This window comes from Lissotriton vulgaris, chromosome 10 (assembly GCF_964263255.1).
Source record: "Lissotriton vulgaris chromosome 10, aLisVul1.2, whole genome shotgun sequence".
In the NCBI taxonomy this organism is placed as follows: Eukaryota; Metazoa; Chordata; class Amphibia; order Caudata; family Salamandridae; genus Lissotriton; species Lissotriton vulgaris.
Genome location: NC_141698.1, coordinates 323,117,776 through 323,261,954, shown reverse-complemented (window position 1 = coordinate 323,261,954; position 144,179 = coordinate 323,117,776).

Below are 144,179 nucleotides of genomic sequence, written 5' to 3'. Positions count from 1 at the left end.
TTATTTTTGGTGAAGGCCGGCTTGTTGGATGTAGTTGCTCCTGATAACAACATGATTGGATACCCTGGTGTTGAAAAGGGGTGCACTCTAATCCCCCAATTCCGCAGTGTAGCCTTGTGTTCGAGAAAGGCTCCGGCCCAACCTGCCTGCGTGAAAGTTACAACAGTGACTTCAGAGGGTTGGTTTCCTCGTGGGGGAAGAAATTCTATTGATTCGATGTTGTTCGTGTCCAGACCCACAAGCCCCGGGATGCCTTCGACCAATTTCAGCAAGTTTGATCTGTTAAGAATATCGTGCCGCCCCTTAGATTTGTACTCAGGGGCTAATAGAATCCGATGACACGATTGGTTGTCGCTTCGCGGCTCTGGTGCAATTGTGGGTTTGGGGATCAATTTTTCCATTGTTGCATCAGATCTGTTTTTGTGTAGTGTCTGTGGTGGTTGAAGGGGATCCTGTTTTGGTTGTGGAGTATGACTGATCCGAGCGGCTGTGTCATTGCAAATGGTTTTGGTGAAATTCAATTTTGACGTTCTTTTTTCATTCCCAGAAAGGGGGAGATCCATTAAAGGCCGAGATTTTCCTGCCGCTGTCTCTTGTCCGGTGTTGCTTGATCTTACTGGGCTCACCCTTATACTTGTTGCAGGATCGCTACCCTCTGTTTTCGTTACCGAGGCAATTGTTGATGTTCTTAGAGTCTGAGGGCTCCTCGCCAATTCTTGAGTGGGTAAGTCCACTGTTGGTCCCTTCAAGGTTGATGTTGGGTTTGTTGTAGATGCCACTGCACTGGGTTCTATGGAGGATTTTTTGTTTTCTGCTATCGAAAAAATGGGGAAGAGATTCTGGTGAGCCGAGTTGGAATTACCCCTGAGTTTGTTCCTCGCTTTGCGTTGACGTTTACGCTCTCTTTTACTGCACGGGGGGATAGGCCTGGGAGAGGCCAGGGCTGATGGAGCGGGCGCAGAAACTAGACTATTGATTGGTCCGTCCTCTGATTTGACGCGCTGGTTTGTGGACACGGATGATGAAGGGAGCGTGCAGATTTCATCCGTCAATTTTATTGGAGCACTGTAGGGGTGACCGTTCACTGATGGAGGACGGTTAGTTGATCCTGTGGTATCCGTTTCATCTTCCTTTATTTTTGTATTTTTGTTTTTATTTCCACAGTCCTCATGTGGTTTGTCCTGTTCTTGATGTTTTGTGGGTTGCAGTACGGCTGACACATGTCCCCCCCTCAACTGCTTTACTTCCCTGATAACTGTAGAGAGGCAGTCTGGGAGCAGGGAGAGGGAGTCAATGATTGGAGAGCAGCAGCACGTTGGTTGAACAAGGTTTGCAGATGCTTGCGCTCTTAGAATTAACGAGTTCAATTGATCTAGTTTACCATCAATCCCTGACGTAAAGAGTGCCAAGGTATTTAGTAGATCAACTTGCACCTCTAGTTTTATTGAATGAAAGTTAAGTGCGGTCACGATTTGTTGGAGGGTCTGCAATAGATGAGGCCAAGCACTGGTCGTAGTGTCCTCTTCAGAGTTAGGTTTGTCATCCGGAGTGAGACTCGGGCTTGGGGGATTTGAGGTGGTTTTAAAGAAAAGAGGCAGATTCGACGTGGATTGGTCCTTTGGTGCCATCTGCGCTGATTGACTTTGACATAAAGTCCTTGTTTGACCAAGAGATGGGGATAGCTTGTGTAAGGGACTTAGATCTGTTGGTACTATTAATGTTTTTGTTGTTGGTGAGGTTAGCAAATTTAGAGGTGGGCAACTACCATTGAATTGCGGTGGCCCGGCTTGGTCGTGGATTTGGGCAGTCGTTGTTAGCTGTGGGGAGCCCGTAAGTGGCTGAATCGGGAAGTGTGTACATTGTAGCGGCGGAGGAGAAGCCTCTATTGAACACATGATATTTTCCAGCTGTGATTGCGATTGAGGGGCAGCCCCGTTGTTGTCTGCCAGAGGGGTAGAGAGCTTCTCTGGGTTGAGTGGAACTGTTTGGGTGTTTTCCCTGTTTTGATTGATGCAGGTAGACCCAAAGATAAAAACCTCTGACGATTATTTTACTGGTAAAGTGTTGTATACCCAATTTTGCGGTGGTACTTTAAGATCAAACCCTGAGTGGTCAGGGGTTGTGAAGGTGATTGCCTCCGAGGCTTGCGGGTGTTTCTCTAATTGTATTGGTTCCGCTGTTTTTGATGGGGTCTTTCTGAAATAATCCCGTAGGGTTAGACTCTTGAGTTTCAGAGATTTTGGGGTATGCTTGGCTTGGCTCTGAACCCCAGCTGCATCTAGTTGCTTGGGCTTCCTTCGCTTGGGTGCAGTGTATTTTCTTTCTTTTCCGGATCTCATTACTCCAGAGGGGTCTTGGCTTGAGCTCTTTTTTTTACCGCTGGTCTGTTGGTTAGTGTGGTCTTCGTGTCCCAGGTTCCCTTTGCTGGCAGCTGTTCCAGCTGGTCGATTAAGGCCAATCCTCTGCCCCCAGTCTGTTCCAGTGTGTCCCACTGTGTCGCTATGTCACGTCGGCGTTTCAGTCTGGGACCTCTGGGCTCTTCGTTTCGCTCGACTGCTCAGCGGCTCGCGGGTCCTGCCACAATGGAGTGCACTAACAAGTGAATCGTAACTCCCGCCACACTGTGGGTCTGCTCACGGCTTTCAGCCGTGCGTGAGTCAGTGCTGCAACAGTTAAACAATAAAGCAGCAAGCAGCGGAGAAAGAACCCTACCTAGAGACAGATGTCCTGTGCCTCCTTATGTGTTATTAAGCTTATGGGTCACATTCACTCTCACAACCTCTGGTGTGCTTTAATAGTACAGTATCAAACACTGCTGCTCCAGTGACAGGACAATTCCCAGTTGTATTGATAGAGCCTTAAACACACGTGCCCTATGTACAAGCTGTGTACAAGAAAGGATTACTGCGGTATAATGTCACGAGTAGAGCGCCTTCCTGCGCTGGGTTGTAGTAAATGCAAAGTTGCAGTTAAGCATACGAGGAAAGCCCCTTATGTGCTGTCTCCAACTCCATGCTTTCAATGATTATAGAATGGCCCAGGAAGCGGCTTGCAGGCAGGGAGGTAGATGTTGACTGCAATGTTAAAACGCGAGGAGAGCGCCTTTGTGCGCTGTCTCCGACTCACGTGCTTCAAATAAAGAAATGAATGGCCTAAGATTCAGTTTGTAGGGAAACGTTTGGCCGTAATGTACAAACGCGAGGAGAGCGCCTCGTGCGCAGTCTCCGACTCGCGTGCAGTAACCAACAATAAAGTGCACAAAAGCGGCTTGTAGGAAATAATGGCCACTTGTAACCCTCCGAGGTACGGGAGTGTGAGGAAGTGCGGTCTTTGCGGGAACATAAGAATGAACTGTACCTTCTGTCTTTAATCCGGACACGGATTCGACATGCTTCAGGAGAACGGGAGAAACAGGTCCTATTCCACAGGAACGGCTTTCCGGGAGTTTGTCAAGTGCCGACTTCTTTCGGCGCCAGTCCTCTCTCCACCGGAGCTGCTACTCCTCCTCGCAGCACCTTACAGGTAGCAGCTGGCTTGTTTCCACTGACCACTTGCGGGTCGCGGGTCACTACCACCGCCGCTGCTTGCCGCTGCTGAGCTGCGCCTCACGAGGGGAATGGGTGTCAAATGGGCTCTGGGCTCTGCGGTCCCCTGCCCCTGCCCCTGCCGCCGATTCACGGTTCCTCGGTAGCTGCTCCTCTTCACCGCTCCTCTCACTACACTCCTCACTTTCTGACTCGAACAGTCTCGTCTCGTCTCGACAGCGCCACCAGGAGGCACAATCATGCAATGGCTCAACACAATAATTCAAGATACAGAGGCCCCAGACGTGGTCATAGAGGAAATAGATGGCAAAGACCATCTTTTTATCCAAGTAATTCTATGCCTTACTTTCAGCCATTCATGCCTCAATTTGGTGGCTGGATGAATCCCTATAATCCTGGGAATGAACAACAGCCGCATATGAGCAACCAGATGTTACCAAACCCCAACCACCCACACCAACCACAACAACCTTTTTTAGGAAGAGGCCAAAACCAGCCAAGAGGCAAAAAGAAAAACCTGACATGGAAAGACCGTCAACCCAATGTACAGACACGCATCATGTCATCGGCACAGACAGACATGAACAAGAAGAGTCATTAGTGGTGAATCTGACCGACACTGTCCTAACTAAAGAACAGACAAATATCCTGAACAAGGGTCTTGGGTTTGACCCTACTCCACCCCTTGACCCTTTCAAACTTAAATGCGAACTGTCAGAATTCTGCAGAACGTTAAAATTGAAGGCCTTTTTCGATGGATCACCCATGAAAGGAAATGACGGTGACACAACACTAAGAAGAAAATCTAAATTCTCGCCACCAACCAATACAGTACCCATTGAAATATTGACATTCAAACAGGCGATTCTTAAAGGAATTGACAACTTGAATAGCAAGAAGAAAACGTTTCAAAACCTCAACAACAAAGAAAGACGAGCCCTGGAAGAACTCAGAGATAACAACAATATATTTATAAAGCCTGCAGACAAGGGCGGGGGGGTCGTGGTCCTCACAAAAGAAGGGTATGACCAACAATGCCTTGCGCTACTATCCGACGAGAATTTCTATAAGAAGCTAGATTCTGACCCAACTGAAAGACTCACTAACATCATTGCAATAATGACCCACGAGGCAGAAGTGAATGGATGGATTTCCAAAAGGGGAGCAGACTTTTTGACACCTAGAGTACCTAAAGTTCCTCTTTTCCACTCATTATCCAAAACCCACAAGAACAAATCTCCCCCACCGGGACGACCGATAGTTTCGGGTATTGGTTCTCTTTTGGAACCCATTTCGAAGTTTGCCGATGAGTACCTTAAACCTTTGGTACAGAAAACCCCTACTTACCTTAAGGACACTCGTGACCTGTTAATCCAAATTGCTGATAAAGAATTCGACCCTAAAACTATGATCCTAGTAGGATTAGATGTCGAATCGCTGTACACAAGCTTGCCTCAAGATGACACCATGCAAATGCTCGAAGATCTACTGTTCCTTGAAGAATGGCCTCACCAAACTCCTCGCCATTTTATTCTAGAGTGCTGCCGGCTAGCACTAAAAGAGAACTACTTTGAATATAATGGTCAACTCTTTTTGCAGTGCCATGGTACCTCCATGGGGAGTGCTTTCGCGCCTTCTGTAGCAGGACTGTATGTTAGTCAATTTGAACAGAAATTCTTCCTAAACAACGAGAATCCCTACGTCTCCAGTATATTATACTGGAAACGTTATATCGATGATATTCTGTTAATCTGGGATACCACCAAAAATTTGACAACATTCATAGACTGGCTCAATGGAAGAGACCGGTGGCTCAAGTTCACTTTCACTGCCAATAAGGAGAGAATTGACTTTTTGGATCTAACTATTTTTTCTGAAAATGGGAAGTTAGAGACCAAGACATATACCAAGCCGACAGCCAAGAACAGTCTCATATCATACTCTAGTTTTCACCCCCAACCACTCAGAGACAATCTTCCCTAAAGCCAGTTCCTCCGACATAAACGCAATTGTAGCAAGGAAAGTGACTATAGACAACAAGCCACAATCTTGAGTAAAAGACTACAAGCTAGGAACTATACTCCTCAGACAATCTCCAAGTACAAAAGAAGAGCAAAGAACCAGCTAAGGGAGTGTCTACTACAGAGTCATCAAAAGGAACCGATAAAAGATCTGGTCACATGTGTCACTACGTTTTGCCCTGCTACTTATCAAGTACAGAAATTAGTGAGGAAAAACTGGCAAATAATCACCTCAGGGACATATGACTGGCCCAAGCCAAGATTTGCGAACAGGAGGACCAAGAACCTAAAAGATGTGCTAGTGCATACTCGTCCAAAGAAAAGACCCGTTATAAGCACCTTAAGAAACATCAATATGGCCCCAGTAACTGGTCACTTCCCCTGTGGCACCTGTGGAGTCTGCAAATTTACTAACACAACAAAGACTCTTCAACTTACGGAAGATTTGGTCTGGACACAGAGGCAGCACACGAACTGCAATTCCACCCATGTGGTGTACCTCATAACATGTCCTTGCAAGCAAAAATACGTAGGCATGACCTGCCGCAAGATCAAAATTCGTATAGGAGAACACATGAGCAATGTAAGACTGAAGAAAAACACAACCAAACTTTGCACACATTTTATTGAGGCTGGCCACTCCTGTGATGACCTAAGATGGACAATTTTAGAGATGCTCCACGAGAAGAACAACAATGCAGAACAGATCCTCTCCGAAAAGGAGCAAAGATGGGTAAATCGACTCAAAACCCACATATCGGGGATGAATGATAACATTCCATGGCATCATTTTTACTGACACTATCTCACACATTATACAGTGATAAGCATCTTCAGAATGACAACTCATTCCACAAATTATCATATGTACTGAGTTACAATGTTTTACCTTCTTGTCCTAGCCTACAGAGTCTTATATTGGCGGGACACATCAACAGCACACTGAGTCATTTTACCATGCCGACAGTCTAACCTCTCCTGGAAAATACTGACATCTTCATCATGTCTGATGTAGTGATTTATCCCACAAGTTTAAAGAATGTCCCCTCTTGCAATGTTAATGAATGGCCATTACTGACACCTACGAGCATCTTACTTCCCCTTTAATACTTCCCTCCTGGGAACGACACTGGGTGAGAACTCGAACCCTTTGTCGCTGTTCACGATATTAAAAGCGGAAGAGGAAGGAACTTCCTCCTTCCCAGGGGCAGAGACAGCACTAGCAGCAACTGTTCGGAAACACGAGGGTAAGAATGGCGTCCCTCGCGTCCCTTCCATTTATTCAAGCGGCGATGGTTTCTTTAATCATAAACTTCACCAACCACTGGGTTTTATGTGTTTATTTTAGCAAACGCCACGTGCAATGCGACTCTCTTGCCCGTCTGATGGAGAGAGATTAACCGGCAATTACGGTATTGTGACTATCGCTGTATATTTCCTTATGCCGTAATTTGTTAAGACTAAATGCTTCTGCTAAATATACGCACCATACCGCTATCGGAGCCAACTTGAATAACAGCAGGCATGGCCCCTACGTGGTTCAAGTAACCCAGTGTAACTCTACATAGACGCGTAGACTTGCAAGAACCACGGATTAAAAGTCGTGCGCACGCCAATGTACCTGTAACACACTGCGCTGCTGACACCCTTTTGTACAAATGTGCCCCTATCGATATTAGCAGACTTGTCCTATAGTCTTTATAACTTGTTTGTACGCCAATGTGCCTATAACAGACTGCGCTTCTGACACTCTATTATACAAATGCGCCCCAATTGACACGAGGAGACTTGTCCTAGAGTCTTTAGACCTTCACTCGCAATACAAGCGACTGCATCCTCGCGGACTTACTAATCCGCTGTAACCAACTAAACACCCATAGATTGCAGAACACTTCACTTCATTCTGTTATTCCTACAATTATCGGATAACCACTGCACTTACCTTGAATAATGAACAACCGCTAGGTGTTCAGGCTCACTCTCACTACCAGTTTAACCAGCCACCCTTTGTTCTCTTATTGTTTTCTTCATTCCTTTCTAAGCTCACATTTCGTCTCAGTGCCCATAGTGTGGTGCACAAAAAATAGATACAAATAAATTATAACTTATTCATTTATCTTTGGATCTAACTACAGAGACACTCTGTATATATGCTATATGCTGTTATTTGATGTAACATTTATCAAATGTTAATCGTATTTTGTTCCCAATATACAGGAATCTCAGTATGAGAATTTCATACTCCCCTTTGAAAACTACACTAATTGTGTGAGTATCAAGTTTTTGTTTTTTGTCCTGACGAAAGCTCTACAGACCCTTGCGGGCCCTAAAGAGCTGAAACATGTTGACCCACGATAGAGTTATATGGTAATCCTGTAACTCGATTACCGAATATACCACTATTTTCCCGTGTTTTAATCACAGTGTGCATTTTCTTATAATAAAATTTGGTTTCAAGTGCAACACTGTCTTTATACTCACTTATTGGCACTGCACATCAATCCCTCTGGACTAGTCCTAACTTTCTCTGGACACTTCTACACTTACCAGAGGTTGCCTCGGGTGAGGCTGATATATAGCACGTTACTTGACAACCCGATGACTATGCCATGACGCTCGAGAAGGGGCGGATAAAAGATACACCGCAACAACAAAATCACAGCGTCTATGAGGGTTGTCAAGAAATAACCATTGGTTATTGTAGATACAAGTGTCCATTCTCTTTTGTGATTATTAAGGTTCCAAACAATTAACCTTGAGCCAGTGGAGTCTACTGCATCTAACAAAAGTCCAAATAGGCATGGCAGGACAAACTGACTGCAGTCCTGCCAACTCACAAGACACCACTGTGTGTCATAAGATATAGGCTCTTTTCACACGGTCGCATGTTGAAGAGCTAAGATCACACAGTGAGTATAGGGGGAGCTGGGGATCACTGCACAGAGTCAGTTGGTTTGCATCTCATGCATGGAAGCTCATCAGAGTGAAAAACCCTAATGGAGGTTCTTCAGAAGCTCTATGCATGTGTTTTTAGACACCATATAGAGAAGGTACTCAAGCATAAACCTCTGCCCGCTTCAAGTACTGCCCCTTGAGTGTCCTCCCTGCATAGCGCTCAGGCAGTGATGTCCTAAAAGCAGTGCTTAATTTGAGCCAGTAGTTTCCGGTGCTCAGCACTGGTACTTAATTATCAACACTGGCACTTTTCATGAGCACCGGTTACGGACACATGCATTTAGGTGCGGGGAGAGTATGGGATTTGCCCAGAATCACAGGATGTTGAGCCGACCCCGAGATTCAAACCTGGTTCTATAGCTCTGAAGTCAACAGCTCTGGCCATTATGCCACACCCTCTCCCCACTTTCGTGGTTAGTAATTGGTTCTGTTTTAGGCGGCGCTAACAGAAGAAATGGTCTGGTGCAAGCTGTCTCCTGATGAGAGCCCAAGCACATTTTTATTTCAAGTTTTCCAAATTAACCACTCCCTGAAAGGCCCGTCCCTCTACAGGTACTGCCACCACTCACATAGTAAACAATTATTCAAAGTTGGTATGTCTGATCTCACCACGTTAGACAAATGGGTTATTATCTTACTAGCTATAACTTTTCAGAGATGCTTACAAATACATTGTAGACATGGAGCACAGGAGTATAAGATTGGAGGTATATTCTGCCTGAAAACATGCATATGCAAATGCAGTTAATTGTTCATGTTTTGATCATTTTACAGACCTTTGACTAAGCACTTAAAAAAATAAGTGCAGGGTAGGCAATTACACAAAGCACCAAAATGTGCAAGGCGAAAAGGAACCGTAAAATACAAGGACATTGATTGACTCTGAATGTGGAAAAGGACTGTGGGTGTTCCATAATTATGTGAGTATTGTGAAGAAAATGGTTTCTGACAATTGATTCAAATTGTACCTGTAAAGGTCCTTGCCATTTAAATATGTTTTTGCTTTTGAACTGAACAGTTTTGCATTTGGCATGTGGCAGAGTTTGATGCAATCAATGTTGGCACTTTGTAATCTTAGGGAAATACGTTCAGATCTATTGGCAGCTACAAAATGCCTTTTATTTTCCAACACAGTGTTAAAAATGCTGCTCATCCAGGCCCTCATGAAGAGAAGGTTGCGGTGGGAAAAATCATAGGTGCATATTCACAAGGGCAGTGCGCCACTGCGGCATCTCTTTTTCGGATGCTACAGTGGTGCTATTCCTTGCTCCATACTTACAAGCGGCTTTAAGCCACTTTATGTGGCTTAACACTGCTTTCTATATTATGGGCATATGTACAAAGAAATGTAGGAGTGCGGAGCTACAGCAAATTTGGCAGCACGATGATCCGACATTTCCAAAATGCAGGGATGTGCTGTAATTACAACAATATGGTGCACCCCTGTGTTTTCCTTAGCACTGGTGCTAAAATTATTTGCCTGGAGCCAACGCAGGCACAATCGCACCATAGTGCAAGGGTGCCTGCGTTGCAGAGAATGATTGTTTATGTTCAGGAAGGTGTCCCTTCCTGCACATAAACAATCCATAATTGCAATTTGTTACTTCTATGTGTGCTGCTGAATGCAGAACATACAGAATTAGCAAATCGTCATAATTTAATGATTGTTTATATGGAAGAAGACACACCTTCCTGCACATAAATAATCATTAATGGCATTTTCCTCTTTCTATGTGTGCTGCAGAATGCAGCCCTCATAGAAATAGCAACAATGAGGAGAAATAAAACTCTTTCTCCTCACTGCACCATTCTAACACCTGCTATTGCATGGGGTTAGTTTGTGGTGCTGCCTCAGATTTTCACCTCCTTGTAAATCTGGGGCAACATCAAAAAGAAATGGGTGTTGCCATGGAGTGCCCACAGCAACATACATTGTACGTCTCTTTCCCGCTAAGTGATGCGTGTAAAGAGGCCGTACTTACAAGGCGGCGTTAAGCCACAAAAAGTGGCTTAACGCCTGTTTGTAAATATGGAAAAGGTCTTCGCACCCCCAGAAAATCTGGTTCTGGTTGCTTATCCCTGGTAAATATACTCCATACACATGAAAGGGGTGTGCAATTGGTGTTGCAGTCAGGGATGGATTGGGATTGAAAATAGGTCCAGACACCCTAAAAAAAGTAGGCCAGATTTGAGGATTGTGTCTTTTTGAAAAACACTGCTTCACTGTTTTAAGTATTATAAAAATGGGTGGGGGTGTTCTCTAAAAAGGCATGTTTTCTTAACTTCACAGATATAAAGAATGCAAATGTTGCCAGGACTTTTTGTGCACCGATTAGTTCACAATGGTGAATCACATCTGAATATAAGTGAGGGCACTTCTTATCGGGCCCCCTTGCTCAATCTATATATACTAAGCGGCCGGCCCAGCGACAAACCTGTTGATAAAAGGGAGGTAAGTAATAGAGGCCATTCTGCCTCTGAAAAAGCCACTTAGGCCTCACTGGGATGCTTGCAGCATTTGAACAGCACAGACATAGCACCCTGGCCAAAAAAGTCGCCGACAGCTGCAACTCACACAACGGCCCATCGCCTGAGTGCCCACCTTACCAATGCAACCATGGTTGCTGTTGGTATTTCACAGCAACACCCATTGCTTGTTTATGCTGCCCCAGATTTAGATGGATCTGTAAATCTGAGGCAGCACCAGAAACGAACACTACTGAAAAGCAGGCGTTAGATTGGCACAACGAGGAGAAATACTATTATTTCTTCTTGTGTTTGCTCTTATAGCGGGCTGCACTGCAGCACACATAGAAGAAGCAAATTGCCTTTAATGATTATTTATATACAGGAAGGTGTCCCTTTCTACACATATACAATCATCCCTACAACGCAGGCTCCCTTGCACCATGGTGCAAGTGTACCTATGCTGGCAGTAGGCAGCTTTTTTCTTAGTGCCTGCGCAAGGGAAAACACAGGGGTGCACCGTATTCTTGTGAATAGGACACATCCCTGCAGTCTGAAATGACGCAGTGTGTCACTACTAAATTGCTTGCAGCGCTGTACTGCAACATTTCTTTGTGAATATGTCCCTCAGTGTGGGGAAGGAAAGTGATTTCCATTCATTTAACAGGATTATTATATTTATGGTACTAATGCTTTTAAAATGGTGCTAATTCCACTTATCTGCATGGTACATAGTTGCCCATTTTTACAAGACATATCATGGGGTTAATTTTACACTAAAAAATGCAGCAGTATGTGGAGAAACATCTGGTGTGCAGATTTATTGTATTATCGCCTGTCTATATCTTTTGGTACCGGAATCTTTGTATGAACGTACATCAGTAGACCTTCTCAAAATGAAAGCCTCAATGTTTTCCAAGACATGCCAATTTTTTTATTTTATACTGATGCTGAGAATCTAAAATGCTACACAGGCAAATATGTGCTTGCTGAAACAAGAACGGTGACACAGGCCCTCGTCAGCAGCAGACTGGACTAAGGCAACACACTCCACGCAGGAATCCCAGCCAAACACCTACGACAACTACAACGCATCCAAAACCCCTCCGCCCGACTGATCGTCAACGTCCCCCACCCTAGCCACATCACCCCACCTGAGAGACCTACACTGGCTCCCCGTCGACAAGAGGATCACCTTCAAGCTCCTCACCCACACACACAAAGCACTCCACAACTCCGGACAAGCCGACCTTAACAGCGGACACAGCTTCTACACCCTCACCCGCCAGCTCCACTCCGCCAGCTCGCCCTCGCCGCCGTCCCCCAAATCCAACGAACCACCTCCTGCGGCAGATCCTTCTCCTACCTTGCCGCCAAGACATGGAACACTCTCCCTACACACACACGACAGACCCAAGACCTACTCGCCTTCAGAAGACTCCTCAAGACCTGGCTCTTCGAGCAGTAGCAGCACCCCCTCCCCTCAGCGCCTTGAGACCCTCACAGGTAAGCAGCGCGCTCTACAAGTACTTTGATTGATTGATTCATTGATTAATTGATTGATGTGCTTTATAAGGGAAAGTGTTGAAGGCTGTCTGCACTTTACACCAAGTTGTGATTATGTGTTGGTATAGGCCCTCATTTTGAGGTCAGTTGCAAATCTGGAAGGCAACACCTTAAATAACATATATTGGTAATACAGATACCATTTGTGATAACCTCTCCAGATGTAATATTTTGCAGAACTACATGGGGAATAGACCACCTTTTGCTTGTAGAAAGTATTTATTTATTTATTTATGGTCTTGTAGCACGCCTGAATCAGCCCCGAAGGGGTATCTCTGCGCGTAGCTTCTGCAAGAGTGGGCCAAATTGTAGTGATGGTGAGATAGAGAGAATGGCCGGATTATTATTGTGCGAACAAGTGAGTCTTTAGTTTTTTCCTGAAGGAAAAGAGGTTAGTGATCAGCCTCAATTGAGGTGGAAGAGAGTTCCACAGCATGGGGCCTTTGAGGGAGGGTGCACGCCCCCCCTGCCTGGCTTTAGTGACTTTGGGTACTTGCAGCAGCATAGTGTTGCTGGAACGCAGAGCACGTCCAGGGGAATAGGGAAGAAAGATCTCTTTTAGGTATTTGGGACCCGACCCATATATGCACTTGTGCATGATACAGCAGATTTTGAAGTCTATTCGTTGTTGCACCGGGAGCCAATGAAGGTGGGAGAGAAGGGGACGAGAAGGGGTGCGGGGAGGGGCATTCAGGATGAGTCTTGCTGCAGTGTTCTGCACTACCTGCAGTTTGTGTAGTTGTTCCTGGTTGGCGGAAGTGAGTAGACTATTACAGTAGTCCACTCGTCCAAGAACTAATGCCTGTACCAGTGTCTTCCTATGGGTGTTGGGTAGGAAAGGGAAGATACGCCGTAGAAGACCTATTGTACGGAAGCATGTTCCCGTAACCTGACTGACATGATCTTTCATGATCAGGGCTTGGTCCAGGCGCACTCCCAGATTTTTAATGGTTAGTTTGGGCACTGGGACAGGTCCTAGCTCGAGTGGCCACCAATCTGGCGACCAGAGCCTGGTGGCCCCTCCAAACAACATGACTTCCGTCTTGGACACATTGCATTGGAGGAAGTTCCGGGCCATCCAACCCGCCACCGCTCTCATTCCATCTTGGAAGGATTTCAAGACTGTAGGTGTTATGGTCTGAAAGGGGAACAACAGCTGAGTGTCATCAGCGTAGGAGATTGGAAAGAACCCATATGATCTAATAGTCTCTGCCAAAGGGGCCACATATACGTTGAATAACGTGGGGCTCAGACATGAGCCCTGTGGTACACCCTTGGTAAGCTTCCTGCAGACAGATTTATGGGAGCCCAGTTTGACCCCTTGCTGTCTGTCTGCAAGAAAGCTTTCAAGCCACGCAAGGGCGGTCCCTTTTACTCCCACTGCCTTCAGACGGTCGAGGAGGATTTTGTGCGACACCGTGTCGAAGGCAGCGGACAAATCCAATAGCACCAGAATCACTGAGCTCCCCCTGTCAAGTGACATTCTGATGTTATCTGTCACTGAGAGGAGGGCTAATTCGGTGCTATGGTTGGGCCTGAAACCAGATTGCGAGTGGTCCAGGCCGCCCGCTGCCTCGATGTAGCTAGACAGGTGTGTGTTGACATGCTTCTCGGCCATCTTGCTGTAATAAGGCAGAAGGGAGATGGGACGGAGGTTGGAGAGCTCCGTCCACGGGAGCGCCGCATTCTTGCGGATGGGGTTCACTACTGCGTTTTTCCACTCAGCTGGTACTTTTCCCTCTTTTAGAGACTGATTGATTACATCCTGAATGTGGGGGGCTAGCAGGGTACGGAGGGAAGTTAGAGTCTTAACAGGAATAAGGTCATTCGGTGATCCTGATTTTACTTGGGTCATTATTGTGTAAAGCTCTTCAGTATTGACAGGAGGGAATGTAATTAGTGTGGAATTGGTGTTTTTATTTGGGGAGGAGACATGCAGGATATCACTATTTGGTTGGGATACAAGAATTTTTTCGTAGATGGCTTCTATTTTGTTCTCGAAATATGATGAAACTTCTTCACATAGACTTTGTGAGAAGTCATCTGGGCTTATACAAGCCATGGGTTTTGTAAAAGTTTCAAGGATCCTATACAATTCTTTAGGAGAATTACCGGCTTCTATGAGTTGTTGAGCGATACTGTTTTTACGGGCAGCTTTGATATGTTTGTAATAGTTGTTTTGCGCTGCACTATGTGCCTTTTTGTTCTCCTCAGAGTGTGATTTCCTCCATCTTTTCTCTATCCTCCTGCATTCTTGCTTCTCTTTCCTAAGAGCCTCGGTGTACCATTTTTCCTGTTTGGCTACGGGGTGCTGTTTAAAAGTTTTCAGAGGGGCAATTTTATCCATGGCTACGGTGAGAGATTGCTGGAGCCTAGTAAGCTTGTGTTCTACTTCTTCAGCATCACTGATCTCAGGTTTTTCCCACACCTTTTGTAGCATCTCCAGTGTAAGTTTGTGCCACTGTCTGCGTGTGGTGGGGGGTAGAAGTTTCTTATGGGGACCTACGTTAGCTTTAAAAATAGTAAATTTTAATAAAAAATGATCTGACCAGTTGACTTGGGCGGGTTTATGACACAGTATGTTATCAAAGTTGGTGTAAATCAGGTCAATACAATGTCCACCTTCATGAGTGGGATCCTGATTTTTTTGTGTCAAACCGATGGTATCCATGTCAATAGACAGGCTTTTTGCTCCTATGGAGTCAGGTTGGTCAGTATGAATATTAAAATCTCCAAGAAGGAGAAAGTCCTCATTGGCCCGTAAATGAGGGCCTAATATCTCTAACAGAGATGTGGAAAAGGTGGGACCTGGAAGGGGTGGTCTGTATACGAGTGCGCCTTTACTGGTCTTTCTGTTTGAGGAAATAATTCGAAAAACCATTATTTCCATTTCCTTGCAGCATTGTTTGTCCAGAATGTCTAGTTTAAGGGACTCTTTATAAATTATGGCGATACCGCCACCAGTTTTATCAGGGCGGTCAGAGTGGTAAAATTTATATCCCAAAGGTATTCCCAGTGTAATGGCAGATACCGTGTGGGGCTTCAACCAAGTTTCAGTAATGAAACAGAGATCTGGGCTCAGAGAGTGTATTAAATCCCAGATTTCGATTTGGTGCTTGGGCATGGAGCGAACGTTAATAAGGATACAGTGCAAATCATGTGCTGACTTGCTGGGGTCATGAGAGTCAGTAAAAGGTATGGAGGAGTAGTGGCATTTTTTGCAAGAGAACGGTCCTTCGAAGCAAGGTCTATTATCCTCAGAGTGACATGGGGCAGTGTGTTGCTTTAAGGATTTCAAATATGAAGCCTCATACCTGAATTTTTTATCAGCACGAAGGAGCGGCATGATGAAAGTGTCGCGCCCCGTTGCCTCGTCCTGCCGCGGACGGGCGCAGACGGGCAGCTCTTTGGCTGGTCTTCGGCTGCTATGAGGCTGCGCGCAATCGCTGCGCGCTTCCTGGGAGGCGATGGCTAAGTAGCCCCCAGTGGAGAACTAGAGCGCTGACCGCTCCCGGAAGTGCCTGGCCCTCACCTGTCCGCCCTCCGCACAACGGTAATTAATTACCGAGACGGACCGAGGCGGGCAGGAAAAGGAATCGGGTCAGCACTCCGGTATCAATGCTTTCTGTGAATATTGCAGCACTGAAATGCATGATAGAGGAACAATGGGCTATAAAACCAATGATGCGTTGATTTGTATCTACCATTACAAATTTAAATGAGGCATTGAATTTGTTGTGCTAAGAAGTCCCTATGTTTTGTTTGGAGGAATTTCCATTAGAGTTATCGTCTCTACTGTGTGTGTAATTTACAGTGTTTTTTAGCAGGTGCATTTTTATTATAGGCTGCTCGGCTGGCCCCATTAGTGAGCGTAGGATAACGTTTAAATAGTGGGGTGCTCCTGTATAGGGAGCTGTTTAATAAAAGTAGGTCAGACTGTTATAGAAGAATACAGATGCTGTCCACCGACTGGCAGAGACAGCAAGAAGCTTGCCGGTCAGCTGCAAGTAGGGTTACTTGAAGGGGCCTTAGCCGGCCTCCCTGATACTAAGCCAGGATTTAAATCTTTGCCTTCTGAAGGACCTGTCAAACACGATGGCCTATCCAAGAGGGCAGATCATACCCTGATAAACGCAGGGATTTGACGGCCTGGCACTTGGACAGTTTCAAACCACAGATTGGCGAATTCTCAGGGCCATCGGTGTCTCTTCAGCCCTTTCTGATCATGGACTAAGCGCAGAAAGTAGAGAGGAGTCAGAGGAAACTGAAACCGATGACTTCCGGCTCGCAATAATGGAGTGAAGCAATGTGGTCATACTAGCGTAGTCACTTCTATGTAGCATTAGATGTAGGGGAGATGTTCTGTCTATAACATGCTGGATGTTGACTTGTCCTGTGGGAAAAAAACAAAGACAGCATTACAGTGATAGATACATGCATCCCATAGCAGTCATTTATTCTATATCAAGACATTAAATAAACATTAGATACAACTGCCTTTTCCCAGGGGGAAAGGAATGAGGAGGGGAGACATTGAGTGCCCTCTGTTAGTCTTGTACCTGAATGAAACAGTCTCATGAAAGCTAACTTCAATTTCAGCTACAGGCAGTGACAGAGTGAGTGATGGACTCCAGTGCCCCTCCTCCTGAGGGGTTAGAGTGCTAGGTGTTTGGATAGACATTATTGGGGATCCCTAAGAAATGTGAGGGATGAAGAGCATGTGGAAAGATGTGGGACATTGCTGGATTGCAACAAGCCAGGCATAAGAGACAGAAGCAATGAAAACAACAGAACTGGAAACATTCTGGGGTCAACACCACACCATGTCACCTAAGACTGCATATAATATAAGCAGACCAGTGTGTAACATATATCCAGATGCAACAGATCACAGTAGCAGAGAATATGCTAATGTAAAATCTAAGAGCTATATTGTTGCTGGAGTAAATTTCTTATATTAAGCAGTTATTCCACTTTAAATATGGCAAACACCCATATAATCATACATATAAACTGAATTCTATATATATTATAGAAATTTAATTGGAGTTTAAGGAGAAAGGCTTTCAGATTAGATTGTTATTAACAATGTTCTTTCATTTTCAGAACCAAAAATAAGCTGATTTGGTGCTAGGTCCCCAATTGCAGGTATGAGTTACCACCCAAACCAATGTTATTCCCTTTATCGAACCAAGAGAAATGCGCAGTTCAGTAGTACTTACAAATCCTCAATTTTGAGTGGGAAACTCTACATATGCAATACAATTCAGCTGATGAATGTCCTTCCCAATGCTATCCTAATGAAAAAGGAAATTCCCAAACTATAATCATACACCACCAATTGCCAAATATGGCAGGGCATTGCAAGGAGTGGCATGTGCCGTGAACCCCCACCCTCAGCAATGTTGAACACTTTAGGTAGTGATATCAAAATCACTGTGGGAAGCAAGTCATTGGAATCCCCTGAGCAGCAATATGTGTAGGATTGGTCACAATTTATGAAATGACAAGCATGGGACCCGGGTGTGCTGACCACAGACTTCCTCCATCTCTTGATAGTTTACAGGAGTCTGTGTAGCTGTTGCAGGTTCCTTGTGGAACAGTTCTTCTGGCAGATTGGGGTCATGTGTGCTTACTAGTACTTCTGCTGAGACCTTTTCAGGCCCAATGTGGGGGTTCAAGGAGGTACATTTATGTGCAGGATCATGCTTTCATTGTAATGTCACAGATGTTTCAATTGCAAAGACATGCTCTTTTAGGGTACCCCATACATGCAAATGGCTTCTTGTCTTCTTCCACTTGAGTTTTATGCAAAAAAATAAACTCTTGAAAGTATTTCAGTGCTTTGTTGTTTTCATGTTTTGTGATTCACCTTGGGGATATTTTTTTTCTTATGAAATGGACTCACTACATGTGATAATTGGGATTATTTATGATTCGCCGTTATATGGAAATGCAGTACAGGTATTATTCGTTTGCAGTGTTAACCTCGTTGGTATGATTTGCAAATGTAATGGCAACACTTAACTTCTCATTTTAATTCGACACCGCTAGTCATATTTGCTTGATGTGCATGTTGGGGTTTTTGTACAGACTAGCATATTTTCTGGTCTATGTCTGACCTGGTGGCCCTTTAATTACTTTTGCTGCAATTAAGACTTTGCTTGTTTCAACACATTAATTATAGCACAGGATTCCTTTGTTCATCGTGTGAAAGGTTGAAGACTCTAAAATATTGCTGCTGTCAGATTTCATCTGCTGAAGGCAATAATAATAACGTGTCTCCAATGTTTTAAAGCAGGGCTTATTTTGCAAAAAAAAACAAATGACTGGGCCAAACATTTTATTTTCGAGGAATACATCCACTTCCAGGACTGCCCCTCCTGCCTCTCTGGGTTCCTTCTGCTATCTATGATGGGGTATAAAGTATGTTTTGAACATGCAACCGTGGACAACTTTCACTTGTATTAGCAGTAGCTTTGAAGCTACGAATACAGAATCAAACATTAGTGGTGTGTGCCCTGTTGCCTCAAATGCATTTTAACCACAACATTGTAAGACTTTAATCCCTGATTTTATTTTCGAATATAGCTGTTATTTGAATACTAATTTATTCATGGTATCATTTTTATAATTTCATACAATATGTTGTAGAGTTCAACTTCCCTATTATATTTTTTATAGAGTTGTCTATTTAGACTCACATAATTTGTCATTAATTTATTTTTTGAAATTCATAAAATTAGATAAAAATGTGTAAAAATGAATTTAATTTACACATAGGTCTTTGATTAATAAAGATTTGTTGAGAAATCAATGATTACTAGCATTAGAGTCTCATTACAACTTGAGCGGTCCTCAAGTGGTGCCGACACCACAATGTTCGCTGCAGGAACGCCAAAACCATGGTACGCCCGCCTGCCGGATTACAAGTGTAATCCTGGTCTGGTGGACTGTGCTGAGGCGGTCTCACAGCAGTGGTCAGTTAGGCTCATAGGAGTGACTAACATGCAGACTGCTGCCATGAGAGCATCTGCTGCACATTCCTGCATGGTGTGGCATTGCATGCCACATGGTGCAGGAACAGGGGTGCAATTTCAGGGAGGCACAACTTGTGCACCCCTGCATGCAACCCCAGGCCCAGGAGTGACAGGGCACTCTGTTACGGTCCCCTTCGCTGCATCTCCTCCACCCTTTTAATGACGGGCTCGCTGCCATGAAAAGGGCGGTGGATACGCACCCCTGCATGCACCCCCAGGCCCAGGAGTGACAGGGAACTCTGTTACGGTCCCCTTGGCTGCATCTCCTCCACCCTTTTAATGGCGGGCTCGCTGCCATGAAAAGGGCAGTGGATAGGGAACTCAAAATATGCTCCGCTGTGCTTCAGCGGCACCAACAGCATATTTCTGATCCTGACTACTCAAAGACCCCTGTGGGAACCTGGATCCCTGGTGGACGCAGCGGTCCTGGGGCAGTCTGACTGCCACACTTGTAATATTGCAGGCAGGCCCACAGCATGGGAGTAGTCAGACCTCCACCGAGAGTACGGTGGTCTTATGGACTGCAGTACTCATAATAAGCACCTTAATCTTTACGCATCACAAAATAGCAACTGCTATTTTAACAACTCAACATAGAGAAATATATGACACCAGAGGGGTGAGGCTAGAACATGGAACTCAGTAATGCCTACCAATATCAATAGGGGAGTCAGAGCAGAGCAACAATTACTTCTGGTTTGATGCGATACATACACAATGGGTTATCATGCCTTTCCTGTGAGTTCTAGAGCCATCATATAGCTTAAAAACCTTTTGGCACTCAACCTTAATATGGATTTGCTCCTTACTAGTATTTCATTATATTTTTTCTCAAATAAAATGTTGGAGATTGACTTGAAATTTGTCCTAAAAAGAAAAATTGGTAATACTGTAGATTTAATTTCTGCTCATGATTTAAATAATTAGGAAGCTAAAGTTGTTATTTTAAATAAAACATTTTTCTCACTAGGTTACTTTTATAAATTTAGTTATAATATTTTAATTTGCTTTAAAAAATTTTTTTTAATATTATGAATAGAAGTATGCCTTTTAGTTTTCACTTTTTCAACAAGTTGAAGTTGTCCTTCTTGTCATTTTATGTCATTTCTCCTTATTTAAAAGTAATTGAATATTTATAAAACAGATATATGTTGTGAATTATATTTTTAAATTGTGAATCTTCTTAATACACACTATAGTTATTTTTTTACAATAATTAGCTCTTTTAAAATGTGAAAATTTATGTTGATAGCCATATATATGTAAGTATATATATATATATATATATATATATATATATATATATATATATATATATATCTATACTACTATTATAAAGAGAGAACACACACTTTTGAGCCAGGTAAACTCGGGAACCACAGCGCCAATCAAAACACCCAATACATCATAGGAAACGTCAGGGTATGCAGATGGACATAAGCTATATAACAAACAAAAAATATACGTTCTTTAAAAAATTTACCATAAAAAAAAGTAGTCCCTTGGAAGTAGCGCCGGCCGCGATGTGCGTGCTGACATCGGGAGCGCAGGGAGGAGCCAAGCCGTGAAGCAAAGAATCCAGTCCGGATGGGCTGTTTTAAAAGGAGGAAGGGCTGCAAGCAGGCTCAACGGACACAAAGCTTTAAGCTAAAGCTTTCCTTCCACGCAGGAAAAATGTAAGCATTGCCAATGTTTGGCTTACGAAATCGTGACGCGGTAGCTGTATTAGAGCATGCATGCCACAACTCCTCAAAGAGAAAGGTAAAGGTACAGATTTGTTATTGGCTCCCGGAGGCGGCCGGCGCGAAGAGCAGGAAAATAAAACAGAAATCCCATGGAATACCAAATATTGTACAGCATCGGCCTGCACGCTCCCCAGGCTGTTCTTAGGCCCTGAAGTGTTGAAATAATAAGAAAGAAAGAAAGATCGAGACGCTGGTTCTTGCCGAGTTCTGTGGTGCGCATCATGTTGTCGCACTGAGAAGGATGACCTGCTGATAGACCCCTCTGGAGTTTGAGACTCAGAACTCGAGCTGCGTTCACATCTCTGCCGCAGGTGCTTAAACCTTAGCGCCGCAGTAGGAGCTTGCAAAGACGCACTGGAAGCCTGCGGCATTCCTATAGAAAGCTTAACCCCGAGCAGCCGGCGCGAGGGACTGCTCCCCTAAAGAGAATAATGCCTTGGCTCATTAGTATTGTGGTGCTTAACTGGGGGGGCTTGGCAAGAGGGCTGGTGAAGAGGACCCCAGAACTTATCCTTTTACTGGAGGAGTGCTTACGGGCGTCATTGTGCATGCTAATTAAATATCAAATCATTTCCGACAAATCAGAAGTCCGAAGCTGTTGTACACACAAAACCAGGGCGGATTTGAGCCCTTAAAACTGTCTTCTCGGATGTTTTTGCTACAAAAGTGCTTAATGCTGCAAGGAAATGACCAGACAAGGTGTTTCACGCAGCGTTTCCCAAACATTGCAAGACGATTTTTGGGGGATCAGAAAGTTCCAGCAATAAAGAAATAAAGAGATGCCTTTCAATTCTGTGTTTATATTGGCAGATTTACAGTTGCTTTGAAGACAGAGGTCAAAGGTCAGGCTATGTCTTCTGACAATTGCTGCTTATTCTTTTAACATGGGATTGGTGTTTATTTTTCTTTCACTGACTGCAAAGTGAGAGGATACTATAAAGTGATTTACCATTTGAGTGCTATCTATACTCTATACTACTATTATAAAAAGAGAACACACACCTTTGAGCCAGGTAAACTCGGGAACCACAGCGCCAATCAAAACACCCAATACATCATAGGAAACGTCAGTAAGCAGATGGACATAGGCTATGTAACAAAAAAAAAGATACGTTTGTTAAAAAAATTACCATAAAAAAAAGTAGTCTGCCCGCGATGTGCGTGCTGACAGGAGCGCGGGGAGGAGCGGCGTACAGGAGCACGAAGAGGAGCGGCGGACAGGCAGCGTCCGCAGTCAGGACAGGAGCATGGGCAGAAGCAGCAAGGAGCAACGAAACAAGCGTGGCCAGAAGCGGTCAGGAGCAAGAAAACGGGGGCAAGGAAACAACACCCTGGGCACGGGATGCTAATGAGTACGCTCTGCTGCTCCCGCTGCTGGCTGCTCTGCTGCACGTCTCATGCAGCGGTGCTGCCCCAGCCCCCTTCTGCCCCGGACAACGTCGGGGCGGGCTGCTAGTATATTATATAATTATATAATATATATTCACAGAAAAAACCATAGGTTATAGTGGATATATAGTTAGGAATTTGCATTTACAAAACCTTGAAAATTCAATGAAAAAACCATTGGTTTTAGGCCATATATAGTTAGGGATTTGCATTTACAAAACCTTATTTTACTCGCATAAAACCATTGAAATTCCATATATAGTTAAGTGCGCTAACTATATATCGCGCACCCGCAATCCACTGCTGATGATGTCACGTATTACATCATTCATGACATGGTCAGTGACATCACTGATGACATCACTGATCACAACATCCAGTGACTGTATGTTTCTGTAAAGTTAAAATATGTCTTACATATTGAAGAATGAGTGGATGTATAAATGTCTGGATGAAGGATTTAGTAGGTGCATGACTGATTGTATGAGGGAGTGATTAAATGTGTCTCACTGAGTGCATGGGTTAGTGATTAAACTGTATTAATTTGTGCATCATTATATCTGTTGTTCTGTAAACTGCTGCATGTGTTGATCAGTAGCTATATGAATAACTAGATGGGTTATTGATTGGTTGCTCAAGTATTTGTATGGGAGACTGAGTATGTGTGTGGGTGGCTGGGAGGTGTGTGACTCTGTGCATAGATGTGTGAGCAGTTGATTCACTAGATGTATGATTTCAAAAGTGCATGTGGAAACAGCTGTATGGGTGGTTGACTGTGTGCATGAGTGTATTGGTGAGTGAATGGATATCTCAGTGCTACATGTCAAAGTAAGTACATATGTAAAACACACTCCATGTGAGAGTTGACATATATAAATAACTGTGCATTAGAGCCAGTGAATGTGTGAGTGGCTGTATGGATCATTGTGAACTTTTATTAGGGATTATATAAGAGAGTAAATATGTGTTAGAATATGTTTCAATAAGTAAGGTGTGTATAACTGTATAGTTGAGGAATTGGAGGTGTGATTGATTCTTTGCATGACTGTCTAGGTGTATGAGTAACTCCATGGATGAGTGACAATCTGTGAGTGTCTGTTTTCACTGAGTGTATCTAAGGATATATCAGAGTCTGTAGAGGTTCATCGTATTAACACATGAATGATGTCATCTGTGATGTTGTCAGTGATGTCATTTGAGTTGTCATCAGTGATGTCATCAGTGATGTCATTTGAGATGTCATCAGTGATGTCATTTGAGTTGTCATCAGTGATGTCATCAGTGATGTCACTGACCAAGGCATGAATGATGTAATATGTGACATCATCAGCAGTGGATTGCGGGTGCGCGATATATAGTTAGCGCATCTAACTAAAGATGGAATTTCAATGGTTTTATGCGAGTAAAATAAGGTTTTGTAAATGCAAATCCCTAACTATATATGGCCTAAAACCAATGGTTTTTTCATTGAATTTTCAAGGTTTTGTAAATGCAAATTCCTAACTATATATCCACTATAACCTATGGTTTTTTCTGTGAATTTCATTGGTTTTTTAATAGCAAATATGAAAAGCTTTAAAATGTCAAGTACGTGATAGATAAAAACATTTTCGTATTTATGCACGCTGATGTGCTTTGAACGCTGCACCCCCCCCTCCCCTCTTTTGTCTTAGTAGTACTCTCTCTTTGCAGATAGTGAACGGTAGTTAACGCAGGCCTTTGCACCCGTTGTAATCCGTCGTGCCTGCTTGTCTCTCCATTTGATTCATTGTTATCCAAGCATTTACTGTTTTAGAATTGGTTCTCTTTGGATCATTCTCTATTTACAAACAAGCACAAAGTCGCAATACTCTGTTTAGTCTTTGCAGATAGTGAAAAATCGTGTAAAAAAATAAAAGTAATCGAGCAAAATCAGTAGGCCACTAATTGGATCTCTTTTTGACCTCGCTAAAATAGAAATATTAGGAACAACCCTTCATGAGAAATACGAAAATAGTGAGATGAACTGAGCTCCACACCATGAGGGCTGCAAGACAGCTCGACTCCGTCACCCACCCCGCCCAAAATAACGACAAACCCTATGCAAATATTAAAAATATAGACAACACACCAGCAAAGAAACAGGGTAAAACATTTTATTAAATAACTATTTACATAACTATTTTATACTTTTTATTGCCCGATCCGGCTAGCTCAATCGATCGAGCATGAAACTCATGCACTCTGATAGCAAGCGTTGCTACTGATGCTATGCAGACCAAAACTGGTTTTCAGTTTGTACATTTTTCTAGATTTTTCAATCCAAGGTTGGTTGAGTTTGTAGAACGATGGCTTCAGATTTTCAACATACGGTGTGGTGGCGCGGACTGGGAGGGGGCGCTTCGCTCCTGCCCCCTCCCCAAGTAAGATTTTCATACGTGAAAGTACGTTAATGGTTTTGGTCCCTGAGTTGCTTCAATGTCACTGCCATTCTCAAATGGCATAAGTTCTGGATGTTGGGTGCCATAGTTAAGAGTTCTGAGCAGTGCTTGTAACACTGTCTGAAGCTTATTTCCACCTACTGCAGCTTCACTATTCTCAAAGTAAGTGAGTGTCGTTTGTGGACCTGACTGCATTAGAAAACAATGTGATATGTTACCTTTCTAAACAGCTTGACGGAGGCCCCTGAGGGGCGGTGTGATGGCCATGGACTCGGAGAAGACGCTTGGCTCCGACACCCTCCCCAAGTCTTATAGCACTGGTGTAGCCTGAGATCGCCCCCGACATAGGCGGCCGGCTCCCGGGGTCCGGCGGAACTTTTTGCCTTTTGATGACTCTTCTATTCTGGACTTTGTCCCACAATCCGTTTCACCTGAAGACACGCTGTACTGGGGCGCCCCTTTACCGTTTTAGTTGCCATTCTGACCGCTTTTGCTACACTGTGCCACTTCCGCCATTCAGCTGTTTACCGCCCGCTCTTGCTACTACAGCGTCTCGCTCACCATGTAGTTAAGTTGCTCCCGCTCTTGCGGTGCAGCGATAGGCGGCTGCCACAGGACTCTCAAAATGGCGGCCGGCTCTTCGGTTTTGGGCCTGGTCCACTAAAATGGCCCTGGGACACCTTGGAACTCGGACGCTTCCCTGATAGGGCTTGGGTCCCATTCTCAAAAGCGTCCCCTCAGCCGTGAAGATTCTACAAAAGTCTTGGGGGCCCCCGACTCCCACAGGCTTCTGGTGGGGAGCGGCTGCCATGATTGCTCGTGGAATGGCCACGACGGAGCTACGAGATGGTAGTGCTCTCATGCTGACGCCAGCTTTAGTCTGAAACATCCAGAAACACTGTAGACTACCAATTCGATCAGTTCCGGTAGCGCCCCAACATGACCCGGAAGAGAAGAACTTGCCCTCCCCTCTTTGACTGATGGTTCTTGTTGCCTGTCCCCTCTGTTGTCATTTAACAGAACTTTTTGGACTGCTGAAAGGGGTTGTGTTCCGAACGCTGGTTGGTGGAGACATTTTGACTATATTCTTGACCTACGTTGTCGCGTAATGCGTTATATGACACGCTGCGTTAGCGCACCCGGAAGTGATCCGAGGCGCGGCGCGCAGCTCGTAACGTAAGCATAACAGGTCATGTGACTTGTTAATAAAACTTTTCATTGGTTCATTTTACTTTTGTTAATTTAATGATGAAAAGCTTGGTCATATCACCTAAAAATTACGCTTTTTATTGTTTTCGAACATTATTTTTTTTTAAACATATGTTATAATATTCCAGGCTAATGTACTTTCCCGGAAAATTTACAACTGTCCTGCAGGTAAAATATATTCCTTTTTCGAGAAAAAGGGCGTTTCTTCCTTCCATGACGGAGCCGTTGAGTAAAAGAGATTCGGCCTGCTGTCTTAGTCGCCGATACGCCTGATTATCAGATTCTTATCGATCACTTTATGTTGCAGAAATGAAAAACACAACTGCCCTTGACCATTTATCTTTACTGCGTTCCTACATATTATACCTTTTATCTGTCATGTAATTGGACTGCTTTATTTCACTTGCCTTTTACTGATTCGAAAACAGTGACTAAAAGTAAAAACTTTACCAATGTAAATACTACTACCGTGTTTTGTTTTAAAAACCTTTATTGTGAAAATGTCAGTATACAAATACGGGCCTATAACCACGTGGGCCGGCCACGGAGCAAACTGAAATCGTATATGATGAGGAGACATTTACACTGTAGAGGAACGTAACGAGCGGGCCATTAGGTTACAAGAACAAAGGTGTCTAACAGTTGCGGAATCGGTGGACGTACATTTTGTAATTAAAACAAGACAGGGCCACTTACAATAACATTTTCTAGATATACATTTGCGGGCAAGGAGTTACGAGTCCCATTTATACCGGCGCCATTTTGGGCGAGGCCGGGCAGGTCCAAGATATAGTCAAAATGTCTCCACCAACCATCGGCCAGACCAGAACCCCTTTCGGCCCTTTATGCTACAAGATGGTGTCTTCCATTCAGAAAATATTGTTGGCAGCATTTTGAAAGGAAACAGAAACAGCCGTTCTCCTAGTGAGTTTCACATTGTTACATTTAGGAAGAATGTTGAAGAGTAGTATGTGGAAAATCTGAAGCCATTTTTCTACAAACTCTCAATCAGACTTGGATGGAAAAAAAAATCCTGAAGAATGTACAAACTGAAAACCAATTTTTGTCTGTATAGCATCAACAGCAACGCTTGAGTCAGCTTTGTGTCAAGCCGCCATTTTCATTCAATCAATAGCGTCCCCCTGCACACATTCAGGGACCTGGTCGTGTCTTCAGATGAAACGGATTGTAGGAAAAGAAGCAGAAAGGAAAAGGAAAAAAGTTCCGCCGGACCTCGGGAGCCGGCCGCCTATGTCATGTGCGACCTTTGGCCACACCACGGCAATAGTGAAGCTGCAGCAGGTGCAAATAAGCTTCAGACAGTCTTACAAGCACTGCTCAGAACTCTCAACTGAGGCACTCAACATCCAGGACTTGCCATTCGGATCTTGGCGCCTTGTGCTGGTTCCGACCTATTCACACATCGGTCCACTACTGACATCACCTCATAAGCCAACGGGGCACCCCACGCCGACTTTCGGCGCAGCATTGTAGGATGGCCACACCAGTGCGGCAACTTGCTGGACACAACCTCGGTGCCATCCGGATCTCGGCGCGTTCGACTCACTGTACCGCAAGAGTGACCGCAACTCAGCTGGACATGCCGTCTTTTGGCGCAGCATTGTAGGATGGCCACACCAGTGCGGCAATTTGCTGGACACCACCTCGGTGCCATCCGGATCTCGGCGCGTTCGAGTCACTGTACCGCAACAGTGACCGCAACTCAGCTGGACACGCCGTCTTTCGGCGCAGCATTGTAGGATGGCCACACCAGTGCGGCAATTTGCTGGACACCACCTCGGTGCCATCCGGATCTCGGCGCGTTCGAGTCACTGTACCGCAAGAGTGACCGCAACTCAGCTGGACACGCCGTCTTTCGGCACAGCATTGTAGGATGGCCACACCAGTGCGGCAATTTGCTGGACACCACCTCGGTGCCATCCGGATCTCGACGCGTTGTGCTGCCTTCGGCCTATTCGCACATCGGTCCGCTACTGACGCCGCCTCACGTGCCAACGGATTTTCTACGCTTTTTGTAGCCCTATGCCGCATAACAGGTCATGTGACTTGTTTATAAAACTTTTCATTGGTTCATTTTACTTTTGGTTTCCTAAAGATGGAAGGCTTGGTCATATGACCTAAAAATAACACTTTTCATTGGTTTAGAACATTTTTTTTTCCCAAACGATGAAAGCCCCACCTTGTTTCTGGATCATTCAGACTGAAGCTGGCGTCAGCATGAGAGCACCACCATCTCGTGGCTCCGTCGTGGTCATTCCGCGAGCAATCATGGCAGCCGCTCCCCACCGGAAGCCTGCGGGAGTCAGGGGCCCCCAAGACTTTTGTAGAATCTACACGGCAGAGGGGACGCTTTTCGAGAATGGAGCCCAAGCCCTAGCAGGCAAGCGTCCGAGTTCCAAGGTGTCCCAGGGCCATTTCAGTGGACCAGGCCCAAAACCGAAGAGCCGGCCGCCATTTTGAGAGTCCTGTGGCAGCCGCCTATCGCTGCACTGCAAGAGTGGGAGCAACTCAACAACATGGTGAGTGAGACGCTGTAGCCGCAAGAGCGGGCGCAACTCAGCTGGATGGCCGCCACCTGGGGAGGACCGTTCACGCCGCCTCCCCCATGCCCCCCCCCCCCCCCCCGGGCCGCCGCACGCCAATTTTCGGAGCAGCATTGTAGGATACCAAAACCAGTGCGGCAGTTTACTGGACATCACCTGGGTGCCATCAACATCTCAGCGCGTTCTGCTGCCTTGGGACTATTCGCACAACAGACCGCTACTGACGAGGCCTCCCCCCGCACCACCCGGGACCCCCCACGCCAATTTTCGGAGCAGCATTGTAGGATCCAAAAACCAGTGCGGCACCCAGGCGACATCACCTGGGTGCCGTCCAGAACTCTGCACGTTGTGCTGCCTTGGGACTATTCGCACAAAAGATAGCTTCTGACCATTGTTGCTTTTTTGGGTGAAAAATGTTTAAATGTTTTTACAGTTTTTGTTCCGTTCATTATTGTTAAAAGTTAATAAAGTTTTATAATCTTACTTTGTTGGAGTGTTATCTATTTTTTTAAAAACGGGTGAATGGGGCCTTGAATCGGGTTATTGTCATGTGTGGGCTTTGGAAGTGTGCTGCTGCAGGATCGGACATTTCAAACTCAAATGCACGTTCTTTTTCTTACCTTTCCGAAGCATGGAGCGCAATAGCAGGCAGAGAAAGGGTGATGCACGTGTTGAACACTACCTGACCTGGCAAGATGCTGGCAGTGCCCCCCCGCCCGCTCCTGAAAGAGGGCACACACACACCGCCGCCCCGAGTACTTCACAAATCTTTAAAAGACCATGCGCTTGTTCATGAGGCTTAAATGGTTTATCACCTCTTCTAGAACCCCTGCATCGACCCTCTGACGTTTCCTGGAAAAATTACCACGTAACACAATACCAAGCCCTGTCAGCTGAAACCCCCAAGGAATCGTGGGGCATATTATCAAGGGGGTTTATCTCCGCTTTTTTGACTTTAAAAGCCATGAAAGCGGAGATAAAAGTATCTCCCTATTACCAAGCTGTCGCTAACACCAGTTAGTGACAGCTAAAAGGAGATAACGACCATCTTGGGCCCCGCTTTGCATGTCAGTGATACTTATCACTAATGACATGCAAAGTGGGCGTGCCAAGATGTTAGCGACTGGAAACAGTCCCTAACATCGCTATCTCCTATTACCAACTTTTGGAGATATTCGCGCTAAGCGCGAATATCTCCAAAAGCTAACACCTGCCCTGAGCAGTTCTTAGCCATGTTATCCAATGGGAGGTGGATAACATGGCTAAGAGCATTTGCTCGATAATACATGAATATCGCTGACTTTTCTGCGATAATAGCAAGGTTTATCTGCGATAAAAATCGCCGATGTGCGGCGATAATTTTTGTCTCTAAACAAGTTAGAGACAAAAATTATCGCTAGTTGTTCGTAATATGCCCCCGGGTTTTTGCTTGCAGAAATCGGGAGGCGGGAGACTAGCACTGAAATCAGTAGTCTCACGCCTGAATCGGGAGGGTTGGCATGTCTGAATTCTCTACAGCTGGGGCCATAAACTACATCCGCAGGGGTAGGTGATAGCCTGGGACCAGCCTGGCATCTAAAATGGCTGCCGTGCACGACAAAATTGTGGCATTGGAAAAAAGGCAAGATGGCGCAGCCGCTGGAAGAGATGTATCAACATATATGAGCCTCCTCAGCCACCCTCAGGAAACATAGGGGATTAGGATACGTCTCCCGCACCCCCTTATACCTAGTAATTTAATTAACGAAGCACAAAATGGCGAATTCCCGTTTCGCTACCAGTTTGCGGCCCAGTTCGCGGCCCGTGAAGCGCTTCTACCGTGAAAAATCATTTTTTTTTTTTTTCCCCACGGGACCCTTTAATAACCCCAACAACATTCCTAGGGGGTCAAGAGGGGGATACCTTGCCCCCTTTCATTAAATTCCCTCTTCGTTTTTCACCTCTTCTTCTCTCTCGATCCTACCGAGAGATAAGATGGCGGCCGCTCCGGACTGTCACGCAGCAAAAAAAAAAAAAGCTCACGCACAGCCGCTGGAAGAGATGTATCAACATATATGAGCCTCCTCAGCCACCCTCAGGAAACATAGGGGATTAGGATACGTCTCCCGCACCCCCTTATACCTAGTAATTTAATTAACGAAGCACAAAATGGCGAATTCCCGTTTCGCTACCAGTTTGCGGCCCAGTTCGCGGCCCGTGAAGCGCTTCTACCGTGAAAAATCATTTTTTTTTTATTTTCCCCACGGGACCCTTTAATAACCCCAACAACATTCCTAGGGGGTCAAGAGGGGGATACCTTGCCCCCTTTCATTAAATTCCCCCTTCGTTTTTCACCTCTTCTTCTCTCTCGATCCTACCGAGAGACAAGATGGCGGCCGCTCCGGACTGTTTAGAATGTTGACAGACACCGGAGAGCCAATCAGCTTTCTGCACGCAAAGTTCCGTTTCGCGAAAAGTAAGCGAACCGGAGCGCAGCCTGGAGCGCTGTTACAGATATATATCTTGCTTTGAACGTTAATTTCTCAAAAACTACTGGAGCACATATATTGAGACCTAGCAAAGGCACATCGGGCTAACAGTCCCTACAATTTTGCCAAGTTTCGTGCAAATCCATTCAGCCGTTCGAGCTAAAAGTGAGTCCAACCGCCCTATGGAAAACTCAATGTTAAAAACGCGTTTTGGGACCCCCCTTTTTTCTCCGCCCCCCTTGACGAAACCCCCCCAAATTTTCAGGGGCTGCTCAGAAACACAATGTGCCATTTTCCTGAAAATTTCAGCCGATTCCGTCCACAAACGCCAAAGTTATTAGACATAGAATTTTCAAAAGTTCCATGGACAAAAAATCCTAACTATATATACCTACTGGCGACACGCCAGTAGGTAATATATATATATTACCTACTGGCAGTCGCCAGTAGGTAGTTATAGTTAGGATTTTTTTCAATGTTAAATCTCATAATTCTATTTGGAATAACTTTAGCGCCGGTTGACGAATCTGCCTGAAAATTTCCTCAAAATGGCCTCGCGGAGCTCCGGTCCTTCCCTAAAAGTTTGGGGGGGGATGCGTCAAGCGGGGGCCGAGATAAAAGGGGGGTCCCAAAACGTGTTTTCCCCATGTTAATTTCCATAGGGCGGTCGATTTCACTTTTGGCCCGAACGGCTGAATGTATTTCCACCTAATTTGGCAAAATTGTAGGGACTGGTAGCCCGATGTGCCTTTGCTATGTCTCAGGATATGTGCTCCAGTGGATTTTGAGTAATTTAGGTTCAAAAAAATATATATATCTAGAGCCGCGCACCGGGGAGCGCTTAAAAGCGCGCCACGCGACTTGTGTACGGAAAGCTGATTGGCTCTCGGGTGTCTGTAAACATTCGAAACAGTCCGGAGCGGCCGCCATCTTGTACCTCGGTAGGATTGAGGTGGTAAAAATCAAAGGGGGAAATGAGCATTGAAAAATAGCATTTTTTTATAAATTGGAGGTAGTTCTGAAAAGAACTTTTTTTTGTTTTTGTTGTTTTATATTTTTTTATACTTTTTGAAACGATTTTATATTTTTTTGGGATTTTTTACAGGGGAAACACAAAAACAGGGATTCAAAAAATGCTCAACAGGAGCAAAAAAATGAGAACATTTAGGGACGGGGAGAGCATTGGTGTTCCTGTTTCTTTATTGCAATGAGTTCAACGCTATGCCTCCCATAACAGAGTAGTTTGTCACAGTCCTTGCATAAAACTTTAATGCCTGCAAAAACCGGCTGGATGTTAGGGACCATTCTTGCACGTGTTGAACCTGAAGGTGTTGCTCCACCAGTGGAGGTGCTGCTGCCATCTCTTCGTGCCTTCTCTGCCAGCTCCCTGACACTCTCCCTGGAATAATTTTTTGGGTGTCTTCTTTTGACATGCCTAATTAAATTGGCATTTCCAAAGCTGTATTTTTTTAGAGGATTGCCTCTGGATAAAATACTTCCACATATTTTACAAGTTACTTTACTTGCATTAACTTTTTTTGTCCTTCAGGGATGTCATAAAATTTCCAGATGAAGTGGTTCTTTGTTTTCTGGTGAGGAGCGTCCTCTTGCACAAATCCATCTGAATCACTGCTGGAGGACTCCCTTGCAGCCATTGCTGTAGATCAGGAAAGTAATGAGTTGAAAATTCACAAAACACCTCTTGCTCTCTCCAAGTGAAAATCAATAGTGAGAGAAATGGGTGGGTTTCTCTAAATTTAGAAAAAAATAATTATTGAACCAATGAAAAGTGTTATTTACAGGTCACATGACCATGGGCTTCATCATTATGAAACCAAAACTGTTATGAACCAATGAAAAGTGTTATTTTCTGGTCACATGACCCGACGCGCTTACGCGACGCGCCGCGGCGCGCGGCCTGGGGCGCGCCGCGTAAGCGTGTCAGACGCCTACGTTGCGCGATCGTATTCGCTTGAGTGCTTCCGGGTGCGCTTACGCCGTGCGTATCACGCGGACACGGCTACGCGATACGTCACGATCATGTTTTCGTTCGCAATATTGGCGCTCTCGGGACGCTCCCCGAAGCGCGCCCCGGGACGCTTTATAGAAGTACGCTTTTTGGGGCGCTCCTCGAGGCGCGCACCGGGAGCGCTCCCAAAAAAAAAAAAAATGGGAAAATTGTAGGGACAGGTAGCCCTATTCTGAAGTGCTTTTTACGAAAATTAACTTTGGAAAAATATGTATTGTGCTACATTGGGCTTTATATATGTTAGAGCAAAAATGTAGCCCAACTGTAGCCCAATGTAGCCCAATGTAGCCCAAAGATGGCCACCAGAGACAAAAAAAAAAATATAGCTCAAAAATAGCCCAACTGTAGCCCAATGACAGAATGTATCAGAGTGTTCTAAACAACTAGAGCGCTAACAGTCTTACTTATAAAGTGAGACTTATAGTTAGTTATTAGCATTAAAAAAACCTATGAAATTCACTGAAAAAACCATAGGTTTCAGACCAGTTATAGTTAGGAATTAGCATTTAAAAAACCTATTAAATTCACTAAAAAAACCATAGGTTTCACATCAGTTATAGTTAGCTTGAAATTTTACTGACATAAAACCATTGAAATTCAACGTTATAGTTAGTTGGACTTACTATAACTTGCGCGTGTAATGCACTGCTGATGACGTCACATATTACATCACTCATGACATGGTCAGTGACATCACTCATGACATCACTGATTAGCATTTAAAAAACCTATTAAATTCACTAAAAAAACCATAGGTTTCACATCAGTTATAGTTAGCTGGAAATTTTACTGACATAAAACCATTGAAATTCAACGTTATAGTTAGTTGGACTCACTATAACTTGCGCGTGTAATGCACTGCTGATGACGTCACATATTACATCACTCATGACATGGTCAGTGACATCACTCATGACATCACTGATGACATCATCCTTGTGACAGAGTGACAGACCTCCTTTCACTGTAATGTAACCCATGAAACACATATTTAAAAATATAAATTAATTTTTTTTTAAAAATGGAGATACCCATACCAGTTACAACAACCAATTCAATAATTCCACCATCTATATACACATTCACTCATTCACCAACAGTTCTATATAGTCACTCATACATATATACACTCATAATATGTATTGATACACCTATACATCCTGTTACACACCGATAGTCATCCAAACGTTACTCACACACATACTCACACATGCAAATAAACTATTGAACATCCATTTATTTGCATATACAGCTAAACACACACTACCACCTTACTTCTAAGGAAACTTACATATACTTACTCTCTTAAACAATCACTTATAGAAAGACATAATTATTTAAACATGAACTCTTTCAATCTCTCACTCTCACATACACTCACTCATATACATCAATACTCACATACACTAGATTAAAACATATGTACTTACTGATAAAGACACTAATGAGACAGTCATTCACTCACTAACACACGCATATACACACTCATCCACCCATACAGTCCTGCACATATGCCGTCTTCAAAAAACATACAAACAGTGAGTCAGTCATTGATGCATCTATGTGCTAAGTAACACTCCCACCAAACCATACAGACACTCATACTGATACTAAAAAAACATCTAATAATCTATATACACACATATGTAGCTACTCACCAACCCATGCAGCCATTTATACACAAAGTGAAACACTGATACATATATTTAAATATTTAAACATTAATCGTTAATATATGTATTCACTAAGATACACTTAATAAGCCAGTTAATCAATAATTTTTTTTTAAAAAAACATCCATTTACACACTTATTTAAACATTTATTGTTCCATCGACCTTTACATATACATATATAAAATATATTTATTTTTCAGAAAGCCACACATTCACTGGATGGTTTCATCAGTGATGTCATGAGTGATGTCACTGACCATGTCATGAGTGATGTAATATGCGATGCCGCCACGGAAAGGCATGTTTCCGCCCCCGTAGTAATATGGCTGGCGGTGTCTAACAGCCATATTAAACTCTTTACCGCCCGTCGACTTGTTGCCCGGACGGAAAAGTGGCAGACGGTCTTTCCATCCACCTCAGTCCCCCTGCCATAGTAATATGGCGGGGGGAAATGGGTGATGGGTGGGGACGGATCTCGGGCAGATCGCCGCCGCCATGCGGGCGGTGGCGATCCGCCCGAGATCCAAATGACCCCCATAGTCTTCTCCCGGCCAGTGCCTTACATGACGCGTTTCGACCGCTCAAGCGCGGTCTTGATCACATGACTCGCTGCTGTCATCGTTTTCTTTAACCCCTTCCACACTCATGACGAGCTGGGCTCGTCATGGTGTAGCCTCCTCAAACACTGATGACGAGCCCAGCTCGTCATGAAATAAAGTAAAACAGCAATTCCCAGCACAGGAGGGGAAAACGCATAGCAGCCATGGAGTTAAATAGTGACCACCAAACACCTGTGCAAGGATAACTGATGCAATTCTCATGGATATGAACAACAGACTACCAATTAACTGCCATAGCTTAATACCTTATAAAATTTGCGTTGATACAAAGATAATATTCAATGATTAAAATATGTCTGATACATCTAATAAAATTTGAATTTATGTCTCTGTACGGAACTCTCTAGAATAACATGTTGGCACCTGAATATTGTTAATCAGAACATGTAAACAAATCCACAGGTCAATCCGAATAGTTAATGTAAAAAAGTGCAAAAGTGCTATAAATTCACAGTGTTGAAAAGTTGGCATCTGTGAAACCTTTCAGACATTATCCTAAAACCTCATGTATAATTTTAAAGTGACAGTGTGCAGAGATCAGCATATATCCTAATAGATATATTGATTATCACCTTAGATGCGGCGCAAATATCCCTCCCCAGTGCTGCACTGTCCATTGGAACTAGTGCTGAATGGACGTCCAATGGTCGTGCGCAGCACTGGGGAGGTTGTGCTGCCGTCGGCCAACGCCCCGACGCAGCACTTAAGAGGTTAAAGCATGATGCTTGAGTTGCCAATGTTGTAAACAATGCTACAATTTGTTATCTATTGCATGAACCCGATTAGATATTGTGCAAGATGTAAAATGACTCATTCATAAAAATTGGTCAAATAGAGATCTCTCTTAATATGTCTCGAGATTGATTTAAAAAAGATATACCAATTGCAAATACTCAATAAAAATATGAGGATGATTTGAAATTTGAAATGGCGGGCCACTGGGTAATTGGGATCCGAATTTACCACCGCCCAAAAGTGTTGCAGAATCCTGTTGAATACCTGGAGTTTAGTACTCCCCACATATTTAGGCCCACACAGACATTCCAATACTGCGTGGCCTGTTCTGCATGTACAGGTCTCAAACTGAACGCCGTCATGAATACAGTGGTATTGACTCTGAATTTACAGGCTCGGCATGAGCTCCACTTGAAAAACCTGGTCTTTGTTGGCAACCAGGTAAGAGCTGGAATATATTCTGTACTGCTCTTGACTAATACATCTCCCATCGAGGGTGCCCACCTGAATGTTAAAGACGGTTGTTGAGGTAGAATTTCATTCAATGTGATGTCTGCAAGTATAATTGGCCAATGAGTATTGATGATTTGTCTTATTTGTTTTTCCTGCCTACTGTCTGTGGTAATCATTCTGATCTCATGTGGTGTTTCCTTGCCCTGCCTGGTAAGAGGTGTGATGTGCTTGATCCTGTCTTTTTTAGCTGTCAAAGATATATAGATATATAGATAGAAATATGTAAAATTACTACGCATCAAAGTCTGCCTGAAAATCCTATTGCTCAATTGACAATTTGACGAATTGATACTTTCATTATTTATAATGAAAAATTAATATATGTGATCAATCAATGTGTGATTTTGTTTACTGTTTGAGCATTTTAAAATGCACCTTTTTAAATTTTGTATCCATTATTTTCAAAAGATTAATGTGAATGGGTACAATCTAACTGAGATATTGAAAATATTTCCTTTTATTATAGAATTGTGTTTCATTACATGGTTGTATTAACTTTTTCTTTCTTTATCTTTAATCTTTTTTATTCTAATTACTTCGGCTCGATGATAATTATCTCTTTTATATTGCCCATTTTGGGTTTTGGTTAATATAATTTTTGAATATTGTTTTTCGTTTTGTCATAAACATTTTGGAATACAGATAAATTAAATAGTTTAGCCCTCATGATGCAACAAAACTACTGTCATCATTGTGAAAGGTCCATTGGCTTGGTATGTCCCATTGGTAGAGTTAAATTATTTGATGTAACAAAAAAAACTTTATCTAGTAAGATACTATCAAAACAATAAAATAATAAATAGCTTAGAAAATTTGAAATACTGAATTCATTTGATTTTGAACCTCATTATATTCTTCTTTGGACAATGATATTATGTTGCTGCATAGCTTCAATATCTGGTGCAGTTATTTGGCCAGTAAGAATAGTACTGTGCACTTAGCAAAATTACTAAGTTAGCTTTATTACTGTCCAAGGGTCAGCTCTCCTTTGCATGGAAATGTTGCATGAGTCTTACAAACAATGTAAGGACAAGGATCCTAAAGAATCGAGCAACAATAGCTAGAAATAAGAAGAAAACCCAAATATCCATGAGTGTATGGAAATGGTGCATTAGAATGTACCATAGCAATTTTGAACTTGGCTTTTCTATCAGACTGGGTGCTACTGTAAGCACTGAGGCCGAAGAACATTTCATCCCAGAGACTCCACCTGCTTTTAGTGGCAGTGAGCACTAGAGCCACAGTTACTGAAGTCTTGTAATTCAGCTAAGGCTGGTAACTACAGGGGTCTCATTATGATGACTGATGCACTATAGAGTAGGTCTGGCTGTAAGCGGTGTCTCTACATAATATAGAACTTATCATATATACCCATATAAATTTGGAGTATCTGTGAGCTTATGAGAGACTTTAATAGAGTGGCTATATGGCTATGCAGTATACACATGCAGTCTCCTGCTTTGCAGAATCTAGTTTTTACTGTGACATATTTTTTGAGGCAGAAGACAATGCTGGTTGAGTGGTAACCTGCAGGCAGGGCTGGCCCAGAGGTAACCAAAGTGTTCCTAGGAAGTGTATGTTCACCATGAACACATAGGCACCTCCTATGTTGAGTATTTAATCTACCACACTTTTGGGGACTCACCCATGCCACATCTATTTTAACTATCTTTAAAATGGACTCTCACTTTGCATCCATGTGCTGCGGTAGCGTCCGATTCCTCTACGAATCTGTAACCCATCATATTGTAAATATGAGATGACTGCGACAGAAAAACTAGAGGGCCACACCTGAAGCACCAGTTTTTAAATGGATTCTAGAAACGTCCTAGTACAGAAACAAAAAAAAAACACTTTTTAATAAGCAAAATAAGGTTGGACCACAGCAAAAAGAGCAAGTTTCTTGGAATAATTGATTCCAAGGAACAGAGGTAGTAGCCAAAATATTTCCTAAAAATAAATTACAGTAAATTAATGTGGTTAACTCTGGAATAAAACCATGGAAATTGGCAAAAAGAGTAGGAAGCTCAAATTGTATTAAATACAACAAACGGTACGAGATCTGTGGGTGTTAAACAATATTTTATCATTCAAAGAGGTGGTCGCCCAAAATTTCCTTTTTTCATCATACACCATTTTGTTCAGCTATGAATAATCCACTCTTTACATTTTTAATGCATAATGTTGAGACAATGTGCACAACATCTTCTCTAAATTATTTACTCTGTGTAAAGTAAAGAAAGTATTTTTAAAGAGTGTGGCTCAAAAGAATTCTAACAAGAAATTGACGTTGTTTCTCTAATGTTGTTGATCATGGAGATTCACAAACACTTTTCAAGGGGGCAAAAAGTATAGTCTTTGGTGTGTTAAAGGGCCGCAATGATGCCAGCAGGGTGAGAGTGGGGCTTTGAAGGGAGGATAAGGTGAACATAGAAGAAATGATGCATGGACATTGTTTGCACAGTGAGTCATTGAGATACTGTCAGGGTTTGATTTCCAATTATCTTCTAAATTAAGCCTCTTGGGCCTCTTATACAATATTTTGACGCATTGGCAGTGCAACAAGCCTTCCAGCTGCTCTGCCGTGCATCTAAAAAGAAGGGCAGGAATGTGCTGTATTTACAAGATATGGTGCATTCCTGTCATTTTTCCCCTGCAAAGGCATACATTGGGCTGCCATGCGCCATTGCAGGCAACCCTGGTGCAAGGGTGTCTGCATTGTAGGGGTGGTTGTTTATGTGCAGGTAGGGACACCTTACTGGATAAAAACAATTGCAGGAGGTGTTTCCTCTTTCTATGTGCACTGCATGCAGTGCATGGAGGATAAGGAAAACCATTAGGAGAAATAAAAGAATTTCTCCTCATTGCACTTCCCTTATGCCTCCCTTGGGGAGGTGTTAGAATCTGATGCATTCCCAAGTTTACTAAATCTTGTAGATCAGGGAATGCAGTAGATTCCATGGATGTTGCGTTGGAACACCCACAGCAACTCCCATGGAAAGTCTGTGTCACGCAGAGTAATGCGTGAAAGGGGGTCATATTTATAAGGATATGAAAAGCCACAAGAGTGAATTTACATGGCCTTGTAAATGTGGGCAGGCACACTGCGCTTCTGGTGCATCCAAAAGCATTATGCACTGGCGGCGGTTTGGGCTTCTAAATAAGCCCCCATGTCTCTAGAAGAGTCATAGATTTGACAATAGTGTGTTATGCTGTATCTGAATACCTATCCGTCTACCACATATTGGGGTAAGCCTCGTCTGCTTGCTGTCACTATCTTAAGGGAATCAAATGTCAATAGGAAGCAGTTTGATTATTGAATTTGAATAAAATAGAATTGCACAATCAATAAATCAAGAAATGTGTAGAGCGCGCTACTCACTCTTGAGGGTCTCAAGGCGCTGGGGGGGAGGGGTGCTGCTACTGCTCGAAATAAAAGAACAATGTCTCAACTGGTCATTCATTTAGAGGGACAATTGAGTACAAGTTTTAGTCATAAAGCACAGAAAAGGACAAGGGAGACCCAGGCGGGGTAGAAGGATTGTTATTCGCAAATAGAAGCACAAAATACAAGTATATTTGAGTAACCATAACAACCAGATGTGCACTGGGAGTGATGTGATAGGTGAAAAATTACATACATATATATATATACAAATACACACATATATATGTGATTAAGCAACAACGTGGAGTGGCGAAGTTGCAGTGGGGGTCAAACAGAAGTATTTACAATCACAAACATATTTCCATTATTTGTGAATGACCCTTTGGATGCCGCAATTGGCATTGTAGAGTCGACGGCGTTTCAACCTCTATAGCTTGACGTCATCATCAGGACAATGGTTACTCGGTACAAAGGTGCTCTGGTGCGATTGATTGGGGAGGGATGAAGCTGTCCAGAGCGTGAGTTAGCTGGTAAGTAGGCACGGGGCGGCGGCGCTGGAGCATGCAGACAGGTTGAGGGAGGCAGCCGCTAACAGTTGTTCTTGCGACAGGGGACAGTGGCGTGTAACCGAATTTGGTATCGCTCTGCAGTGTAGGTCAGAAGGCTCGTGGGAGTAGGGTCCGGCTGTAATTTGCTAGATACAATCCAGGACAGGATTCCGGGATAAGTCTGGCGGTGAGGGGCAGTACAGTTGGGAGCTTACAACAGAGGTACACATCTTTTACCATGCAGAGAAAGTAATGATGTCTAAATAATTTTTGTTCTCAATATTGTTTATAAAAATACAGTTGTAATTAATATTGTTTTTTAATTATCTTTATGTATTTTAGTATATCCTTTAATTGTATATGTTAAAAATTGTTTGTCTAATTGTTGTTAATGACGGAACCACGCCGTTGTGAGCCACGGGCGGCGTGTGCTCTTGGCTGCGTAGTTCCATCATGCTGTGGCCGCTCCGCCCACGCGGCACTGATTCCCCCTGTGTGCGGGCGAATTAGTGAGCGGGCGGGGCCATGACAGAACCACGCTGTCATGAGCACACGCCGCCCGTGGCTCATGAGGGCATGCTTCCGTCACGAGCATGGCGGCGCTGCACTCACCCCCACCCCCCAGCGCCGCGGACAAGGGGTTAAATATAGTTAGCAATTTTTAGTAGCTCTTAAATTAATTTTAATAGTTAATTATAATTTATGGTGTTGTAGCGGGTTGTGGGGATGGAAGGGGTACAGGGTGGGAAGTAAAGTCATTTTAATTATTTTTTTAATTAATATTATTATTTAATTGATAATTAATTATGTAATTAATATATTTTTTCAGTTATATTTTAGGTGTGCGTTGTGTTGTTTGTGAGGGTATAGGGTGGGGAGTAAATTAAATAAAATTAATAAATAATTGATTTTGTAATAATAATTATTTAATTAATAATTATGCAAACTGTCCAATGAATATATTTTGTTTGGTATATGTTCGGTGTGGTTGTGGAGTTTGTAGTCGTAAAGGAGAGGAAGTTAATTATAATTATTTATTAAATAATTCTTAATTATCAATATTTATTTAATTGAACATTAATTATGTATATTTTGTAATTAATACTTTTCTTAAGTTATATTTCAGGTGCGCGTTGTTGGTGTTTTAGGTGTATAGGGTGGGAAGTTAGTTGAGAAATAATTTATTGATACTCATTAAATTATTATCAATTATTTAATTGTTTTTATGTCAATTGTGAAAATATGTTTGGTAAATTACGTTTTAGGTGTGTGTTGTTTAGAGTGTAGAGGAATAGGATGGGGAGTTAATTAAGTTATAATTAATTGCTAATTAATTATTCATTTTAATTGAAATATGTAATTTATTGTTACATTTGTAAAATATTAAATATATTTTTTATGTTATATATTAGGTGTGTTTTTTGTATTTGCATGAGAAATAGGTTTGAAAGTAATTTAAGTTATATTACATTACAATGTATTTATTAATATATTAGAGATTGTTTCATTAATTATTTAATATGTTAATTGTGTTATAATTTTTAATGTTATATTACATTTTAGTAGTAGGCTGTTACATTTGTGGGAATATAGTGTGGCATTTTAATTAAATGAATAATATAGGTTTTCGTTGATAATTATTTAAAATTGCATTAATTATGTAGTTTGCTTAATTTTTGTTAACATTTAGACATATGGTTTTTATATTTAGAAGTTGATATTTTTGGGTATTTAATAGAGGTGTTAAAATCTGTTATCTATTTGAAGTGAAATAACCTGTCTCTCTACTGTTGCACAGGTTGTAGTGGGAATAGACAATTTTACCCCTTTGGTGTCCAATGCTTTACCTTCAGTTGCACAGACTGGAGTGGGAATAGTAAATGTTATGTAAACACAAAGAGGGGTGGGAAGGAGAAACACAACAAAAAAGACAGTTTTTTGACAAAATAATATTTATTGAAAAAACTGCCCTCACTCGCACGCAGGGGCGGCGGAACAGAAAGCGGGCACGAGAGGTGTCGTAACTCCCTACAGAACATTTGTGTTCTTTTGGAATCCCCCCGCCTGACGCCAGTACGAGCCTTGTGACAAAATAGACTCGTAATATCTTTCCATGCTGGTGAAAGTCCCTCCACGTGGGTTTTTGATTTTGGGTCTCTTGGACTCTGCTGTTATTGAGACTTGTCAACTGACTATCACCCGATGTAAATTCTACCAATTTGGAATTGAAGAATTACTGTCATTGTCTGCCTTTTTAAATAGGTTTCTGTGCTGCACAGCAGTGGTAAGAGGCTCATAGCTGGTTAGACATGAACATGTGTCAAAATCCATGTGCTCATGTGTACAGGCTTAGCAAGTAGGACTGCTGTCTAACTTGGACTTGTGTATGCGCACAGGTAGGCTGCCACTGATGAGATCTTTCTTAAATACATGTAAGGCTGATGAAAGCCTTCTAAGCATATCTGTTTACCCATATGCGCATTTATGGTTGTTTTTAATCTGTGCCTGTATGTGTTGTCTTTACGTGTAGGTGTGCCTCTATGTATTTTGTTCATGTGTATCCATCCCCATATGTAAACTATTCAGGGAGGCTGTTTCTGTGTGTATGCATGTGTGTCTACTGTCTAGGTTTGCATGTTTTTCACCTACTTACAGTGGCAGCTCCTCCACTAAGTGCCAGATTACGATCTCGCTAGGAAAGCCCTACGTACTACTCAGATCCGGAGGACTTTCCAAGCAAATCGCACAATGCGAGTCCGACCGAAGGAGCACGATGCAGCCGTATGCTGACGGACTCGGTTTGCTTAGACTCCCATTGAACTCCCTGGGAGCCCATGTACCGATGCGTACACAGGCTACCATAGCAACAAGCATTTGCAATGCAGTAGGTCTCGCATTAGGAAAGTTTGAGCTATTGGTATTGTAAATTACACATTTTTTATTTATGTTTTGTTTTCGAAAATAGCAAAATTAATAGCTTTGTCATCTACAATGCCAACAGTTATAACTTTCGCAAATGTGACACCTATAGCATTTGTAATGCAATATGTGTTGTATTTACGTAACTTACATGTATTGATATTACAAATAACAATGGCTTTTAATTTTTGTTTAATAATTAATACTTAAATAAAAGTTATTGTCATTTATAATAGCAATAGCTTAAACTTTTGATAATAACTTTTGTGAAGATTATGTTCAGTGTATTTTATTGTGACGAAAATCCAACAGAAGTGAAATATTAACATCTTTTTGTTACATTTGTAATAAAGCTTGAAACATTGTGAGAACATATTTGAACCAGTTGTTGTTGAACCGCTGCACAGATTGATGCTGTGGTGGCGCTGAGTGATGTTGTCATGGCGAACGAGTGATGCTGTGGTGTTCAGTGATGCTGTGGTAGCGCATAGTGATGTTGTGGTGCCCCTGAGTGATGCTGTGTTGGTGCTGAGTGATGCTGTATGCTATGCTATGTTTTGTTTTGCTATCCTATGTTTTGTTTTGTTATGCTATGCTAAGTTTTGCTATCCTCGCTTTGATTGTTATGCTATGCTATGCTGTGTTTTGTTATGCTATGCTATGTTTTGTTATGCTATGCTATGTTTTGTTATGCTATGCTATGTTTTGTTGTGTTTTATTATGCTATGCTTTGTTTCGCTATGCTATATTTTGTTATGCTATGCTATGCTATATTTTATTGTGTTTTGTATGTTATGCTATATTTTACTATGCTATTATATGTTTTGTTTTGCTATGCTATGTTTTGTTAAGCTATGCTATGTTTTGTTGTGTTTTGCTATGTTTTCATATGGTATGTGTTGTGTTTTGTTATGCTATGTTTTGTTATGTTTTGTTATGCTATGCTATGTTTTGTTTTCCTATCCTATGCTTTGTTTTGTTATGCTTAATTTTGGTATCCTATGCTTTGTTTTGTTATGCTATGCTATGTTTTCTTGTGTTGTGTTATGCTATGCTGTTTTGTTGTGTTTTGCTATGCTATGCTTTGTTATGCTATGCTATGTTTTGTTATGCTGTGCTATGTTTTGTTGTGTTTTATTATGCTATGCTTTGTTTTGCTATGCTATGTTTTGTTATGCTATGTTTTGTTATGTTACGCTATGCTTTTTCATGCTATGTTTTGTTATGCTATGCTATACTAAGCTTTGTTTTGCTATGCTATGCTATGCTACGTTGTGTTTTGTTATGCTATGCTATGTTTTGTTGTCTTTTATTATGCTATGTGTTTCTATGCTATGTTTTGTTATGTATGCTATGTTAGGTTGTGTTTTGTTATGCTATGCTATGTTTTGTTGTGTTTTGCTATGTTTCATTATGCTTTGTTTTGTTATGCTATGCTATGTTTTGTTCTTCTATGTTTTATTATACTATGCTATGTTTCGTTATACTATGCTATGTTTTGTTTCGCTATGCTTTGTTATGTTATGCTATGCTTTGCTTTGTTATGCTATGTTTTGTTATGCTATGCTATGTTTTGTTGTGTTTGTTATGCTATGCTATGCTTTGTCGTGTTTTGCTATGCTATGTTTTGTTTTGTTATGCTATGTTTTGTTTTGCTATCCTATGCTTTGTTTTGTTATGCTATGCTGTTTTTCTATCTTATGCTTTGTTTTGTTATGCTAGCTATGCTGTGTTTTGTTATGCTATGCTATGTTTTGTTATGCTATGCTGGTGAGGGTGTGTGAGGGTGTGTGAGGGTGTGTGAAGGTGAGTGAGGTTGTGTGAGGGTAAGGGTGTGTGAGGGTGAGGGTGTGTGAGGGTGAGAGGGTTGTGAGGGTGAGGGGGTGTGAGGGTGTGAGGGTGAGTGAGGGTGTGTGAGGGTATGTGAGGGTGAGGGCAATGAGGGTGTATGAGGGTGTGAGGGTGAGGGTATGAGGGTGAGGGAGGGTGGGTGAGGGTGAGGGTGAGGGTGTGAGGGTGAGTGAGGTTGGGCCACGGTGTCTCTGAAAGCAGTTGTTTTCATTTACTTGGCATGGGTTCAGGTCCGATAGAATGAAATGATACGGGCTAGGCACATACCTCCGTCGTGAAGCCATCCCAAGAGCTGTTTTAAAGTTAACAGGAGAATTTCCCCCATGTTGTTTTCATCTGTCATTCCGCGAGACGTATGTTCTCCGAGCTCTCACTCCATACATTCCTACACATTCGGGTTCGCAAAATGTTATGTTTCCGTTCACACGGTAAGAGCACGCTGTCAATTAGGCACCTCGTGCTTGCACAACTCCCCCCCCCAAAAAATGTTTCTTGTGTGCCGTGATGTGACACATTGAACTTCCACCTAGCAAAAGCATTGTTGTTGTCAGAGTGACTTTTAACATTTCACAATTCGTGCTCAAATTAAGTTATATTTATTTGTAGCAAGTAGGATTTACAATTTTTTTAAATGAGTGCTGCAAAATGACGTCACCGAAACTTTTCTTGGTTCTTGAGACCAATTTTCTCACTGAGAGTTTTCGCCGCTAATTTCATCCGAAAAAGCTGTACTACTGTTTAGGCACATGCATTGTTCCACTTTAAATCAAAACGGTGTGAAATTTACCTTAAAATACTTTTAGACATGTTACAGTCAATGAACGCATTTTGCGTTTCCAGAACCGAAATATAAAGTGAAAGTGTCAGTGAAGCTCTCGGCATTGCGCAGTGGGGGGGCGGGGTTTGTGTGTGTGCATGTGTGTGTGTGTGTGTGTCTGGGTGTGTGTCTGTGTGTGGGTGTCTGTGGGCTGGGTTAAAGATGAGAGCTGAGTAAAATTAACGAAAAGAGGGTTATAGTGGAGAAGCCTGTGTAGGGAGCAGGAAAAGTGCACGAGACCTATTTTCTCACAGAGAGTTTTCGCCGCCAATTTTTTGCGAAAAAGCTGTACTACTCTTTAGGCACATGCATTGTTCCACTTTAAATCAAAACAGTGTGAAATTTACCTTAAAATACTTTTAGATATTTTACAGTCAATGAACGCATTTTGCGTTTCCAGAACCGAATTAAAGTGAAAGTGTCAGTGAAGCTCTCGGCATTGCGTGGCGGGGGAGTGGGGGGCGGGGTGTGTGTGTGTCTGTGTGCTGGGTTAAATATGAGAGCTGAGTAAAATTAACGAAAAGAGGGTTATAGTGGGGAAGCCTGTGTTAGGGAGCAGGGAAAGTGCACAAGACCAATTTTCTCACGGAGAGTTTTCGCAGCCAATTTCATTCGAAAAAGCTGTACTACTATTTAGGCACATGCATTGTTCCACTTTAAATCAAAACGGTGTGAAATTTACCTTAAAATACTTTTAAACATGTTACAGTCAATGAACGCATTTTGCGTTTCTAGGACCGAATTAAAGTGAAATTGTCAGTGAAGCTCTCAGCATTGCGCGGTGGGGGCGGGGTGTGAGTGTGTGTGTGTGTGTCTGTGGGCTGGGTTAAAGATGAGAGCTGAGTAAAATTAACGAAAAGAGGGTTATAGCGGAGAAGCCTGTGTTGGGGAGCAGGGAAAGTGCACTCAGAGATATGTGGTCGGGACTAGGTCATAACAAGCTCTCAGCATTGCGTGTGGGGGATTCCTTTGAGGTCTGATGCAGGGGCGGGGGAGTGGCTTCCTTTGAAGTCTGATGCTGAGGCTCAGACAGATGGTGTGCGATGTGGCTGGGATGTGCACACGCCTGGCTCACATGAACTGTACCCGATCCGCAGGCAGTTTGGGTAGACTTTTGAAAGCCCTTACTATATTCTCAACAAACAAGCATTGCTAAAGCAATGCTTTAGGTCGAGACCTAAAAAGTGGTTGGTGGTAAAAAGTGTACACTCTGTGGCAGGCACCCCATGTTGCCCACCACACTGTGCATGGTTGGAGGTGGGGAACCGATGCACACTCCTTCGCGACCAATTTGAAGGGCTCCGGGTGAAGGGGGGCCTGCTACGGCCCCCCGAAGTCCGATTTCGACAGCTATTTCTTCTCGGTTGGAATCTGGCTCCATTGCGCGGCATGATTTGTCTGCGAACGAGTCGGTTGGACAAGATTGGGTTCCGGAAATGATTCGGTTGACGCGGAGTGATCTTTGCTTCGTACTTGGTCATTTGGAGCGGGTGACAACTTGGTCGGAAACATAGGCTCTGAATCGGATTCTCATGTTCCGGTACGCGTCCAGAGGCCTTCCTGACAAGATCCTAATCAGGCCCTAAGGCGTAGGAGCGTCGCTCCACTGCTTTTAAGCAGGGTAACAAAAACAAAAAAAATTATAATAACTCAATGATATTATCATTTTATTTGTTCCTGCTGCTTTGCGGCGGGGGTGGGCGGAGGCTGCTCTGCTTTCTAAGCAGGACTGGGGAAGAGTGGTTTGCCCACTCCAAGTACACATGAATGATTAGCCGGCCCTCTCTGGTTCGGCCAAACAGTCGTGCACACTTTCCATGTTTTCCATCCAGGCTGCATTACAGTCTGGGTGGAGAACATGCCCAGGCCCCCAGACCCTCTCTGGGCACCAACCACAACACTTAGACCAATAACAACACTGCATTGCAGCATTGTGATTGGTCAGGGGAGCTTTGGTGTTTCCTGGTTGGTTCTCGCTTCCTGTAAACCAAATTTGACGTGGAGCAGAGATGGAGAGACATGATGATAAGGTATTTAATTTTCAAAATTGCATCCCCCTCCCGAATTACCCCCTCCACACCAGCACCCTCCGCCCCGCCACCCCGATCCGTGTCAGCCACCACTGCCTACTCACTTTCACTCTTACTCCTACTCTTAATCTTATTTCTACTCTTATTTACCTCTACGTGTTGCTCCTACTCTCATTCAAAATTGTGCTCGTATTCTTCCACTGACTCCTGATTACACCCATCCAGCCACCTCCATGTGTCCATAATCTATCTTATCCTGAACACATATCCATACACCAACACCCAAGAAGTCATCCATCAACCTTCATCCAAACATGCATCTTTGCACCCTCACCTGCATTCATTGACCTATGCAACAACACTCATCCACCTACTCACCCACCACTGTATGCACCCACAGCATTCCAACTCTTCTCCCATCCTTGCATTTAACGACCAGAGAACTGTGACAGCACGTGCCCATGTGTGTGCAGGCTGCTTGCACTTGTATTCTTATGTGTGTTACGTGTGCATGTATGTTTGTGTTTATGGGTATTGTCTCCATGTATGTGGGTACTTTTTTGTGTCTCTTAGTGATTCAAAACGTATGACAAAAAATGGTCAGTACAATAAAAAGACATATGCGCGTAAAGAACTATTGATTGTGCCAATGATTGCTATTAAATGCAACAAACAAACATTAGGAAAAAAAGTTTTGTGCAAATCCTTAACGTCAATTCACTATCCATATTTGCTTAGGTCAAAACATTTAAAGCTCCTGTAGTTTAATATGTTACTTCAGAACGTTATAACATTGTATAGGGTCAATGAAACTTGGCCATTTCTTTGCAAAGTGATTTATAAAATATTTGTGATACTACACCAGGTTTGTGGTTAGCAAAAGCAAGCGCCAGCAATTTGAACTTCGTCAAGTAAAAATCGCCAAGTGAAACATCAGGTGAAAAATGCAAATATGTAAAACAAAAAGAAATATTTGATCCCCGTAAATTTAATACCATAACTATTGGTTGCAGGAGAGCACACTAGAAGTCAGTTTTAGCAACGCAATAAAACGTGCCTCGTGCCACCTCGTGTAGCATACGTCACTTGAAGCTGGCAGCCATAACGGCTGCTGTCGGCATACAATCTACCGGGGTGCAACTGGGCAGATGGCCTCACGTGTAGCTTCTGTGTGATATTGTCGCGTGGGATCAGCTCGTTCCGTGTCATCATAAATAAGCAGAAAGGCAAACTGCCCCTGCGCTCCCGCTCGCTCGCGCCTTGATTGCTTTTTTGTGGTAATGCACTTCCACGCAGCTGTGGGCCGGTGATTTCCGAACAGAACTAGATGACGCACGCGGAGCGTGTCAAGGTGAGCCATGTCCCAGTCACTGAAAGGTCACCCTCTGCTCCTTCCATAAGGATGGCACAATCAGGGGCAAGTCGTGCTGTCTCGCGGGGCAGCGGGTGACTGAGAGCACCGACAGAATCAATCTATGAGACTTATTGCTGAGAAAGATCTATGCACGACTTCCTCCCTCTCAGGAGCCCTATCCAGAAGGGCCTGGAGGGGCATGTGTAACGCCTCACCGTATAGAAGGAACACTAATAACAGCTGCGTGAAAGAGCAAAAATGCATTATTCAGCACAATAGCTGTAGCAAACGTAAATCAAATGGCAGAGGCTGCCAAGTACTGCGCAACCAAAGTGTGCAAATTCAGCTTTGTAGAAGGAGCACTGCAACTTCTAACATCCAGTGTTCAATTCCCGGCGGGTCCTCTCAGTCTTTCATCCGTCTGAGGCCGATAAAATGAATACCATTGAGTTGGGTAACAATAAACATCTGTTATTCAGCGCCAAGATAGCTTGAGTGAATGTGCGCTTTACAAATACACTTGTTATGTTAATGTTCCTCAGAGATTTAGTAATTTCACATTTTACAAATGAGTTTACTTGAATTCTTGTCCTTTTCGGCCTTCCTCGCTCTCTTTCTTTTAAAATTAGTTTCTAAAGATTCGTTTATGTTTTGCATTTTCCATCCCATTTTTCTTTGCTTCTCTCTTTCTTTTATGCTACTTTTCTGTTACATTGCTTATTTCTGACTTTTTTCTCCCTCCCATTCTTTCCTTGACATATACCTCGCAATCTTCCACCTTTCAACCTTTTTTTCTTTTTACCACCTTTTTCTTTTAATGATTCATTTATTCTTTCTTTCCTCTTCCCTTGTCTGCATACCCTTCTTTCTTTTTGTTTTATTTTGCCATCATAATTACATTTACAATATATTCAACATCTTTCACGTGTCCTTCTCATGCTCTCCAGTATCTATCTTCCTCCCTCCCTCGCCTCCCGTCCCCTCACCTCCCTCCCTCCCTCCCTCCTTTGTGCATTCTTTCTTACAGTGCTCTTTTTTTATTTGTTTATTTAATTTCTATCTTACACTCCTGTCTCAGTTATCTGGATCTGTTTCCTTTTCATTTCTACACACCATTACTTTTCACTTTCACTTATTTTCTATCTTCGTTGATCCTGTCAACTACTCCATGTTTCTCGTGCTTTCTGTTGACTTTTTGTTTGGCCCCTGAAACTACTTTAATAGAGCTTGTGTACAGGGATTTAGCCCCTACCCTAGTAATGTGAGGTACATAATCTGTTCTGAGACATGATAGGGCACGCAAAGCATCTCCTCATAGTAGGTGTAGAATTACTGTCCAGGGCGAGTCTCATAAAGCAGTGGTGGCAGTGTACAAAGATTTGCTCTGTGATATATAAGTGTGACCATCCCTTTTTCTCTGGGTCAATGAGAGTGTGGTCTACTGATCTTCTCGTGTGAAGTTCTGCTGTTGTGTGAGCCCCAGAGGCCTGCTCTGACATTCACTGTGCAAGTCCAGTGCGTGTATATGCTTTGAGTTTTTAGCACCTGCATGGTAGTAGGGCTCTAATGGCGGTAGGAGTCTGGGTAATGGGACCAGTGGAATGCATTGTCTATGGCCCCTACTTTAGCTTGTCACAAAATGGAGGGTGGCTATAGTTTCTCCAGACAAGTTAAGGGTAAGGACTGCATTCCTGTAGCTGGAGAGTATAAGTCCAGACACTGAAAAGATGGAGGATGGAGACAAGGTTCCTTTTAACATTTCCATGAACTCAATGTTAGCAAGGGGACTGCTGATTAGATTTGTGTGCACTGCCATTTGGTGCATGGCAGGAGTGATGGATGATTATACAGTTTCAGTTCTTCAGGGTAAGGAATATTCTCAGTTAGACCCGACCTTTCATTTGTCCCTGACTACTGCTTTAGAAAGACTGATGACAACCATGTGCGGAAAACTCACATTTCATTGCAGCCATGATATGAGTGCAGCTTGGTGATAGCCTCACTGATACCTGTAGTGAGACACATCAACTTACAGCCAGTCTCCCTGACATTAAGGGGCACTGTTATTGTTATTGTTAATTGAAATTTGTTGAGGGCATTATCACTAGCAGGTCTCTAAGCGCTGTCAGAGAGGTCCTAGCCTAGCCAGAGGGGTAAGATTATATCCAGGTTTCTGCAAAAAGAACTGTTTTTAATTTTTTCCTGAAAGGAAGGAGGGCGTGTTCCTTACGAAACTCTCCGGCAGGTTGTTCGAGATGGGGGGATAGATGATGAAAAGGCTCTGCCTCCTTTCCTGGACATGTTGAATCTGGGACAAGTCAGGAGGCATCCATGGACCGTAGTGCTCTGCTGGGGATATATTTCGCAAGACGGTCCTTGATGCAGTCATCATCTGAGTCTGGACTATCTGAATTCAGGGTCAGCCTGGTGTCCAGAAGCCTGCCTGCTAAGAGAGGGAATGAGCAGCCGAGATCCATGCAGGTAACAGCAGTTGGGGGGTGATTTCGAGGGACGATGTAGAGGAAAAGTTAAATATTTATTTAATTTTCCCTCAGCATTGTCCGTTGACATCCCCCACCAACGCAGCCCCACTGCTGTTACTTGCATGGACCGCGGCTGGGAATGAATATCCTGGCACTTGCAGAAGGAGTGACTGTCTAGGAGGAGTAGTCCAGTGTGTTCCTGGTGTGTGCAGCACCCAGAAGAAAAAGACAATATCAAAGACCGAAGGTAGTGTGACCTGTATTTCAACAGGATCCACGGTTCTCTCTGCTTGGCTGCGACCTGAGAGCTGCCTTAAGAATGCACCCAAATCAAGGATGGTCATGTTTGCAGTCAGTCACTGCAGCTGGGAAATCCTTCTGCTACTGCCAGAAAACCAAGAAGACCTGTTGCCGCAGTGTAAGCCTGATCAGCCCACGGAGCCGCCCTGACCTGGCAGTTGCGAGCCTGATCTGCAAAGAAAGCCACAAGTGCATGTTGTCAGTGAGAGTCTGACCGGCCTGGGAAGATGCCACCACTACCCATCACCTGTGTGAGCCTGATTGCCGTACCTGAGCATCACCATTGTGAGCCTAATCATCTGTAAAGGTCTCAGGCAGCATAGTGGTCATACACAGGCAGCCAAATTTGCTGCAGTGTACCCACCCTGCAATGTGGCACCAGAAAGCAGTCATCACAAAGGAAAAAAGTGTGGCCTGCACCTTCTTCTCCATCAGACCCATGAGATGGCATGTAGGCAGTGAAAGGTTTCACCCGTGACAGGACCACATAGAAAGAGAAGTTTCAATTAAGTCAAGCCTGAGGACTTGTGACTTTCTACCCAAAACACAACAGGGCTAAGATTGAGCACCTGAGTTTTCTCAGTTCCTTGAACGTGATCTGACCATGACTCAACCCACATATGAACCATTCAATCATGAATGAGTGACAACTGGTTAAGGTTAAATTCTTTCAGAACTAGATAACTGTTAGGTTCTTTCTGAGACTAGATAAAATTTCCTCCATCTATCACCACAGAATGATTGGTTATTATATCATCAATGCTTATATGCAATAAACTTGTGTCTCTGAACTTTAAATGGAGGAATATGATGTAATACATGTACAGGTAAATATATCCTGTAATTAATGTATGTGTCTGTGTAGTGCAGAATATTAATTTTAGAAAGTTGTTTTGGATACAGTTTGTGTTCTTGCCACTTTTTCCCACTTTCCTGTGGACTTCTATTTATGCTTCCATTCAACCTTAAGCGGGGATATATTCTGCTCTCCCTTACACTTAGGCCCTCCTGTCACTGCCCTGCACATTTGCTCCCTCTGCCACTCCAACATTATGCTTCTTTAGGATAGTAACACCACACACACACCCTTACTCGCTTCTTTTTAAGCTCATTGGCCCTCCTGTCTTTTAATTCCACCCCCACCCCAGGCACTGTTTACTACCAGCTCCCATTCCACCTCTGATTTGTCGCTATCACGAGACATGGGCACACACTTCACCCTTTACCCTTACAAAGCACCTCCACTGTCCCAGGCTACCTCTTCCCACATCCCACTGCCTCTTTTCAAAGTCATATATTCCATTTCACATTTTGTCTCCTCCTCCCTTCCTCTCCCTATATCAGTTTTCTGCAGGATATTTTTTTCAAGGAGACTCTTTCAGCCACTAAAAATGTATTGGCTATCTTAAAAAAAAAATCTTTATTTTTAAATTCCCTTTTTCTCGTTGCTGCTAAGCTACTTTGTTAAAATGCCACAAGGTTTTTCGACTTTTGTTATCGCCATCACTTTTTGTCACGCTGTGGTTTTAGTTTTAGTTTTTTCTTCACAACATTTTTGTAGATGAGATTCATAATTGAAACCCTGGGACATATTACCAACAACTAGCGATAATTATCGCTATGTTGGCTTAGCGGCAATATTTTTATCGCCGAGCTGCAGCGATTTTTATCGCTTAGGAACCTTGTTATTATCAAGGTTTATCTCCTAAGCGATAAAAATAGGCCGAAATGCATGAATATCGCTGAAAAGTCAGCAATATTCATGCATTAGCGAGCTAATGCTCTTAGCCATGTTATCCACCTACCATTGGATACAATGGCTAAGAACTGCTGAGGGGCAGGTGTTAGCTTTTGGAGATATTCGCGCTTAGCGCGAATATCTCCAAAAGTTGGTAATAGGAAATAGCGATGTTAGCGACTGTTTCCAGTCGCTAACATCTTGGCACGCCCACTTTGCATGTCATTAGTGATAAATTTCACTGACATGCAAAGCCGGGCCCAAGATGGTCGCTATCTCCTACTAGCTGTCGCTAACTGGTGTTAGCGACAGCTAGGTAATAGGGAGATAATTTTATCTCCGCTTTCTTGGCTTTTAAAGCCAAAAAAGCGGAGATAAACCCCCTTGATAATATGCCCCCCTGTCTTTTCACAAACCAGGACCATGGGACCTATTTTTGATTTACCCATGAATATAGAAAGTCATACCTATTCAGTGAGTTCGACCACTCTTGTTTCAAGCCATTTCATAGAACTAGCTCTTTGCTGGTGGGAAGACACAAGGCCACGATTGCAAGAGTAATCGTGGGTTCAAAGCTTGATTTCTGCAACCACCATTTGATTGGGTCAAGCAAGAAACGTCTTCATTGGTTCAACTTCGTGGGAAACATCAGAGCTAGAGCAGTAGCTGTTATTGCCAACAGGGATCCACCCTCTCCTACCATCAATCAAATGCGCCAGCACTCTTTCTCAGAAGGATACAGTTTAGGTTATTTTACCGGGGCAGGAAGAGATTTATGAAAGTCCTTCAAAATATCTTGAACCTTCAACTTCTATGCCAATAAACGCAGATTGAAGGTGACATCTCCCCAATGGTGGGGGTCAGCAGGATGGGGACATGTTTCAAGAAACCAGCGGGCTACTCCAAAATATTGTGACCAGTGTTGAAGCAGTAGGGGTTAGTTTGATTTTTTCCTTGTTTCTTTATTAGTAGGGTTTTGTGTACTTGTACATCTACTGCTGATAAAAGCATGATGCAGGTGATGTCTTTACAACTTTAAGGGTCATCGCACCAGAAAAGCTAGCCTGTGCATTGCGACGAGCTTTGAAGTAGTAGGAGACATTTTGATTTTTCCTTGTTAGTAGGGCTCGATGTACTTCCAATGTTGTTAAAAGTCTGTTGCAGGTGACATATTTTAATAGAAAACATCAGCAGGATTAGACCAATGGTCCCTGAGCCAGTATGGCAAGCCTCAGACATTGCCACCGGCTTTGAAGTATTGTTTAGTATTTGGAGATGTATGAAGCAATCTGCCACCAGTGCTTAATTTGAGCTGGTGATTGCAGGTGTGGCACACCTGCACACACCTTTAGAGATTGGAGTTTATTTTCCTTCCTCTGCCTTTTCCAGGAACTAGAGAGTGAAACAGATAAAGAGAAAAGAAGAAGTAAAAGAAGGATAGAAACAACGTTACAAAGGGTGGTGGGGATGGATTGAAAACTACTAAGGTGGATCAAGATTACTGAGCCTTGGTATTCAGCACCCTGACATATGATTGTGTCAGTCACAGGCTTGCGAGCAAAACTTATTCTTCCAACACTTCTTCACTTATTCTTTTACAAATCAAGCATTGTCTCAAAGGCACATTAGCAGTAGAAACAGATAACATTTAGAAAGGGAGGCCATATTATTACTGTGGTACTATCCAAGTTATTAAGGTCCTCCTAAAGCTCAATATATTTGTTTTTTTCCTAATAACCACTGGTAAGTGATTCCGCTGTACCACTGTTGCCTCTAAGAAAGTTCTGTATTTGATTTTACATCTTTTAATCCTGACGGGTTACTGTACAGGTCTTATTGAAAAGGCACATAGATAAAATATCACTGGTTCACCATTCTAGTCATGATCTAGTGTCCCTCATGATCCCAGACTGCCATTGTCTGTCACACTTGTATCCCTCAAGTGTCACACCAGTGTCACTCGAGTGACATTCTAGTGTCACTTCTGTGTCACTCTAGTATCAATTTATTGTCACTCGAGGGTCACTCAAACGTCACTCGAGTGTCACATGATTGTCACTATAGCGTTCTCAGATTTATGATCGTTATGGAAGGTCCCAATGGCATCCTGGCTGCAGACTTCTGAATTAGCTGGAATGTGGAAACAGAATTAGCTGAGAGCTCATTGTAAAGTGCGTTGTAGTAGTCAATGTGTGCCAAATGTATGGAATTCATGATCATTCTGTTGTACGAGAAAGAGAAGAGATACATAATCCTTCTCAATACATGAGGATGGAAAACACTAGGCACTCACAACAGCTCTAATTTGGGCTGTAAAATTTAGACTAGAGAAGTGTGGCTCAATGGTTAGAGCGGCAGATCCTGATCCAGAGGTCTAGCCCGGGACCAGGGTTCAATTCCCGCCTCGGGAGGTCTTGGGCACAATTTCCGCGGACCTGATAATTCTCGCCTCGGTACCTATTCTAATCATGGGTCCCACTCTGCAACTCTGGGCAATAGCTTGCTTAATCTCCACAATGGCCCCAACAACACTAGGATGCCTGGCTTCACTTTGGGGGTGCACAGGAGTGGGCACTTCACAGGGAAAAGCCAGGAAGGGTTCCACAGTGGTATGCGTACAAGCGCCTGAGATACCCCTTCGGGGGTCGATTTGGTGCGCTATACAAATACTTCTACAACTACATTTACATTGGACTCCCAGCAAATCTATTCCATGCTGCACTCCTAGTTGAAACAATATAAGCGAAATCAGCCTCATTCCACCACATTGTCTCTTATTTAACCTGAAATGTCATTTACTGCTAATAGTGAAAGTGGAAACTGCCTGGGAGGCAATTCTGAAAGAACCAGAGTACACCCCCCTCATGTAAATTAGAAAGAGCAAGTGTATCTGGGTTCTAAGAACAGTGTTGGGCTAGCATATCGGGGTGAGGACAGAAAAGGAACACAGGGAGGGATAATTTATTCTTGTGCTGTCAAGCAGCAACCTTCTAAGCTTTGTCCCTCAAACTGGCATGTGCAGCATGCCAGGATGGCCATGGTTTGAGCCATGACCTATACTGAGCTTGCACGATTGGTGCTTATCTGTCTTTCGGCGCATGTGTGCATGAACCTCGCCTCAAACAAACAAGCATTTGCAATGTAATAAGTCTTGCATTTGCGAGAGTTTGAGCTATTGGCATTGTAAATGACAATACCTTTTATTTATGTTTTGTTAATTAACACATAAATAAAAGGCATTATCATTTACAATGCCAATAGGTCAAACTCTTGTAAAAAGCGAAGTGAAAGCAGGCATGACTCAGGAAAGCATGTCATGCCTGCTGTAGGAGAACCTCTTTAAAGAAAAAAGTGCTTACAGACTAAATAAGACATACCGTGTAACAACAGAAATAAAAGGGCCAGTCCTCATGGGAGGTTACAGATGAAGACAAGGCGGTACTAAGGGGGGACTAAGAAGCCTATTAATGAATCCAAAGCCAGCATTTACAAAGGACAATGACGTAAGCTGATGATAAATATAGGCGGAGGGTGGGCGGAGCTTCAAGTTCATACTTGAATACAGCATACCTCGCAGAGCAGTGCATGCATTGCCCAGAATCAACCTAAAAAGTTTATACTTTGGACCCAGAGGAGTAAGGGAATGCCAACCTTAATTGCTCTTCCAATTCTTTTTGAGCTTTTGAGGTGCATTTGAACAACAGTACGCAGTATCTATGACTTATAAAGCTGCTTGTCTACTGCGTATGTCACCAACTTCATTTTACTAATTGGCCTTCTCTGATTAGCCCCTTCTTTTGGCCTACATGCACACAGCACCTGGCAGCCACTCTGGCTAGGCTGGTGCTGGGTACCTGCCCATGTCTTTTAATCCCCCTTTCTCCCCCCCGAATGGACCACTTATAATACAGACAATCTATGTGAACGCCTGACCCTTTTCTCCTGCCTCTAGTTATTAGAAACCACAAATCATAAAACATAGATTGCTGACAAGTAATTACAAACATATTGTGTACACCTATGTCTCATACCTCCTCCTTCACCACACTGCTAGTTGTTGCACCACAATACAAGACAAAACCACCTCACTGGTGACTCATAACATCAAAATGCTTCCTGCATGGATAACAATAAAAACAACACTCTGCTAATTATGCACTTCCTTGTGGTCCTAAACTTTGCTTTGGCAAATTCGGCAACTCATAATGGGATATGAAGAGCTATGTAAATGTTGTAATACAATTAAGTCCACTGTAATGCAACACAAACAATTTGATGCTTTTATCCACAATCAGCATGACAAAAGACCAGCATATCTGAACCTCTGCCTCTCATTCCATGTACCTGCTAGACAACTTCGCTCTGCCCAACTTTCCCTGGCCACGATCCCACAGATTCACAAGACCAGAACTGGAGGAAGATCCTTCTCCTACCTCGCCTCCAAGACCTGGAGCATCATGCCCCTCCACCACAGGCAATCCCCATTGCTGACCCAATTCAGGAAGGATCTCAAGACCTGGCTCTTTGACTGAACCTTCATGACCAGACAGATGACCACCCCCCTCCCCACCCCCCTGCGCCTTCAGACACTCACAGGTGAGTAGCCGCGCTCTACAAGTTCCAGAGTCCATTCAAGATATTGATAATTTTGTATGGTCCAGACAATTAAGAAATTAGTACTTATTTTTGGTCATCCCCACATTCTTTCTTCATTGATCATGGTACTCTAGGCCCCAAATTTACTAAGGCTTTCCAGCATTGCAAAGAGACACAAAGTGGCACAAAGCAATGCATCAGTATTTACTTTAAAGTGCTATAGGTATTTTGATCCGGAAAGGCGCCTTTTTCTTAGTTCAAAAAACACGTTGTGTTGCTTTGTGAAGTTCACATTAAAAGTATGTTACTTGGATAGACCAGAGAAAACACTGATTGGGCTTTGTGCCAAAACCAATCTACTAAAATAGCCCAACCATGCTTTGCATCAAAAACTAATGCCTCCTTAAAGTTGGTTTACAAGGGCAATTGTTTATATTTCTCAAAAAACATATGTTTTACAGTCAATGTGTGGGATCCTTCTAAAATGTATCTAAGCATAGGAATTTGTAATGAAATGTATACTTCCAGTGCAAACTTAAGCTAGACAACACATACAGACCCTCTGCATAATGGTGCAAAGTTGTGCATTGTGCGAGGCAGCCTAAACAGTATGCCATGGCAGTAGCAGCAAGCCTATCTTAAAATATATAGTTTTGCACTGACTTTTCACACTTGAACAAAGAAGCAAATTTAGTTGCTATGCTGCATTCAATAAAAAAAATACTAAATCTGCCTAGGATTTCTTACCATACGCAATCAAAGCCTGTGTTTAAGGTAATCTAGCAGGACATAGTCATCAAGGTTAGTATGTGATTGGTTGGATTAAACAGAACCCAAACTAGCTCATCAATGGGGCAACCATCAGGGCGCACGTCTGGACTGACCAAAGCTTTCCTGAAATAGTGGAGTAATAGTATTTTGCATATTTGCAAATAAACAACCCCTTGACATAAGGATGAAGTAATGAGTACAAGCAGGCATGAAACTGCACGATAATCAAATTTGGTAGCAAATATGGAAAAAAGGTACTGGCTCTAAATTTGGAGTGAGCGAAATTCACATAATTTGCTTTTGTTCAGGTATGCGGAATTTCAGGAGAGTTAGTGAAAACTGCACATAAATGAGAGAAATGCAAACCCGCAATCCTGAATTTTAGTGTAAAATACATGATTTTTAGGTTTCGGCTACCGTCCCACTGCGTAAGCAGTGGGTGGGCGGAGCCAAAATCTTTTGTTAGTAGTATGGGGGCCTGAACACGCCCCTCTTCTCCATTGGCTGGCCTCGTAAATGCTGGCAAGCCATTGGAGGAGAGGAGCGTCACTGAGTTCAGGGCCCGCCTTGACGCGATTCGGGGGCGTTTCTGGGTCTTTTTTTAAGCCCCGCCCCTTGATGCTGTGTGCCCCGGGCAGCGCTGTGATTGGCTGCCGGCCCGGGACACCCCTGTGACGTCATTCCCCGGGCCGCGCTGTGATTGGCTGCCGGCCCGGGACCTGACTTCTTTCATTCGATGATAACATGAGTGCTACATAGATTAAGCAACAGTAGCGCCAGTGTTCAAACACTCGCTGTCCTTTTTTGTATCGTAACTGCCTCTATATTGGGTTTAGAGCAAAACTTCTGAGGCGTGCGGTTTACCAATACTTGACGTCGTTCTGACTCTCACCACATTCTACTTCCACTCAAAACCCGTACTAGGCAGTCTAATTTTCTGTTAAAAGCTGGGCAAGCGTGGGCGTTGCCACACTTACGGGGCAGGCGCACAAGGCAGCAACAGTCAGATCAACTGTCCACAGAGGGGACGCAGTCATGCTGTCCCTGCTCCTGGCCGTGGTGCTCGCCCTGCTTCTGTTCGCCGTGCTCCTCTCCTCCTGGAAGAAGAAGAAGCACCTGTCCCCAGGTCCCGCGCCATGGCCCCTGCTGAGCAACATGCACCAAATCAACAAGTCGGCGCCCTACGAGATGCTCATGGAGGTGAGCGACCGGAGTTGTATGCAGCTCATGGAGGTGAGAGACCGGAGTTGTATGCAGCTCATGGAGGTGAGAGACCGGAGTTGTATGCAGCCTCGCCGAGGGCGTGGTTGAGTCTGTTTCCAGGCTTTCTCACGTTTGAAAGGTTAGGGAACTTGGACCTAGAGAGCCGGGGAGAAATTATGTTATCTGCCCAGGATCACAGAGATCAAGGCAGGGCTTTAAGTGGGCCGGGTCTCTATCGGGTTCTCCAAAGTTGCCCTCATGCAGCAGTAACGCCCTTTACTGGGATGTAACTTCAAGAGACTCGTTATAGTACTTTCACAGTCTCAGCATTTTAAAACGGAAGCATATTCAGCATTATATACGACGAAGCCATAGCTTTTGATTATTTACATTATGGAATTAACACGCATTGACAAGGCCAATAGTAGTGGCTTGTTAGGTCTCGTGGCCAAGCCAGCCCCGCCCGCCGCCCAAGCCAACCCCCCCCCCTCCCGCCACCCTAATATACACACAGAAATCAGACCGGTGGCAGGCAGCTCTGGCCGCAGCCAGGGGAAGCAGGCAGCTATGACGGCAGCCAGGGGGAGCAGGTAGATCTCACCACACCGAAGCAAGGGGAAGCAGGCAGCTCTGGCCGCAGCCAGTGGGAGCAGGCAGATCTCACCGAAGCCAGGGGAAGCAGGCAGCTCTGGCCGCAGCCAGGGGATGCATGCAGCAGGGTGTCGTGCCCAGAGGAGGCGGCAAGGAGGTCGGGCTACTGGGAAGGTCTGGTACCAGGCATTAGGAGCCGCTGAGCAGGTAGTGGAGATCGAGACAGGACAAGACGGGGCGGTGCATCAGGTGGAGAGCAGAAATTCAGGGGTCCGGAGCGTGATGGAGACAACAGACAGCTGTGTCATGATAGGCCGGTGTTCATTAGAAGATGGGGGTGGGGTGCAGCTGTGTGTTAGGGGGTTGTGGAGAAGGCTGGTGTGCACTGCTGCATGGTGGAGCAACCAACTGTGCATGAGGAGAGTGGGCAGAGGCGGCAGCGGTGCACAGGGAAATGGGCGGAGCAGGCGAGTGCATTAGAGGATTGTGAGCAGACAGGTGTGCGCTGCTGCATGGTGGAACAGGCAGCCGTGCATTAGGAGAATGACGGGAGCAGGCAGCTGTGCATTAGGAGAGTGGTCGGAGCAAGCAGTTGTGCTATCGGAGACAAGAGACGGGAGCAGTCAACTTTCAAGAGATTGGGGAGCAGGCAGATATACATTAGTAGAGTAAACGCAGTAGGCAACTATGTATTCTGTTAGAAGGTGGTGGAGCAGGCAGGTGTGTATTAGGGGATTGTGAATAAGGCTGGTGTGCACTGCGAATCAGACAAAAGTGCAGTAGGAGGTAAGGGGGCCGTCAACTGCCCAAAAATTTGTGGAGCAGACAGATGTGCATCGAGTATAATGTAGCAGGCAGGTGTGCACTACGGCATGATGGAGCAGGCTGCTCTGCTTAAGGGAGTGGGCAAAGCAGGCACTGTGCATTACGAGATTGATTGGAGAAAGCAGCAGTGCAGTAGGAGACAAGGGACATTTCCTTCTTTCTTGTTATTTACTTTATTTGAAAAATTTATATAGCGCAAATAGCTAATTCTAGGTTAACTGGGCGCTGTTCATTTAATTAAAAGGAGCAGCAACCACCCCTCACATAGGAGTGAACAAAAAATTGCACGATTACGGGTAATCAAAATGTACACAATAAAATGACATTTAAAAACAAGAGGGAGTCAAGAGGTCGGCGAAAATTTGAATAAATAAAAAAACATTTTATAGTCTTGAGAAAGAACAGCAGCGCTCGGGGGCATTCCCCGATTGGGTACCAGAGGGTGTCCCTTTATTGGGTCGCTCTGGCATGGCTCTTTTAAGAGGCCAGCTGCTTTTCTGGCCCCAGCTCCCTCTATCTTGAGTGAGACGTGTTTTCACCTTGTAAACACCGATACCGGTAAGAAGCAAAGAACAGATTATATACAGTGACGGCGGGGCCTCTGTGGAAGTAGGGCCAGTTCTGAGTCCAGCCAGGCCAGAATCACTGAAAGTCTCATAGAGATATGGTACAATAACAGACCGGTCAATCCCCCAATAACTCCATTGCGAGCCCATCACACACCGGTGCCTTAATTAAATGTGAGTTCATGTGCACACTGACGAAGCAGGCTGATATATACTAAATATAGAACTAAAAACATCCATTCCAGGTTTCCCCCCACTTCGACCTCCTGCAATGTAAGAGAAGGCTCGACCTCCTGCTCTGATTTTGTCTGTGCGTGTGATGTATGCTGGTAAACGTTTGGCTGAGTAGAAGTTTCCGGATGGTTCCGAGTCCAGGCACACTGGTGAGGTAGAGTGGAATGGCAGGAGTCCACCCTGTGTTTGCCTTTTATCTAGTGCTTGTTTTCGTAAGAGAATGACATTTCAGGTTTAGAAATGTTCAAACAAAAAGCAAGCCATGTTGTGGTGAAGGAAACATACCCTGCTTCTATTGATTTGGCTAGGATACTAGAATTGGATAGATTGGATTGATGGTTGTTTAGCAAGAAGCCAAAGACGGACACACACAAAAGTATATGAGTAAAACTACTAGTGTGAGGACGGTCTTAAAAATCCACGCACGTGGAAACTGAGCTTGGGTGTGTAGCAGTAATATACCCAGTTTAAAGGGAATAAGGTGACACGTGGCATGGGTGTGCAATACTAATACACACACTTTAAAGGGTATAAACATAGTAGAACTGCAAGATATTTTGTGAGGCTGCAGGGGGATGACTCAGAAGTCACATTAGTAAACATTTTGTACAGGCAGTATACATAGAAGCAACAGCCTCTAGGCAGACGTGGTGGAAACACAAACAGTGTGTTTGTTCTACAATGTCTGAAATAGACATGGAGAGACTGCATTAATATCAGCTAAGAGGAAATGATGAAGACTTTGTAGGGTCTGTATGTCAAAAGAAAGCAGGACATAGACAGGCAGAAAGGGCCTCATTAGTGGCTTCGGAGGTTGATGACAATGGCATGGACTCACAAACACTTTGCGATTCTAAAAGTCTGTGATTTAGGTGTGAAACAGCACAATTTCCCACCACTCTGATAAAACATAACTGGCATACACTTCGGCATTAATATTGCTGTATGTGCAGGGGTCGGGGGAAGAAAGGTTTATTGTGAAGGAAAGCCACTCAAAGAAATCCTTAACTGCACCATAGCATGTCTGCAGTGGTGAATGTGTTAATAAATGCTCATTTACCATCTTCAAACACATTCCTCGTTCCATTCCTCACTAATGCAGTTGTGAGGCACACCTCACCTTAGGCACTCGAAAATCCTTTCCTAGCCAAAACCTTCCACTCTGAATCTCAGGCTGCATGGTTTCATTTAGGGTTCAGTCTATCACTTGGTTCTGGTATAAATCAAGTTAACGATCTAGCTTTCTTGCTAAGGAACCTTGGTGATTTAACATTAGTGGTCCTCTTAAGATCCAGTTCCTGTGTAGAATATATGGTTTACATGATGGTAACCATGTAGCCAGATTATCTCGGTGATACTCTGAGCCTTTCACTTTTGCGAGCAGCTGTAACCTGCAGTTGCATGAAGAAGAAATTAGCTAGCAGGGGTGAAGGGACATTTTTAGTTATTTTAGATTATCAGCGACAAATTACCAGGGAAGGGAAAATCCCTGCTCCATGTCCTACACACAGGGTGCTCTGCAGCAAGCCGTGAAAATGGCCAGTGGGGCGCCAGGTTGCCTGGATACTGCATCACTGCAGGCCAGTTGATCTAAACTTGCAGTAGGTGTCAGTTATCTGTCCAAGCGTCGTAGCGACATTCTTTACGTTTTTTTAACTCTGGCTGTGGCAGCAGCACTGGTTATGCGTTGATCATCATGCTTTCTGTTTCATCCTGCTTGAAAGTGTAATCTTGCTCCTTATCTGCGTTTCTGAGTAGGCAGAGGGTTCATGCCCTCTCCCAGTATTCCAGTAGGGATTTCCGGCCAGCTGTTGCACAAATACTTGATCTCAAAGTTGTGCAGCCCAGGATCTCTTTTGAAACCTACTAGTGACTAGTGTGCTTGCTTCCCTGCCCCCTGGCTGTGCTTGCTTCCCCGCCCCCTGGCTGTGCTTGCTTCCCCGCCCCCTGGCTGTGCTTGCTTCCCCGCCCCCTGGCTGTGCTTGCTCCCCGCCCCCTGGTTCCCCTGCCCCTGGCTGTGCTTGCTCCCCTGCAACCTGCCTGTGCTTGCTTCCCTGCCCCCTGGCTGTGCTGCTCCCCGCCCCCTGGTTCCCCTGCCCCTGCCTGTGCTTGCTTCCCTGCCCCCTGGCTGTGCTTGCTTCCCTGCCCCCTGGCTGTGCTTGCTTCCCTGCCCCCTTGCTGTGCTTGCTTCCCTGCCCCCTCGCTGTGCTTGCTTCCCTCTCGCTGTGCTTGCTCTCCCGGGTGGGTGTGTGTGGCTCTGGGTGGGTATGTATGGCTCTGGGTGGGTGTGTGTGGCTCTGGGTGGGTGTGTGTGGCTCTGGGTGGGTGTGTGTGGCTCTGGGTGGGTGTGTGTGGCTCTGGGTGGGTGTGAGTGTGTGTGCTCTGTGTGTGTGTGTGTGTGGCTCTGGGTGTGTGTGGCTCTGTGTGGCTCTGGGTGTGTGTGTGTGTGGCTCTGGGTGTGTGTGTGTGTGTGTGGCTCTGGGTGTGTGTGGCTCTGGGTGCGTGTGTGTGTGTGCGACTCTGGGTGTGTGTGTGTGTGTGTGGCTCTGGGTGTGTGTGGCTCTGGGTGCGTGTGTGTGTGCGACTCTGGGTGTGTGTGTGTGTGTGTGGCTCTGGGTGTGTGTGTGGCTCTGGATGTGTGTCTGTGTGTGTGGCTTTGGATGTGTGTGTGTGTGTGTGGCTCTGGGTGTGTGTGTGTGTTTGGCTCTGGGTGTGTGTGGCTGGCTGTGTGTGTGTGTCTCTGGGTGTGTGTGTGTGGTAGTAATTGCTGTCTGCTGAGCTCGTCCAGTAGGGTACAATAGGTCTCACATTTGCAGAGATTAAGCTATTGGCAATGTAAATGACAATGTAATTTATTTATCTGTTTTCAAAACCAACACATAAATAAAAATGTTGTCATTTACAATGCCAATAGCTCTAACTTTTGCCAAGGCGAAACCGTTGCATTGTAAATGCTTGTTCAATTTGAAGATGCATTTTTCAGTAAAATAATAGCTCAGCAACAGCTGATCACGTTTAGTCCATTTGAGATATTCCCATGCTCATGTAGTAAAATGTTACCGCGAATGTGTTTAGGTTTCGCCTGGCGATCCGCTGCGCAGCAGCGCTCGCGCAGGTCGAAATCTTATGATGTGGGGCTTTGTCCCGCCTTCTCTTCCATTGGCTAGCTCCATAAATGGAGGCTAACCATTGGAAGAGATGGGCGTCTGTCACTCTTTTCCCGTCCCAACGCAATTCGGGGGCGCTGAGCGGGCAGCCTCAGGTCTCTTGGGACATGCATCCGTGAAAAAAATGCACGCAAGTCAGTATGAAAAAGGGAGTACCGCTGAGTCTGGGATACTCTGAGACGCCCCTCGCATCCTACCGGGCTTCTATTCACTCTTGTTATTATGTGTACCTCTACTAGCATAGTACAGCTGCTGCAGATACCAACATCCGCAGTAGTAATAATAACAATATAGCCAGGGCGCCATCTTTCTTGCATAGTGGTCAGGGTGGCACAAGCTGTCAGACACATTGAATGTGTGTGTGTTTGATTCGTTTTGCGCATGGTCATGAAATACGCCTCCTGTTGGGAAAGGCTGCGCAGAACGCAACCTCCAGAAGAGCCCCCCTTCCTGCATATGGCCTGGTGGGACAGGGCGTACCCTGTGCTGGTTGTTCGTGCCCCGCGTCCCTCCCCCATTCAGTCCTCCCCTTTCAGCTGTTTCTAAAAATGTTGTACATTTTCCTTTCTGTGTCTGAAAAGAATCTTCAGTTCTCAAGTCTGCCCCCTGTTTCTCGCTTGCTGCTATCCTGTCTAAAGCTGGTGCCTTGAACAGAGTCTCGTGTAATTTCCTAAAAATAAGAGGTTGTCTCATTGTCTCTGTATCCTGTCGGTACATTCCAGCCTCTCCGCCTCCTGACTCAAGCCCTCATGTGTGGTACTCATTCCCAGACAGATTTTTCTCATTCGTTACTCTTTTCTGTGCTAATGATGTGGTGAAATGCGACTATCTTTTCCCCCAGCTGTGAAGGGCTTGTCCTAATGACGACGTTGAACGGTTTAAGATGGGTTTTTGGTAATAAGGGGTTATTTGTTATTATCATCTCCTAGCAGATACACAAATATTGCAGTTTCCAGTTTTGCAAACCATCTTTGGGAGGGTGAAAAGAGAAGTAGGACACTTAGGCAAAGGTAGAAATCACACCGGACAGAAGATTAACATTTTTAGTGGAAGTAGCTTGTTTTTGATAGTGCACTTTATACAACACTAATACCACTCAAAGGTGCTTCAAGTTGAAAGTGTAATGGTATTTAGCCGGGTCTGGTAGCTCAGTAGACTAATGCGGGCTCTGTGTGTGTGGGTGGGGGGGGGGGGGGCTCTGTGTGTGTGAAGGTGTCGGTCTGTGTGTGTGTAGGTGTGGGTCTGTGTGTGTCATTTGCGAGAGATTAAGCTCTTGGCATTGTAAATGACAATCCCATTTATTTATCCGTTTTCATAACCAACACATAAATGACAATTTTGTCATTTACAATGCCAATAGCTCTAACTTTTGCAAAGGCGAAACGTTTGCATTGTAAATGCTTGTTTAATTATGTGACGGGACTTTATTGTGTAATTTTGAGAATTTTGTGTAACAGGTATAATGCGAAATTCATGATATTATTGTGTGCATTATTCCTGAGTGAAATTAAGTTTCGAAAGGGCCAAGTCTAATCCAAAGTGATGTCAGCTTTTTGGTGCAAATCTCATGACTTTTATTCAACATCTAAAACTTTGACTGCAAGGCTGGTAAAGTTAATAGACTTTCAAGCTCCCACTTGATTCATTAGATGGATATAAATGATTTAGTTAAGAGATGTAGGCCCACATGCATCAATCTCGGCTTTTGCGACTTCTAAATTGCGATAAAAAGCGATTCGCAATTTAGAAATCGCAAAAGCCTATGCATGATTATTTTTTAAATATTTATGCAATTCGGTAGAAATCGCTATTTCTACCGAATCGCATAAAAAATGCGATTTTGAAATTGCGAATTCGCAATTCCCATTCATTCCTATGGGCCAAAAGGCCCATAGGAATGAATGGGAATTGCGAATTCGCAATTTCAAAATCGCAAATCCTGATTGCATTTCAAGGGTGGTGAGGGGGGTTCAAATGAACCCCCCTGCACCCCTGAAATGTATTTTTCGCATCATGTTGCACACACACATGTCCCAAGGACATGTGTGTCCGTAACATGAATGCTTTTAAAATGCGCTTTCAGTGTTAATTACACTTTTTGCAAATTTACCGAGTAGTTCAACTACTCGGTAAATTTGTCCCTCTAATTGCGAATTCGCAATTTCAAAAGTATTCATGCATTGCTTTTAGGAAATCGCAAATTTGCGATTTCCTAAAAGCAATCGCATTTTTGGAAATCGCAAAAATGTTGCGATTTCAAAAAATGCTTGATGCATTCCAAAAACCATTTTTGGAATCGCAAACGGCCGATTTTAAGGAATCGCACCGTTTGCGACTCCAAAAATGCTTGATGCATGTGGGGGTAAGTCACCCGCTTAGAGAACTCTAGCAGAGCAATAAAATAAACTCACGTTCTGTCCAACAGAAACAAAAACATGAGTAAAACAACTTTTCCAGCCAATTATTCTTGTGAGCAGCCAGTTCTGTCTCAAGCATAATAAATCTTGGAAGACAACGAGTTAGAAAAATATCAAACATCACTAAGAAAATAAAACGCTGGACTACAGATTGTTTATTTATTCACTTATTGAGCAATGTTAAAGGATGCAACCTAAACTCGGAGTAAGATGGGCCACTGAACAATACAGAAGAGTGACCACCAAATCCAAAACCTGCATTCTGCAACAGTTAAAGCAATACAACTTTCTAAATAAATGCGAACAATCAGAGATTTTAAAATGAAATAATTAGGCACTCGGTAGAAGAAGTAGCCTGAAGAAAATCGCACCCAAAACATGGAATGACCTACCTCAACACATCAGAGCTTCCTCCTCACTTCTTGTCTTTCACAAGAGGCTGAAGACTTGGGGGCATATTACCAAGCAATAGCGATAATTATCGCTATTGCTTGGTTAGAGACAAAAATGTATCGCCGACCTGTGGCGATTTTTATCGCAGATAAACCTTGGAATTACCAAGGTTTATCGCAAATGCGATAAAAATCGTCCGCAATACATGAATATCGCTGAAAAGTCAGCGATATTAATGCATTACCGAGCTAATGCTCTTAGCCATGTTATCCACCTCCCATTGGATAACATGGCTAAGAACTGCTCAGGGCAGGTGTTAGCTTTTGGAGATATTCGCGCTTAGAGTGAATATCTCCAAAAGTTGGTAATAGGAGATAGCGATGTTAGCGACTGTTTCCAGTCGCTAACATCTGGGCACGCCCACTTTGCATATACACAAAAATAACAATTTTCCCCCATGGTCAAATCTTAGTTTCTTTTATGGCATTGCTCTCAACAATTGTACAAATAGCTTTCAATTTAGTACAGGGACACCAGTGTGTTTCTTCTTTTTTTAGTTATATTTTATTACTTTTTTTGAAAAAAGATTTATCAAAGTATTATTAAAACAATTTTTTCTTTTTTTTGGGATCTTTTACAAAGTTTGAACATCAATTCAACAATATATATATAGTCGTACAGTTCATCTAAATAAGTGCAAAAATTCATGTGAAGCTAATAACAATCTATACAGTATTAATTCTGTGGTTTTAGCGACCTAAGTAAGAGACTGACAATTACCCTGTCTCACACATCAATTTTCATACACACCACTCATTCATCCAGTATCCCAGTCATACACGTTCTAAAACAATTTCTAAGGTTGAGGCAACCCGGAACGTCGGTGTTTTAGTTGTACGCCAGGTCTGTTACACGCCAGGTCTACGCGCGTTTCGGTGGATTCGTACCACCTTCCTCAGGACCCTCTTAGAAAAAGTTGTACCTCATGTCGTGTGTGCAGGGTATCTTACAGCAGATGTGAGCCAGGTTTTGTATGGCCTGTTCAATTGTAGCCTTTAGTTTCTCTGTTCTATATTGTTTTCTTAAATGCATGGTACATGTTCTTTACAGCATGCATATTAAACCTCTGCATTTCCTTAGAGGAGTCAAAGCTGCCAATATACAAATTTACCTTCTCTCTCTCCAGCAGGTACATTAATCACCTGAGTTATCTTGAAACTTTTATTGTTGCTTTGAAAACAGTTAATTATACAAGGAACTTTGTAGTGCTTTTAAAACTGCTGCCTGGGGACCCCCTGGGAATGTGTCACGGACTCCTAAAGGGGTCCGGGGACCCCAGTTTGGGAAAGACTGTCTTACATCATTGTCATTTGACCCAGACACAGGGGCATATATACAAGCCCCTATCACCACAGGAACATTACTTTTAGTGACATTCCTGTGACGATAAACCCTTCGCCTTATTTACAAGACAGCATTAAGTCACTTGACATGGCTTAACTCTGCCTTGTAAATAAGGCACTGTATTCAGCGTGAAAGGGGCATGCAATGGGTGTTTTGGTGGGCTTTCCACTGCAGCACCGATTGATTTTGACGCTGCCCCAATTTACAAGGGAGACAGCGCCAAAATTAAGACCAGGGAAAACCTTGTCTTAACATGGAGAAATGAGGAGTCTCCTCAGTTTTGCTGTTTCCATGTGTGCTGCATGAATGGTGTCCCTTCCTACACATAAACAATCATTCCCTCAACTCAGGCATGCATGACACCTGAATGATGTCCCTTCCTGCACATAAACAATCATTCCCTCAACTCAGGCAAGCTTGCACTATGGAGCAAGAGGGCCTGCAACGGTGTTAGGCAATTTTAATTCAGCGCCAGTGCAGGGAGAAAAGCAGTAGATACGGTGCAACCCTGCGTTTCTAAAGTGACAGCGCGTGGTGTATGCACTATCTTAGACATATGCCCCTCAGTCTCCTATAGAATGTGCGCTGTATACTCATTGGCTGAGAGCAACCTTGGCATCCAGTTATGAAAGTTCTGCAATGCAACAGTCCTTTGGTACATTATCAAGCTACGGCTAATTAGTACAAGTCTATGCAGGAAGAAATATATACCACGTATCATAATGTTAACTTTGTTCGTTTTGTATGTGTTGTTTGTGCTTGCTATTGCAGATACAACTGTGAAATTTGTAACCCATGTTCTACACAATTTGTACTACGTTGGTGTATAATACAAGTCTATAGTATACAAACTTGAATGTTTGCTTGTGAACACTGACCTCTGGAGTAGGCTGATTGATCATTCCCCTCTTCAATTGAGAGAGGGTGCTGAGCACACTGCCAGCAAGTCAGCACTAGTTCTTTCTATGGTAGATTCATGCAATGCCTGCTGCATTTCAGTTTCTTGGAGTTTGCCCATCTTCTTCAGAAAGTATCAGTCATATTAGGGGAGGCTGAAGTGCTGCTTATAGTTTAGAGGTGAAATATCACTCCAACGCAAGCGGGTACATCCTGTGGAGGCTCGTCACCTGAAAGACTCCTGGAGGCTACCGGGCGTTTCAATAGGATGGCAGGTTGGGTACCAGTTTCACTCTGTGGGGCCGGTTATGTTGCTCGGGACCAGCCAGCCACATTCATACTTGCAGCGTTTCTAAATAAACAGTGCAAAAACAAATGGTTTAAAAGCGTGCTTAAAGAGTACTTTAACCCCTTCCATGCTGATGACGGCTGGGAGCCATCATGGCACACAGTGCTCGTGTGCTGATGACGGCTCCCAGCCGTCATGACCACGCCCGCGATCGGAATGTGCCGCACAGGAGCGGAATTCCCACCGCGTGAAAGGGGTTAATACCATTTGTTTTTGCATTGTTTATTTAGAACAAAACAAAGGTATGGCAATGTCTGGAGGAACCCAAAAGTCAAGAGGGTGGGGGAGCACACTGGCAGCAAGTTGACACCAGGTTCTTCCAAATAGTTATGATAGATGCAGTTCATATTGTGTATTTTACTGCCTGGGTGCCAAGAGGTATCTACCTGGGCTGACCATAATCTTTGGCATGCAATAGTAAGTCCTCTCCCCTTTTTCTTTGACCTTGTGTCTCTTGGGGAGAAAAGATTCCAAGATTTACTGTGACTGTAACTGGATATCCTTTATCCTTTGAGGGCTAGCAATACAATGTTCAATATGAACTTTCTTTCTGGAGTGTCCGTATAATGGCATGTTTCAAGAGCTTTGCTTTAGAAGGATCTAGCATTGCAAAATAATGGGTTGAGACTGCACACATTGGGCACAAATCCACCCAATGGGGGCTTTCCTATTGTGATGGCCAAAGAGAAGTGGATGCTCTACAAACTGCGCACATAGATGTCATCAAATAGGTTGAAGGACCCATTGGAGGATCTTCTGCCGCTGTCTCTGATTAGGTTTCCCCAATCTCAATCACCTCTGCATCTGCTCATTCCATAGAACCTATGGGTTTAAAACCATCCTGTCCATTTGGTCCTCTAAATACTACCTAGATTAACTTGTGGTTGTATGGCTGTGGTTATTCCAGATACCAGTGTTAGAAGCCTTCCCACCCGAAAAGGTAGACGGTGCAAAGGTAACCCATTAAAAGCTAAAAGGTTAAGTTGAGGGAGAGAAACCATCAGGCGTTGTATCCTCGCAAACGGCAGGAATATTATGGAAAGTTTCAATCTAAGTGAGCTGCGAATCAAACTCCCTGTTTCAGGAATCATTTTAATATTGGGTACACAAGCAGTAAATATTATATTGGGCCCAGAAATAAGTCCCCTTTCTAAAATGGACAGTAAATAGTGGTGGGACCTCAATTTCTCCAGTATCCTTTCAGCATTATCAGACAATTCCAAATCTGAGATATTGGACATTACAATCCCTACCTTTAATCATTTCTTAGCTGGAGGCTGGAGATGTATCTGGAGGACTGTCTTATAATTATGTCAACTCAAGTCACCCAGAAGAATCTAAGTAGGAGGAGCCAAAAGCTACAAAAGATTAAGCATGGGTACCAGCTGGCAATGACCATAAGTCAACTTTCGACGAGCAGAGAATAGAAATGTGGAACACATTTGTGATCTCAGTTACAAACCAGAAAGAAGTAGAGGTTTCATGTTCCTTTTCTGAGAGTAAGTTTGATAACTTAGCAACTAGGACCAGAAAACGTAGAATGTACCAATGATGAAGATAAAGATACAGGTGACAGAGAACTCCTGAGCCATAACACATTTTGGGCTGCCGAATAAATCTTGTTAGGGGGTCTTGATATGTGGGGAAGCAGGCCAGACAAAAGATTCAATGGATTTAAATTGTCTTTGAAGGGGTGAATTGTGCATCCAGTGTAGACCTCAAGGACAAACTTGAGTATATGTATAGAGAATTGCCAACTCCAGAGTTAGATGCAGAATGATCAGGTTTGGATTTTTCAGATCCAGTAGTTTATGATCCAGCGAAACCAGCTTACTCAGAATTGCGAGAAGCGGAATTCCACCCAGATTTACCACTCTAGATAGAAAAGTGCCACACATATTAAGCCTGAATCCTGATATGTACATTAACCACTGATACACATATTAGAATTTGGAGTTTTGTGGAAAACAACGTACCTGCCAATTTCCCCAGGTATATTTTGGCAGGTCAAACCACCCGCAGTTAATCAGAGGAGAAACGTGGGGTAATTTCCATAAATAGTTTTCCATTTTTCTGAGAATTATGTGGAACTGGAGGAATTTACTGCACCCAGTAAATATTATGTCCCATTGTAACGATATTTTCAGGGTAGAATAAATACCCTACACCACTCCGGGGGACTCATAATCGAGGCTTTTCCCAAGAAATGTGCACATTTCCCACTAACACCATAAAAAATTCCATTCATAGTAAAGCATATTTTACCAATACAGAGGATTAATTCAAAAAATGATCTAGATATAGACTCCCCAATAGAAAAATATCATGTGTAGCCTCTCATACATTTACATGAGACACCCCCACCCTGTGACAAAACACTTTTCATAATTTGAGATTCAAATATTTCAATACATAGTAATCACTAACATTTATTACCTATTAAAGTAAGATGCAGGTTAAATCTGCCAAAAGTAAGCAAACCAGGGGTAAACGTGCACTACATGAGCTAGTACTTCAGGCATTTCTAATGTTCTTCTTTGCATTAATGAAATTCTCAAGAACGATTGCATAAATGTAATGAGTCATATTAGATGCGCCATTTCAATATGCAGGGATTTTAATACTGTGATTGTTGAGGAAATTAGACAGCTCTACAAGCAGGTGGATAAGGATTGTGTGTTAGAATTTATTTCCACTAATAATCTTATAAACTAGTAAACCCAATTGGATTATTCTTAAATCTTATTAATTTCATATTTTAAATGTAGGTACTGAGTCTGACACTTCTGCAGCACAAGCCTATTGTCCTGGCCTATGGTTGTAATGATTTCCAAGCAGGTTCCGCAGGAGCGTCAGGAATCCGAAGAGTAATCCTCAGCCTTCCCCTACGGCCTTCCGACTCTATCAAACACTAGAGTATTGAAAGGCTCGCCAGGGGAAAACAGGGAAACAAAACAAGGAAAGGTGGGGGAGAAATAGTAAAGCTTGATGGTGGTCTTCAGAGTGGATGCGTGGCAACTCCGATTGGCTACAGGGCAACAGGTAGGCTGGAAAGGAAGATAAGTATACAGTCTATCTTAGTTTAAACACACTATACATATACACCATGTTTAAATTATATATTTGATCACTACATACCACATTTGTTTGCTCGTGTCGCAGAACTGATAAGTAGGATAAAATAAGGTGTTTGTCTTGAGCTACTACAAAGATGACAGAAAACAATGGTAAATAACTTCTCCTAACCCTGCGCTGGTAAGTGTCAAGAATCTAATGTGTAAACTCTCACGCTGTATGTTTTAGGAGGCCACTGGTAGACATCCAATATTTCTATGGATATGGTAAGGAGCTGGAGCCAACACCACTGAACGTTGCATTAAAATCTATTAAACAAGACATACATTCAGGTCTTCCACAATAGTCTCAAATCAACAAATATATATCTAAATACAGAGCACCGCGCTGTTACTGTGATTCTTTGAAGAGACGACTGAATAATATGCACCACACTCAGGTCCACTCAAGAACCCCAGAATACATATGAAGCTGGCCAAGGAATGGGTGAAACGAAGACGTGCGCAGGGGAATCCAGCAACTAGTGAGGGATGATTTAACCACAGTAGCAGTGCCCAGCCGGATGGCGGAGAACAAGCCTGGCCGCCAGGCGAAGCACCAGGAAGGAATTAGGAGGGGGCACCTAACTAACTAAATGAGAACTGTAAATGAGCCCAGCCGGATGGCGTAGGCCAAGCCCAGCCCCCGGTCGGAGCACCTGAGGATGCAAGGAGAACAGAGGCTGAGCCCAGCCGGAAGGCGGAGACCAAGCCCGGCCGCCGGGCGGAGCTCAAGGAAGGGGGAAATAACACGCTTCAGCAAAAACTGTAACCGCCACATAAGCGGACGTCAGGTAGAGAGACGTCAGCTAACCACAAATGACACTGAAGGAGCAATGAAAGCCGAAGCCCGTAAAATAAGACGAGAGGGCAGGAATCACTCCTACAGCGTAAACGGAACCAAATTCACACAACCGGAAGTCGGGCAATTCAGAAACGGGACGGAACCCAAAACGGAAGGAGCTAGACGCAAGAACGTAAAGCGTCGTTCTGTAGGTCTTGGTGCCTTAAACAGTGGTAACATTTAAAGGTACAGTGTTGTAGGGAAGTCGGCGCATGACAATGGTAAAGTATTGACTAGTATTATTAACACTGAAGCATGGTATTTGGGCAAAGATCAGGCTGGAATTCTCAAGCCCAAGAGGGACCATGACCAATTATGCACCATTCCTAATTTGGGGATTTATCTTCCAGATATTCTTAGAGACAGGTTCTTGTTTCTAATGCAAAATCATACATTATTACTATGTTAGTAACTAACCAACAAGAATTTTAGTTATGTGATAATGGTGTGCAGACATAAAAATGCTATTTGGTTGGCAATCCTATTAGGATAATGATAACAGATGGTCTTATTCAATCTAAAAGAATATGTTCCAAATAAATATTTGAATCCTCCTTTAAAGGCTGCTACATTAAAAGCTAAGATGCCATTTTGGGAATTGTTGCCAGGAATACGTACCTGGCTTCAATATTGTTTGATAGTTCAAGTAATTCTGCCAGATAGGTGGAGTTTTTCAGATACCTCTATGATGTTAGTTTGCAGTCTCTCTGAAGCTACACCTGAAGTCTGAACTTCTAGCAACCCATTTTAATATAAATAAAGTTACTTTTGCTGTAGCAGCAGTACATCCAAATAAAACAACTGATCTGGATGTCCTCACTACTGATCTATCTTTAGAGAATAATCAATTTTGCAACCATTTTCTAAAGAGGTTTATCAACACAAAGATAGCACTATAAAAAACTATTATCACACTGGTCACAGGGTGAACAATATGACCCCCACAAACTCTAAACTGAAAACCCACATGAACATTTGTGTAACCTACTCCTTGCTCACATACAAGAGTGCATAAAAGAGGTTAGTGTGAAAAACAGTGTCTAAGCAGTGTCGTTGTCAAGTGCACTGGGTATTGACTTATTTGAATAAAATATGCACTTATTAGAACATCTTTAAACTTAATCTTCATAAATTTAAAAAGTTGGCTCAATTTGGTGACTAGAACAAATCTTTGGAATGAGCTTTGGAAGGAAGGGATAGGTAAGTCAATGGTTGAATTAATTAATTATTTTCAGGCTAGCCAAGGGAAACGTGATTCAAAATCTACTCGCCGGTCCACAAGCTTTGACTGGTCACTTCCTGGTATCATTCTCACTTCAGTTGTAGGGCACAGTCGATCTTATCTGCCCAGCCCTAGTTCTTAAACGACCCTGGCATTAGTTAAAAGTGGATCTCTTTTCTGCCTGTCTGTCTGGACATAGGCTCCAGCAACCATCAGATGTGGTTGCAGCGAATTTGTGTTTCCAAGAATGGCTGACGGCTGGTCTGGATAGCTGTATCCTGGTTAAACGGGGAGGGAAGGGGAGAGGCCCATCTAATCCCTGGTTTAACAACTCTCTAACTACAGCAAAGAAGGGCTGCAAGCAGCTTGAGCATGCCTGGAGACGCTCTTACGATGCGGTAGCTAAGTCAGAATATCGGGAAGCTGTTAAGCAGTACCACAAGTGCATCCAGAGAGCACGAGCGGAGTTTGTGGCCAATAAAATCCTGTCTAGCTCAAAACCCGCTAAGACCATCTTCTCCCTGCTCAAAGGTATGAACAGCATGGGTGTTACTAGGGCCTCTCCCATTGCCACTACTCATCAGTGCGACAAGCTGGCGCGGTATTTCATTAACAAAGTTGAGCAGATTTATTTGGGCCTACCAAAGGTGGCCCCTACAATGGAGAGGGAGGCACCAGGAGTGGGGGACTCCTTGGGGGGTTATACTTTGTCTTCTTTCCCTCCCTTGGCACCCACGGAATTTGAGGCCCTCTGCTCAAAAATTAAATCTGGATCGCCGGCCGACCCTCTGACACATGCCCACTTTCACCAGTTTCACTCCCTGATCTCTCCTGTAAGCCTTGATCTAATCTGTCTTTGCTGTCAGCTTCTGTTCCTTTGGCGTGGAAACACGCCAAAGTCATTCCATTGTTAAAAAAAAAAGTCCCTAGACCCGGTCGAACCTGGAAACTATCGGCATATCTCCCAGCTGCCTTTTTTGGCCAAGTTGGTGGAATCACATGTGAATTCCACTCTGTCTCAATTCATCGAGCAGAATGATATTCTGGACCCATCTCAGCACGGTTTTCGATCTCGGCATAGTACCAAGTCCGCGCTGCTGGTGATGGCGGAAGCCATTCGTGGCAGCTTGGATGGTGGGGACTCTGCGGCCTTTGTCCTTTTGGACTTAAGCACCGCATTTGATACTGTCTCCCACGAGTTACTTCTCAAATGCCGTCAGGAAATCAGGGTCAGGGATGGGGCCCTCGACTGGTTCCGGTCTTTCCTGGAGGAGAGGTCCTTCCAGGTGTCAGTTCCGCCTTTCCACTCTCAGGAGGTTGCCTTGCACCAGGGGGTGCCCAGGGCTCAATAATGAGCCCTCTTTTGTTTAATATCTATGTTAGACGCCTGGCGGAGGTGGCTAAGGGCCGGGGTATGTCCCTGGTGTTGTATGCCGACAACTCCCAATTGGTGTTTGCCTTTTCGAAGAAATGAAACACCAATTTGGGTAAATTCAAAGAGGATCCCCTAGCAGTCTCTGACTGGATGGCGGCAAACTGCTTACAGTTGAACGCCAGTAAATCGGAGATTCTTCTGTTTGGAAGGGCCCGGGAGCTATGGTACGAGCAGTGTTGGCCGGACCGCCTCAAACCTGCCCCACTCCCAAAGGAGGTTGTGAAGAACTTGGGGGAGTGGTTTCGAAAGCTGTCCCTGGGGTCTGTTTCGGGCTTCTGCGTGGTATGAAGCCTCTGCTTGGTTTCTTCCCACCCCAAAGTGCGACAGACCATCGTCCAAGCGTCCATCTTGTCCAGACTGGAATATGGCAATTCCCTTTACTTGGGCGCCAACAGGGCTAGCGTTAGGCCCCTGCAGAGGGTCTAAAACGCGGTAGCCCGGATTCTGGTTGCACTGCCTAGATCTTGCTCTGTGACGTATGTGCTCTCTAAACTCCACTGGTTACCTGTTAAACAGCACATTCAGTTCAAGGCGCTGTGCTTATCTCATAAGATCTTGACTTACCAGGCTCCATTGGGGCTATCACACTGCTGGAGCCATATGTGCCAGGGCGTATGCTGAGATCGGCCGACACAGCGCTGGTCAGCTTTCCTCGAGTTTGGAGAGCGAGGGCCGGGGTGCGGTCGTTCTGCTGTTTTGTGGCAAAACTGTGGAACTCGCTCCCGGCTACTATTAGAGCCATGCCGAACCATCTGGCATTTTGTAAGGGCTTAAAGACCTGGCTTTTCCCTATTGCTGCTTAAACACCGTACCACACCGTAAGGCTCTCATCTTCTGGTTTCTGTTTGCGCTGGGATGCCTCATTGCTGAGGCAGCCATGTGCGGTGTAAATCCGAAATAAATAAATAAATTCAGGCCTGCAGGTTAATATAGTTATAACTTTACACCTCCTTATGTTATAAAATAGAGGAGGGCGATGATGGTTGGTATGGCACCTATTATGAGTTGTCCAGGAAATGGGCTGTGCTATTCCCTTCCCCAAAGTTACTGAAACAATGGGGATTGAAATTCGGGAGTTGGAAAAAACTGCAGAGGTGGGTGCATTGCCAACTATGGCCCTTATTATGAGTGGTTTGGGAAATAGGCCTGTATTTTTCACCCCCATAGTTAACAAAACTGGGGGCCCAGAGGTGGGAAAAATTCTGCCTATTATGGGTTGGATCCTAAAACCCAGATTTACTGTGATTTGCTTTGGGGTTCCGTCATTTTTGTGGTGCAGTCTGATGGAAAATCATTTTCGGCATTTACCAAGGTACAAAAAGCCACTTTGTGTTCCTTTGCATGGTTAACACAAGGTAATGCATAGCGCTATCTTGGGCTTATGCTGTGTTAGGTCGGAGTTACATGAGTGGAGCATGGGTATTCCCATTCAGCCAACCATGATTTTGATTCAAACGCAGATAGATTGAAAAACACTTCAGCACATATAGAAAGAGGAATATGCCTCTAAGGATTGTTTTTTGCAGGAAGGTGTACTTTGGCTGTTTTCAGCAGCCATAATCTTTGGGTAAAAGTTAAGAGCGCCACATGTTCTGTATAACTGCTCCAACCAGCACCATTGGAATTAAGAGGCCACATGTATTGAGGGCCTTTGGGCTGGACTAGGTACAAATGTACAATACTGATAAGGTTGGTAACTGCTGTTACAGGCCCCATCAGAATTAAGCAATCACTTGTAACGAGTATTTAGTATTGATCCCTTTTTCTGAAATATATTATGATACATCTTATTGTATTAAATCTAATATAATAGATAATTAAAGGTATGCCCATACTAATATTATCATTTTTGACAATGCAAACTGTGAAAGAAACATACATTCACTGATCTTTGAAAGGTTTTAGGATTAGGGAGTCATTTAGAGTAGAGGACGAAGCTGGGATCCCCCAAAAATCAGTCAGTGGCACTGCTGTCGGCTGCTTTAGCACTGCTGCCGCTTTTGTTACAGGCGGCCAGGGCCGGATTGACTACCGGGCAGTTTGGAATGCTGCTGATCTGGGGGCTGATTTCGTTCATGGGGACCTGCGTGTACTAAACGAAATTCGTTTTGCCTTCATTATTCCGAAGCACACACAGGTCTCCATGAACGAAATCTGCCCCCACTGCAATGAAATCAGCCCCCAGCTCGGCAGCATTCCAAACTGCCCGGTAGTCAGTTCGGCCTTGCAGGTGGCCGATATGGCAGCTCCTCTGCAAAACTGGCCCCGCACCCCTCGAAAACTGGCCCACATCTTTCCAGCCCACCGGGAAACACCCGGTGTCCGCTACAGCCAGTCCGGCCCTGTTTTCACTCAAACATATTGGAGTGGTGTGGCTCACTGGTTAGAGGCGGCAGACCCGGAAGCTGAGAACGGCCCGGGACCAGGGTTCAATTCCTGACACGGCAGGGTCGTGGACCTGGGTCAACAGACTCAATAATTCTCGCCTCGGTGCCTAATATAACCAGGGATCACACTCGGCAACTCTGGGCATTAAGCTTGCCTCATCTCTACAACGGCCCCCCACAAACGCCGGGGAGGCCTGGTTTCACCTTGGAGATACCCAGAAGGGACCATCTCACAGGGAAAGCCAGGACGGGTTCCCCAGCGGTCTACAGCGCAGAGATACCCCGAGATGGGGTAACAGTGCGCTTTACAACTATCATTACATACATATTGCTTTTCCAAATATTGCATGAACATTTTTCACTTTTATTTAATGGATCTCACGGACTACCATGAAAGTAGAACGAACGATGCCAGTTGTGGCTAACCTATAAAAATAGCAATACATTTTTTTGTAAAAAAACATTTGTATGTTTCACAGATGAATGCAGTACTTCATCATCACTATAACATTATGTTAGCGTTTGATAGAATTTCAGGCATAGCTCCGTAATGCTGCGCAGCATTTTCATACTTAAACAGAGAGAATGACCCACACTATTATCTTGACATATGCTTGCCTATTTCATCTGTTCATATGTTCTCTGAAAGCCCTCGCCAAGGTGAAGCGAAACATTTAATGAGGATGAGAGCATGTGTTCTCTTGCAGGAGGATGGAAATTCCAACGGCTGCAATATGCTCTGGGAAATAAATCAGAGGAAACAACAGATTGCAAAGGTTATTGATCAGATATTCATCCGGAAGTCAGATGCCAACCAGCAAGATAATTTACACTGTCTCTCAGAGAGCCATCCAATAAATAACAAGAGAAAATCCTGGCACACAAAAGGCACGACAGGCTTTATATCAAAAAGGACTAGAACAAGGAGAAATAGAATTGCAAACAGTCTTCTTGCTTGGCTCACAGAACACAATTGTAAATCACAAGGCAGGATTTGGGTCTGATGGTTCTTTGGACTTATGTATGGAGTGCAGAAATCTATGTTTGATGTGATGGCCTCAGGTCCGAATCCTGGAGAATCCATTCATCTTTTCATCCATCAGACATTGATAACATGAGTACCACTGAACTGAGTAACAATAAACATCTGCAATTCAGCACCAGCATGCTCGAAGGCTCGAAAGTTGTTCAGAAATACAGGTTATGTCGAACTATATTTCCATTTCAAGGCAAAGAACAGGATAAAGAAATACTACAGGAAATAGTCTTCTTTAAAAAACTAATCTTGGAGGACACTGAAGCACTGTCTTGAATTGCATGTCAAGGTCAAAATCAATGTTGGGTGAACTCAAAGAATAGATTGGGTTCTATGCTATAAAACAATATTGATTTCACCCCATATATGAACGGGTCAAGATCTAGCATAATCTTAAAGATAGCACGTGACAAAATTGCATACCAGAGAAAGGTCTTTGCTTGTGGCTCACCTTGTAACTATAGCACACATAGGTGCAAGTCACAAATGCATTTAAGAGTACCAAAAACAGAACTACTCATTTATAAACTGCTACATGCCTCGGTGAATCAGCCCTGGAGATCAAACACTATATTAGGAAAAGTGCAAAGAAGGTCCTTCCTATCTGTAGTAAATGTATATGTATGTTCTCTGAATATTCCCATTTTACAACCCTTTTAGATATTTTGGGGGCAATTCACAAAGCCATACTACAACAAGAGTCCTACTTTACGTATTCCAAAATGCCTTTGTGATTATACTCCAATGTCACCAAGATCAACCTGACGCCTATACTGAGTGACCTCCTGCATGTGAATTCAGCTCACAGGATCTGCACATGCGTGCTTCCTGTACCTACCCAGACATTGACTGCAGGCTGAGGGTGTTCTTGTTTAAAATGGCAGAGATACATCAAGCATGTTCCTGGTTGTCCATGGCTTGGACAAGTGGAGAAGTGTGGCTCAATGGTTAGAGCAGCAGACCCTGATGCAGAGGTCTGGTTTGGGACCAGGGTTCAATTCCCCGCCTCGGCGGGTCTTGGGCTCAAAATTCCACGGACCTGATAATTCTCGCCTCGGTGCCTATTCCAATCATGGAATCCCACTCTGCAACTCCACAATGGCCCCCACAATGCTAAGGATGCCTGGCCTCCACCTTGGAGGTGAACAGGAGTGGACGCCTCACAGGGAAAGCCAGGAAGGGTTCCACAGCGGTATTCGTACAAGCGCCTTGAGACCCTTGCGGGTGAGTAGTGTGCTATACAGGTATCACTTTTTATTTATATGCCTTGTAGCAGGAGCCCCCATTTCAGTGACTATCAATCATGTGCTGTAGAGGGTGTCTGTGCCAAGGATGTTGAGAAATAGCTATGAAAGCTCTCAGTGAGATAAGAGCCTTACAAGCCTCCTCACACTTACTTAAAGTTTACACTTTAGCTCCAACAAGGAGGCATAGTGTCTGAAACACCAGATTTGAAGTCATAATTATGAAAAGTCTTAAAATGATGCTCATAAGGAGGAAACACTTCCTTGAGTGAGATTTGCAATTTAAGCGAGAAAAGGGCCAGTGTCACTCTATTGAAGATTGTGACTTGCATTCACCAGACATTCAAAAGTGATTTTCCAAGTGGGATCATTGTGAATCACAATGTTCGTATAAGAGCTTGATAATCTTCAGCCTGAAAATACGAAGGACTCCTCTAAATTCTAACTACCCACTCAGAGTCCCACCAACTGACCACCATATGTACAGTGGCCTACTCACAACTGCAGCACCTCACCACACATCCACTTATAATCGACCCGCATATCACTTCACACACCAACTTCTACTCACTACCCAAATCTCTCACTCCTCCATTCACTACCCACTCACAGCATCAATCACCAATAAGCACTCGTAACAGCACATCACCGACTGTCCCTCTAACCAGTCACAATTCACCACCCTGTGACTCCAACTACCACATCATCCCACCAACCCAAATACTCGCACTCACCAACTCATTCCTCAGGCTAAAAAAATCCACATAAATCTCTCCAGCTTTTGACCATTTAACTTATCTGCAGCACCAAACTCCAACATTGGCTCACCACACTAAGGGGCAGATTTACAACAACTGGCGCATCCCCAGGGATGCGCCAGTTATTGTGCGCCGCAGCTCCGCCACCCATGGCGCGCCGCATTTACAATGCGGCGCACCATGGGGCAAAAAAGGCACAGATGCGTGACGCATCTGTGCCGTAAAGATGGCGCATTGCTGGAGTTGCGTCGCAAGCGCGACGCAGCTCCAGCAAGGCTCGGGGGTGCCCTATATGTCCAATGCTGCGTCAAGCCTTACGCCTGCTTCAAGCAGGCGCAGGGTTTTGACGCAGCATTGGCCTAAAAGTGACTTAGTGAAATCTTGTAGATTTCACTCAGCCACTTTTGCGAGGCGCACCTGCCCCGGAACGCCCACCCTGCACCGGAACGCCCACATGTGGCGCAGGGCTTTACAACGTGACGCATCTGCCTAGATGCGTCACGTTGTAAATTGGTCTCAGGAATGCGCCATGTTTACGCCGCCGTTGCGTGACGCAAACGTGGCGCAAGTCCATTATAAATCTGCCCCTAAATGGGTTTCACCCACTTATACACCTCTTTGACTTACCAACACTCACCACTCCTTCAATTAACCTGAGTCACTAGATTTCAAGTGCATCTGGGGATGGTAGGGTTTCCTGAGTGCAGGTTGACCCTGGAGCAAAAGGGGTAGCTAGAACCCATGCTGTGTGCACAATGACCTGATATTGGCTGTGCAGTGTCTTGCAAATTAGAAATGATGGAGCCCTTTTGGCTCCACATGGACTTTGTAGAACTGTGATGTAAGTGGTAGAGGGGAATGCTCTGAAGGCGGGATTTAGAATTTTGACTTCACAGTTACACACATATGAATAAAGATGTGTAATACTAAGCTACTTGTGTCTGATGTAGTGCTTTGCAGGTACCCAGGCTGGGGAGGACGCTACAACTGTCTTTTTCTTTACTGTACAATAGGCTCACCACAAATGTGAGATACCATTTTTATCAGTTTAAGTGTGAGAACCCTGGATGGTAAGACATTTGGCATTTATGGTGCAGTTTGGTGCTCGCCACTATTTCAATATGAGATAATTGTGTTTTCCCCAATATTTGATATTTGTGTGAAATGTAGTTAAAGAGAGGAAATAAAATACACACAGGTCTCACCTCATTATCTTCTCCAAGGTTTATACTCTTCAACAAAAATATATGGGATGGGCGTTTTCTAGGTACAGTTCAAATTCAGTGACAAAAGCCGCAGACATACCAATTTTCAAATCTTAATGATAAACCATGCATCAAAAATTCCCATGGATGCAGTTTTTGTCGATTCCACTCCACTGGTAAATGGCTGCAAACATATGTGGTCTTCTTTTGATAGAGTGGTGTGTGGAATAGCTGTGAATGTGACCTATAATTACCTATATTTACTTACCTTAACAAAATATTTGTCCTTAATACTTAGGCTTCAATGTTATGGCCGCCTCATATTTCCTAGTCAGTTTTCGGGTGGAATGGCCCTTAGGGGTACCTTTGACACGTGATTGTCATTCAATGTTCACATAAACAAGCTGTAATACACTAGCCTAACTTTTCACAGAATCTTATGGACAGTTGAAAAGCATTGGGAAAGCCTAAAGTTTTCGCATATGCAAGACCTATTGGTGTTTCCCAATGTTTATTTAAGAAGTTGCAGAGTATCGTGGGCTGCTGTGCAACATGGCTCACAGTAAGTATAAAGTTTTGACTGCATCATAGCACTTTGTTTTGATTTACTTTAAGCCATGTTTTGCAGCAGCCTGTGGTGCTATGCAATATGTCTTAACCCCTTTGCTGCGGGGGTTAATCCCCCGCTGTGCTGGGGGGAGGGGGGTGCGCACAGCTCTCCCATGCTCATGACGAGCTGAGCTCGTCATGAGCTACGGCGCTCCTGTGCTCATGATGAGCTCAGCTCGTCACAGGTGTATTGCCTCCCGTGGAACGCTCAACACAGCGGGGGAATTCTCCCCGCACCTGAGCGTTCCACGGGCCATGCCGAGCTGAGCTCGTCATGAGCACCGGAGCGCCGTGGCTCATGACGAGCTCAACTCGTCATGAGCATTCAAGGTGCTAGAACAGTGTGGGCGGATGGCAGGAAACAACAGGGGTGCAGTGGCGTAACACTAGCCCCCGCATCCCCTGCAGTGCAGAGGGGCCTCCGAGCTGCAGGGGGCCCCATCAGCACAGTAATTAGCCCGGAGAGCTCTGGATTAAATCCAGAGCGGGGCTCCTCCATGTACCTTGCAGGGGGGGCCCCTTCAACTTTCGCTACGCCACTGCAGGGGTGGGATACAAAGAATGTGTAGCGGGAGGAGGGTGGCCGGGTGGGTTAAAGAGAACGATATTTTAAAAAGAATGGACGTCAGGTTAAAATAATCGGAGGGCAGGGGGAGGATTAACTCCACAGAGAGGTGTTGAAGGGCGGGGCGAAGGAGAGGGATGCCTGAGGCATGCACTGAGTGCAAAAAAACGTTTAAAAAGTACCTGCAGAAGCCTGTGGCCAGTGGAAGGACACTGATCACAGGAAGCTGTGATTGGTCCATTCTCCAAGGCAAGAACAAATACTTGAAGCCCAGGAGGAAGCCGGAGGCAGGGATGAGGCACTGACCTATAGGAAGCGGGGAAACAAAAGTTACGTAGGAGCGAAGCAATGGTAAATAAGGGTAAGCAACGAGCAGGTTCTAAGCTGCTTTTAAAATGTTTTTTACTTTACAAGCAATTTGACAAGCACAGCCCAAGTGCTGTGCAGGAAAAACCTACAAAATAGCCCTCATCTCCATGCATATTGGCACCTTACAATGGCTAACCATGTATAGATGTTGCTTGTTCAAAACACTTGCCCTGTCATCATCATATCCATTTATCAGCACTATTCTGTCTCAAGGGAGCTCTTTATTCCCTACTCTTCGACCAGAATTGTGAACTTTTCTGACGCTTAGTTACTCTATGTGCCAAGGTTCTACCATCTAGACTTGGACGCTGTGCGCAATCAGTATTCACAGCCAAGGCATGAAACAGCCTCCCTTTCCACCTTCAGACCACTAAGGAGAATATTACTTTTCACAAATTGTTGAAAACCCTGCTACTATCTGATATCTATTTGCTTTTGACTCTGCCCAGACCTATTTGCAGTGTCAGGACTGTGGAAATTAGCAAAATTAATGTACCTAAGCGGCGTTCATTTGCCCTCTCCCGTCCCCCTCCCTGTAGGCACCACGTATACCCTGAAATGTTGACCGCATCATTTTGCCAATGACAGCCCGTGCCCATATGTACATGACAGCCATTTTAGGCCATGGCCTCTCTGCCCGTTTTTATAAAAATCCCCGGCTTCCCTCCTGCGCGCATTTGAGCACCCCCCCCCCCCATTTCCCTCTTGAAGAAGCATCCTTCGCCTCAGCTGACATAGCCCCCCCCCCCCCCAGCTGTATCTGACTGCCCCTGTTCTCTCATGCACGGGTCATAAGATCTCTCTCTCTCTCTCCGTGCGACTCTGACCCTGCGCGCACCCTGACCCCCTCCTTCTCCCTCACATGGACAAGTCCTAAACCTTCCTCCTCCGCAAGACCCTGTCCTTGGGAGTCACGGCCGCGCCTGACCAACACCTCCATTCCTTTCATGAATAACCCCTCTGTTAGCAAACCCTCCCTCCGCGATGGACTGTCCACACATGTCCGAGGCCATCGCTTAAGCCGGAAAATGCTGTTTATTGCCCTTTATTGTATGAAGTCACTCCTCTTCAAAGAACCCACTGTTGATCCTGGCCACCCCACCCCCTGGGCTATGATCAGGTGCACCCATCCTAAACAGTTGACGGAACACTCAGCTGCGTGATTGCCCTCCCCTCTTATCAGCAGGTCAAGGGTCCCTATGGTGAACACATGTGGGGTAGGATTGACACGAGGATTATGGGGATATCTTTTCTTTGTTTCACAATGCTGTGATTGTAACGCCAAGTGTTTTGTAAGGTATAAAAGACGGAGTCTCAGCTCACTTGTTAGAGCACCTCCCGATGGCACCTTGTTTCGTGTCTGAAATGACAGGCTCTCCTCATGAGAAATAAAATCCTGTTCTTGTGATTCCTGCTCCCAGCGCCCGTCTCTTTATTTGGTAACTATTCAGAATGGGAACTAAGAGGCGTCTTGCGCCAGCAGCCTGGGCATCGATAGTAATGCGGGCTCATGTTCCACAATTGGCGTCCCAACGCGGGGTCCATCAGTGATATAAGGTCCAGTAAGAGAGATCCAGACGATGAGGTGAACATCTAAATGATCGGAGTATACCTGCCTTGAGAGGGCCCTCGTCCGGCTGCCGATTGAATGAACTTCACCTATTCTGAACGGACCTCTCTTGAGTGACCTACTGTCCTGACTGGAATCCCACAGGACTACTGCGGTAAAATCATGGAGTAAGAGAACGATCGGGCGCTGGAAGGAGGAAGGCGAAGAACTGCCCACACGGTCCGGTCCGGGTAAGGTCGCGTAAATGCGACAAATTGTGAAATGATTGTTTTGGATAATACTAGTATTACGCTTTGTTGAAACCTCTGGAGATTCACTGTCTGCAAACGGAGAAAACAACAGGCTCTCTCTTTGCAAGCAGTGAAGGATAGGTAACGCAGACTTTTGTCCCCATTGTAATCCGTCGTGCCTATCTTCCTCTCCCACTGTTTCCCGAACTACCGTTCGTGGATTATTGTCTGGAGATTCTTTGTCTGCAAACAGGGAGGAACAAGGTCTCTCTTTGCAGGTAGAGAAAGAGTGGGTAACGCAAACTTTTCGTACCCACTTATTCTCCCCACTGATTGTTTGATTGACCGAACACTGGTTGTTCGGTATTGGTTCTTTTGAGGTATTCACCGCCTGCAAACAACGGAGAATAGAAATATTCTGTCTAGTCTTTGCCCGCCGTGATAAGATAGGTAGTGCAGACTTTTGTCCCCGTTGTAATCCGTCATGCCTATCTTCTCCCCATTGGTTGGTAGCCTGTTTAGCCCGGACCACTTATTAGAGTTGAACCATCCAGCTCCACTGGAGGGCACACCTAATAAGGACCTGTTCATTAAGTGTGGACTAGTCGCTATAGCTTATAATAGGTTATGGCATAAAAATACAAGAAAAGGAGTTGAGCGAAATCAGTAGGCCACTGAGGAGTTATCAACTTCGCTAAAAATAAAATAAGAAATGTTAGAAACAACCCGTAATAAGAAACATAAAAATGGCGAGGGAAGACAAGCTTGACACCAAGGCAAGCCACGAGGTAACTAGGTTCCGTTGCCTATTCCTGCCCTAAACATGTCTGCCTCATTGCCCACCACGCCAAATAACGGTCACATGAAATAGATACAAATCAATAGGTACCTACCCCCATTCCGGAAACTCCCGAAGTGCCACAGGTCCGCGGATACGCCCATCCGGTAGGCGAGGCCTCGAGGCATGCGGGGCTCGCCTGGACGCAGTCGGAAGGGGAGGCTGTGGGGCGGACGGCCCAGAAAACGGTGATGGCCTCTCCTTCTCTCCTCTTCTGCTGCCCCTGCAGGCCACGGGGGGGGGGCTGTCTTGCCTCAGCCCCCGACCACCCCCCCCCTCTGTCTCTCGCCTGGACCGGCCCGCGAAGAAGGCCGAAGCCAAAGCAAGAACGGCGGCGCTTACATGTAGTCCCGCCACATGTCAGCGCCTGGACAAGTGCAAGTAGTCCCGCCACATGCCGACGCCTGGATAGTTACAGGTAGTCCCGCCACATGTCAAATTCCTGGAGAGTTGGAGGTAGTCCCGCCACATGTCAAAAAGGGGGGGGGCTGTCTTGCCTCAGCCGCCGACCACCCCCCCCATCTTCAATAGCCGGCACGGCCAATATCGAAACGGCGGAGCCGAGGATCGGCGAGGGGTCGCTGGAAGGGGGAGGTGGCGCGAACGAGCCTCCCCCACCTCCCTCCAGGTGGAGGCTTCCAGCGACACCCCAACGCTCTTACTTAAAGAGGGTCCACATCGAAAAGCGGTCTTTTGCCCGGGGCGGGCACATGCCCCATACCGTCTCTCCTCAACCTTGAAGATTCTATGAGAGCCGGGGGGGCCCCCGACCCCTCTGCATGGGTGCCCCCGTCCCCCTCACTGGGACCCGCGACATCGACACACTCCTGCCGGCGCCAGCCTCAGTTTGGAAATGGCTAAAACACAGCCAAAGTACAGACTTGTTCAGTTCCGGTGGAACACCAGAATGACCCGGTAGGAAAATTGTTGTTGCCCTCCCCACTCTTTGACTGATGGTCCATTTGTTAGACTGTTACCACATTGCGAAAAACTTTTTGAATTGCCAACGGAAGGTTCTGGTCCAACCGTGAGTCATTGGAGACATTCTGACTATACCGGAACCTGCCTGACCTCGCCCAAAATGGCGCCGATACACGAAAACGAAAACTTTCGAACTCCCTGTTCACCTGGATTGCTCGAATATTGATGCTCTGAGATATGTATGCATTTTTGGACAATGAAAGTCGATAAGATGGATAGTGATTATGTGCTTAGAGAAGAAAGCAATACAGATATTGATCATGTGTTTTGACAATGAACTGATTTAGGGTGGGTACTTATTATGAATGGGAACAATGAATTGGTGTAATTTAGACAGTGAACGAGCACATGGATAATGAATTAATTTAATATGACTGAATCCTTGACATGCATCATGCTTGCTCTGTAGTAAAGTTTTATACGATTTTATTGCACTGCCGCACTTTATGCAATGAACTGCCACCAACTTCTTTCTTCCTATGTACAGTTCCAATCTGCTCCGTGGCTGGTCCACTGGGTTGTAGGCCTGTATTTTATACACCAGCACTTTTTTATTAAAAGCATTTTCGAAAAAGAAAGCATAGTTGTAGCGGTTGCATTAATGAGTTTTGAATGTATTACTATTGTGAGCAACGAGAAAGTATGATGAAGGCTGAAGGTTAAAAAGGACCCGATATTTAGCAGCTACATTATGTGTGACAGGCAGCCGGAAAAGTGTTTTAGACGCTTTTTAACGACACCACAGAAATGCCACCTGACCGCCACCCTTGCACGCAACCTAAAGGGGTCGCGACCAAGTAACTCATGTAGATACGCAGATCGTCAATGATTATCTATCTGACACTACTGGTCCCTCTGGACTTAAACGCCGAGATGGCAAAGAAATGCACTACGTGGAGATAGGTCGAGTATGTGGTAGGTAAAAACATTTCCGGATTACTGCATGCTGATGAGGTTTGAATGCTGCCCCCCCACCCCTTCTTTCTCCTCCCTTCTGCAGGTCGCGTTGGAACATCGGCTGAAGTATGGGAGGACGATGACCGAACCACCGACGAGAAAGGGAAGAAGGGAATATGAGCGTGGTCCTTATGACAATAGGTTCTTAAAAAAAAGACGTAGACTTGACATGACTGTATCTCATCAGAACATAGCGACTGGGAGGATGAACTGACATAGAGACTTGACGGGTACTGTATGACGAAAAATTGGCTCGAAATAACACGTTAGAGAATGTAACTAGACGTTTGACTAGGTAGGGAAACGACAAAAGAAAAAGTGCACGGGTAAGGGTTACCAAGACTGCACCCATCGGGGAGGTTAGAAATGTTGCTGATGTTCAAAATGTACTGCCCCCCCTTCTCACACTCTCATAGATCTAGCCAAGCTGTCCGACTGTTCTCCCGATCAATATTTGCCGTTGCATCAGCCTGAAGAACTTCCCACCAAAGGAAGAAACTGGAGAATGGTTTAAAATCCAACCATGGGTAAATAGCGCGACCAGGTTCATTTCTGATCGACTAACCAAGGTGTAAGTATTGGCAATTGAGAACGCTCGAAAAGATAACAGGCGAGAGGGAAAAGGGAGGGAAAGGTAGACAGAGCTAAGCACATAGGTAAATAGGATAGTAAAAGAAAAGTAGGATATAAAAATATATAGATCTCGTTGGCCAACTATTGTTTTATGTTTTTGTTGTGAATGTCTTATGTATGTAATACATGTACTGTCTTCCTTCGTCCGAGTGTGTGTGTGTGTGTACTGTAGGGGTTTATGTTCTCCCTTTGTTTGCGTCTCTCCGTTACCTGACCCCCTACTGTTCTGTGTTGTGAACGCACTAAATGACCTATTTTTGTACACGTCTCTCCCTTTCTCTATCTCTCTCTCTCTCTCTCTCTACATGTCATACGTGTACCGAATGGCTCGTTTAGGTTGCGGACGACTCTCACTCTCTATGAGAGTCTCCCTGTTTCCTCTTCCTTTTTTATGGTAAAATCGTGCCTCGCAGGCACCAGTCTGATTGGATGATTATTGAACGCGAAGGCGTTCAGCGAAATTGGCCGAAAGCTAAAATGATTGTATATCGCCATATTACTACCTCTCCTTTCTGCAAAATGAATGAACTCCAATTGGCTGAGAAGGGAAGGACAGGTAAGACGACTAAGGTCCCCCAATCTGGCCTTTATAGGGGAACTGTATGTCAATGGCACCCTATTTTTCTGTTCATCGGAGACGAACGCCAACGTCCAGCTTGACCCCCAACGCCCAGATTCCCTCCCCTTCTTTTTGCACCCAAGCGCGAGCGTCAGAAGCTTCCCCGCCCCATTTGATAGACCCCAGCTGCTGTCCCAGGTATAAACATGATGACCATGAGTAACTGTCGTCCCTCGAGAAAAATTTGTTTTACCTGACTCTCGATGATAGCGCCCCCGCCCTGTTTGAAAAGGTTAGCCAGCCTTGAGGGGAAATGTTCCGAAACGTTGAACATGATGAAATGCACAGTTGATGGGAATATTATTTTGTCCTCACTTGAATTATAAAGGGGACGATGAATAAACTTGGCATGAACTCAGTAGGAATGCCGACGTATGCACTGCTTGGTAATAGACCTCTGACTGTGACCGATGAGCGTATCTCCCAAACGCGTAGAATTAAGGGAGGAATTCACATGCATAAATGTCTTCGTCTGCCAGTTCTCTAAAAACTTGTTTTGTACCTATTCAAAGATTCGCGATCACCGGAGGAGGGGGGTCGGACGTGGCGTACAGCCTAGCTGCAGATCTTGAGACACATGTGACCTCGACCAAAGGTGGAGCGGCAGAGCAACTAGAAACGGGACGAGACAGCAATCCCAAACGTGGAAACGACGGGCTACCCTGAAGCCCTCCGCCTGCTAACCCACGTGTGCCTGGAGTCTCCGTCCCCCTTCTTTGGGCCCGATTGATGGGCCTGCCTGCTTGTTATCCTTTGCTCCCTTGGTCCCTTTTGTGTGTCCCAGGAACTCTGACCCAACTCCACTCTCTCTCCTATCGACTATTTGAACTACACACCCCCCTCTTTTCCACGTGACTTATTGCCAAAAGGAAGGCCAAAATGAAGAACTGCATTCAACTGGGAATAGGGTGTTGCCACCGAAATATGGGTGCCGAGCATAAGGCGCCGCCAAACGGATTGCTTAGGGAACAGGACTGTGGTCTAACAGCAGAGGACTGACCGCACCCTGCAACGCGTAAGGATAGACCCGAGCTGGACCTATAGCTCCACCGCCGGTGCTCAATAGCGCCAACGAAAGGACACGGACTAGAGCCTACCAGTGATGGCTCATTACTAAAAGACACTGTGACGAAGAGATCTTGTATATTGAACTGATTCCGCCCTCAACTGCTTGGTCAAAATGTCCATTGGTCACATTTTTAAGTCAGAAACATTTATGCTATGTAGTGCTTCTGAAATGATAGGAACTCGACAAATGCAATTTCCTATGTGCTGCATTCTGCCCATCACATCAACTGTTCATGATTTTTGTGCAATATGTTAGTATTGACAAATGCTATTTCATCAACCACCTGTTTATATGTACGCCCTTAACTGGGAAGGATAGGAAGATGAGCTTTGTTGTTTATATGTACGCCCATCAACTAGGAAGAATAGGAAAATGAACTCGCTTATGTTAAAAGCGGCGACTGTGGAAATTAGCAAAATTAATGTACCTAAGCGGCGTTCATTTGCCCTCTCCCGTCCCCCTCCCTGTAGGCACCACGTATACCCTGAAATGTTGACCGCATCATTTTGCCAATGACAGCCCGTGCCCATATGTACATGACAGCCATTTTAGGCCATGGCCTCTCTGCCCGTTTTTATAAAAATCCCCGGCTTCCCTCCTGCGCGCATTTGAGCACCCCCCCCCCCATTTCCCTCTTGAAGAAGCATCCTTCGCCTCAGCTGACATAGCCCCCCCCCCCAGCTGTATCTGACTGCCCCTGTTCTCTCATGCACGGGTCATAAGATCTCTCTCTCTCTCTCCGTGCGACTCTGACCCTGCGCGCACCCTGACCCCCTCCTTCTCCCTCACATGGACAAGTCCTAAACCTTCCTCCTCCGCAAGACCCTGTCCTTGGGAGTCACGGCCGCGCCTGACCAACACCTCCATTCCTTTCATGAATAACCCCTCTGTTAGCAAACCCTCCCTCCGCGATGGACTGTCCACACATGTCCGAGGCCATCGCTTAAGCCGGAAAATGCTGTTTATTGCCCTTTATTGTATGAAGTCACTCCTCTTCAAAGAACCCACTGTTGATCCTGGCCACCCCACCCCCTGGGCTATGATCAGGTGCACCCATCCTAAACAGTTGACGGAACACTCAGCTGCGTGATTGCCCTCCCCTCTTATCAGCAGGTCAAGGGTCCCTATGGTGAACACATGTGGGGTAGGATTGACACGAGGATTATGGGGATATCTTTTCTTTGTTTCACAATGCTGTGATTGTAACGCCAAGTGTTTTGTAAGGTATAAAAGACGGAGTCTCAGCTCACTTGTTAGAGCACCTCCCGATGGCACCTTGTTTCGTGTCTGAAATGACAGGCTCTCCTCATGAGAAATAAAATCCTGTTCTTGTGATTCCTGCTCCCAGCGCCCGTCTCTTTATTTGGTAACTATTCAGAATGGGAACTAAGAGGCGTCTTGCGCCAGCAGCCTGGGCATCGATAGTAATGCGGGCTCATGTTCCACAGGACATCCTATTTCTGGTTGTTAGAATGCTCTATAAATGCTCAAATCAATGAATTCCAATGCAGTTTGTAATAATTATTCTTCTTTGGCCTAGGTTTGCCTCCAGGGATAGCACTCCTATCAATTCTGGATTGACTCCATATATGTTGATTTCCTGGTTGTATAAAGGGGCCTGCAGAGGTTGGAATCCTAGTGCTCTTGGTTGAATCCATAAAGAAATGTGCTAGTGGCTTAGCAGTGAATCCCATCATTAGGCAGCTATCACACCAGGGTTGACTTTGACTATCACCGATCGGAGAAGCATTGCTATGCAGATCTTGGAAACACACCTCCACAGTCTCCAATGCCACTAGTATTCAGACAACCAATAACCACTCGCTGTTTCCTATATTGTGAGAGCTAATACGTAAAATGGCACTGGTTTGTATATGCTTTCGCTCATTCTCTCTTTTTGACATTGATTCATGCACTGAGCACTGTTGCACACTGCAGCAACAAGTTTTTAGCACACTCTATGGGCATCACAAACAGCATGGAAGTGCTACACTTTAGAAGACACCATAGCCAACACTTTCCCTTATTCGTGCATTGGAAGATTAGGTCCTACATGTTCACCCACTTCGAGAAGGTGCAGAGGACACCACAAGAAGCAATCTGACTATTACTTCCTATTGACTCTACATTAATGTCTGATCATTTCTTCTTTCCTTGGTGATGTTTCCCCTATGCTGGGTCCTACCATTACTTTGTTGTCCTGATGATGACCCTTAAAAATCCCTCCCAATAATGTTGAAACGTCAACATATGAACTAGTGGATTGATATGATTTAGCATGATACATACATTGTACCCTAATTTTGAGTCTTGCTAAGACTCTTCTTCTTTATCAGCCCCTAGCACAATATTTACATATATGTTGTATATTTATATTTGTGTACAGCACCAAGCACAACTTTTTCATTGATGTCACTGTTCACTTTCACTGCGTAATTTTTTGGAGCACCTGTAATGTGATATGATGTATTGAATTAAAATAATTATCTTATTCAAATTGTATGTTTTTGAATCAGGAACACTTGGCCTAGGAGGTTTAGGCTGTAATCCTCTCCCAGAGGGAACCATTGTCTTTTTCTTATATTTAATTGCCCTGTTTCTCAGGGTTATAGAGTTGCCTCATAATAGTTTGTGATCCTCCCTTTACCACAGCAGAGGACTCTGTCTAGAAATCATGGGAACTACATTTGTTTCCCATCTTGAAAAATTCAATTCATTCTTAGTTTGGCTCGACACAATACGAAATAATTTGCCTCCAGAGTATTAAACACAGCAGAAAGACTAGTAGCTTGAAAGAAACTATGGAGCTTCACTTCCCAGCCAAGAAACCTTTGCTAACTATCAACATCTGTATCACATTCAAGACTGTCTGTCCCAAGCACAAAGCAACAAAATACAGCATGTCTGTCTTAGTTACTCATTTCACTCTTGAATGAACATCTACTTTATATCCTAGAATACACTGTGCCTTGAAAGGAGCCTTACAGGTCACATAACTGAACCACATAGATAGGATTTGCTGACTATCATCACTTGCACTGAAAGTAAACATACTGCTTTAAAGCTTCATATTTTCTAAAGTTCACATTTAAAGGTGCCTTATCTGTCTATGTCAACCTTGCAGAATTGGTATTATTCTGTGTCTATCTCTGTGCCTCTATTGAAGTCTGTGGTCTGTACCTTTTACGTTCTAAGGCAATTTACCCTAGCAGATTCACAATGGTAATAGAAGCTTAGCTTGGTACATATCAGGTCTGTCCATATGCGCCAGGGGCCTAGATAGACCCACTGCCACCCGGGCGGCCCCTAAATTTGCTGCCCGGTGCAGGTAAGAGCGGGGGTGTTGGCCAACAGACTACTTGTTGTCGAGAAGCACGGGGATGGTGGTAGTCGACAGACAACTTGCTCACCTCCACCGCCTCCAAAAAGACTGCCTCCAGGGGCGGACCGCCCCCCAAACTACACCACTGGGTACATTGATGTAATAAAAGTGCATTTCATAACCTGACCCTTGTGCAAGTGAACATTGGTTTGAGTCACAAACACAACATAACAACTTTTAAAGCAGGCATACTCTGAAGTAAAAGTTCCACTCATTGTGTTTCTATGCATTAAAATACCAACAATATAAAATTCTCGAATTATCCACTCAGGTTACTTTTTAATGTAACATGTCACCTTTTCCAACTTTCAGAACCTAATATGAATACGTGGGATCCCCCATCTTTTCCTCTTTTTCCTATTCTCTGACAAATTCTAATCAGAAAAGAGTCACATGTTACTTTGTTACTTTATGAAGCTAACATATCCATATAAACTAACAATGTATCATGTGGCTGTTTTTTAAATGTGTCTAATAAGAAGGAGGGAGAAACATGGTGGCTGCCACGTGTTAACTTACACCTGTTAAAGTTGGAAAACATGCTATATTTACATTAAAAAATAAAAAGAGTGGATGATTCTGGGATTTAACTTGTGTCAGCCATTCCGTCCAAAAAAAGTGTCAGTGACACTCCCTCTTTAAAGGCTGCTTTGCCCCTGTTTTCCTCCACTGGCTCTACTCTGTACCACAACTGAGCCTTGTGTTAAACCTCCCACTAAACAAGACTGCCAGAAGGCCACATCTCCTGATAAGTAGTGTCCCCAAGGATCTCAGAATTCCTACGTGGCCTGTGACAGGAGTAAAGTTTAACCAGGGCCTTAGAGGCATTCAGTACTAAGGATTATTTTTCGTAACAGTCCAACCAGCTTGTACTTTTATTTCCATTAACCAAAACATCTGGCCTTGGCAAGCAGGTACAATTATTTTTTTTTAAAGAAATGTATTGCAAATCAATACCACGAAAATAACATAAAAACCTGCCACCTAAATGTAGCCTCTGTATTCTTGCAATAAATATTTTAATTAAAACAAAATCACAGATGTGGCCACCTTACAAGATTTTAAAGTTTCAGGCCTTCCAGTTGCTCCTTCAATGTATTATTAGTATTTGTGGAGGAGACAAGAATAAAGACAACCTACAATGATACAATGTCACTAACAGCAACTTTAAAAAGGAGATTACCTGTATGTATGTTGATATCTTGTAATCCCTTTTCCCTTTTCCTCCTTCCCCATACCATCATTTTATTTTTTCCTTTGATTGAGATTTTACTTAGAGTAATTTCATGACCTATTATGTTCTTTTCATTGCTTGCTTTAATCACTCAATTGGGTCTTATTGATATGTATTGATTTTTGGTATTGTCTTTTAAGTCTTCATTTTGAAATCTCAATAAAATTATTCTGAACACAAAAAGGAGATGGAAAATATATAAACATCTAACTGGGAACCCGTAGTGCAAGCAGCACAAACAGCTGTTGTGCAGTCAAACAAAGTTAAGGTGGTCAATAAATTAAGTGGGCTGACCCATTGCCCAAAAGTATATTTTGTGGTGGGCGAAAGCAAGATGTGAATGTCAGTTTAGCAGACTAATAGATGACGCCTGCTGACCCAAAGCCCCTGTACATATATTATGCATACATGTTGGGGGAAAACAATAGTCTGGCAAGAAAGCTAAAGGCCAGAACTAAAAATGGTTTCATCTAAATCGTATTTCACGACAAGCTCCATTAGAGTAGGCTAATTTCACTTATATGGGATGCAAATTAAAACTTGTTTAAATGCGCTGCCTGCACCTGTACATTAGTAAATGTTAAACCCGTGCTAATATTTGGTTTAAAGAAAAATAGAATAAAGAAAAAATATAACGAAACACTTTTTGTGGCATGTCAGGTATGCCTGGCGAATTATAAATGGTGTTGATTCAACACTACAGCTAAGTGTCAATTTTCGAAAGTAATGAGATTGCTTTTCACTTTGACGTGCGCGTCTGCCACAAGCGAACAGGTACTCGTTCACGGGGGCGCTTTTAATAGAAAAGATAAGGCAGGGCCCGTCACATTATTCCGGTGGAAGGCTGTTGCTGGCAGCCATGAAGGAACGCTAAAAACGTACATCCATTTCTGTAAATGTTCCCTGCTTGCGGCAGTAGGAGGTGGTCGATGGGGGGCGGTCAGGAGCAGGTCACCGTTTCATTGCAAGGCGGGAAAGCATAAATAACTGGATTTAAATCACAGTAAATCCAGTTGCTAAATGCGAAACAGGAGACCAAAAAAATATAAGTATATCCACCCTGTTCCTGTTTAGAACATTTTTTTTAGGAAAGCTTCTGAAACTCATACGAACTATAATTTCAGTGAGCGTAATCCGATCCGTGAGCCGTGTGGGCCTCTGGCGTCTGTGCTTCATATGTAAACTCCTCCACCACACACAGGTGCGCACAAGCTCGCTGAGCGCCATTATTATGCAGCAGACAGGGATTGTGCCTGCAGCCCTCAAGGGCAGTACTTCTGTACCTAAATATATCCGGCACTGAATTAAAAATCACACTTTGAAGTCCGTACATTTGTAAGCTCTTTTATCTGCTCCTGTGTAATTACTTTGAAGCCGGGGCTGCCTTTGCATTTCCAGTTTCAGAATCCTCATTTGGAGATTGGCAGTTTCTCGCTCCTACTCCATATTCAATACATCTGATGAAAGCATGAAATGAAATACCATTAATAACGTAACCGTTTTGCACTTTTACAGAACCCGTCTCAATGGTACTCCTTTTATCAACCTTGAATATGACCAAAGGCTGAGTTGGCTCTGAAAATATTTGAACCGTCGACGTGTTTGTAGAACACAGCTGGTTCAGGACACATCAATATGACATCAGGACATCAATATGACATCGGGCCGCAAGTTGTGAGTGCACTCCTACTCCTACACCATCTTTTTTTGCTGCCTTCCTTTCATTTAGGGATGTGATCTATATTAGAACATTGGAATGTTGGAAGCTCCATTGAAAACAATGGAGTAGCTCATAATTAGGGCTCCCGGTTTTATGGTATTTATTTTTTTGCTATTTCCGTCTGTATTTATCCATATTTCTTTTTGGGAATTTTTTCTGTATTTATCCACATTTATTTTTGCCGCAAGCAAAAGACGCTGCTACAGCTAGTATTGTTCCGCATTTATTTAAATTGACAATGCACACCAGCGCCCGGTTGTTATTGATCAACACAATACATTCATCTGAAAACTTTGCCATTGTAGTACAAGTACATGTGCATTTCAAGAGACTTTGCAGACATTGAGGCTCTTTCTGGTCTGTTAATAAAATGAAGACCACTGAAAACCCGTTCAATATTTGCTGGTGAGACTGGAATTACCAAGAGATTCGAAGAAAGATTACACAGTGTTGGCCATTCTTGAGAACGCCAGTATGTCATTGCACTGATGTCTTTCTCTCACTATAGGAAATTCTGTACTCCAGGCCTATAGAAGTGCCTTCCCAGTGGGTTCTTGTGTTTGGAGTGACAGCCACTTATTGAAGTATTATACCTCTATTTGTATCCAGTATGCTTATGTAACATGCACACTTGTCACTCTTTTCTCTTGTAACGTATCGTTTGCTACCTCATCTTGTATCTTGTTTACTGTTGTTACTTGCACAATTGTCGCTTTTTTCTCATGTAACGTAACGTTTGCTCTTGTAATGTGCACACTTGTAATTTTCTCCTCATGTCATGTTACTGTTCCCATTGTGAAGTGCTCTGACACCTTCGGGTAAAGTCTGCGCTATGTAAAAACGCATACATAAATAAATGCCTTGCCAGGGGGCCTAACCGCAACAATCTGGAAAGCCTGTGCCCCTCCTAGCACACACGCAGGCACACAAGCAGACCCTGCACGCACACAAGCAGGCCCTGCACGCACGCACACAAGCAGACCCTGGCAGAGACACAAGCACACACGCACGCACGACGCACACAAGCAGACCCTGGCCGGTGCACCTACTTCTTCACTTCTGGGCAATGGCGGCAATTTTATGAGCACCAGTTACGTTACAAAAAGACACGCATATATAGTGATGGGGCAGTTAAGTGATATGCCCAGGATCCCAGGATGTTTAGCCGACGCATGAACTCGGTTCCCCAGACCAGTAGAGAGGATTAAAAATACAAGGAAAATGAAAATGAACACTGTGAACACCGGGGGTGCAACAGCCGGTGCTGCGTACGTGGGGTGGGGGAGGGAGGGCAGGAGCCTAAGGCTGCAGAGGGCCAGAGAGAGGCAGGAACGACTTTTAACGCATATCGATCTGTCCCCTGAGGCCTATACGTAGGGCACATACACCTACCTTGAAAGTACAAATGGCGGTGGGCTGGCGCAGGCTAACTCCGACGGTGGGCTGGCGCAGGCTGACTCTGACGGTGGGCTGGCGCAGGCTGACTTGGGCGGCGTAAGCCCTGGATTCCTGGAAGGCGTCTTCTAACGTTGTGGAGGCAAATAGGAACAACAGGCTGGTGAGCCCCCAAAATATAGGGCAAATGTTACCAGGGCGGGGCTGGAGGTATTAGCACGCCCACACTGTGACACTTTGAAACAACCAGGATTGGCTCAGGGTCACTTGAAGACCCTGAGCCAATAGGTCCACAGTACGTCCAAGTATGTCACTGGAAGGAACTCCCAGCATCGGAGCAGGGCACGGCAACTCTGAACCAAGGCAGCAGCGTTCCAAAATTTCCTCGTTTACTCGTATTTTTCCGTTTCTACATATAAATACAGACAAAGGAAAAATATTTTCCCGTCTGTATTTATAAGTAAAAATCCGTAAAAACAGAAAACCGGGAGCCCTACTCATAATGGCTGGTATAAGCCAACATTGCAATGCTTTTTTGTTCACATTTCTGGCTGTGAACAAAGGTTTCAGGGAGCCTGAGGGAATTTCAATCCCCTCGCACTCCCTAAAGCCTTTGTTTAATTTGTTAGAGCATTCTGCCCTCTAGTGGCATAATGTTCTAATAGCCTTATAGCCCTTCATAGCTGGGCTATACCAGTGATTAAAGTCCTGCTGCCTTGTTAAAGTCCCTCACCTTCGGCTTGGGCCTTTCACTCTGCAGTGGGCCTTTAATAGCCGGTATAGCCCGCTACGGCGGGCTATAAGGCTATATTAGAACATTGGAATGTTGGTAGCTCCATTGAAAACAATGGAGTGCTCCGGGCTTATAATGACTGGTATAAGCCCGGAGCACCAACATTCCAATGTTTCTTTGTTCACAGCTCTGGCTGTGAACAAAGGCTTCAGGGAGCATGAGTGGATTTCAACCTCCTTGCGCTCGCTGAAGGCTTTGTTTTATTTGTTAGAACATTCTGCCTTCTAGTGGCAGAATGTTCTAATAACCTTATTGCCCTTCGTAGCAGGGCTATACCGGCTATTAAAGTCTCGTTGCCTTGTTACAGTTCCTCGCCTTCGGCTTGGGCCTTTAATGCTGCAGCTGGCCTTTAATAGCCAGTATAGCCCGCTGCAGCGGGCTATAAGGCTATATCAAAACATTGGAATTTTGGGAGCTCCATGGAAGACAATGGAGTGTTCCTGGCTTCTAATGACTGGTAGAAGCCCTGAGTTAAAACATTCCAATGTTGTCATTCACAGCTGTTGCTGTGGACAAAGGCTTCAAGGAGCCGGAGGGGATTTCAATACCCTCAGGCTCAGTAAGGCCTTGGTTTTATTTATTAAAACATTCTGCCCTCTAGTGGTGGAATGTTCTAATAGCCTTACAGACCTCCATGGCTGGGTTATACCTGCATTAAAGTCCTGCTCCCTTGTTAAAGGCCCTTGCCTAATGCTGGAGCGGGCCTTTAATGGCCGGTATAGTCCGAAGGCTATATACTAATACGTCGTATAACAAAGTGTCCAGATGCAGGGGGTCGCACACGATAGACCTAATGCATATGAATTAGGTAGGTAGCTCTTTGCGACCCTCTATGACAGGCTACAAATGCCAATCAACAATCAAGAACAAATGCCAATGCTGCTAATAATTTCGAAATAAATTAAGAAAAGATGTGTGGACCAGCCATCATTGCACCTTTAAGCTCATTTGTAGCTTTTTTATTTTAATTTTTCATCCTTCTCAGTTTTTCCTTTTTCAAAACAGTATATCAAAATACATTACACAAAATAATCACAGTTATCATACAATGATTCAAGAAAAACGAATAAAGAGATTTATCCTAACAATCACACCATTCCCACCTTAACATTAATTCAGCTTTCATTCTTCCATGTTCATCCCAAATATTGACAGTACATTCACATACACAAAAACCAAAACATAATGCCGAAACCAATCTTTTTGTACTACAAATAGTGAAATTAATATAAATTTTCTTTTTAGTAGTCACAATTGTTTTTAGAGAAAATCATGATTATATACACATTATTACAAAAAGCAATATGTTTGGTACTCCACTGGTCTATGCGTTTCAAACCCCAATGATTAAGGGGTTCGCATCAGGACCAAAAATTCACTTCTAACGAATGTGTCAACGGTTTCTGATTAAAAAGACCTTAGGTATGGTGAATCGTGATGGCAATGGCAAAGTAGATTAACGTGGATCAATCATATCCTGTAGGTGCCTTGAACTCATGAGCAGCCATGTTGGCTAACACTGCAACACATTGCTACCTGTTAGCAGCAGTAAAATGTACAGTGTCCTAATGCTAAAAAAATTACATTCTGAAAACAGGAGGGGTGAAGGCAAAATATTTGGGTTTTTCCCTGCAGCGAGGGTCATGTCCAACAACTGACCTATGAGTTTTGTAAAAGTGACCTAATTACATACAGTTGAATAGTTAGACTAAGTTTATAGATTTGTTGAGAGAGGGAGTGTCATTTATTGTTCTCAGTAAATGCTTATGCTCCAGGGTAAGGTACTAACTGTTCTGAGTTTATCCTGTGCCAATGCAAAGTTAGTGTTCAGCATACCAAATTCCATGTTATGTATTTTTTCTTAAGTTTTTACCATATACATTTCAGTAATTTTAACCTGCCAAACTTTGTAAGGACAAAATTGTGGCAGTGCAGCGTTTACTCTTTTTACAAAGAGATCTGAATTTTCCACATGTAGGAAAGTAGATTATTAGTTGCTAACAATATGTGTTAGACCTGGCATCCTTGGTGTTGTTTTCCCTGACTTTTTTGCCTTCAGACCTCCTGTTCTCCTGACATCATTTTGCTGGCCTTAGGACTCTGGGCACTTTATCATTGCTAATCAGTGCTAAAGCGCATGTACTCTCTGCTTAAACATGGTAACATTGGCTTATCCACTATTGGCATATTTCATTTACTTAAAAGTCCCTAGCAAAGTGCACTACATGTGAACAGGGCCTATAAATAAAATGCTACTGTGGGCCTACAGCACCAATTGGGCCACCTACTTCAGTAGCCCTTTAAACATGTCTCCGACCTGTCATTGCGGAGCCTATGTGTGAAGTTGTAAACCGCAATGTCAACCTGGCAAATTAACTCTCTTGCAGGCCCATACCTTCCTTTTTAATACATATATCACCCCTAACATAGGTGATAATCTAAGATGTAAAGCTGCACGACAATAATAACCCAAAAACACATTTGTCATTCTCTCTTTTTTTTCTTTTGTTTCTCTCTCTGTTTTGTAAAGTTTCACACAAGTATGGTGAAGACAACCAACATATTTTGTCCATATAACGGACTTCTTCAGGGCTGTAGTGCAATAAATACATAACACACAGACTCCATGAACAGAACAAACAAGAAAAAACAGATAATTAAACACTTAAAACTGACATTTGACACAATTGTCAATACATACCATACAACGTATTGCTCATGCTAGCTAACAAGTAATATATAACATTGCTCTCATTCAGCATAAAGAAATAATCAAGGGAGTAGTTTATACATTATTTCACAGATGAGCAGTGTTAAAATATCACAATCACAGTTGTACAGGGAGCAACACAGGTATTTACATGGACATGTTCTCAGTGGGCATATCAAAAGGAAACCCAAATAATGTGCCAGTGTCTAAGCAGTATTTCATGAAGGTTTGTTTCATATCATGCAAGGTGGACAGGCAATGATCTTTATTTATATCACATAATTGCCCTTGTCACTGTACGATTGGATGGTAAAAAAAGGTTTATCAGGAGGGAGAGAGGAGAGTGAATAGGGAAAGGAGGGAGGTAGGAATAGTAGTTTAAAAGTAAGCATAAACAATATGTATTAAAGAAATAGAGTCAGGCATCTGGTTGACAGTAGCAGACCTCACCTCTGCAACTGACAAACACAAAGATGGGGCATAGATGGACATGCAAGTATCCTATGCCCAAGGCAGTATGTGAAATTTACAGCCCTGAAGAAGTCTGTAACATGGACGAAAAGTGTCTGCTGTCTTCACTATACTTGTGTGAAAAAAGAGATAGAAAAAAAGAAACAGACAAAAAAAAAGATAATAATCACAAATGTGTTTTTGGGTTATTACTGTGATGCATCTTTACATCCTAGATTGTCATTTGTTACCATCCCTTGGTTTATGCACCATGGCAGCAGGTACTTGTATTGTGTGCACACATTGATATACATTTATGTCCGATGGTAAGGTACGCTCTCTCCATGGTTCGCTGTCTTTGATTTCTTGGTAGTCATTCACCCCTAAGGTAGGTCCTGGACAGCCCAAGTGCAGGGTGCAGTGCATTTAAAAAGTAGGACATGAACATTTAAGTTTTACATGACCTAGTAGTTAAAAACTCTCACATTAGTTTTTCAATACTCTAAGGCCTATCTCTCCCATAGGTTAACTTCGAGATTACTTTATTACAACTTATAAGTGTAATAGGATAGATCCTCCAAGTTTAGTGTCTCTGGAATCACAATTTGAAATCCCAACTTATGGTGAAGTTAGACTTTATATTGTAATTCTGAAAATGCCACTTTTAGAAAGTTGCCATTTCCTTACTTTAGCCATTTGATGCCTTCAGTCTGTCTCAATACACATCTGGTGTGGGTGACAGGTGAGCTTTTTGCAATACCTCTAGACACCCACACACAAAGGGAGCTAGGTATAACTGATTGGTCATCCATATCCAGATGGGCCCCACACAAAGAGCTGCATACCCCTAAGTAGTGAGACTATAGCCAGGACAGAAAGGGCAGGGACTCTGTGCACTTTAAAGTCCTCTCTTTGAAGTCTCCCCCACTAAAAAGGCACAACTGAAGTACTGGACCTGTGGATACTCTGCCAGGAAAAAAGACTGCTGTGCTGCTGAAAGAACTGTCACTCTGCTGGACTCCTGCTCTGCTGTGCAGACATGCTGCCTACTACCCTCCTTGCCAGCAAGTGAGAAGGACTAGACCTGCATCTCTTCAACCCAGAACTAAAGCGACTCAAATGACTTGCTGGCTTACCTTCTCTTTTAAGTCTCAGGGACATCAAATACTTCCAATACTTCTGACTATAGCACCTGGAGTCTTCCACCTGAGAGGCTTGCCCTGTCAAGTGGTGCCAATCAAGTCCTGGCACCTTGGAAGTGGGTATAAAGTGATGCAACTACCAAAATCCACGCATCACCGCCGTTTTGCCACTCTGAACAGGTGCATCTCCATTGACGCCAATGCATCACCGCTGCCGCGACGATTAAGGACTTTGCATCTCCTTCGACACCGACGGATCACACTGCTGCAAGGACATCACACTGCCAATGGAACAGTGCATCCTCTACATTCCCAATGCATCGCCGTCTTTGCGTGGCTCGGAGCCAATGCATCACCTACATCCTAAGGATTGATGCCGACGCATCGCCTTTTTTGCTCCCCACATCTCAACGACAACACAACCACAAACCAAGGTACTGTTTCAGCGGGCCAAGGATGGACCCTGTATCCTACCCGCGCTCTGTTACAGCTGGCCAGAACTTTTGGGTTTGACCCGATCTAATGCAACCAGGTAGCCCCGGTTGGCCCTTTTTTGCTTTTAAGCACTATATTTCAGTTCATTCTTCCAAAATTCATACCTCCAGTTATACTTATTAGAGGTTTGTCATTGTGGTCTTGTTTTGTTCAATAAATGTATCCGTATGTTTCCAACCAAATGTGGTATCTTTTTATCTGGTGTTTGCACTGTTTTTTTGTTTGAAGTGTTTCACAAGTATTACACATTGCCTCTTAATTTAAGCCTGACTGCTCTGTGCCATGCTGCCAGAGGGTAAGCACAGTTTAACTCATGGTGTATATCTGGCTTACCCTGACTAGGTTTGTGGTTCCTGCTTGGACAGGGTGCATACTCCTACCCAGCAGAAACCCAATTTCTAATAATGCCCGTCCTTCATAAATAAAAAGCCTGCAAACTTCTGCCTACTGGAAACCAAGTTCCCTTTTTCAGCCCTTGACTCTCTCATGATAGTGATGCAGAGCATTCCAAGGCCTACTAAGGGGAGGTGGTGTGTGCTAGTACCCCACTCCACAGGAAAACACACAAAAAACAACACCTAATAAAGCATGCGTATTCAGTTATTAGACTTTTAAAAAGAAGGTACTTTATTACACACACACTACTAATTAATATGCTTCAAGTTACAAATATATACATGATGACAAATGGAAATTCCTATGGTCACACATTCCTGACTATTTATACCTCTTTTGAACCTTAGACCCCATACCCGTATTAGCCCATATGCACTCAACACAATATAATAGGGTGTAGTTAACACAAAGCAGGCTACTGGCTTCACCAGGGTGCCACCACATTAATAACCACATTAATAAAAGCAGAAAAATATCACAATAAACCAAGGTAACACCATTAAAATCAATAAGGATGGTATTTACAATGACCTTCATAGGACATTTCATGGCTCACTGTTAACTTCGTGATTGCCAATAAAGCCTTCCAATGACCTTTATCAATACATATAACAGTTGACTGTTATCTTGTCATTGTCAATAAAGCATGTCCACGATCTTCAATCGGTCACGAATTGATTCACTGTTAGAGTGGACAAAGGTCCTGGCAGGCCCTGGGCCATGGGGAGAGCCCAAGCCTACACTGCACGGCAGACTCCCTGCACTGTTCTCAGCCGGCATTCTACCGCCCACGTCCATGTAGGTCGGTGGTGATGGTGATGATGTGCTTGCTCCCTCCAGACACAGGCACAAGAATCAGGAGAGGCACACGGCGGTCTCCTGTGATCTGGTCTCCCCAATAGTGGATCTTTAAAGTAGTACAGCAGTTCTCACTGGGTATCCTTTGTCCCCAGAAACTAGGGCCTTGTAGGAACATGCATTACAAGGGGAGCACAGTGGCTCTCAGTTTCTCAGTGTATGGGTCACCCTCATTGATGAGGGTGACCCATACACACCCCTTCCCAAACCCCCAGGGTCCTTGGTCCTTCATGGGAGAATCCTTGCAAATCCAGGAGGACGCTGCACGCGCAGCTGCATTTTGCCTCTGACGGCAAACTCTAGCCACCAGGACAGTTGATTATAGTCCTCCAGGCCAGTACATTTCTTTAATTCTTAGGGACCTTTATTTATTTCACTGCACTCTTCTTGCACTCCCCTGGTCCTATGGCTTCCCAGTCACCTGTTTGTCAGCAGGAGTCAGGGGCTTCATCCTTTGGGAGATTACACACCTGCAGGACAAATTCACAGAAGATAAAGAGAGCCCTCAAAGTTTCCCCTCCTGCAGGTCCATCCCTCCACTGTCATAAGCAGTAGGGGGCCTGAACCATTGGTCCTGGAAAAACAAATCCTAGTACCTCAGTGCCAACTGAAATCAAATGTCCTTGAGTCCATTCCTGCAGTAGAGTGTCATGTGTCTCCGCTCTTCCAGCTAGGAAATCTCTGGTGTCACTTCCCCCAGGTCCAAACCATTCTCGAACATTTCTCCCTTGTGCAGGAGTTTTTCAGTGGGATGGAAAGTTATAGAAGGTACAAACCTCTGCCCAATCCTGGGAAGACATTTCATCACCTCGTCCAAACTCTCCTGTGAGTAATTTTGGAAATTTTAAAATGGCAACTTAAAGTGGTGTGTTAACAGACTTCCTCAGAGTGTCTAATCCCTGTCTCTTACTGCCACAGCTACCTGGTCTGTTCCCTCCAAAATTTCAAAGGGCAGCCCCTGATGTGGCTGTCTCAGAGGTCCAGTTACTCTCCTTTCTTTCTATGTGTTTGAACCATCCGAGGCCAGGTGCTGAATGCAGATTCCATTTCCATCCTCTCCTCTACTAGAAGCAGGCCTAATTACTGGTTAATGGTCCTATTGTGTGGGGAAACCTTTGATCCTCCAGCTGGCCAGCATACTAATTAATTGGTTGAGCAGGATTATTCAAAATCTTGAATCTCTTTTGTAGCCAAGTCAGAGAAAAATGATGAATCTTGACATGCCACAAGGAGTGTAGGTATTTGGAAAATAATGTCAAATATGCATTCAATATCTTGATTTACCATAATATTTGTGCATCAGTCAAATCTCTAGGTCTTACTATGGATAAAATGTAGTTTTGTGCAGGTTTTGCCCATAGATTATAATACAGTGAAGCACACGCACTTTTAAGTAATCACTCATACTATAATGTCCACTCAAATTATAAGGTCTGTACTGGTCAGCACCATTCCATGAAGATTCCCTTCTTCAGTAGACTACCTGTGCACAGATACTGGACTGAGTTAAACAGATGTCCACATGCTGAATATGTACATGTGTGCACATGTGCATGTGCACTTGTTCACATGCAACCAGGCAGGAGACTCTTGTCTTAGCTGCACAGCAGAGGGCCTCATTTTAAAAGGCAGACAATGGTGGCTATGGTTAGATTTCCCTATCCATTAGAGCAGAGCTTACAATGATAGAGATTTAGGTAGTGTGAGTCACTCACAGCATAAGTCCACAAACCAGATTGTCCAAAAAAATAAAAAACCAGAGGGATTAAATGGGGTGCAACCCATTTCTCAAACCCTATTTTTGAAATCGAGGCCATAGAAATAAAATCGTTTATTCCTCTTTAATATCAGTGGCAGTCTGAAACTGAAATGACACCTCCTTTGGCATATACACCTGAGACACCATGACACATGACTCCATCCTTCTACGTTTAGCTTGGCCACATATATATGTACTTAAACTTGATCTTATGTACTTATCAGACACAATTATACTAAAGAGATATGGTGTACTGAAGGTATAGAAGTGCATCTATTTAGTGTTTTAAGACATATGTGTGTGTGTGTGTGTGTGTGTGCATATTAACATTTTCCTTCTGGATTGCTGATATTACTCTTTTATAGGTTCAGATTGCAAGAAGGTGGCTACATGCATTTAATGCAGTGCATTCACCAGGGATTCGTGAGAATGATTTCTATGTGTGTTAATGTTTCCTTATAAATTGTGACCAGTTGTTGTTTTTGTTTAATAGAATGTATTGGTCATTGTGCCACATAAAAGAGTACAGCACAATATAGCTTGATTCATTATTAAAGATTTCATTTATTGGAGTATATAAAGGTTATAGAACTAACATGTTTAAAGAGAAATGTTTAGTTTGCGTGATTGTGGGCCTTAAGCATACAGTTGAGACAGTTAATACTAATACTAATATGAAAGTTGTTTTTCTGTATGTATTTCTCCTTTGCAGGTGCAGATCAATGGCATTTGTTAGTTAGGGAAAAGCACATTGTATTTCCGAGACAGTGAAGCGAGGTAGAGTTGGCAAGGTCAAATGATTTTAATGATGAACAAAGGGAGTGTTACCAATTGGTACTATCAGATGAAGGGAGGAACCAATGATTCTTTGGAAGCAGAGACTGGAATCCAGTAGTAGTGTTTGAGGTGCCAAGGTCTTCTACAGAGGTTCTGATACTGACACCCTTCTTGCTATTTTGTTTCAATAGGGTTTCCCCTATCCTTCCGTTACTGGGGGGTCTAATAGATGCTGCAAATCTTTTCCTTATACGGGGAGAAATATCCAAACCATTCTATGAGTCATGAAAATATTTTTCCTATTTTCTGTATTGTGGCTACTGAGGTACTTATATGTTCTTTACTGTTGAGGCTTTCTGCTATCAAGTAGAACTACTTGACTACTGTGCACAATTATAACGTAACTTAATCACACATAAATCATATTTGAACTGTACACATGCAATGTTTGTATCTCAATTTATATAATGCATAAATCATAAGCACAATGCATGGAAAAGAATATACACATCTTAACTTCAAATCAGTTATAATACACATAACACATTTTAAGAACAAGTGGTGAAAAATCACTGATTCTAATTTTCTTGTATGCCCGCCCAAGGCATTACTGTTAAGGACCAATATTGTAAGACGATTTGGTCTCCCTTTAGTTATTCTATACCTTTATGCCATGTTTTTTAGATTTATATATACCAGTCGGGCTTTGAGTTTGTAATAAACCTTCTAATGACAAGTTACTGACTCAGACTTTCATTGTGTGTTCCAAATGATCACACTGTACTTTAAGATATACATTTACATTGTCTTTAACCCCTATTGCTCTCAGGCTACTACAAAAGTCTATCTACCAGAGTTGAATTCGAAGAAGTGGCCCAGCCATTCTATTTACTAACTATAATGTAAGATTTGCATTTTTCAGTGAATTTCTATGATTTCTTAAATTCTATTTCCTAACTATAACGTCCTTGTAACCTTTGTTTTTTTATGTGAATTTGTAAGGCTTTTTAAATGTTATTTCCTATCTGCAGCCACTAACCTTTGACACTGAGTGTGTGAGTGAGTGAATGAGTGTCTCAGTGAGTATAAGAGTGTGAAAGTAGGTTTGTAAATGGGTGTGAGAGTATGAGAGGGGCTATAAGTGGGTGTGTGAGTCTCTGAGTCTGTCAGGAGTGTCTGGGTGTCTGAGTGGGTCTGTGAGTGTCTACATGAGTCTCTGAGTGGGTCTGTGAGTAGATGGGTGAGTTTCCGAGTGAGTCCATCAGTGGGTTGGGTGAGTGTCTGAGTAGGTCTGTAAATGGATGCAACAGTCTCAGATTGGGTCTGTGAGTGGGTGCATGAGTCTTTGAGTGGGTATGTCAGTGGATGTCTGAGTCTATGACTGAGTCTATGAGTGGGTGTATACGTGTCTGAATGGGTCTGTGAGTGGGTGTGTGAGTATCTCAGTGGGCCTGTGAGTTGGTGCATGAGTGTGTCAGTGGGTCTATCAGTGGGTGTATGACTTTGTCACGGCATCTGTGAGTGGGTGCATCAGTGTATGGGTGGATTTTTGAGTGAGTGTATGAGTCTCTGAGTGGATCTCTTAGTGGGTGTATGAGTGTCCTAGTGGGTCTGTGAATGTGTACATCAGTCTCTCAGTGGGTGCATGAGTCTGTGAGTGGGTCTGTGACTGGGTGTGACATTGTCCGAGTGGGTCTTGAAGTGTGTGCACAAGTCTCTGAGTGTAGCTATGAGTGGGTGCATGAGTCTCTGACTGGCTATGTCAGTGGGTGCATCAGTGTCTGAGTCTGTCTGTTAATGGATTCATGAGCATCTGAATGGGTATGTCAGTGAGTACATACGTTTCTGAGTGGGTCTGTGACTGGGTGCATGAGTCTGAGTGGGTGAGTGTGTGTCTCATTGGGGGTGTGAGTGGTTTCATGATATTCTGAGTGGGTCCGTGGGTGAATGGGTGGAACTGTGAGTGTCTATAGTAGTGCATGAGTGAGTGTGTTAATGTTTATTTATTTTTTTAATTCGGAAAGGTTCGCAATGTTACTTGGGCTGCTGCATTGAGCGTTGCGACTCCTTGCATGTAGGAAACAGCAGTTTGCAGCATTTTCTCATTCATAAGGAGTCCCTCACTCACCCTTACCATCCACGCTTTGGGTCAAGGTACCCCAACCCTGACCCCTTCTATATTTTTAAATCTTCATTTTCATCCCAGAGACACGATCCTGGTGCACAAAATGGCGGGTGCAGCTTTCTAGACGAGACTGTGTACCTGGGATACAAATAAAGATTTAAAACTATAGAAGGGGTGAGGGTAGGGGTACCCTGACCCCATGGGTGTATGGTAGGGATCTGTGAGTGTGTAAATTAGTGTATGAGTGAGTGTATGAATGTTTTATTTTTTTTATTTTTTCAGCAAGGTCAGTGACTCCTTTGCAATGGTTCAAGGAGGGCCCGCAGAGTGTTGGGACTGCCCAAACGTGGGAAAAATAAACAGTTTGTGGCATTTTCTAACTCATAAAGAGTCCATCACAAACCATTACAATGCACCCATGGGGTGAAGGTAGCACTCCCCTGACCCCTTCTATAGTTTGCAATCCTTATTTTCATACCTCGGGACATGGTCCCAGTTGGCATAACCTTCTAGACAGGTTGCAGCCAGCCACAATACATCTCATGGCGCAAAATTGCGCGAAGCTCCGCATAGACATCTCGAAGGATCAGTGTCTATATATACAAATTTGGATATCTTTAAAAATATCAAAAACTACAGAACGGATTTTCACCCATCCACAAAAAGGCAGATTTTTGGACCAACAGCTACCTTTCTGCCAAATTTGGTGTAATTCCATTCAGCTGTTCGGGCTGTAGTCGTTTCTAAAATTCCTACGGAAATTAACATGGCAAACGCAATTTTTTTGACGCACTTTTTTTCTTGGCCCCTGCTTCACAGATCACCCTGAGCTTTGCATACACAGCAAGATTCACTAGGGCAGCACTTTTTGGGAATCTTCTGTGAAGATTCGTCAAGCGGTGCCAGAGATATGGGCAAGTCAAAAAATGCTTTTCCTATGGAAACATGGTCTTAACTATAACTACCTACTGGCGACAGCCATATATGTATCTATATATCTATATATATGATTTTCACCTCGCACAGCGGCCGCTGTGCAAATGCTCTTCTAATCCAGCCTCTCACAAAGCCAACCAGAAAAGCGCATGTGCTCAAATTAAACTTGAATTCATTTTCGGTTCCAGCATGTTGTCAACGGAAATCATGGAACAAACCCAACGCGTTTCGGCGAACAACACTCGCCTTGGTCACGGGTAGCTCGTGTGAAGGAAATTAACTGTTTAAGTAAAGTTATCGCTATTCAAAGTGCAAATGTGATTTCTCCGTGAAAATAAACATAAACAAAGGACATGGAACCTTTAACATTGGCAGCCATCTTTCAGTGGTGTTGTTCAAGGGCTAAATTATTTGTACTCGTATCTGTATATAACTCACAGATTCACCCTTCCTACATTAATAACTCATATTATCATATATTTGTACCATTCCAAGTGGAAAATCAAATGATGACATTCTGCCTTGAACAGAATTATTTCATCTTCAATGACACATACTATCGACAGAAACAAGGGACAGCAATGGGAACTTGCTTTGCTCCCAGCTTTGCTAATCTATTCATGGCGAGCTGGGAGCAGCAGGTGGCCAGGACCAACACTCTGTACCGTAGCCATGTGATAGTATGGCTGCGGTACATAGATGACCTGTTTATCATCTGGGATGGTCCTGGCGACCTTGCAGAACTATTCATCCAAGACCTTAATAGGAATGACCTCAACCTGACTCTAGAAGGGAAGGTCAGTGAATCCAGAGCAGTTTTCCTTGACTTGTCAGTAGAACCTTTTGAAGGAAAGCTGGCGATAAAGTTGCAGGCAATACACTGCTTCATGCAGAGAGTGGTTACCCCAGGGCACTGATCCGCAGTATTCCGTTCGGCGAGTTCCTCCGGGCCCGGAGGAATTGCAGCCAGGATTAAGATTTTGTCAAGGAAGGGGAATGCATGAAAGAGCGTTTCAGGGAGAGAGGTTATAAACAGACTGTCATAGACCAGGCATTTCAAAAGGCAAGTAATATCAGCCATTTGTCATTATTGACTCCAGAACAGGAAGGAAGGAGTGAAGAAAATGAAACAATCAGATTTATCTCCACTTTCCACTCAAAGTCATGGAAAGTCCTGAAGAGCCTTAACAAACATTGGAAGGTCCTTGGGACAGAATCCACCTTGAATGAAGTCTTGGGAGACAGGCCGAGTATTACTTACCGAAGGGCGGACACACTAAAAGTAAGGTCACATTGAGGTCAGTACTATCAGACCCAGTACCAACAACATTCATGGCTTCTTTACATGTATGAAGTGTAAAGCTTGCAGGTACAGCACAAACGTGAAGAAAGTACACTATCCGATAGAGGATAAGGATAAAAATTTTGAGAAACATCTAACTTGCTTATCGGAATACTGTGTGTATGTACTGGTCTGCCCTTGTCCCTAGAAGTATGTAGGGAGCACTATGTTCCCTGCAAAAACTCGGGTTTTACAGCATATGAGGGCAATCCAAAACAAAGAGCAAAACTCACCTGTTGCCCGACACTTCGAGTAACACCATAGCAGTAAACGCAACCTCCTCAAATTCTTCGTAATTGATAAACTACCCCCTATGAAGAGAGGAGGAGATAAGATCCGAAAGTTGCGACAGTTAGAGAACAGGTATATTGTGAACCTTGACACTCTGATCCCAGGTGGCCTCAATTCGGAGGAAGAAATGATATGGCATCTTGGAGAATGAATTTTGAGTGGAATCTAGATACCATGTCTGACATGTAAATAATTTTAATATTGCTCTTAAGTATGAAATTCTGTCTGAAGTATGTCAATGCACATTGTGTGTCTCCTGAGCCCATGCGAGACAACGTAGTATCATGTTTTTTAAGATTTTATTTATAAGTTATCACATTTGGTTGAGGGTGTGGGCACTTTCACGGAACGTTTATTGGTATTTTGTAGTAAGTGGTATGAAAAGTTCAGTTCTGACATGTTTGCACCTCTCTTCTCTTTCTCTTTTTTCTCCCCTAATCATGCACAGGACTACGGAGGAGTGCTATTTGATGAAAACCCCACCCCTATGTGATTGACAATGTGTTATCCCATTGAGTCTTATCCTCCCACTGGGGAAGTAGATGATTATCATTTCAACAAATTCTCTGATGGACAAGAGAATGCTTATTGGATGATTGAAACTTTATTTACTGAGTGACCCGCATTCCACTTGGATTATATTGAGACAATGGCACACACTGACGTATTATCACTGCATATATTATGGGTACACAGTTATTTTCAAATGATGTTTGTGAGACGATGATGTCCTGGACACATCAAAAAAGAACTCTATATAAGCTGCATATAAATTTGGATGAAAGGGGTTATTAATTATAATTTTTAATAACAAGCCTCATTGAGAAACAGATACTCCGTAAATGTGCTTGATGTAAAACAGGATGATTTTCCACTTGGAATGGTACAAATATATGATATTATGAGTTATTAATGTAGGATGGGTGAATCTGTGAGTTACTTACAGATACGAGTACAAATAATTTAGCCCTTGAACAACACCACTGAAAGATGGCTGCCAATGTTAAAGGTTCCATGTCCTTTGTTTATGTTTATTTTCACTGAGAAATCACATGTGCACTTTGAATAGCGATAACTTTACTTAAACAGTTCATTTCCTTCACATGGGCTACCCGTGACCAAGGCGAGTGTTGTTCGCCGAAACACGTTGGGTTTGTTCCATGATTTCCGTTGACAACATGCTGGAACCGAAAATGAATTAAAGTTTAATTTAAGCACACGTGCTTTACTGGTTGGCTTTGTGAGAGGCTGGATTGGAAGTGCATTTGCACAGCGGCCGCTGTGCGATGTGAAAATCATATAGTTTCCAGGGTGACCTCTATCCCTGGAGTTGCACTGCAGTTCTAGGTCCTGGTGGAATGGAGGAAGTAGTTTTGGATATCTATATATATCTATATATATATATATTTTTTTATATATATATATTATATATATATATATATTTTTATATATATATATGCAAAATTAACACATTGGAATGGCCAATAGGTCTGGCTTTAATATGCTAAAGCATTATCACATGCAAATATATGCAAAATTAACACATTGGAATGGCCAATAGGTCTGGCTTTAATATGCTAAAGCATTATCACATGCAAACGGTCATGCACAAATATGCGCAGATTATTTGTGTCATGTATCTGAGTAGCTGCCTCTTCCAATGCCTCAGATGTCTGTGCCTTGTTTTTGATTCCTAAAATTTACAGAACTGCATGGCAGGAGTCTCTCAGGGTTAGGGAATAAAAAACAATGACACAGCCTCCTCTGTAAATGATAAATAGGGTGCAGCTATAGGATGAAGAAAAAGGGACAAGTTGCACATAGTCAATGCTCCAATAGTTAGCACACATTTCTACATGCTTATGTCTTCTTGTGTGACATTAAAAACAGACCTATTTGATTTGTCAGTTCTTGTTTTAGGATTTGTGCCCCAAACAAAGAGAAATTGTCCGAAAGATCAAAATAATTGAATCAATGATATAGAAGAAAAGAGAAACTTTGAGCAAATGAGACAAAGGTGGACATGAGAACCAGAAAAGTATAGATACAACACACAAAGCTAATGGCAGCTGACCGTAGGTTCCGCACCACAATCCCCTTCACATTTATTTTAGTAAATAGTCCTGCGTATTCACTTCCGGCACTTGCCGCCGTTTAGCACTACTGGAAACAAGAGAAACAGATGCACGCCAATAGGAAAGGTGCACCAGAAAAAGATTCAGTATTGCCAGTGTCAGTTCATCATCTTCTTTTATAAATGGAAATTATTGATCATAAACTTTCAAATCAGCCAACGCGTTTAATTCATTTTCAGTAGGAACTTCGTCAGGGCTCCGAATATTAAATAGTGTATTCACGCTTGTTGACAAGAATCATTGTAACTTCACCAGGATTGTAACCCCAGTATCAGGGTATTGGGTAAGTTCCTGTCCCGGCTCGAGATCCAAGAGCTCGGGATTCTAGGGGTGCGCAGGATCACCCAAAGTCAAGTCAAGATATTTAAGAAAAAGGAAAAAAATCATGATATTAGCTGAGAAAAACAAAAGGACAAGAAATGAACGGAGAAAATGCAGATCACAGCCTGCATTCCAAAGAGCAAGATGACAAAAAGGTAATGATTGAGACAAAAAAGAAAGCAACTTAAAATAATCAGGTTTTTCATGTTACAGGTTCAAGTAATAGTTGATATCACAGTGATGTTATATTCTTACTGCACAGATCTATATATATTAATCAGGTGGACAATTCCAATCGTAGAAATCTGTATGTAAGCTATGAGTGACTAGTTCTAGTTATATACAGACATAGCTACCTTAGTAATGTGTGTGTAAACCAGGGTACAAGTCCTAAAAAGAGAAGTGGGGGGACTGACCAATTTAGGCAGTATGCAAGTGACATGATGTGTGTCATCAAAGCACATGACGTCATGACGAGTGACATTCCATGTAGCATCACATGAAATGCTCTCACTGGAAGTGACATCACAAAAAGTGACATCAGATACTAAGATCTCACATATATGTTTATAAGGTGCATCATGAGTATACTTACGTGCATTATGATATTTAACAAATGAGATTTGGAGTCAGGGTTGTGCCAAGAAAGTGGTGCAATTCTGACTCAAAATCCAGGCCTCAACTAATACATTTCTTTAAAACCCTGCCACAAATATATTGGCAACAAGGAAAAGCATGGTAGTAGATCTGTTCTGCTTAACTGGTTGCAGAGTCTGCACTTTTAAATATTTTATGGGGTTAAGGCATCTGCTGCAGAGGTGCCCAGTAAATCTCAGGGAATAATAATATTGGTGAGTTAACTTTGGAGCTTAACGCATTTGTTGGAGAGATCTGTGTTTTGTGTAGTCCCAAATTTGAATCAAAGTAGTAAAGAAGATTAAGTTGTCTCCTGCAAAATATAATTACCCACTATTCTTGGAGGGGGCATTTGGGGATTGTTGAACCTCTATTTTGTTGCTGTCTTCTTCGGGTTTGTTATTCATGGCATCGCAACAGGCATGGTGTGCATCTTATACAATGTTGTGAGCATACATGTATCACTTAATTATGCAATAGGGCTCTGATATTAAAAACAAGTCTCAACTGAAAAGGCAATAAAATATGTTTTTAAAAAAGTTGTCTCCTGCAAAGCATATCATGTAACATGCAGATCACAGATTTTTATTTTATGTTGATAGGTAAGTAGATTATTGCTTAGAACACAGAGATACTTTTTTTACTTGCAGCTAATACATTGTAATCCTTCTAGTAGACCACACTGAGCAATGAAGGGTATATGACTTCTACACCTTATAGCCCTGACTGTCTCATGTAACACATCTTGTACATTGATTTACACACTTACATGATTTATATGAAATGGGTAATGTGAATGTTACGTAAAGCGCTCTAACACTCTGCATTGGGATGAGTAGCACTATAAAAGAAATAAAATGGTGCTCTTTAAATTGTTCTTTTTGTAAATACGGGGACAAACCAACCCATCTGACATTCTTACAGTGCATGCACTTATATAAAGCAAAGTAAAACAGCATGCGTCTCTTGTGAAGAGATAGCAAGCTGTGTGCTTTTGTTTTCTCGGCGGTGCATTTGCATTTGTGAGGTTCCGGGATGCCTCCAGTCCAATACTCGATCAAAAGGAGGCCTGATGGCTCCTTAACTTCTGTATTCATCTTCGCCCAGCTGGAGATGAAAAGAAAGCCCCCTCACTGCCTCCCCGTTGCTGCTGGGAATGGAAAGCAGACAACGTGCAGGAGCGGCTAAGTGTGTCCCGGTGTCTCAAAATGACACTGGGACAAGTTCAAAATATTTCTGTAGGACCCAACTTCTTAGCATAGTGGACAGCGTCAACCCTGTGAAAATAGTGGGTGGACGCCGTGTACCTGCGTGTACCCCCAACTCATGCCCTGGTATAAACAGTTGGTCACAGGTTTTTATCCCAGGGCAAACATTGTGAGTTAATGCATTAACTGCTGCAGAAAGAATGACAGAGAGAGAAAAAGAGAGTGAGAGAGAAAAAGAGAGATAGAGAGAGGAAGAGAGAGAGAGAACGAGAGAGATCGCAAATGCCGGCATCCTCTAACTCACTGGCTCAAATTCCAGTGAGACAGCTTGCCAACTAGTGTGATCTCATTCTGTAAAATCCTACAATAAAAATGAGAAAAATCAAACACAGTGAATCATTTACCACCATTGAATGGGCGAAAGTGAACAGCACTGCCATCCTTCCCTTTTACTCTTTACTTGTCTTTTCTATCGTTTTGCTTCAATGCCCACCAATATCTTTAACACTACCGGAAGTGTACTAAAATTATTTTAGTATCCCTTCAAGACAGTACTAGACTCTGATGGTCTGGATTCTCCCACCCATAGATGAGGGTGTCTACTGACCCTCTTGTGCAAAATGCATCCAGTCCTTTGTAATTGGTAACATCACCAATAATAGGTATTGGTATATTATGTATGGTGTTATATATGGTATGAAACAAATGTGCGTGCTGTGTGAATGCCGTCCTATAGGAGCAAACACTTCATGCCACGCAAAAATGTAGTTCTTTACACAAGGATGAAAGTCATTCAGTTCTTTCTCATCCTTTGAGCAAATGCTGATCCATCACCATAATAACCATGGAGTAGTTTCAACCTTGGCTGGTTTCTGGACTGGCGAAACCTGATGAAAACGTTTTTGAATTTCATGCATAAAGTAATCACTGGGTCCAACAGCAAAAATCAGCCTACATTATATCCAGCTTTCACCTCCCAAACCTGATGCCAGTGACCATTTGCCATCCGGCTACCTCCAGCATTGGAAAGCCTGGCAAAATGCCTGCAAAGAACCATATTGATACCTGTTCAATGGATCTTTCAGTGTTGAAGGTAGAAGATGTTTCATTGATGTCCAACCTGAGAATAAGGGCTGTGCTGCTGCTCAACCAAGACAAGGAGCTGAATCGCCCCTAGAGGTATAGAGTGGCCCTAGCAGAGAGCTGACAGAGCTGAGGCTTAGCCGATTGAAAGCTGCCTGAGGACAGACTTGAGTAGAGTGTGGATCCTGAGCCAAGCCAGAAGAGCCCAAACTAAAGGATCATCTACCTAATGATAACTGGCTCACTCTCTAGTATGTTCCGGAGACACCCAAGGACTGGGTCTATTGCTGCACCGCCATCTTGATATACACAACTGGTACTGAGCAACTTGCCCTATGATAAGCGGTAGACAGGAGTATGGGCTGAAACAGGCTCATCCCTCTCCCACACCTCTTTAAACTCTACATGGAGCTCTTTTTACAAATGTTTCAAGTGAAGGATATAGCACTTCATCAGTACTCTGAGGAAACCCAACTCTACCTATTGAACCCCTCAAACATCAGCATCTGGAAAAACTGCTTTCAACAGATCATCCTCTGGGCATCTGCCTTCTCCCTGAAACAGAATCCGAACAAGACACAACTCTTACTTCCAAGTACAAACAATTGTTAATACAATAATGGACGAATGAATTACCACCCTTAGGTATAGCACCCAATTTCTCTGAGTAGCTAAATCTTTTAGATTCTCAATTTAAAGTTCTCCGAAGTTTATCAATCATATACAAAATCTAATGAAAATGGACAGCATTCCTTTTGCACCTTCTCAAGAAAACGAAGACTTGGGTTCTGCTAGAAGACTTCAGACCTGCAGTAAAAGCCCCGGTTCTCTCATATATTCAACGGGTACACCATTCAAGCCAGTTTCCCTAAATCATCCATCTAACACCTTAAAGCTTGTTTGTTAACAAACACCAGGATATTGGACTATGTGATGCAAATTCCTAAATAACTCAACTAGTTCCCATTAGAACCATACAAGGCCTTGAAAATCTGTATAGTGCACAAAGCTGTTCACAAATGGCTTCCTTCATATCTAAGGTAAACTGCACACATCTGGAGGCCTAAGAGAAACAAGAGGGAACGAAAGACCAATCCTAGTGATTGCTGCAGCTAAAAAAAGAAAAAAGTGGCAGATAGAACTTCATGTGCCTAGCTCTAACTGTGGAATTAAATAACAGAGAACATACAAACCACCCTGTAGCGGAATAGGGTCTGACAGATATTACAGTCCAGGTAACTGGGGTTAAAGGTGAACAAAAAAAGTTGTATTTAGGCTTTCAGCTTCCTGAACTTAAAGTCCTTTCTTTGGGTTTTGCTGATCTCTTTTTCCCTTAGATCTCTTGTGGCAGATTTGCTTCTTTTTGTTCTAGGGGTTTCCGTCTGGAGGACTGGGTAACTGACAGAACAGACAGAAGTAACAAGTGTGTATTCTTGACCCTGACCCTTTATTATCCTGATCCTGCTATCGCTTCTTATGCCTTCCTTTTATTTACTTTAGCTCTGAGATTTTCTCTGCTTTATTTTCCGTTTAATATTTTTCCTATGCTTTCTCTGTACTTCCAGTAGCCATGTGTGCTCCCTTTTGCTTGATCAGTGTATAGTTAATAAACAGAAAAAAACACAATTCCCAGATTAAGCTTTCGCTCTGAATCACAAGAGTTTTACTAAAAGAAGGCTAACGGAAAATACTTTCCAGGGGTCCCTTCCTTCCTGAGACCTCAATTGGATTCATCCTCTTTCCACCCTTACCCCACGAGAGCCCTCCCCATTACCATATAAGGGTACTGACCTGGTTGAACCATGGACTCCGGTGAGCGTGGCTAGGGCTGAACGCCTTGCGTCCTGTGCTACATTGTGGTTGGCCTGTGCTTGTGGCTTTGTCCGTGCCTAGCGTAGCCAGATAACCACAGCTGGTGTTTTGTGCTTCTAGGCAATATTTTCACATAAATATTTAGGGCCTTATTTATGATGCCTTGCGACAGTTTTGCGCTGCCGTTGCGTCACTTTTTGTGACGCATCGGCAGCGTAAAATATGGCCCCTGTTGCGCCCTATTGACAAAGTGATGCATCTAAGCAGATGCATCACTTTGTAAACCCCTGAGCTACATTATCACTGCGTCAGGTGTAATGTATGCAGGGGGGGGGGACGTTTCCACACAAGTAAGCCTCGTAGAAGTGATGCAGTGAAATCTATGAGATTTCACTGCACCACTTCTAGGACTCAAATGTGTCAAAACCTTACGCCTGCTTCATGGCAGGCGTAAGGGTGATGCAGTGCTATATCCATACCCCTCTCCCCTGCATTGCTGGAGATGTGTCACGTATCCGACACAACTTCAGCAATGCGTCATTTTTGCGCAGACAGATACGTCTGTAAAACTGATGTATCTATTATCCCTTGCGACATGATACATCATACAGAAAATAGGACGCATCCTTCATGTCGTAAGGAGGGTGCAATGAAAAGTTCACACAGCGATGCGTCACTTTTCATAAATGTGAGGCCCTTAAACTTGCATATCTTTGGTTCTACTGATTGGATTTTGTCATTTTGGTCTCAAATAATTTATAGAATTTTACTTTGTTTCAAAGTTACAGTTTGAAGTGCTGATTAAAAACTTTACACATTGGCTCTAAGTTAAACCTGACTGCTTTGTGACAAGGTAGCAGCGGGTTTAGCACAGGTTAATTTGGGTTTGCTTGTGTTTCACCATGACAGAGATTGTGGTTGTTGCTTGAGTAGGGTTTCACCCCTGTCAACCAGTAACCCAATTTCCAAAACCTTGCTACTCCCTTGTTTATCACTTAAAGTTGTTAGACTGAGATCATGTTAACAGAGCTCATAGTAAGACCCAAAGCGACCCAGAAACTGAAGCATCTTTGCATTATTTGGACTATAGGAATACAAAAAGAACAGTAACTGAATAGATTACTTACCATTACTTACCATTAAGGGACTTACACTATTTGTGAGTCAATACTCATCTCACAGAATGTACTAGGACTTAATCTGCTAGGCATCATTATTACTTCTCTAACTTTTTCTACTGAATTCAGGGACTAGGACTTGATTTAGAGTCTGCCATAAGGGGATATATATTTAGCTTCTCCGACCACATTGGTGTTGGAAAATCTGTCACATTCAGAATTCCCTGCCATTGCAAAAGCAGTATCACCATGGACTATCTCTGCCATAAGATTGGGCAGTTTTTGAGGATATCTGGTAGGAAATGTGCCAAATCCTTGGTGTAATCATGGAATTTCTGCCATTAGCTGGCACTGGAGATGCATCCCAAAAGAGGCCGTCCATTGTATGTGCCAATATGTAACAGAAGGCTCTAGGCCTCCACCGAAAGTGTGCAGGTAGAGAATTCTAACAGATGTACATGACACGTTCACTGGAATGTCTAACGTTTGCTTCTTCCTTTGACAAAGGCTTAACATTTCAAGGAGTGTGCCAATCCTCATTCCGCGCATGTGCAATGCCGTATTGAGAGAAAGAAATCAAAAAAGAATGGAAATGGGACTCGTGACAGATTTGTGCCTACATGTGGTTTGACTAGGCAAGTGGGAAAATCAGGGATGTTTTCATATATCGGTTGACCACAGCTATTCAACAGCCCCTACCAGCTCAACTGTGTAATGGGTAATTGCCACCTGCTAGGGTGCCACACTCCTTAACACCCAAGCAGTGTTCTGAACCAGGCCTTTTAGTCTGTGATGGTTTGATGTTGAGGCTGTGCATGATGGTACTCAGGTTAGTGATTGTCTAATGGTACTGAGCTTGGCACAAGTGTTGGTTGTGGGGTGTTTAGACACTCTGCACCCCCACCTTGGTGCTCTTGCAGTACAACATCATAATGTGAGATACTTGCCTTGGCATCTCTGCAGACTGCCTGAACTGACTGAATGAGGGCACGGAGGTGTGGCCACACACAGTAATCTATTATGCAGCATGAATCCTCACTTTAAGCCCATAAACTGGGAGCACACGGTGGCATATGGGCAGTGGCGGCTCCTCTGGGAAAGCCAGGAGCGTTGCCCCATTGCTGCTGTGTAGCAGTAAAAGACATAAAAAATAAAATGGTACAAACGCAAAGTTATTATTATTTTATTCATCCCTGCTGCCAGAGTATGAGGGCGGGCTGCTCTGCTGCCAGAACAGGGAAGGAGTGGTGGGCATACTAAAGTGTGCATAATGCTTTAACTAGCCCCCTCAGGCCGGCCAAACAGTCATGCCCACTTTAGCATGTTCTCCATGCAAGCTGCATTACAGCCTGCATGGAGAACATGCCCAGGCCCCCAGTCCCTGTCTGAGCACTGAACCACAGTGATCAGACCAATCACAGCGCTGCATTGCAGGAGTGCTGGGGGTAAGTTAATTTTTCTTTTTTTTTTAAATTATACCTCCGTATCCCCATGCTCCCCGCCACACCACCCCAGATTTGCACTGCCCGCCACTGCATATGGGAGTGCCTGTGAGTGTCCTCAATAGTGCCTGCCCTCCCAGTAGAATTTGTTAAGACCGGTGCTCTATATAGTGAAGGAGTAGTGCATGGCACGTGGGAGTCTATGAAGGCCTTCCCAATCCTTGACCCCGGTCCCCATGTTCCCTGAGCCCAATGTGGAGCAGTGAAGATTGGAGTGTTATTTTTACCAACACTTTTTTTTCCTCATCTTTGAGGATAATACACAGTTTGTTGTTTACCTAAGGAATGTACAGACAGTGCATGGGCATGTGTGTATGTGGGTAAAGAGTGGCTGGAGTAATCAGATTGTATTCAAACCACTTCTGGTCTTGGGTGTGGGCAAGAGATCCTGCAGGAACCAAAAGACTGAAAATTGTTAAATATGGGGCAGTTTGAGCAGACCATGTACACTAAAATCTGCACACTTTTTTTATCCCCTGCTGGAATATCATGTGAGAAATATAAATTCGTTTTTTAAAACATCTATTATTTTTATGAATTGCAAGTTCCATGACTTTACTCGATGTAGACTGATGGCATAATTTGGGTTGATTTTGCCTAGCAAGAATAAAACAAAATTGTTAGGATTTGTCAGCATGATTTCAATATCTCTGATGCCTATTTATGACCACACATGTTAAATCCCTAATTTTCCCCAAACATTTGAGGACACTGGAACCAAGTTCCCGAGTCTTTTAATAACAGCTGCAAAAAAAATTCTCACTGTACTGATGTAGCTGCCTGGAGACAAACCTCCTTCTGCCAAAGAGGGGGCCCAGTTTTTTTTTAAATGTCAGTAACGCAGAACTCCTGTGGGAGCAACTCTCCAGATATACCAAACTTTTTAATACCTTCAGGCCCTAGCATAGCATCCCTTTAAATGCAAATTCCTCAAAATTGGCTAAACGATTTACACCAAATAACAAAAAGCACACTTTCTGATTAGAATTTAAACTTTTTGCCAACTTTGGTGCAAGTCCCTGCCACTGCATTTTTTTTGTATGGGCGAGCAAAGCTTCCTGTGGGAATTAACATGGAAAAGCAACCTTTTGGTACACCACGGAGCTGAAGGTGATCAACCGCCCTTTTTGTACAGTTTTGTGCAAATTTATCAAATGGCACCAATATTGTTAGTTAAACAAAAAATGCTCTTCTTATGGAAACTCACCTCTATTTTTGAGTACTCTTGCCCGCATTAGTGAGCTATTATGTTCTTCCATATTGGCACCAGCTTTTTGCTATTTTAGTGTGATCAACAATGCAGATGACTCTTCTCTTTGATCTGAGGTAAATTCCTTGTGTTTCAAACATTGCTTCTTCTCCCAGCTGCATTACATTTGAAACGCCTTGCTTTTCCAAGCCTCACTCTCACATGCCGCCATCTTTGATATTGGTGTGCTCCCAGCTTTGTATCATAATATACAAAAGGGCGCCCCTCACTTTTATATAATAAAGGCATAGGACCACGGGGAAAACACAAAAAGAGTATAATAATTGGGTTCAACCTAATTAAATCCCTTTCACAGAGGAACAAATCCAACAAATCCAGATCACCCATTATTTATTTTTATATATAGCTTATTACTTTGCCATATTTTATTTGTTGTTCTTTTTATAATCATTGCAAAAACGTCATTATCTTCTACTTGTTACCCTTCAGATATATAGTCTTTTCTTTATATCATACATTGCATTACAAATTTTTCAACTATTGTTAAATTATACACATTCATTTTGCAAATCTTTATAAACACATATACTTCAGAAAAACCCACAACTCCATCTGATCTCCAATATTTTACTCTCTACTGACATCCCACTCACACTGCATACCATGCACTCATCATACAACCGTTCTGGAAAAAGCAACATGCCCCACATACACCACATTCTCTCTTTCTTGTGTAGTGGCACCGGAATGGACACACTAGCAATCAACGCACATTTCTGTGGTGTTGAATGTTATGCAACCACCTTCTTCAGGACTTTTTTGTACTTAAATATGAATACAACACATCAGGAGGGCAAATAGAGAAACCCTCACATATATTTCATCAGAATATGGGATAATATCCCATGTATTTCAGGAGGTGAAAAGTGAAAGGAATCTCAGCCACTTCACACTTCTTGGAGGATAAAGCTTCATCTGGGGTTCTATTACAATATCACACAAGCAGAGAAGGTAGGCTCTCACTTCAATTTTCACAAATTCGTCCCACAGATATGAACAATTTAGTATACGGCGATCAACCTCTTTTCTCATGCATGGCGTTTTCCTGGATTCGTAGGGTGAACTCTTGCTACAAAGAGTCCATATTGTACACAGCCATTTCCGAACCCCTGTCTCTGATCGAGGGATGTATGACAACACAACACAGGCTTTTACCCAGCGTGCCATTACAACGCGGGCTTTACAACGCAAGTCGTTACCATGACTTGCGCTGTAAGGTGCTGGACTTAGGAATAGTAAGATTTACTATTCCAACACCAGCCTACGTACAGTAGGGAAGGTGTTGGAATAGTAAATCTACTATTCCTTAGCCTAGAGCGCCCTCCAGCGCAAGTCGTGGTAACGAATTGCATTGTAAAGCCCGCGTTGTAATGGTAGTGCGGTGTAATAACTGCGTGGTAATGGATGTTTCCCCTGATCGAGGGACTCTACCACAGGCCCCATCCTTGGTTGTGGCTACCTCCTTGTTAAGCCACACATCACCTGTACTATTTACCCAGGGGTGCCTGATATTCCACTTCCTATTGTTTGCCTCTCATTTTTTATCCTTCTGTTTACTAACCAATGATAAACAATCCTTCATCTTTTTAATGTGTGGGCCATTTGTGCTTTCACTGACAGGTCCATGAACCAGTATTTATTTATATATTTTTGAATCTGCATTTAGGTGATTTTACCCTACACCTCGCACGCTGTACTCGCAGTCCATCCAAGAGTGTTATGTTTGCCCTGGGGTGCAGCAGGCAACCAATGCTCTATTTGGGACCATTTGGATTTTTCCCGGTAGACAGGTTCTAATCCCTTGTCCCTAAATCTCCTAGAGGTGCCCTCCTGATAAAATGTTGTATTGATGAGATCCTGGGATCCTATCTGGGGTTGAAACAGCGTCCACAGATTACAAACAAAGGTATTGTTTGCCCTGAACTACACGAACACAGGACGATTGTTGGCCTGCTGTAGTGAAATGAAAGACTTTTTGCAGTTTACACCACCTTGTCCTTTTGCACTATTATTTCACCAAATTATAGAAGTGGGTTCCTGCACGGGGATCCCTGCACTTCTCTCCTATACACATTTACAAATGAGCATTGTGGATTATGTTTAAGCTTTCCTGTTTTCAGTTTCTATTTTAGGTAAATTCTGGTGTTTTTTTTTCAGTGTTTTCAAGTGATTTCAATACCTTAAAAAAAACAGTGGTTATCAGTGGTTTCACATTTTCGCACCATTAGAAACAATAGAAACAGTGTTTTTCCGGTGTTTATGGAGCGTTTTGCTTTTATTATTGCTTGCTTGCTGCACTGATAGCACATGGTATATAGACAGTGTAAGTATAGTGTATATGAGGTCCAAGTAGATATTTGAAAATTAAACTTTTTGTAGTACACCATACATTACTTCTGTCTTTTATCATGTGCGCTCGCTCTTTCCTTCCCATGTAAACATCTGTGAAAAGTCCCTCTCAACATTGGCACTTGAGATGGGCATCGCCAAAACAGCCAGTACACAATTTTTAACTCTGGCCACTGACATAGTTTTCCATGCCAATACTGGTTCCCTTGAAGATTGCGATTCTCAGGGCAGGTTCTGCAACATTTGCGCTGAGCTGGGCGCTACTGCCCTCAGAGTTATTGAAGTGATCAAAAATGAAGCAGCACTTTTGAAACTATCAAGGAAAGTCCCCTTTACGGAAGGGATCTAGAACAGAGTACCACAGTGAGGTTTAATTGACTTCAAATGGCAGTGGTAGGGAAAGTACATTTCTATGCATCATTGCAAGTCATTTCTCATAAATTGCAAAATAAAAGTTCCTGAATTGCTCTTCACCATTGCTTTGCTTACCAAGTGGCAAGCACTCTAACATGGAACCTGTTGCAGTGCCAAAGTCACTAAAGGTGTCGCCCGGCCTACTCTCAAGAAGGTGTTTCACATCTACACCAATTATGCTGAACACTTGGCAGACAAGGGTGTTTTTAGACTCTAGTTTTTTATTATGTCCACTTCAGCAGTTATGTTTTCCTGTAAAAATCTAAAAATGCAGTAGAGTGTACTTCTTTTCACATCACTATCAATTTGTGACCAAAGATCCTCACATTTCTTGCCTTTGGCTTCATCACTCAGCAAAGAAATATTTCTGTAAACAGTTGCCACATGGATAATATAGCATTCATAGCCCCTTGGACTGAGAACCATCAGCTAAGGGACACAGTTGTGATGACTCTTTCTTTGATGCTAAGAAAAACACAAAATTATAAATATTTGTGTTTTAGTTCCTGTGCCTAAGAAACAGTGCACCAGAATGGACTAAAAAGTCAATAGCATTCCTCATTAAATCTGAAGATTGTAAAGATGCTATCAGCATACCATCTAATAAATAGCAAGGATCTTTTACAGGGAAGCACTTCAGATCAGGTATCAATTTTGACAGGTCATCACACAACTTTTTCATATTCGAATCACTGCAAATACAAAAAATATCACTCCAACCTTTGTTGAACTTGGAAAGAACCTTTTTTGCAGAACATTCCAAGTGACACTGCGCTGCATATTTTCCAAAAGTCTGGTGTCATGTGTTCAACACTATCCCAGATGCTTGGTGATGGTGCTCTTTCGACACATACTTGTCACTATACCTTGCATTGAATGTTTAAACAGTATAAGAGAAAAGTTTACCCAAGTGCACCTTTACCGAACAACAGTTTAACATTTGAATGATTAGCAAACATCATATAGAACCACTCTATACTTCCACTAACTAATCACTATAACAACAGAGGTGTAATACATCATTTATTTTTTATAAAAAGACATTAGTACATGTACAGTTCATTGGTTAAAAAAGCTCTCATTTGAGTGCTCGATCATAAAAATTGTTCCACAAAATACATTCACTATTAAAATTAAAATACAATCTATAATGCATACATTTAAAAAAAACACAGTATTCAATTTTGCATTTATAACGTTCGAGGATAGAAATGAAAGGAGGATGAAAACAGAAAAAGGGAGAGGCATATACAAGACACAGAAATTTGTCAATGAGTATTGCACGTGTATGAGGCTAAGGATACACCTATTCCTGACAACATATAATTATTGTTCAATAGAACATGTGTTTGCCTCTCTTGATCGTGCTGAATGGCGTTGACGCGTTTCGATGGTTTTAATTATTTGTTACCATCTTTATCAAGACTGTTTTAATGTAGTCTCTCCCACTTTATTCGGCACTGGTTGGTTGCCCGTGGTATCACTCAAAGTTCCTCTCACATCTTATCGGGTCTAATTAATGTTCAACTTGGATGGTCGAGTAATTACTCCACTTTAACACTTTCGTTATATTTCTGTTCTGTTTCCGGTCCTGGCTCTGATTTCCTATGATGGTACCTTGTTCGCGTAGTTCTTTCAATGATCCTTGACTGACCTTTTGTTTACTTTTCGAGAGTTGCATCCGGGGGTTCATGTGTGGCACTGTTACTTAATATAGTGCAGGCGCATACTATTCCAATCGTATTAACGGAGTTTTATTTCTTTGCATTTCCCACAGGCCGGGTACCTCTTCTTATCCGTTGCTCACTTTAGCAGGGACCTCGTCTCCCTCGGCCCTCGTCTCCTTCGCTCTGTATGAAAAACGCAACTGGCGACCAGTCCTCTTGAATCCGTTGAATGTTTAAAGCCTGAGTTGTTGGCAATTCATCTACAATTAATACTGACTCACTAGAAACTAGGAGCTGATGTACCAAGGGTTTTTACGAATTCTCTGTGGGTAAATTTAATGACACATATTAGGAAAGATTATTTTGAAGCCAGCCATTTTACCTATCAGTGAAAGAATCAAACATAGCCAAAATGTCAAATATGATTTTGCTATTTCCTTATTCTCTATAGTTAAAATAATTAAACAAGACATAAAACTTGCTTCGAAAGGCTGCATCTTTATACCAAAAACCACTAAACTAAAAAAAAAAACAGTAGGAAAAAGAAACAATATGTTAGTGGCATCCCTAAACAACCAAACTCAAGCAGAATAATGTTAGCCCAGACTTTCTTACTGCTAGCTTGTATAACAAAGTTACATTGTATTGGCCCCTTCAGGAAGAAAAAAAATGACTTTCACTCTCTTTTTCATTCCTTTGAATCACATTTAGTTTGTGGTTGAGCAGGTGTTTCTTCAGTGTTTATATGTTTTCACTGGTGAGGGCTATTTCTCTTTCAGTGGGGTTTTATCAGTTATTATAGGTTTAAACCCGTAAATCGGACAGCCTAATTATGTTGTAATAAAATTACTTTATGAGACTAGAATTTGTGAAATGTATTGTATGTACATCATGCCTTCTGCAGTTAATGTGCTGTTCCATATACTTGCTTGTGTGAACCAATGTTCACTGAGGGCCAATTGTGCCGCCGGGGCATCACCTTTTTCTGACGCTTCAGCAGCGTAATGTGCTCGCCCATATTTACAAAGTTCTGTAATTTCACCCTGAATGATTTTTCATGGCCTTGCAAATATGGGTCCCTTTCTCACATTACTCTATGCAAAATAGGTGTCCCATGGGTGTTGCTGTGGGGCTTCCTACGCAATATCCATGGAACCTGACACACTCCCAGTTTTACAAAATTTTGTAAAGCCGAGAATGTGTCACAATTCTACGCCTCCCCAGGGGCGGCGTTGGATTGGCGCAACGAGGAGACATACTTTTATGTCTCCTCGTTATTACCTCCTTCCATGCATGTTGAATTCCGCAGCACACATAGAAAGAGGAAAATTGCCATCAATGATTGTTTTTGTGCAGGAAGGTGTCCCTTTCTGCACCGGAATATTCAACTACACAACGTCGGCACCCTTGCAACATGATGCAAGGGTGTCTGCGTTGGTGTACGGCCACTGCTTGTGTGCTAGTGCAGGGGAGAAGGACAGGAATACGCCTTATCTTGGAGATGTGGCACATTCCTTCCCTTTTATTTTGACACACGGCAGAGCAGCAGGAAAGCTTGCTGCGCTGCTGTACGTCAAAATATAGTAAATTAGGCCGTACATATTTAGGGCCTCATTTTCAAGCCCCTTGCACTGCTGCTGCATCAGTTTTATTTTAAAGCAGCGGCAGAGCAATCACTGCGCTACACTACACCATATGTACAAATTGATGCATTTGGTCCAATGCATCTGTTTGTAAATCCCTGTGTCATAATATGTCTGTGCCAGGTATAATGTATGCATTGTAGACGTTTACACGCAAAAAAGCCACATAGTACTGGCACAGTCAAATTTACAACATTTCCCTGCATAACTCTGAGACTTCACTGCGCCAAAATCTTTACACCTGCTCAGGTCAGGTGGAAGGAATGACGCAGGTCTTTAACACTGGGACTCACCTATGTGTTCTGACGCATTGCTAGAGTTGTGTCAGTTTTACGAACAACTGCAGCAATGCATCACTTTTGCGCCAACAGATGTGTCAAAATGTCTAAGGCTTCCGTGCAGCACTAGGTACAATTTCTGAGAATAAGAGCGGGATTGTAAACATACGGAGGAACAGCTTGCTCTCTAGCAATCTAAAAATTGGGACTATGCAGTGACAGCGTTGACACCCTTTGACCAGTGAGGCAGGCTTTTCCAACTCTCCTGAGACCGGCTGTTGACGAGAGAGCCAGTGATAGCTTAATAACTTCAAAATCACAGCCACATTGGCGAACCTGAATTACAATGTCTGCCCGCATTCAGAAAAAAACTAAAAACAGCATTGTTCCCCAAGACATAGATAAGCTGCCTCTTATTCGTTAGTTTTTTCTGCTAACTCCTTCTGTTTAATATCAAGCGCTGGGATGCTTCCGAGTAGCCATGCGCTATAGAAGAACCTTTTCAATTCAATTCAATTCAATTCAATATCACAGCGCCCGGTTGCAGAAGCTGTCCTCTGGCACGCTCTCACACTTTACTGCCAGACCTCGTCCACACTCGCTCATCCTTGGACATAACACAGTCTGGCAGGCCAGCCTGCCTGTTCTATTAAAAACACTGCTCTTTCCATGACAGGAACAGCATTGCTTGTCTCATGAGCATTCTACGTCAGCGGAACTAATCCAGTGTCTGTTGGAACACTCAACCGAACGTGAGAGCGACAGGTGTTGGTTGACCAGAGGAGAGATAAATCATCCATCGTCTCGCTTGTTGGCAAGTGAAAATTAATGTTTTTCACAGCATACTTCGACATCTGCATGCTTACGTTGTCACTACTAATATGTAAAAGAAACCTGCCATCGAAACCAGTTTTTGTGTATTGGAACCAGAAATGCTTTCACTGGAGCGTAGTGGAACATTACTGGGGGGGAAGTATGGGAGCAAAAGGATGAGTGTTTTTGTCCTGAAAAGCATAGGCCATCTTGCCCCATTTTGTTGAGGGACATGTAATCCACAGGCCCAGAAAGTTTATATGAAACCGAGGGGCATATTTACAAGGGAAGTGGCGGTGAGAGGCGTTAGACTTCCTGGCTTAACGCCTCACTCCGCCACTTCAGAAACACAGGGCTGCACCATATTTACAAGAATATGGTGCAGCCCTGCTTTTCCCCCTGCGCTGGTGCTACAGTTAGCAGCCTAGCGCTAACACAAGCACCCTTGCACCATAGTGCAAGGGTGTGGGCGAACAGGGGAAGATTGTTTATGTATATGTGCTGCTTAAAGCAGCACACACAGAAGTTACAAAACAGCATTTTAAAAATGATAATTTATGTGCAGGAAGGGCGACCTTCCTGTACATAAACAATCATTGGCCTTTTACTCTTTTCATTTGTGCTGCACAACCCAGCACACATGAAAACAGAAAAAATGAGGCGCAATGGAACATTTCTCCTCGTTGCACCAGGGTAAGACCAGGTTTTCCCTGGTCTTAATTCTGGCGCGGCCTGCTGTTTACGCCTCCTATATAAATAGGGGTCAGAGTCAGAATCAATGGGTGTTGCGATGAAACACCCACAGCATCACCCACAGCCCTCCCCTTTCACGCTAAGCGTAGCGTGAAAGGGGGCCTTATTTACAAGGCAGCGTTAAGCCACGTTAAGTGGCTTAACGCTGCCTTGTAAATAAGATGAAGCCCGTATCACCACAGGAACGTTGTAAAAAGTGACGTTCCCGTGGTGATAGAGGCTTGTAAATAGACCTCTGAGTGTTGTAGGTATAAAGATTTTCGAGTGTGTAATATGATGTAAAAAATATTGTACAATCTTCTACACTTTTACTTTGTTAATTGGTACAATAATCATCAAATCCTAATTTCTTTCAGAAAGTCAATTTTGTTTCATCTGTTACATTGGCTCTTAAATCGTGAATGAAAGAATTAATTAATGGCTCTTTGAAAAAACACATTTATCCTTAGTTTTCACAGTTAGTTGAGCAAAACCAAAGACACCCTAACCTCATCACTATTGAAAACGGTGATTATTTTGGAACTTCGGTGACATATTTACAAGCCCCTAATGCCACCGGGGCCTCACTTTTTCTGACGCTCCAGTGGTGTTGCGCCATTCCCCATGTTTAGAAGGTGGTTCTAAGCCACTTAATTTGGCTTATTGCCATTATGTAAATAGGCACTTTCCAGCGCAGTCTGCTGTAGGCATTCCACCGTAACGCCCATTGCGTTTTGATGCTCCCCCAGATTTACAAGGCTGGAGCAGCACCAAAAGCTAAGGCCAGATAATACCTGGTCTTTGAATGGCAATGTGGGAAGAAATTATTAATTTAATTATTTCCCCTTGTTTGTTGCTCTTCCCATGTGTGCTGCATTCTGCAGCACACATAGAAAGAGCAAATCGCTATTATTGACTGTTTATGTGCAGGTACTAATAAGAATAAACCGTAAACCTTTTCCCGGGGAGTGCCAGCATGTGTTAAAATGACAAAATAATAAAGGAATACTATCACAAAACGCACCTCATATGCCACATGATATCCATTTTCTTGCCACATAATTTAGTCAATCGTCCCACATTATTTAATCGTCCACTGCTGCATAATTCCAGTGGCCCTGTGTGTGGGACAGTTAGGTAGGGTGTCTGGGGCACTCTCTGTCCTGGAAGCCCTATTAAGGAAATCAATGTAAGTTTACTGCTACCACAAACAACGATAAATGACAAAGAGGCTAAGCCAACTTTAAGATAACACTTATTGATAGGTACAGCGCATTGGGGGTTTTAGAAGCCTCTGCCCATAAGGATTTACAATACCTGATTAATGAAAAAGCAGAGTAAGTGGCCTTTTCTCTACAAATCATCCAATGATAATCAATTTGAGGTTGATCAGTACAGACGTTTTAAAGACTGGAAATAGGATATTTATTAACATTGATTCTAAAATAAGAGTTTTAGTGGTAATTTGTATGCCTATCAGCTTCAAGGGTCATGGGAAAAACTCAGGCGGTCAATGTTTTGGAGCCTTGCACAGTTTCTATTTGCATATTGTGCCTCTTAGCTCTGCTTCCAATCTCCTAAATTATATGTAAAGGGGAGAATTTGTAGGACACTTAATTCCAAAGTACATTCCATTTCCGCCAAAGCTGGGAGCCCGCATAAGCCCCTAAATCACATTATTTATTCAAATTGCTCTTTCAATCTGTCTTCAGTTTCAGGCAGCTACCAGGAGGAACTGATGGATAATAAGTTGCCCATTCCACATTCTCCTTGAAAATGCTCGATCTAGAAAATGGAAATAAAATGTATACACCAAATGCTACATTCATCCATATTGACAAGATTTTCCTGCTAGGAGGTTTTTAATTGGGGAAGGTCTCTCTGGGTCTCAGACCGAACTGTAGTTAATATCTGTCTAAAAGAAGACTGATCTATTAGTTTTGCCATATCTTGTTTGCAAATCAGATTAATGAATAGCAATAGAGTTGTGAATAGTCAGAAATGAAAATGTTTGCACCATTAAATCTGAGACGTGCAATAAACATTTATTTATTTATCTGCTTTCATATAGGGCGTACCTTACCCGAAGGTTTCAGAGCGCTTCACAATAGAACTAGTTACATTACATAACGACTTCAGAGTACATGACTTACATAAAAGATACAAACAGATAAACTCAAAAGAATGGCAGAGAATGGTAGTAAGTACTACTACAGATACCCATGGTAAGATCTACATATATATATATATATATTCACTGAAAAAACCATAGGTTTCACACCAGTTATAGTTACCTGGAAATTTTACTGACATATAACCATTGAAATTCCACGTTATAGTTAGTTGGACTCACTATAACTTGCGCGTGTAATGCACTGCTGATGACGTCACATATTACATCACTAATTACATGGTCAGTGACATCACTCATGACATCACTGATGACACCATCCAGTGAATGTGTGTCTTTCTAAAAATAAATATGTTTTATATATGTATATGTAAAGGTCGATGGAAGAATAAATGTTTAAATAAGTGTCTTAATGGATGTTTTTTTTTTTTTAAATGATTGGTTAACTGGCTTATTAAGTGTAACTTAGTGAATACATATATTAGCGAGTATTGTTTAAATATTTAAATGTTTGTATCAGTGTTTCACTTTGTGTATAAGTGGCTGCATGGGTTGGTGAGTAGCTACATGTGTGTGTATATGTGTTATTAGATGTTTTTTTTAGTATCAGTATGAGTGTCTGTATGGGTTGGTGGGAGTGTTACTTAGCACATAGATGCATCAATGACTAACTCACTGTTTGTATGTGTTTTGAAGACAGCATATGTGCAGGACTGTATGGATGGAAGAGTGTGTATATGTGTGTGTTAGTGAGTGAATGACTGTCTCACTAGTGTCTTTATGAGTAACTACATATGTTTTAATCTAGTATATGTGAGTATTGATGTATATAAGTGAGTATATATGAGAGTGAGAGATTGAAAGAGTTCCTGTTTTAAAAAGTATGTGTTTCTATAAGTGATTGTTTAAGAGAGTAAGTATGTGTAAGTTTCCTTAGAAGTAATGTGCTAGTGTGTGTATAGCTGTAAATGCAAATAAATGGATGTTCAATAGTTTATTTGCATGTGTGAGTATGTGTGTGAGTAACTTTTGGAAGACTGTCGGTGTGTTAACGGATGTAAAGGTGTCTCACTACATATGATAAGTGAGTATATGTATGAATGACTATATGGAACTGTTGGTGAATGAGTGGATGTGTATATAAATGGTGGAATTACTGAATTGGTTGTTGTAACTGGTATAGGTATCTCCACTTTTTTGTAAATGTTAGTTTCTATTTTTGAATATGTGTTTCAAAGGTTACATTACACTGAAAGGAGGTCTGTCACTCTGTCACAAGGATGGAGTCATCAGTGATGTCATGAGTGATGTCACTGACCATGTCATGAGTGATGTAATATGTGACGTCATCAGCAGTGCATTACACGCGCAAGTTATAGTGAGTCCAACTTACTATAACGTGGAATTTCAATAGTTTTATGTCAGTAAAATTTCCAGGTAACTACACTGGTGTGAAACCTATGGTTTTTTCAGTGAATGTAATAGGTTTTTTAAATGCTCATTTCATTACAAGACAGGAGGCTACATTATGCATTAATCTTTTAATGCAGCTCACAAACACAGCCGCTTATATCACAAAGGTAAGAATAAGAATTAAGTGACATCATAGTATCCATAAAGGCCAGGTGCCAAGGGAGATCAGCCTCTTTTAAATGCGGCTCTCAAACAGATAAGTTGTCTTTCTTAAATCTCTATCTTTACATTGCTTAGAGTTTTTTCTGTTAAGCCACATTTTATATGTTAAGCTTTATTGAGTTAGCTCATCTTGTTTAGCTTTACGCTTGTCTGCCTCTCATTGTTTGGCTAGATGATCCTATGATTTACCCTGTACTGTTAGCTGTACTGCCATCCTGGTTCGTTTGACTCTTTCCCTTGCTTTATGCCCTCGATCTGACGCTTGTCGGTTACCTCTAACCTTTCCCCACCCCCAAGACTTCCAATTTTTGGTCGTCTTGCCCTTTACCTCTGTCTGGTCCCTGTCCCTTTTGGACACCTTCGCGGTCTCTTTCCCTTATCCCGCGCTGTTCCGCGTTTGCCTCAATACCCCCTCCTGGCCTTTTTTCGACTGCTTTCCCCCTCACTGCCTCCGTTGCGGTGGCTCGCGCTCGCTCCGATATGTGGAGCTCATGCGTCATCCCTGATTAGAGGAATGACCCTTGGTAGCGGCGCCGCAGCGCGCCCTACCTCGTAAGGGTCATTCCTCTCTTCTCCGTGGGTTCAACTGCCTCGAGCAAGTCAGTTACCCTTCGGAGCCGAGAATCAGCTGTTTTGCCTTGTTTCCCCTCGGCGAAATAGATCGATTTAACATTATTGTAATCGGAGCAGTAGCAGAGTCAATACAACTCTCTGCTTACTCTAACTGTACCCTATACTTTGGTAAAAAAAAAAGAGCAGGATAAGCTTTCCTTTGTCGTTTATATTACCTTTACTGCCTTGAGCACTATACCCGTTGTCCTCATGTCAGATATGGAGAGTGAGGACGCTGCAGCTTCCTCTCCCTCTCATAATAATGATACCTTTAAAAACTTTTTGAAAAAAGAAATGAGAGCATGCATGCTCGATACTATTAACAAGGTCATGTCTCGTAAGAGGACTCTCAGCGATGTTGGGCAACACCCCAACCACCCTACAAAGTCTAAAGCACCTAGAAAAACCAAGCACACTACGGGCAGTTGTGCGGGGAACTTTGGAGGTCCAAGCACCTCTCTGGATTTGGGAAGCCTTAGCGCTCCAAGAGGCAATGGTGCCCCTCGCGGCACAATGAGGTTGGGTGCCCCTAGCGGTACAACTCCGGAAGGTGTCCTAAGCGGCACAAGTGGTGATGGTGCTAGTGCTCAGTCTGATACCTACTCTGACGTAGAGGAGACTTTTGAGGAACCCTACGACGAGTTCGTTTTCGACCCTATTGATTACTCTTTCAATGACTTTGACCCCAACTCCTTCTCCGAGTCAGACCCTCCTCCCTCCTCCAAGGATGCCATCCTTGACCCCCTAGGGGGAGAGATGTTTTCTCCTGAGAATATCTCACGCCCTAATAGCTCTAAATGGTCCCCCCAGGAACATGTCGGCAAGTTTATAACCAAATGGCTAAGAAACTCTTTGGAAACTGATACAAGGAACACTATGCGGGCTGAGTGCCCGAGACCATGGATTGGCAATAAGGTCTGCCAGACCCCCAACCTTGACCCAGACCTTATTAAATTTCTTTTTAAGCTGGGAAAGGACCCACGAAAAGGGCTCAAAAGAGCATTTAAGTCCTGCCAGGACCGTCTTCTAGACATGCTAGGCCCTCTCACCAAGATCCTTGACCTTGCTGAGGAGTCTTATATTTCAGATACTCCCCTTGACACTGCACTCATTAGGGGTTGGAGCCAGAGAGCTATCGTACTTTTAGGGAATGCTAATTCGAGCCTGAACATGGAAAGGAGAAAAACTGTCCTAAACAGAATTAACCCCAAGCTTGGGGACCTTGCCGACAAGGAGCCTTCGTCCGAGCCCCAAGGCCTACTTTTCGGGCAAGACATGATTAAGTCAATTGGCAGATATGTCGCGACCTTTACGGCGCTTGATAGGGCTCAAAGCAACTTGAAAAAAGTCTTCCCTTCTAATGTTTTTGGTCAGGCCGGAAGAAGAGCCGTTCTTCCGGCCGTGCCAACTTCCGGCCCTATAATTCCGGCAGAGGAAGAGGTGCTGCATGAAGGGGGTACTACCCCTCGAACAAACAGTTTTATCCCCAACGAGGAGGTCGTGGTTCCCGAGGCAGAGGCTTCTCCTCCCGTGGAGCACCTAATATCAACACCCCAAGTAAGTGCCCTTTCTTCTCTTTCTCCTCCAAAGGTCGGGGGAAGGCTCAAATTGTTTTACCATGTTTGGGAAAGTTATACTCAGGACCCATGGATCCTACAAACAGTCCGCGGGTTCAAGATAGACTTCGTGGACATTCCTTACCAATCCACGACTCCAAGACCTTTGGACCTCCCCTCGGAACATCTAGCTATCGCCAAGGAGGAGGTCTCCTCTATGCTAAAAAAGGGAGCTATTATCGAGGTTCCTTGGTCACAAAAGAATTTTGTAAGTACCCTCTTCTTGGTACAGAAAAAGGACAAAGGTTGGAGGCCAGTGATAAACTTACGGGAAGTAAACAAATACCTAGTTTATCGCCACTTCAAGATGGAGGGCATCCATCTTCTCAGGGACCTTCTCCTTCAAGAAGATTGGTTAGTCAAGCTAGACCTAAAGGATGCCTACTTTACTATCCCCATGACCAGGGAACATCAATCCTTCCTCCAATTTGTTTGGGACGGACACCTCTACCAATTTCAAGCTCTCCCCTTCGGTCTCTCATCCGCCCCCTGGTGTTTCACCAAGGTCATGAGAGCCATTGTTTCGATTCTGAGATCAAGAGGCGTTCGTTTAATTATCTACTTAGACGACATCCTCATCATGTCTCAAACCCAGGAACAAATTTTAGAAGACCTCAGGGTCTCCATGGAGTTGATAGAGGATCTCGGCTTCATTATAAACAGAGAAAAATCCATCCTGACGCCCTCAAAATCCCTCGAGTTTCTAGGTTTCACCGTGAACACTTCAAGCTGTCTTCTTTCACTGCCGAAAAAGAAGATTGCCAAAATTCGAAAAGAAATCAGGTTTGTCCTGAGACATCAATCTCTCTCCCTACGAGAATTAGCCAGACTCTTGGGTCTTCTTTCTTCTTCGATCCAAGCTATCTTTCCGGGTCCCCTGAACTACCGTGCTCTCCAGAGGGTGAAAGCCCAAGCTCTCCGGTCCGGTCTCTGGTATGGAGACAAGGTCTCTCTAGACCAACCAGCGAGACTGGAACTCTCTTGGTGGCTGGACAATTTGGATGCATGGAATGGAAGGGCTATCTTCGGTTCCACCCCAGACTTTGTCTTAGAGTCAGATGCCAGTCTCCACGGCTGGGGCGCTCGTCTCCTCGACCAAGACACCGGTGGGGTTTGGACCCTTTCGGAGTCCTCCCATCATATAAACTTTTTAGAGTTGACCGCTGGACTCTACGCCTTGATGAGTTTCAGACACTCACTTCAAGGCAGATCTGTCCTACTGAAAATGGACAACGTTTCTGCGGTCTCTTACATCAACCGTCTCGGTGGCACGAGGTCCGCGGACCTATCGGATCTGGCCAAGAAATTATGGATGTTCTGTCTGGAACACAAGATTTCCTTGAGAGCAGAATACCTTCCAGGGAAATCCAATATTTCAGCGGATTGGAACTCGAGGTTCCTTCAAGATTTCAGCGACTGGAAATTCGATGTGACGATCTTCAATTCCCTGAACATTCTTTGGGGTCCCTTCGACGTGGACCTTTTCGCAAGCAGATTGACCTTCCAACTCCCCCAGTATTTCAGCTGGATGCCAGACCCGGGTGCTCTAGCTGTAAATGCTTTCCTCCAGCCTTGGGCTCCCCTTCGCCCTTACGCCTTCCCCCCTTTTGCAATGAATCAGAGGGTTCTTCAGAAAGTGAGACAGGAACAATGCTCCCTTGTCCTGATAACTCCTTTCTGGCCGTCTCAAGCCTGGTTCCCCACAGCTCTGGAACTTTCTTGCGACGTTCCCTTCCTGATTCCCGCAACTCAGGGCCTCCTCCTAAACGCAGACGGAGAGGATCATCACCTGGTTCTTTCAGGGAGTTTGAACCTTCTTGCCTGGAAAGTGTCAGGCAATCTCACCAATTGTCTGGACTTTCGTCGTCTGCTCTCACTCTCCTCGGAGAGTCATGGGCACCTGGAAACCATTACAGATACAATAACATCTGGAAGAAATGGTCTAGTTGGTGCTTGGAGAGGAACTTGGATCTCGTGGAGGCTCCTATAGTTTATATTGTTAATTTCCTTGTCAAAATCTATGATAATGGTCTCTCCTATAGATCAATTAATTGTTTTAGATCTGCAATTTCAGCCGGTCACGCTCTTGTCAATGGTAAAACGGTAGGTAAGAACGTTATTATCTGTAGAGTTCTTAAAAGTATTCGCCTTAAGAGACCCCCTCGTCCTAGATATCAATCTGTTTGGGATGTTAAACTTTTGCTTGATCTTTTTTGTTCATGGCCTAACAATTTTCTCCTTAACAGGACATGTCTCTCAATTAAGCTTGCCTCTCTTTCATGCCTAGTTTCTTGTCGCAGAGTTTCCGATGTCAAAGCTCTGGACATCTCATAGATGTTATGACATGTTTGGTGTTAAATTCGAAATATTTAGAAGAACTAAAATCATGTCTGATTCTATCTTTTACCCTCGTTTTGATTCTCATCCAAAACTATGTGTTGTTGATTGCATGAAGGAATACGATTCCAGAATGTCTAACCTTCGTCCTCCTGATGCAAATCAACTTTTAGTTTCTTACGTTAGTCCCTTTAAACCCATCTCATCCTGCTCTATCGCTAGGTGGGTTAAAATTGCTATGAACCTTGCTGGTATTGACCTGTCTAATTTCCAGTCTCACTCTCTCAGGAGTGCTATGGCCAGCAAGTCATTCTGGTCTGGTGGTAAGTTGGATGCTATCCTTAAGTCCGCTGATTGGTCTAATGCCTATACTTTCGCACATCATTATTGTAAACCAATTGAACATGTTTCTGATGCAGTTATTCAAGGCTACCAACATGCATAATGTAGCCTCCTGTCTTGTAATGAAATTGCGATTCTCCTATTAACATGACGAGAGAATCTGGATTTCATTAAAGACACGGAGGCTAACATTATCCCTCCCGTCCCTCCCTGAGGGTAATTGTGAATTATTATTTAATCTGGTTTACAATTTTTTCATGATTTCTTACTCTGATGTTTTTTGTTCATGCTTCTTATGAAGACCTTTTCTGTCCTTTTCTTTGATTTACTTTGTTTTCAATTTCAGACAATTCTAATTGATGAATCTACATGGAATTCAAGATGGTCTACAATTCTTCATTCAAGTTCAAGCTTTATTCTTCTGTTTCAACTTCTCCTGTCACTCGAGGCATTTAAAAGAGGCTGATCTCCCTTGGCACCTGGCCTTTATGGATACTATGATGTCACTTAATTCTTATTCTTACCTTTGTGATGTAAGCGGCTGTGTTGGTGAGCTGCATTAAAAGATTAATGCATAATGTTAGCCTCCGTGTCTTTAACACCTTGGCTGCTCGAGGTTTCCCCCCCCGGTGCTGCACTCGCAGATTTACCATTGTTCATGACGAGCTCAGCTCGTCATCAGCACAGCTCAACAATGCCTCATGACGAGCTGAGCTCGTCATGAGCATCGAAGGGGTTAATGAAATCCAGATTCTCTCGTCATGTTAATAGGAGAATCGCAATTCCTAACTACAACTGGTGTGAAACCTATGGTTTTTTCAGTGAATTTCATAGGTTTTTTAAATGCTAATTCCTAACTATAAGTCTCACTTTATAAGTAAGACAGTTAACGCTCTAGTTGTTCTTTAGAACACTCTGGTACATTCTATCATTGGGCTGTAGTTGGGCTACATATGGCTGATATTTGGGCTACATTTGTATTTTTTTGTCTTTAGTGGCCATCTTTGGGCTACATTGGGCTACATTGGGCTACATTGGGCTACATTTGGGCTACATTTGGGCTCTAACATATATATAGCCCAATGTAGCACCTCCACCACCACCACAAGGACCACCACAAGACCACATTGGTGGTCATGAAAAAGAGGAGGACGAAGAGGAGCAGGAGGAGAGGCAATATCTGCCTGAGGACACTCCCCCATACAAACCCAAAGAACATTTTATTTGGGAGTTTT